Below are 144,179 nucleotides of genomic sequence, written 5' to 3'. Positions count from 1 at the left end.
TCCATAGAAACAGAGCCAATAGGAGATGACAGATAGGTAGATAGAGATTTATTATGAAAGACTGGCTCACACAATTATAAATGCTGAGATGGTTCCTCTTCTGTAATGCTATACTCACATTAACTTATCCAACAAAGGCTTAATATCATGGGCCTCCTCCTGGGAATTATTCATCCCTAAGACTCACAGAGTCATCACCATGCATCTGCCCATTTAAGCATGTCCTATCCCTGTGTCCCAGTGCCATACTCACACTATGTATCTGAACTGATTTTAACACCAAGCTCCTTATAATGTTGAATTCATTACTCCTTCTCCCAGCTCCCATTAGCACTTTGCTCCTTAAGCTTTTTTTTTTTTTCCCCCTCTGGTCTTCATTCCTGAATAGGCCACAATAGTTTTCTTCTTCCTTTTAACCAATCTCGGTGCTATAGTCTTCCATCTTTGATCTAATGAATGCAATTGGATTTATTTCCCTAAAATCTATTTGCCTCATAATAGACTATTGATTCCATAAAATATTTTTGCTACATGAAATATAGTATTATTGTATTATTAACATGAAAAAGTTGAAACTTACCTTGACATGCAAAGTCCCCCATACTCTGACCTCTTTAGTTCTCCAAGTTCATCTCAACACCAATGAGAGTTCATCTCAACCCCATTCTCAAACACCAATGCTCTATTACAGCAAGAATGATTTTTTACTCTCCCCTCAAATTACCTGCGTGGGCTACACTTTAAGTTTTCAAAATCTTCTTGTCTGCCACGTCCTTCTATTTGTTTCACATTCAAGTTCTAGCAGACTTCAAGGCTCAGATGCACTCTGACTTCTTACAGAAGCTCTAACAACCCCTACCATATCAATCCAAGTTACCAATTTTTCTGTACAAAAAAGGGCCTTGTAGTCATCACTTGTTTTATTGTTAAGTGAAGATGACACCTAACAACTAGTTATTTATAACATATCTTTTCTTTGAGAAGGATTTATAGGAACTTCCTACATCTACGTTTTTACAGTTCACAATGCATTTCAACGTACGTTCTCTCATTTAATCCTTACGAAAACCCTGCCAGAGAGGCAGGACAGATACTAATCTTGTTTGAAGATGAGAAGGCTGCAGCTCAGAGCAAACAGGACTCAAAGAGTTTAGAAAATAACCTCAGGTTAGGAAACTTGGAATGTCAGGGTTTTGAGCTCAGGGCTTTGGACTTCTTTTGCCATGTTCCAGCTGTATACCTCAAGATTGTTTTATACATTAAACAAATGAATTATGCACATGGAAGCCCTTTATCATCTGTACGGGGTTATGGCAATAAAAGTTTTTAAAATTATATTTTTATAATGTTCTCTATTTCAGAAGCAGGGATTAAATTTTATATTCCCAAAATTGATTCTTTCAAGAGGTAGCTAGTCTGAGTTTATTATGTGTGCTAAAGGTACTAGGATTTGAGGCTATAATGATGAAAATATGTGTTCCTGTCCTTACAGAGTTTATAGTCAAGTGGAAAGATAGATAAGTGAAAAACAAATTCAATACAAGATGATGATCCTCATAATAGACAAATGACTAAGGAAGGGCAGAAATAAGGAGTAGAGGATGAAGAGGGCAAAGAAGGAAAGAATGAAATGTTTATTCAAAGCAGAAAGAAAACTAACATAATGAGTATCTGCTTTATGAACTGTGCTAGGTTCTCTGACATATTTAATCATTGCAAAATATTATAAAATATTACTATTAGTGTCACCCAGACTGAAAGCCTGAGAAGATAAGAGGCTTTTAAAAGGTCATGCAAATAATGCTGAGTTCATAGTAACACTGATAAGCTGTATCATTGAGTCAAACACTAGCTACAAATGTATTATCTAAAACATTATTTCTATCGAAAGAAAAAAAAAACCCAGGTTCCTCAAAAACCCAGGTTCCACCTCTTTTTTATTTTAAACAGAATATCTTAGCATTCCTGAAATATCAATAGGCTGAAGTCCATTTTGGCACAATATGGTCTAAGTTATACTGATGAGCAAAGGGCCGGTATATCTTAACAAAAACAAAGGTTATCTAGGAAAGCTTCATTTTGTGGAATTACTATTTTAGAACACTTTGAGAACTTCTGCATACTTATCAAAGCCATACTTAGCCTACTTTGAGAGTTCAACCAGCCATTGATAATTGAATAATAAGCCAGATTTTTGCTAATAATACATTTTTGCTGGGCTTAAGTGTTCAGCTGCCACCATCAACAATCTGATGAGAGTCGAAAGAGTACTACAGATCTGAAATATAAGGATATCCACAGTAGGATTAGCTGGGTGATGATGTTCACCTACAAAATTACATATTAGATATCTGTACCCTGTCAAATATTTAAGTAACAGAACAAGCAAGAGAGCCTTTGTCAACCTCTTATTCGGAACCAGATGCACCCTAGACTTTGTCACCATCTGCATATTTAATCTTAGATATGAAAACATCATGTTAGTTCTAAATGCCCCAGTAATTACATCTGATTGTTTAGGACATGAGGTTTAGGACTTACTATATCTTTCAGTGCGGGTGGTATGATTTTTAGTAAAACTATAATATTCATGGCAAACTGGACAATTTATTTATAATTCAACCTGAGTGAAATTCATTTCATCAAGAAAGTAGATAGATACTTCAATCATTAGAAAAAATCACAGTCCCTTTTGTTGTAGTAATTTTTCTTTTTATAATAAAATTTTTTCTTGTGGAAGAAAAACGACTTTGCTGTAATTGGTTTCTACTATACTTTATTCTTTTATGCATACACCTGTCTTCTTATCTGCATGTCTCTCAGATTTAAGGCTGCAGCATTGGCTGTAGTTCATGGTGGTATTTGTGATGCACTATGGATTGAATTGAAATCCTTTGAACTCATTTAGTCTGTGACATTTTATGGCAGATTAATTAACATGATTCGTAGTTACTTTAGCCTCAGCAGGAGAAGTGAACAGGTTTCTGATGTGAAATTCTCTCTTTGGCCTCTCTCTCTTCCTGCCTGATTACATTGGCAATCTCTAAATTACCGTGTTTCCTTTACAACTTATTGAACAATGATATTTGGGTTACGTACATAGGTAACTTAGTGTTTGTGGACAAAGTAAAAATCCTTGCAATACCAGGTGTTTGTAACTCAATACCTATTCTTGAATCAAGGGACACACGAACTTGCTGGGAATAGAACATCAGAAATGCTGGATGAGGCTCTGTTATGATTTGTCCCAGCAATGCATCAGCTCAACCTGCTTAAAAAGCAGAAGTTGAGACTACCTTATGGCACGGCACCAAGTTGCCAAGAAACTGATTCTTAAGAGCTATTTCTTTCTAGACAGTTCAAATTCATGCCAGGTAACATGAAAATTTTCAACTATTTTATCTAAGACTGGTGATTCTTTCACATAATATCTGAATCAGGAAGTGACAATCTTCTTCAGCTTCATTATCTATGAACATTTTAGCTTCAACTGTAATCATTTTCAAAGGCTTTGTCTGTTTTAGACAATCCAATCCATATGTGAATTACATCTAATGGCATACTCTATTAAATAAGATGAAGAGGGAGTTAACTCTTGATATTTTTTAGCTGATTTTCCAGTCAGTTATTTCTCCTCAAAATTTTTTTCCTCTTATGTCTTCTCTCTATATATTTCTGCTCCCATTTGATTATTTTACTGCTCATTAATTCTGGCAAAAAAAAAAATGAAATTGGACGATGTTCAGACTTGTTAACAGTTCTAATAAAAGGTATACTAAAACTACTAAAACTGAAGGAAAAGAGAATCATGAAGTCTTAGAGCTGAAGGAAATTTAGAAAACATACAGTCCAATTCCCATATTTAGATATACAATTTTAGAATTAGGTGTTAGATGAATACCCAAAAATACTGGAAAAGAGATTAGCTTGGCAAAAACACTTAACAAGTAATGAGCAAAATAATATCTGGTGTTATGTGGAGTTTTTATTTTTAATATCTCTACTAAAAACTGAGAGGTGAAGAGTGAATTTCAAAAGTCTTATGATACTATGGCCCATTTTTGGTGGGTACTGTAATAATTACTGCTCTTAATTCATGGATACAAAACTACTGTTCATCATTGTTATATCATTGATCCAGTTTTTCAATATTTTGGTGGGCACTATAATTCAAGTCTTTTGATTCCAATCAAAAATTGTTTTTCTTTACACCATGGTACACTTAAGATACATAATTCAAAATTGAGAAGAATTATTAACATGTACTTTGGAATTATATTTTCTTTATTTTATGTTTGTGCTTTTTTTAAAAAAAAGTATGACATTTATAAACATTTATGTTCAGAGAGTATTTCCACACCATCTGATGAATGTTAGTTTCATCTCATAACACTTTGGGACTTCTGGTTTGGATCAGTCAACTTTAGATATTACACTCTAATTCAATGCTCTCTCTCCAAGAGACAGAGCAGAGGTTTTACATGGCTGTGGAGAAGCTTATTTAAAATTTTATAAAACCAGTGGCCAGGGAGAGTGTCAGGCCTCTTTCAGTCCCAGGCACTGTTTGGAGCTGCAGGAGGCTGCAGTCCATTCTTGTGATTGTCGTACAGTTTCCAACCAATGTGGCCATTGTTTCTCTCCAGGCTGCAGGCCTTCAAATGCTAGATCTTTCATGGGGTTCATTTGGTGGTTCTTTGAGGCCTTAACTGTTCAGTTCCCTGGCCTGGTTACCCTGCTGAGATATAGTCTCTTCCTCCCATTGTCTCCACAGATGACTATTGTTAAAATAAAAACTTTAGACAAAATTAATTTAACAGACTTTATTTAAGTAAAGGATGGTGAATGAATTGGGCAGCTCTCAAAACCAGGAGAGGTTCAGAGAGCTTGACTCCAGCAGCTTGAGCAGTGGGTTTTTACAGACTAAATGCGGAAGCAAAGTAAAGTACTCTACTAGATTGGCTACAGCTGAGCCCTTGCCCTATATGGGTATAATCTGATGAAAGGCCCCAAATTATTTAACCAGTGGGCTAGTTGGCTATCTATGACTGGCTGAAGCTTGACTCAAAATTAATCAGTTTCTGCATAGCAAAGCAAACAGTTAATGGAGTGAAGAGACAACTGGTGAAATGGGAGAAATATTTGCAAAACCAAACATCTGATACAAGGAGTTAATATCCAAAATATTATAGGAACTCCAACAATTCAGTGGCTAGAAAACAAATAACCCAATTAAAAAATGGGCAAAGTGCCTGAACAGACATTCTCAAAGGAAGATATATAAATGCCAACAGGTATAAATACTCAACATCACTAATCATCAGAGAAATGCAAGTCAAAACCGTAATGAGATATCACCTCATACTTGTTACAATGGCTTTTATCAAAAAGAGATGAGAGAACAAGTTTTGGCGAGGATGTGGAGAAAAGGGAAACTTTAAACCTTTGCTTGGGAATGCAAGTTAGCATAGCCATCATGGAATACAGTATGGAAGTTCCTTAGAAAGCTAAAAATAGAATTACCATATGATCCAGCAATCCCACTACTGGTTATATATCCAAAGGAAATAAAATTATTTTGAAGAGATATCTGTACTCTCATGTTTATTGCAGCACTATTTGCCAATAGCCAAGATACAAAATCAACCTAAGTGTCCATCAACGGATGAATGAAGAAAGAAAATGTGGTATATGTTCATAATGGAATACTATTCAACTTAAAAAAGTGAAAATTTGTTTTCAGTTGCAACAGTATGGATGAGCCTGGAGGATATCATGTTAAGTCAAAGAAGCTGGGCACAGAGACAAATACTGCATGATCTCACTTATAGGTGAAATCTAAAAATGTTTGGCTTATAGAAGCAGAGAGTAGAGTGCTGGCTACCAGGGGCCATGGTTTGGGAGTTGGAGAGATACTGGAAAAAGGATACAAAATTTCAGTTAGATGGGAACAAAGGTATGTAAAATATGCATTCAAATGTCTATCAATTCTAATTGATTTCAATAAAGAAAGGTAGCTTAAAAAAAAAGAGATCTACTCTGCAATATGGTGACTACAGTTAACAATGTATTGTATTTTTTTGATTAATTAATTATTTTTTTTTTGAGACAAAGTCTTGCTCTGTCGCCCAGGGTGGAGTTCAGTGGTGTAATCTCAGCTCACTGCAACCTCCACCTCCAGGCTGAGGCAGTTCTCCCTGCCTCAGCCTCCTGAGTAGCTGGGATTACAGGCACGCACCACCGTGCCTGACTAATTTTTGTATTTTTTAGTAGAGACAGAGTTTCGCCATGTTGGCCAGGCTGGTCTTGAACTCCTGACTTCAGGTGTTCATGCCCGCCATGGCCTCCCAAAGTGCTGGGATTACAGGTGTGAGCCACTGCGCCCGGCCCAATGTATTGTATTGTAAAAATAGCTAAGTAGATTTTGCATTCTCACCACTTATCAAAAAAGTCAAGTTTATGAGATAATGAACACTTTCATTAGTTCGTTGAGCTATTCCATAATGTACCTATATTTTAAAACAAGATGTTGTACATGATAAATACATACAACTTTCATTTGTCAATTAAAAAAAAAAATCTGTTGTAAGAAATGCCCCTAAGTTAAGTTTCAGCTTGTGTGTGTAAGGGTTCTGGGCACAGAAATAGCCTCAGTCTAATGGCCCTTTGCTTATTTTGCTTTAACACCATATATCCTACAACCTGTTGCTTACAGGCTCCTCTAATTCCAGTTGGTGACTGGAAAGTTGACCAAAGTCCCAATTGCCTAACGTGGCATCCATTTGACTCGTATCAAATTCATGAACCCTTGTGTGCTAAGTTCTGGGACTGTGGACTATGTCTACGCAACATGCCTGTCTGTTTCACTGCCTTTCTCCTGACCATTTCCTGGGCACATCGTTTGTTGCTTGATCATTTCACCCTTTTTAGACAGAAGACAGGTACCAGTCTCCAGTCTGAGGAATGATGGATTGGGCACCATAATGGGAGGAATAAGTTAAATGTTCCACTACTACCGATCTTACCCCATGGAGGAAAAGAAAAAGAGATAGCTTATTACCTGATGACTTAAATCTCCTCAGGAAGATATCCCTCCCTTCCCAACAGAAGAAGTTATTTTTTGGAGGCTTACTTAAACTGTGTGATTCTAGGACCATGAATCAAGCTTCCTTTGAACATGACTGCAGATAACTTAGCATCTTTTAAACTGTGAGTCATTCCCATATTTCTGCACCAGTTAGTAGCCCCTTGGAGCCAGAAAGATATCCCAATTGGTATTTTATTTACATAGTACTATATGTTTAAATATATAAATTGATAGATATGCATTATATGCATATAAAAATTATATATTGTATTCATAGTTTTGATAATCATGCCTAACTGAAGTGATTGTGTGACTTTAAATAGACACTTGGTAACAGGTATTTAAAGGTCAGTTATACACCCAATAAGAGCTGACCTCTGAGCTGTCCCCAAAACAGTAGTAAAACTAACACAAAATTTTTGTTTGTTAAAAAATGAAGATTCCAGAGCCCTACCATGAGTGAGTCAGAATGGGAAGGAACATCCTAGAGTCTGCATTTTAAACAAATATCAGACATAGTCTTCATGCAAATGAAGTTTGAGAATCACTGATACTGACAATGGGGAGTTAGTGATGAATTTCGAATAAGAGCACAACAGGACAGCAGTGGTATTTTTCTATGCCAGGTTGTTCCGGAGAGTGGACTAGAGGAGAGAGAGAGGCTAAAAAGCTAATGGAAGACCCCAGGTAGGGAGCCTTGTAATTTCCCAAGTGAAGAGGTAGATTTGCTGGTGACAGCATGGAAGGAAATGAAAAGATGAGAACAAGAAAGATGATAAATTACAATGAAATCACAACACAGAGGGAAGGAGTCTAAGGTGACTCCAAGCTTTTAGGTTTGGTTGATGTGGACAGTCTACCCTCCTCTTCACACCAAACATAGCTGCAGAGAAGGATAGTGGCAGCTGCTGCCTGTGGATGCATGGAGATCTGTGGGCAGCTTCATATCCCACATGTGTGAGTCACACTCTGGGAGCACAGGTACACATAAGAAAACTCGGCCTCTGTTCTGTGTGTGGTGTCTCCCTACTCCACTCATGGTTAGAAGGGTTAGAGCCCTGTGTAAAGCCTGGTAATGCTAATGCTGCCGCATTTAGGCTGAAGTTAGGCAGTTGGGTTTTAGGCTCCTCTAGCATTTAGCCTACTACGAATTTTCTTTTAAAGCAATTTTTAACTACTCGTAGCATAATTACAATCTCTCATATTTATACAGCATTTTACAAAATTCTGTCATGTGGGTCATTCCATCTGCTCTTCAAGCAGCATTCTGAGCTGGATGGAGCTTGTACAGAAGTTATCTTTCTCATCATATCCATGAGGAGAGTTTTGTGTCTGCTGCCCCTTCAGGTGGCAGACCCTCCATTTCCCACCTCCTCTCTACCCAGTCTTCAAGGCCCTGACCAAATGTCCCTTCTTGAAACATTTACCTAATTCTCTCTGACAGTCTCTTATTTCTTTGAGTTGCTCTAGAACTTTCTACACACTTGTATTATAACTTTTATTTCATTTCTTTTCAGTTGTTTATTTCTCTATCTCTCTTTCTCTGAACAGACTATGGGCTAGGAGAGCATTTCTGAACCAAAGCTGTGATTACGTCTGTATGGAAGAAGAAGACGGGGTGCCAGAGTTGAGAAAGGATATATAAATTTCTCCCATCCAGTTGTGGTCAAACAGCCAAGGTATTCAGTGGACATCATGAGGATCTTGCCACTCATATGCTGTCCTGAAGTCAGGGTTAGGGGAAGAATCCCAGCCAGTTAAATGAATCATGGAAGAATGCAGTTGGAAAAGGCAGAGAGAGAACACAACCCAGGATTGATTGATTCTCGGTCCCGAGGGCTTTCCCCTTATCTCAGTCTGTTTTATTTTAGTCAGGAGATAGTTGTTACAGGGATCTCACCTAGGATCCTTTTAGATTATCCATTGTATTTTAAAATCTGCCTAATTGTGTTCTATGAAATGCGCTATTCACTGGCACGTTATACACAATTCTGATACACTTTTTCCTTTTCATCAGTTTAGAAAATGCAGTGAATGAGCTTTATTAACTCTAGCATCCCACAACGGCCTGCATTGTCATTATCTGTGACATTGTACTTTTTTTTTTTCAGGGCCTTTTAGAAAGTATTCATGACTGAGTCAGTTTTATCTACAGTTGAATTTAAAATTTGCGGGGACCATTTTAAATCCATTGTGATAGTGCAAATAGGCAACACTTACCTGATTCCCTTCTTCCTCTAATTTTGTCATTCTGCTGAAAAGAGCTATTGATTGTGTCGGATATGATTTGCTCTTTATAAAACCATGCTTCTTATTGCTCATGATTCCATTAACCTCCAGATTTTGATAAATTTCATCTTGTCAGGCCCGTTTCATTATTTTACTGTTGATGTTAGACTTACCAGGCCATCATTCACAGGTTCACTTCTCTTGCCTTTTGTTAAATGTGTATTTACCCCCCTATATGCCAAGATTATCTCTATTGTACAGTTGGTACTATAGTGACAAATTTCACTGTTTGAGGCTTGCACAATATGTTAAGCATAACCATTACAGAAAAACCTATTTTAAAATGCAAGTATCATGGGAAGTATGACATATCTTTAATATTTTAGTGTCAATTTGTTTTTAATCACATTGTTTTATATTGAAGTATCATCATGAGGACATCTATCAGGAAGAGAGAATGTTGAAAAGTAGTGGGAGGAATGGCAAGTGGGGACAGAGGGCAAGTGAAAGGGTGTCTGTGCCAGCTTGTTGCTATCTGGAAAAAACGGCTCCTTTTTTTCAAGGAAAAGAACTTCATTAGGTATAACTCTCCTTCTCACCCTTCCCAAACGTCCCTGTAATAATGCTAAAATAAGAATTAAACACCAAATTTTAATCTACATCAAATTTAGAAGAGAAAAACACTTAATTCATAAATCAACTTGAGGGCAAGTGATACTTGGAAAAAAACCAGGTAATTTAAAAACGCTGTCTATTTCCCAGAAAAAGAGTCTGGGTTCTCTGTAATGATAGTAATCCCTGACATTTATTGAAAACTTACTGTATGCCAGGGATTTTTATGTGCATGTTCTCACCTAATTCTTCTCTTAAGCTTATGAGGTAGATGCTATTATCCAATCTTACCTATGAGAAACTGAGGTTACTTGCCCTTTGAATCAAAGCTAAGAATTGGTGAGGCCGGGATTCAGACCCTGTGGTCTAACACCAGAGCCCATGCTCTTCAGCACCACCTATTATGCTCAAGGTAGTGCCTGGCAGGATTAATCCTCTTTCCTGGAGTCCTTATTTTCTGCTAGAGCCTGGGAAGGATTCAGGCTCCGATCTTGTATTTACACTTGTGTATTCTGCTTTGGATTGTATTTTGGAGATAAGGTCTCACTCTGTCACCCAGGCTGGAGTGCAGTGGTGCAGTCATGGCTCTCTGCAGCCTTGACCTCCTGGGCTCAAGCCATCCTCCCACCTCAGCCTCTTGAGTAGCTGTGATTGCAGGTGCATACCACCATGCCTGGCTATTTTTTTTAATAGAGATGGGGTCTCACTGTGTTGCCCAGGCTGGTCTCAAACTCCCAGGCTCAAGTGTTCCTCTGCCTTGGCTTCCTAAAATGCTGGGATCAAGCATGAGCCACTGTGCTAGGCTGTTTTTTGTTTTTCTTTTTTTTTTTGACAAATAATTGTATGTATTCATTGTGTACAACATGATATTTTGAAGTATGTCTAAATTGTGGAATAGCTAAATTTAGCTAATTAACAAATGCACTGAATGCCACATGCAGGGTTTGTAAAAAGAAAAAAGAAGCAAAAAAAGGAAAAAACAAATGCATTACCTCACAGTTATCATTTTTGTGATGAAAGCACTTAACATCCACTCTTTGCATTTTTCAAGAATGTAGTATATTGTCATTAACTATAGACACTTTGATATATAACATCTAGATTGCTTGCTAAACATAGCCTTTTAACAATAATATGTAAAATGGACTTATAGCATAAGAGAAGTGATATTTATGAAAATCTGTGGGAGAGATTTAAAACTTTCAGTTGGGCAAGAATTCTTAATATGAAAAATAAAGAAGGTAGTAAAATTTACTAACTTAAACTTAACAAATGCAAATGCTGTATAATTTTTTTTTGCGAGGTAAGGAATGTTAACCACGTTGTTTAATAAAAACAAATCTTTATTTAGTGCCTAAAGTTTGAAAATTACCATGCTGAATACAGTAACAGATCTCAAGAAATAGAAAAGCTAATGTATCATTCTATTCGGTTCTGGTTAGGTATAGTTAAACTTGGACTTTTATTCAACCATTTATTCACCCATTCATTCATTCATTTGATAAATGATCATGAGACCTCATTGGGTGCCAGTTAGCCAGTTAGGATATTGACTTCCATATAATAAGAAATAGAACAGGATAATGTTATAGTTATATCTAGGAAGAGCTACAGTACATCTTGAACTGATAAGCAGAAAAATCTAGCCATTATACGGTCAGTAAACACCATTTGGGTCTTACAAATAATTTCTTATGTTTGTTATCAATTCAAATGTTTACTTTCCCAGAACATACATGTCATGTCATGAGTTTTCCATCCCCATCAAGAACATCAAATTTAAAGGTACGTTATTGCCAAGGCATATTAATATTGATTACATGATGGGGATTCTGTACCAATAAGGATTATCCCTGTCTCTTTTCGGGACTCTGGTACTGCTTTCATAATACAGACGCATGCTTTAAAAAAAAAAAAAACACCTAAGTTTACCATGTAAATATATTGGAAACTGTTCCCAACTATGTTGCAAGGAGGGAATTAATACCTCAGTTATGCAATTAAATACTGGCAAAAATAGCACGCTTTTCTTAGAAATATATGTTCAATTCAATACCTCAGGACCCAGACTATGAATAAAGAGGGTATTATAAAGATGTGGTACGAAAAGGAAATGAGTATGTTGAAGAGATATCTGTACTCCCATGTTTGTTGCAGAACTATTTACAATAGCCAAGTTACGGAATCAATCTAAGTGTCCATCAAGAGATGAATGGATATAGAAAATGTATACACTGGTGCAATGGCTCGCACATGTAGTCCCAGCCACTAGGGAGGATTGCCTGAGCCCAGGAGTTGAGGCTGCAGTGAGTTGTGATCATACCACTGCCCTCCAGCCTTGGCAACAGAGTGAGATCTTGTTTCTCCAAAAACAAACAAACAAACAAACAAACAAACACAAGGAAAGAAGAAAGAAAATGTGGCATATATATATATATATATATATATGTTTATATCCCCAATGAAATACTCTTCAGTCATATTTAAAAAAAAAAAATGAAATCCGACCAAGCACAGGGGCTCACACCTGTAATCCCAGCACTTTGGGAGGCCAAGGCGGGCAGATCACCTGAGGTCAGGAATTACCAGCCTGGTCAACATGGTGAAACCCCGTCTCTACTAAAAATACAAAAAAAAAAAAAAAAAAAAGCCAGGCGTGGTGGCGGGAGCCTCTAACCCCAGCTGCTTGGGAGGCTGAGGCAGGAGAATCCCTTGAACCCTGGAGGCTGAGGTTGCAGTGAGCTGAGACTGTGCTACTACACTCCATCCTAGGCAACAAGTATGAAATTCTGTCTCAAAAAAAAAAAATTTAAAAAAATATCCTGTCACTCACAGCAACATAGATGAACCTGGAGGACATTATGTTAAGTGAAAAAAGTCAGGTACAGATAGATAAATACATGTTCTATCTCATATGTGGAAACTTAAATTTGACTAATAGAAGTAGACAATAAAATAGTGGTTGCTAGAGGCTGGGAAGGTTTGGGGGAGGTGGGAATAGGGAAAGATTGGTTAGAGTTTAAAAACTACAGCTAGATAGGGGGAATACATGCTAGTGCTCTGTAGCTCTGTAGGGTGACTGTAGTAAATAATAGTTTATCGCATTTTTTTCAAATACTAGAAGAAAGGATTTTGAATGGTACCAGCACAAAAAAAAAGATAAAGTTTGAGGTGATAGATATGCTAATTGGCCTGGTTTGATCATTACACACTCCATACATGTGTCAAAATATCACCCTGTACCCCATAAATATGTACAATTGTTATGTGTCAATTAAAAATACATACCTATTTTTTAAAAATTAATTTTAAAAAATTAGTGGGCCGGGCGCCATGGCTAACGCCTGTAATCCCAGAACTTTGGGAGGCAGAGGCAGGTGGATCACCTGAAGTCAGGAGTTTGAGACCAGCCTGGCCAACATGGTGAAACAACATCTCTACTAAAAATACAAAAATTAGCTGGGTGTGGTGGCACGCACCTGTAGTCCCAGCTACTCGGGAGGCTGAGGCAGGAGAATTGCTTGAACCTGGGAGGCAGACATTGCAGTGAGCCGAGATCGTACCACTGAACTCTAGCCTGGGTGACAGAGCAAGACTCCATCTCAAAAAAAAATTAAAGAGATTTTTGAATCCTCTACCAAATTGATGTGAAAGGTACATCATAATTTTTATAACCTTATTTGCTATATTTTGTGTATCCTACAATTTAACACTTTAAAGTTGGCCTAGAATACTAGAAAAGCTTTCTGGAATGATATACATCACTCAGATCTATTAAAATTGTTCCTAGAATCTTTATTGGAAACATAAGTATAATTTTCTAACACGTGAGATTTTAAGTACTTAGTGTTATTCATTTTCTTTTTTCCTCTCTGCAGAAGTAGACAGAATCCACTGGTATAATTACACTGGTGAAGGTAGTAAATTGTGTTTTTGTCGTTTTTATCATTCCTTATTATTTTGTTTACATGAATAAACTTATTAAGACATTTTATTTGTAAGTACAAAGACTCCCATAAGCCACTCTTTACAGCCTCCATCTTTTATTCCCTTTGTGAAAACGTGAAGTCCTCACAGCTGCTTGAGAGGTATTAGAAGGTCTGATTTGTTTGAAAAAGCTTCAGTGCTCAGAGGCAATGTTTAAAGAGGCTTTGGCAAAATAAAAAGTAGAAAGCTTTTAAAGCAGCTGTAGAGATTCTGTCAATTGAGAAGTGAGTCCAAGATGGCAGCGTACATTGGAAAACCATTCAACTTGGGTCATTAGCGGCTTTTTGAGGTTAGTCTAACAGCTAGGGTAGTGTTATTATTGACTAAGGGTCCTTACTGACCAAGGAGCAAATTCAGCCTTGTCTCCAGAGTCCTCCAAAAATGCTTTGCTGAGTAGCTGCAATGGTCTAATTTAAGGAAAAAACCAAATAACTATAACTGCTCAGTTATATATCTTTGACTAAGGCAATAAAAACTGATTTCTAAGATGTTAGAAGGCTTTTTCAATCATGAAAGAGAATTGAAATTATGTAGTCATTTTGTATTTAAAATATACCTTTCACTTTGAAGTATCATTTTATTCCTCTTTGAAAAATTTATATTATTCATATCAAAGTTTTCAACTAACAATAAGATAACTGATGCTTAGTGTACTTATTCTGTATTTACTGAATGTTGATTTATGGTCTGTGCTTAGATACTATGAAAGATGTGAAAAACCAATAGGCGAAGTTTTTGACTTCAGAAAGAGTGTCCTCTCTTTGAGGGAGAAAAAAAATGCACAAATAAATAATTAGAATAAATAGCAATGGAAGGAACTATAAAACATATACTGAGTTCCTTATGGCAGAAAATATAGATAACCACACACTAAAATAATTTTATAGGTACAGTAGACCTCTTAAAATATTACAGTAGCCAGCAGAAGTGGTATAGAGATCATTCAGATTTTGAAAAAAAAAAAATCAGGATTTAATGTCTGTTCCTGTTACCTGCAATTTAGTTCACTTTGATTTCCTTGAGATAATTCCTACATTGCAGGATCCTTTTAACCACTGAGAAATAAAGGTCAAATGTCAAGATGGATAAACATGGCCCTGCCCCTTTTTTCAAGTGAGACAACATGCATGTCAGTAGTACCACGTAGACTTGAGATCTTTTTCTAAATCTTTCTTTGCCAAGAGCAGCAACAGAGGAAAAAAAAGCATGAAGGGGTCATCTAAAGGTGAGTGTTGAAGAGCGTTGTGCTAGACCAGATGAGAGCATGTCCTCCAGTTCAGTGCTCTCAAAATGTGGTCAGGCGAGGCTCATGGACTGCTTGTACTGAAATTAGTGCTGAAATCGAGAGTTCAGTGTTTAGAAATTTCTATAGCAATTTGACAAAGTAATTCTATGTCTGTCAATTTAATAATAAAATTTGGGGGTTATATTTTCTTATGTCTTCATGGATTTTTTCTTTTTCTAATAAGTTATTTTTATTGAAATTTACAGTTTTATCAGTGTGCAATTGGTTCTTTACCACAAGTATTTTGAAAAGCCTTGTTCTAGTAGACAATTTGAACTCCACTAATTGAAACTTGATAGCACTTTTTTTTTTTAAACCAACTGCACAGCTTCTCCTGTTTTTCAACTGTGATGTACACAATATGTTCTTGTCAGGGTGATGTTGGCAGTTGGGGCTTTGCGGACTTCATGGTACAAGTCTGTCTGTGGCTGTTTGAATAAAGAACTTCTGGGAGGCAGGCATAATACAAAGAATTTTTGCCAGCGTCTTAGATGAGATAGATTTATTTTCGTAAATAAATTGGTGGAGGTTTATGAACACAGAATATCACAGCAGCAATGGAATAGCACTGGCCCCACAAACAACATCAAGGAAAATGCCAGGCCCTCTAGAATACTCGTAGGATCATGGGCACATTGCTTCAGGCTGACTGCTGCTATGCAGGTAAACACCAGCAGTCAGCATTTCCCTCTCTGTTGACTTAGAAGACACAGTCTTTTTCTTGGCTGGAGTGCAGTGGCGCGATCTCGGCTCACTGAAAGCTCCGCCTCCCAGGTTCACGCCATTCTCCTGCCTCAGCCTCCCGAGTAGCTGGGATTACAGGCGCCCGCCACCATGCCCGGCTAATTTTTTGTATTTTTAGTAGAGACAGGGATTCACCGTGTTAGCCAGGATAGTGTCCATCTCCTGACCTTGTGATCCACCCGCCTCAGCCTCCCAAAGTGCTGGGATTACAGGCGTGAGCCACCACGCCCGGCCAGAAGACCCAGTCTTAAACTCTGGTAACTTGGAGGAAGTGAGGACCAAAGAAGAAATTTCTGACCATTGTAAGTAAGCCACATGGGAAGGGCAGGAAAGACATCCAGAAACAAAAGCTCTCTGTTTCCTGCTCCCATTTCCTCCCAAGTTGTGGCTACTTTTTAAACGTGTGTATGTGTTTGTAAAGTTCTCAGGCACAAGATCTAAGATTCTAGACTCTTAGATTGTAGATGTCAGGAGCTCAGGATGAGTTATTTTTGGATTTGGTGGCTGGAAGTCAGAAAAGTCAGTATTAACTAACCATACTTTAGATTGTAAATAAATTGTCAATGAATGCCTAATTTTACTCCTTCCTTTTTGAGGCAAAAAAATAGTTGGACAAAGTAATCTATTTGCCTATAAATTCTAAGCTTTTATTTTTTAAAAAGGATTTTTAATAACTCTAAAGTATATTTCTACAAATACATTTTTATTTGGGCATTGTTCCCAGGTCTTCATCTTCCATAAGAAAAAAAACTAAAGGCAGAATGACAATTATAGGAACCCCATGAAATTATTTTAGTAGTTGTTATTTTATTTAACTTTTTGTAGATAATTGTAGGGTTGCATGTAGTGGTAGGAAATAAGAGAGCTAGTCTATGGGCTTTTTACTTAGTTTTCCCACAAAATAACAAACACCTTGCATAACTGTAGTACAATATTACAACCGGGAAATTGACATAATCTACAGAATGTATTCAAATCTTACCAGTTTTACATGCACTTAAATTGCATTAAATTAATCTATACAAGGGTGTGTGTGTCTGCGTTAACTTAATGCGATTTAAAGTGCATGTAATGTCTGCATTAATTTTATGCAATTTTCTGCTATCTGTAGATTTGTGTTACCCGAGATAACAGAGCACTTGCATCCCAACTATCGCTTGTGCTGTCTTTCTATAACCAAAGCCACTTTACTCTTTCTCCCCTCACGTAACCCCTGGCAAACACTAATCTGTTTCCATCCTTATTATTTTTTAATTTAAGTAATACTATATAAATTGAATCATATGACATACAAGATTATATGCTTGGCTTTTTAGCTCACCATTATCCGCTTTAAATCCATTGAAGTTGTTTCAATAATTCATTCCTTTTTTACTGTTGAGTAATATTCACTGGTATGAATATACCAATGTTTTTAAAATGTTCACCCATTGAAGGACATTTGGATTGTTGCTTCAGCGTCCTTTCTTTGTATTGGAAATACTCCTCTCCATTATCTTATGTTAGAAATGTATAAATTTACTGAGCAGTCATGTGTGCCAGGTGGTGAGTGAAGCGTTTTTCATGCACCAACTTCTTCACAGAACAGCTCTCTGCAGTGGATGCTGTTACTATCTGCGCTCAGTGAGTACCCCTAGCCTGAAGTCCCAGGAGTGATCTCAATTCCTGGGTGCAGCAGCAACATGCAGGCACCAAGCACAGCTTCCCCATCCTCGGAGGGAAAGCACTCACGGAGTGTAGGCAGCCTGCGGCCCAAGAACTCAAGCAGCTGTGTATTTACAAGAATAGCAGTGAGGCCACAGCTGGGAAAATGAAGTTGTCTTTTCTTTGGAGAGACTGGATAGCCTTGTTTGGGCAATCCCAAAATATAGAGGCCAAGACCTAGATTTATTCTATGACCTATCCTCAAGGCTTAGTCAGAATTTGAGGAGAATTTGGGTGAGGGGCAGGCACTGAAGCAGCGAAGCACACACAGCCATGAGGGGGATCATATGGTGGGAACATTTTGCTACAACCTGATGGGGGTGTAGGTTCACGTCAAGAATATAAGCAATGAACTGTTAGGGAGTGAAGAGACAGATGATGTCACTAGTTATGCTCTGGGGTATCTGAGGTCAGCAGGACAGGAATGCTGTCAGTTTCTCTCATTCGCTTATTCATCTTTATGTGATCCTTAAGGGAGTTATAGTGGCCCCAGGTAGGTGTTGAGTTGATCACTTCAATAATTTTCCAGTAAGACTTATAAAAAAACCTAAGAGGTGTGTGATGTTGTGTAAAACACATACAGACACATACAATGGACCAGGAGAGAAGAGACCTTGGCTCTTGTTCTGAGTGTGCAGAGTCCTTCAGGCAAGTCACTTCATCATTCAGTGTCCTCACATGCAAAATGAGAAGATAATTTTGAATAATTTTTCAACATTAAAATAGAATAATTCTGTGAAAAACACTGTAAACATTTCCATGCTATTTTGAACTATCATACTTAATTACTAATACTATTGTTATTTAAATTGAACAACTTATATTGCAAAGTTATTTTGGTGATGTTTATCTGCAGATAACCATACACTACATATTGCAGATATATATGTACTGTATATAAATGTATTTTCCCATTTAGGAAATAAAGAAGACTCTTTTTGGGGAGTGTACCATTAGCAGCTTTAAATATTTTCTTTGTTTATATTTATCCAAATAAATGTGGTATTTTGTTTTATGATGGTTTTGTTGGAATTTGAGCAGTGAAAGCCAGAGTGTAGACAGCAAAGGTAGGGGTGATGCTGTGTGAATGAGCGCTGCTAACCAAGGTAAAATCCATTTGCTTACTGAATGGCCTACATGGTCAGGGATGAGAAGAGAGGAATGAAATTTGAATAGGCAAAGCTCCGGAGGTCTTCTTAAAATTGTTCCCTCTTCAATTAATTAAAGATTCCTGTAGACTGGAGGCTCTCCTTTGGAAAGAGTTAAGCATCTAATGCATTGCATTGCTAATATTCATACCTAGAGGTGATCTGTTAGGGAGTTAACTGGGGAAGGAGGGAAATGGGGCAGAAGAGACAATAAGGAAAAAGAAATGGAGGAGCAGCCAGCAGAGGTCAGTCTTTTAGGTGCCTTCTTCTTTAGGCTTCCTCAGCACTTCATTGGACATACAAGGATTCTGGGCTCCAGGGAACCCCTCCAGGAAAACCTAGAGCGAAGTGCCTCTATTATCATTCTGTCCTAACATTAGATAATAATTGCCACTGATAAAAATAACTTTACAGGGAAATTGCTCCTGAGGAAGAAATTCATTGTCTAAAGCAAACAATTTCATCTGAATCTGAATAAAAGCAATAATCTTTAACAAAAAGTTTCTGTCAACACTAAACTCATTTTGCTAGTTTGTTAAAGTATTTAACCTCAGCAATATGTCTTTCGTGCTCATTAAAAGGGAAGCTTTGACATGCTTTTGTTTTCGGATGCTTATATCTCTTTATTAATTTCAGTTAAAAAATATGTTACAAGCTGTCATTTTCTTTCAAATGTTAATACTTGAAAAATGGTGGATATTCTGATAAGCCTCGATGAATATGTCGTAACAGTGATTTTTGACTTTAGTACTCACTTCTGATTATTTCATTACTGATCATTTTACCACTTAGAAGACCAAAGCACTTCACAAACATTAAGGGGAAAACATAATCCATAGAAATATTTCTATTATGAGATAGTCAATTGCAATAAGGCTAGTGTATATTGATATAATATTTACTGTAAACAAATTATTTGTTATAGCATCCTGTAAAAGAAGTAGAACAGCTATAATTTATTGTTTCTATTACAGTTGAGGAAACAGAGCTTAGGAAGCTTATGGACACTGACCAAGGCATTTAATTGGTAAGGGTGCAAAGAGAATCTAGAACTTTTGACTCCTGATCCCTCCCTCCCTCCCTCCCTCCCTCCCTCCCTCCCTCCCTCCCTCCCTCCCTCCCTTCCTTCCTTCCTTCCTTCCATAGGCTCTAACTCTGTTGCCTAGGCTGGTGTGATCATGGCTCACTGCAGCTTCAACTTCCCAGGCTTAAGTGACCCTTCTGCCTCAGCCTCCCAAATAGCTGGGACCACAGATGCAGGCAGCCATGCCCAGCTATTTTTTTCTATTTTTTGTAGAGATGAGGTCTCACTATGTTGCCTAGGCTGGTCTTAAACTCCTGGGCTCGAGCAATCCACCTGTCTTGGCCTCCCGAAGTGCTGGGATTAAGGGGTTAGCCACTGTGCCTGGTCTTCATTTTTTGTTTAATCATTCAAATAAATGGAAGATATTCGGGACCATTTTGGACCTGTTGGATTCTCTGAGGTATTTCTTGTTTTGTTAACAGCCTCTAATAAACAACTAAGAAGAGTCCTCAAAATGGTAGACAGGAATCCTCCTGACAAGTTTTGAACTCCTTAACCATTTCAACAATTTGAAAGGGTGAAGAAACTGAAAAGAGAGCAAGTGACTTGTGAGGCCTCTCTGGAGAGAGAAACAGAGATTCTAAGACTCCCGTCCTCCTAGGGATGGGGGGGATGCCACTGCCTCCTTGCCTCAAGCCTGGAGGAGTGGGCTTCCAGCAGCTGGATCAGAGTGCCCTAGGTGTCTTCCCTCAGTTCTTGACTCTATCCCAAGAGCAAGACAGGAAGAGTTTGTCATTTTTGGTTACTGAGACCCCTACAGGGCAAAGAATGAACTTGCATTTTTCGGGGACCACATGCATGGGGATGCTACGGGAAAGAAGAGTTCATTAAAATCCTGCTTAAGAGACCTGTCCAGTGGGTGAGGGGGCAACAAAAGAGTGAGGACTCCAAGGCCCAAGTTAGGAATCTAGGGAGGAGGAGGAAGAGAAAAAAGAAAATCTCCTTTCCCAGCCCCCAAGTTCTAGCCCCAGCTGGGGAGGGAGTAGGGGAGTAAGGGTTTTTTCTATCTTTGAATGAATACTGGAGTGTTGAATTGGAATGTTTGACTTAAGATCGGAAAAAGGATTGGAATATATGGAACTGGGTACTTTTAACTACTGAGTAGAGACTGTGTGTTTGCAACTGAAAAAGAATTGGATGTTTTTTGCTGTAGTGAAAACCAACAATAGGCCAGGAACAGTGGCTCACACTTGTAATCCCAGCACTTTGGGAAGCTGAGATGGATAGATCACCTGAGGTGAGGAGTTCAAGACCACCTTGGCCAACATAATGAAACCCCATCTCTACTAAAAATAAAAAGTAGCTGGGCATGGTGGCACACGCCTGTAGTCCCTTGGGAGGCTGAGGCAGGAGAATCGCTTGAACCCGGGAGGTGGAGGTTGCAGTGAGATGAGATCATGCCACTGCACTCCAGCCTGGGTGATAGAGTAAGACTCTGTCTCAAAAAAAAAAAAAAAGAGAACCAAAAATAAAATTCGAAGCCCCCAGCCAACTGAGAAACCCTCCCCTCTGCCAAGGGCATTCCAAAGTTAACCCAAAAAACTAGTTCAGGACATAATGGGAAGTAAGGGTCAGACTTTCCTCAATATACCCTCCTCCTGTTGGAATTCAGGCACAGCTGACCAACATTAGCATTAAAACAGAGACCTTGAGAGTGCTTGAACAGAACCTTTAGGTCTGATAAGAAATATTTACAATCTGTTCTCTCTCTGAAATCAGCTACATGGAGGCTTCATCTGCATAATAAGAACCTTGGTCTCCAAAACCCCTTATCTTAACCCAGACACTCCCTTCTATTGATTCCAGGTCTTTAGGTAATAACTCTTTCAATCAATTGCCAATCAGAAAAATCTTTGAATCCACCTATGACCTGAAAGCCCCACCCGCTTCCAGTTGTCCTGTCTTTCTGAGCTGAACCGTTGTACGTGTATTGATTGATGTCTTATGTCTCCATAAAATGTATAAACCAAGCTGTAACCCGACCAACTTGGGCACATGTTCTCAGGATCTCCTGGGGCTGTGTCATGGGCCATTGGTCACTCATATTTGGCTCAGAAATCTCTTCAAATATTTTAGTTTGACTCTTTGTCGACAGTTGTTTAAAAAGAGATACTAAGTTATTGATTTAGTGGATTTCTTTCCAGTTTTATTCTTTTGCTACCATGAACACGATTTTATATTTTGCTTTTTTGTTTTTTTTTTTGATGGAATTATCATAAGTATTTCCATGCTGTTATGTAATCTTCATGATCATCATTTTAATGGCAGCATTGAGTTCCCTGTATGTGGGCCATAATTTGCTTTCCCATTTCTGTGCTGATGGATATACAGGCTATTTTAAAGCTTTCAAAAATAGCCTTTTAAAACTATTTTAATGTTGTTTGTTTGTTTGTTTCTTAGGATATGGGTTTACTATCATCAAGAAATTTCTGACAACTTATAAGCATTGCTTATAATTATAAATTACTCCCTAATTGCAACTTCAACTTCTACTATTACCAAATGTATAAGAGAAAATTTATATTTTATGCAAGCCAGTTTTAGATGTTATCTTTTAAAAAAATTTGCTAATTAAAGGTTTTAAAGTTTTTTTTTATTGTACCTTTGACTTATACTTCTTTGATAACTAGTGGAGCTTGGTGTTTTTCTAATTAATTTTGTACTCTGAAATCATTACCTGCTTGGTTTATTTATTTAAAGTATTACTCCTAAATGTGGAATGTTTAGAAAAATATTGAGACTTTAACAGATACATAATAAGATAACATAAAATAACATAAACAGGTAGCATGCCAGGGTAGAATTATAACTATTAAGTAAACATGTGAGACAGTGCTGAATCACGGCAGTTATCAAATAAATGCAAATTAGAAGAGGAATGAGGTTTATAAATATATTACCTCTTTGTTTACTTGCTATTGATTTGAACCCAATCTTTTATTTGCCTTTAGTTTCTATTAACTTTTTCATACGCAGGAGCTTTTATTTTTATGGGGTTGATTATAGGATTATTTCCTCTTTTTTATATGTTTGTTTTACTTAGAAACAGCCTCCAAAATAAATAATCAGATAAATTTTCTCTAATTTTCTTTAATAATAATTATTTTTTTAATTCCTCAGGAATTAAATATGTTGTACGGTATGAATTGAATTGTACATGGATTCTCCCTTCCCTTTGCTCCTCACCAAATTTTACTAGGGCCATTTAATAGATGATCCTTTTATTATTCTTTAATCTGTGATGCCTCTTTTTTTGTGGGGGAAGGGCAGGGTCTCCCTCTGTGATCAGGCTGGAGGGCAGGAGCACAATCACAGCTCACTGCAGCCTTGACCTCATGGACTAAAGTGATCCTCCTGCTTCAGCCTCCTGAGTATCTGGGACGACAGCCACACATCACCATGCCTGGCTAATTTTTGTGTTTTTTTGTAGGGATGGGCTTCACCATGTTGCCCAGGCTGGTCTTGAACTCCTGAACTCAAGTCATCCACCCACCTTGGCCTCCTAAAGTTCTGGGATTACAGGCATGAGCCACCGCTCCTGGCCTGTGAGGCCTCTTTTATCATATATACGATATCATTTCTTTTTAGTCACCTGAATTGTTGCAATGGTCTGTACGTTTATTTGTAGACAAGTAGGCCAATGTTTTAATTACTGACCTATACAATTTATTTTAAATATATGGCTTTGTTACCAGAAAGAAGCAGGAGAAAAAGGAGATAAGAAAACCTTCTGGATTGGAAAGGGGCTCTGATCCATACCCCAAGAGAGGGTTGTTGAATCTCTTGCAAGAAAGAATTTGGGTGAGTCCACAGACTAACGTGAAAGCAAATTTATTAGAGATGTAAAGAAACAAAAAATGGCTACTCCCTAGACAGAGCAGCAGCATGGGCTGATTGAGTATATTTATGGCGATTTCTTCATTATATGCTAAACAAGTTGTGGATTATTCATGAGTTTTCCAGGAAAAGGATGGGGAGTTCACAGAACCGAAGGTTCGTCTCTTTTTTAGACCATATTAACTTCTGGATGTTGCCATGGCATTTATAAGCTGTCATGGTGCTGGTGGGAGTGTCTTTCAGTATGCTAATGCATCATAATTAGCATATAATGAGCTGTGAGGACCACCAGAGGTCAATTTTATCACCATCTTGGTTTTGGCAGGTTTTGGCCAGCTTCTTTACTGTATCCTGTTTTATCAGTGGGGTCCTTATGTTCTATATTTTGTGTCAACCTCCTAGCTCATCCTGTGTCTAAGAATGCCCAACATCCTGGGAATGCAGTCCAGAAGGTCTCAGCCTTATTTTACCCAGCCCCTGTTCAAGATGGAGGTGCTCTGGTTGGAATGCTTCTGGTAGTTTGGCTAGTTATTATCTTTTGAAAAATTTCAAAGATGTTCTCACCTGGTTATTCTTTTTTTTTTTTTTTTTTTTTTGAGATGGAGTTTTGCTCTTATTGCCCAGGGTAGAGTGCAATGGTGCAATCTCAGCTCACTGCAATCTCCACCTACCAGGTTCAAGCAATTCTCCTGCCTCAGCCTACCCAGTAGCTGGAATTACAGGCTCCTGCCACCACATCCAGCTAATTTTTGTATTTTTGAAGAGACGGGGTTTCACCATGTTGGCCAGGCTGGTCTCAAACTCCTGAACTCAAGTGATCTGCCTGCCCTGGCCTCCCAAATTGCTGGGATTACAGGTGAGAGCCACCATGCCTGGCATCACCTGGTTATTCTTACAGATTAGTTTAATTTCCTCAATATTCAAAAACTGATTCCATTACAATTTTTATTCTAATTGAACTAAGTCTATAGATTAATATCAGCAGATTTAAAATCTTGACACTATTGAGAAATATGAAATAATAATGGAAATATATATTAGATATAAACATAAAATAAATGTTTACAGTTTTATCCCTATAGGTCTCTTACTTTTCTCACTGGAATAATTCTTACAGTTTTTTTTTAAATGGGAATTCTTGAATTTGGTATGTAGAATTGGAACAGATGTTTTCACATACATCTCTTACTCTTCCACTTTGATAAGCTCCTCTATGAATTCTATTTTTCAATCAATTGCTTTTCTAGAACTTTTGCATTATATCTTCTGCAACTAACAAAAATATTTCCTGTTTCTTTCTATTATGTTTTCACTTATTTTTGGTTCATAAATTATGAAATTGATAAGAATTTCTTAAATATCATTAGTTTAAAAATAGAGAGAAATCTTATTTGCTTTGCTAGTGATTTAAAGGAAGCGACTGTAGCACATTCCCCACTGAGTATAATGCTGGATGTTGATTTGAAATAAACTCTGAGCCCATCTTTCTTGTCCTTTTTAAAGGGTTTTAAAATATAAATGGGCGTAATATTTTATCGAATGCTTTTTACCATCCCATTAAAGGGATAATATAATTTTTCTTATTTATCCTTTTTATGTGACATATGATGTTAATCAATTTTATAAATGTAATCCACTTTTCATTCCTCAGATGAATATGTGGCATAATAAATTGTTGGCTTCTATTCCTGTTGTGCAAAGCAATCATGGACAACGTCACTAGCAAAGCAGACTAGATTTAACAGGGTTTTGGGGAGGAAATTTGCTAGCAGAAAAAAGTAGAGCACAGGCATATTGCCCCAAATCTTATAGACCCACAACTTAGGGAGCATGGCTGGCTCATAATGCACAGAGGCTCATGTGTCAAAGGGAAGCGTCTTGCCCTCTGCATTTATGCAGAGGGCCAGGAACATCTAAGTGTGTATTTAAGAGTGGAAGCTCCCTGGTCTGGAAGGAGCCTTTTTAGAAAGGGGGAACTCTAGAGACACAGTAGCTGGTATCAGCCTGTTCTTCCCTTGGGGCAACTCAAGTCTCCTGAGCCAGCTCTGCTAAATTATCAAAAGGGAGAGGAAATGCACCTCTAGGGATAGGAAGATTTGTATCTCCTCTGTTCCCTGTTACTTTATTTCCAGTTTGAGTGTCCATATTCATCTAGAAGATTGAGCTGTACTATTACAGTTTAAAAAATTTCTATGTAGTTCTGTATTTTATACCGTATTTCCTCTGAAATAATAGTCATTTAATAATATTCCAAGGCTTGGGGGTATTTTCATTTGAACCATTTGATTAATATTGAATTTAACTTTATTGTAATTGATTTTCATTCTTTCTCTAGGCCTTACTTATGTTAATTTTATGCCTCTTTAGGTTAGCTGTTTCTTTCACCGTGTTCTGTTGCATAGAAAATGTTTTGTGTGGAAGGAACAGAGAGGGATGATCCCTTTCCTCCTCATCATAAGGGTCACAATTCATATCCCTATAACAAAAGAAAGGTTAACAAGAGAAAAGCATAACAAATTTCTCAATGTATATAAGCACGGTAGCCGGACAAAAATATGAAGCATCAGAGGATGGCCAGATGATTGAAGCTTAAATACTCTCTTCAAAGGCGACAGGGAAGTGGTGGCTGTAGCCAATTTTAGAGAGACAGTAAATGATTTTAGGAGAGATGAATGGACAGAAATTAGCTTATAAATGAGTCTCTTTGTAAACTGAGTGGGAGCAGAGAACAAACAATAGCTTGGGACAAAGTTTATTTGGGCTGTAGGTGTGGTATTTAATTTTCGGTCTCTGTGATATGAGTTGTAATCTTCTCTGGTTAATGAAATTTTAGAGAAGGGATCGAAGGCAATTGTGTTCCTCTTTGGCAGGTCCAGTTTCTAGGTAGATAAGGGCACTTCAGAGAGCAGTCTCATCCTATGTTTGGGGAGAGACAGAAGATTGAGAGACAGGAGGGAAGAGGAGGAAGGTCAGAGAGACCTTGAGGCTGCTGCTTTAGTTCAGCATGTCAAAGTGACAGATTTGGGGATATTATTTTCTGAACCCCAACAGTATTTTCTTATCATTTGTAATAATTTGGAAAATGGATAATTTGATTTTAATTTGATTATTGGCAACTTTAGCAATTTTCATAGATTAATTTGTATATGTTATGCTGTTATAAAAACAAAAAATGACAACTTTGAACTCCATTTCGTGGAAAAATAAGTATAATATTTTTGTGCTTTTTTTCTTCCTATCTGATATATTTTTAATCTGGGGTTGCAAACTCTGCTATTTTTTTAAAAAAGTATTCTTTTTACAAAGCATATTTTGTCATTCACATCCTATGTTAGTTACCATAGTTACACCAGTTATTGAGACCTAGCAGCGTCAATCTTTCTCCCAATAATTCTTAGTAATTTTTGAAGATTTTTCTTGCTTGTTTCTGTATTTATAGCTAGTTCTTTTCTATCACAACTTCTCAATGATAAAGTTTTAAATTTGATTCATTTTTATTTTTGAGTGGACTTATTAATATCTTTAATCTTTTTTTCTTCCCTAGGAATATTGGAGTATTTGAGTATTTTTTTTTCTGAAACTCTGAAGCTCTGCCATTCTGCTCTAAAACATGAGTGCTAAATTGACTGGTGACTATATTTTTGTGTCATCACCTTCTTCAATTTTCACTGCCAAACTCAAAAGACCTATTTCTGTATTGTTTATGGCAGAGAAAAGAACAAAAAAATTGAACTCTTCCTGATTGTTAAGTTAATTACTGGAAGACTACTTGTTTTTCAGTTTAGGTTTCAGGATCACTTTGATTTTGTTGGATGTCAAATTCAAAATTAGTGGAAAATACATTGGTTATTAAATTTGCCGTGACACAGTGAGACATCTTAGCTTCCGTTGGTATCAGGTCCTTTTTCTAACCTGGAAAGATCTTTTTTAAAATTGGCTTTTGATCCATTTTTCTCCTCCTTTGGAGTTGACCATTATTTGTAAGTTGGCTCTCTGTCATTTACCCTTTATATATATTATCTTCTCTCACCATTGTGTGTCTTCATTCTAAATTGTAGAATTACAACTCAGGTTATCTTTTTACGCTTAAAAATTTATTTTTCTGCTGTGTCATATCTGCTGTTTTGTGCTGCAATGCAGAATTTATTTCAATTTCTAAATTTAAAAAACACTGATTTGACCTCTTATTTTTGCCTATCTGCTAAAAGCCTGGCTTTATATCTCATTAAGAACTTGAGTCAGGAATTAAATTTTTTAAAAATTTTTCTGAGACAGAGTATTGCTCTGTCTCCCAGGCTGGATTGCAGTGGCATGATCTCAGTTCACTGCAACCTCCCCCTCCTGGGTTCAAGTGATTCTCCTGCCTCAGCCTCCCAAGTAGCTGGGACTACAGGCATGTGCTAACCACACCCAGCCAATTTTTGTATTTTTAGTAGAGACGGGGTTTCACCGTGTTGGCCAGGCTAGTCTCGAACTTCTGACTTCAAATGATCCACCTACCTCAGCCGCCCAAAGTGCTGGGATTACAGGCGTGAGCCACCGTGCCAGGCCAGAAATTAAATTTTTTTTCCCTGTTTCCTGGAGTAAATCTATTTCTGGGAAAGTATTTATTTTTAACATTTAAAACTTGTATAATATTTTTTTTTTTTTTTTTTTTGAGACGGAGTCTCGCTCTGTCCCCCAGGCTGGAGTGCAGTGGCGGGATCTCGGCTCACTGCAAGCTCCGCCTCCCGGGTTCACGCCATTCTCCTGCCTCAGCCTCCCAAGTAGCTGGGACTACAGGCGCCCGCCACTACGCCCGGCTACTTTTTTGTATTTTTAGTAGAGACGGGGTTTCACCGTTTTAGCCGGGATGGTCTCGATCTCCTGACCTCGTGATCCGCCCGCCTCGGCCTCCCAAAGTGCTGGGATTACAGGCGTGAGCCACCGCGCCCGGCCGTATAATATTAAATATATACAGAAAATTACATAAAATATATGTATGGTATAACCAATGGCTAAAACTTAACACCCATATAACTCCAATGTAAGTTGAGAAGTTGAACACAGCCAGCACCGTAAAAGCGCTTTGCAAGACCAGCTACACAATACGCAGGGCTCAGTGCAAAATTAAATTGTGGGTTCCTTTTTCCAAAGTATTAAAAATTTCAAGACATTAAGAGTAGAGCCTTAAACCAAGCCAGCCCAGGACCTTTCTGAGCATGTGTTCCCCAGACAACACAAGTTGTATGCTAACTTTCAAAGATGATATGAGGAGTAAAGGAGATTATGTATGTGTAACCAGTATGTTGAATAGGTGTGATGCATGGATTTTGATCAAAATGCAACTTTATTTTCTTGTCTCCCACAGTCAGGCAGGGTAATCTTTTGCTCCTGGAAGAAACCTCCAGCAGGCCCAAAATTATTATGCAGTTTCTTAGATAGAACACAGCCCTGCAGAAAAATAAGTTGCAAACCTTACCTCAATTAAATCATTAGAATGTTTAGTACTGTTAATAATTGAAACTTCTAACTTTTATACCTTAAGTTTTTTCCTCCTTTAGCTTGGACCTGCTTCAGCCTAGAGACCTATAGTGGGAAAGGTAGGGTCTTCTACCCCTACTAACTTGCTGTTCTTTCACTCTGAATTTAAGTAGGAAAGAGATTAATCGGATGGGACATTACTGCTTGGTTTTGTGACTTAGATCAGTGGCCTTCATAAAACCATCTTTGCAAAAATTGTATCCGTGAGAAAATTATGACGGTGAAAGAGATCTGAGCTAACCCATCCCCCATCTTGTTATAGTAGGTAGGTAGGTAGTCAGGCATGAGTGGGGAGGGGGCTCCCCCTACCCACCAGGAGTGTCAGGTGACCATTAGGTGATGGTCCAGCAGCTATGACACTAAAATAATAGTTGGTCCCAGATGCCAGGGAGAGGCAATTTCCCAGTATATAAAAACACTTGAAATTGATCATTGGCAGCTTCCAATAAAATCTCAGGAATTGGACAAGTGGGCTTGAGCATGAGCATTAAGAGACAAAATGGCAGAGTATGACCTTCCGGGGGCATTCCATCAGAAAAGGGAAGAAAGCCTCAGATGGGCATGTGCACAACTTCCTGAGCACACTGCACATGCTCATCTCCCAAGCGCAAGGAGGGAACTGCACATGTGGGAGTCCCACCCTAAGGGAAGAATGAAGGGAAAGGGGCACAAGGCGCTGGAAGACAGCCAGCATATAAAGTCCTAGGATCAAGGTTGAACAGAACACTTGACCTCCAAAGTGCCCACTTGGGTCTCTTCCGAGTGTACTTTCCTTTCTTTCCTGCTCTAAATATTTTTAATAAACTTCCACTCCTGCTCTGAAACTTGCCTTGGTCTCTGTTTCTGCCTTATGCCCCTCCGTCAAATTCTTTCTTCTGAGAAGGCAAGAACTGAGGTTGCTGAGGATCTGTATGGATTTGCCATCAGTAACCTGGATATTCACCAGCCCCAACAATCTTGTCTTTCCCTTAATTATTCCTGGGTCATTGGGCCAAGCTAACTTTGGAAGATATTTTGGCTATAGTTTAAATGGTAACAGGCCTTGCCCAAACTCGAAGGCTTTTGCATAGCTATTGAAAGTTCGTCAGGCCTAGCGGGAGTAGAGGCATCAGAGTCCTACTAGAGTGCAGACATAAATAATTGTCAGCTATCATTACAGATGTTATAAGATAGACAACTTCCCCAATCAATCTTGCAAATATCATCACTACCAGAGAACCTAGGGCCAGTTGGCCTTTTGAGATATCTTTTCAAGTATTGTAACGTCTGACACTCATGGATCCACTTGGACCCACCAACCCTGCTCCTGTGGCCCCATCCAGAAGTGATTCAGCCTATAGGAGGACAGTTTCAACCCCCTGTGATTTCATCTTTGCCCCAACCAATCAGCAGCAAGCACCTGTCACCTGGCCACCCCCACCCCTTCCCCCAAACTACCTTTGAAAAACTCCTAATCTAGGAGCTTTGGGCAAGAATGATTTGAATACTAACTCCACCTCCCATGAGGTGTGGCCAGCCTCATATCTATTAAACTCTTTCTCTACTACAATGCCATGGTCTTTCTTTGTGCAGCGGGCAGGAAAACTGCCTCAGGTGGTTACATCTGCAGATCTTCCAAGTTGCCTTTCTTTCTTGTGTATTTAATGAGGTTTTCACTTCAGGTTGGCTCCTCTTTTGTAGTTTCCTAAAGCAGCATTCCCCATCCTTTTTGGCACCAGAGACCAGTTTCGTGAAGATAGTTTTTCCACAGACTGGGGGGTGGGGGAATGGTTTCAGGGTGAAATTGTTCCACCTCAGAATCACCATCAGATTCTCATAAGGAGTGTGCAACCTAGATCCCTCACATGTGCAGTTCACAGTAAGGTTCACACCCCTGTAAGAATCTAATGCAACTGCTGATGTCATAGGAGGCAGAGCTCAGCTTTGCTTGCTCACTGCTCACTTCCTGCTGTGTGACCCTGTTCCTAATAGGCCAGACCACAGACTGGTAACAGTCCATGGCCAGGGGTTGGGGACCCCTGCCCTAAAGGATGTGTCTCAGTTCTGTGGTTGCTGTGATTTCTTTCTAAGTTATCAGGCTATTTACAGTACCTACTTATTGCTGCATCTTTCTGTTGTAGTTCTCCTCCATCCCTTTGTAAATCCTACATAATTTTGGGTGGGAATTATTTTACCTTCACTTTGCTATCTGATAACTATCTTTTGGAGCCCCAATCTTTCTAATATCCTGAAACGTATAGAATTTTTAAAATACTCAATCTTTTGGAGCCCCATCTTTCTAATATCCTGAAACATGTATAAAATTTTTAAAATACTCAATAATAATGGTAGCTATTGTCTTCCTCAATAGATCCCATGACACTTTTTTTTCCCCCTACTTACTTATCCTTTTAATGAAGAGTAAACCACGTGGATTCATTGGGAGAGTTGCTATAAACCACTTCACAGTGGACCTGGGTAGAAAAGATGTTCCTTTAAGAACTGACACAGGCAAAGTCAGTTTGTCTCTCCCTCTGAAACAGTTGTGGTCCACAGTAGATATTTTTAAAATGCCATTTCTTCTTTCCAGGGAACCTAAAAAGACTTGCGATATCCTGGGAGGAAAAGGTGGGGGAGCTTATACTTCTGTAGCTTGATGAATTTCAAAGTTCCTGCATAAAGAAGCAAAAAGAAACTTCAAGTAAGAGACTTTATATGGAACCTGAAGGCAAAATGCAAATTTGGTCTGAGGCAACTGAGCTTCCACCCTAAGAGGTGGAACTCTAAGAACCAGTTAACTTGAATAGCTAGTGGAAGCAGAGAAGTGAAATTAAGAGAGCAGGTTCCAAAAGAGAGCAGACTTTCAATTCAAACTCATGAATAAGGCATAAGGTGTCTTCTAGTGTCAAACCCTAGAAGAACACAACATTTCCTTGATCTTTTTCTCCCCATTGAAGTGCATACAAGATTCTTTTCAAAATAGTTTTATGAGTATTTTAATAAAAAAATTTGCAAAGGGATTTTTGAAGTTATCTTCTCTAGCATTTTTCTCACACACCTGAAGTTGTTGCTTAAAACATAAGAAAAAGTTAATTTTGCATTGTTATCTTTAACATCAACATTCACTCTTCAGCTTAACACAATGTTTCCCTAATAAATTGTTCCTGAACCTGTATCATGTCAGGCATTTTGTAAGAAATAGGGAAGCAACAGTGAACCAAAGTAGATAAAGTCCTGTTCTCATAGAGCCTGCCTTTTAGAGAGAATCGAGAATAAACAAATAAACACGGAAATATGCAATATTTCGTTTGTTTATAAGTGCCAAGAAGAAAAATAAATCAGGGTAAAGGGATAAAGTAGAAGCAAGGAAAAGTGGAATGACGGAGCATAGTTCGTTGAGATAAGTTGTCAAGGAAGTGATGTTTCTTGTGGTAAAATTCTCAGACACTTAAATCAGATGAGCTATTTGAAGGAAGAGTATCAGGCATGAGAACAAATGCAAGTTCAAATATTGATGATAATAGTTATAGAAATATTAATAATTGTGATAGCAATAGCAGTAGGTACAATCCATTAAATGCGTACTATGTATTCATCCATTGTTCTAAGCAATTTCTGTGTGTGTTTATGCTAGTGTCAGCTTTTTTGACGCCCTTAAGAGTTTTGCTTTTTGTTCTTTGTGCATAGAAGGGACTATTTGAGATTTGCTTCTCTTTTTATTATGTTTCAAAAAAATGTGATTGTAGATTCAAGTACAGGTATAAGGAATAATACAGAGAGGGCCTGAACACTTCACCTGGTTTCTCCTAATGGAATCCAACATCTTACTGTACTAAGTACAGTAAGATAATGAGGATATTGATGTTAATGCAATCCATCAATATTATTCAAACATTGCCAGTTTTACATGCTCATTTACATGTGTGTTTATTTAATTTTATGCAATTTTATCACATTGTAGATTTGTGTGACCACCACTGCAGTCAAGATACAAACAGTTTCATAACTCTGAGGATTTCTTATACTGCCTTTATCTACACCATCTTCCTTTTCACCCTGGCTTTTGGTAGACCCTAACTCCTGGCAACCACTAATATGTTCTCCATCTCTATAATTTTCAGTGGTATAATATGAATGAAACCTGACAGTATATAATCATTTAGGATGGGATTTTTTCACGCAGCATAATTCCCTAAGATTAATCCAAGTTGTTGCAACTATGAATAGTTCATTCCTTTTTTATTGTTGAGTTGTATTCTGTGGCACAGATGTACCACAGCTTGTTTAACCATTTACTTTTTAAGGGACATTTGTACTGTTTCTACTTTTTGGCCATTAAAAATAAATGTGCTATGAGCAGTTATGTGCAAGTTTTTCTGTAAACAAAAGTTTTCATTTCTCTTCAATAAATACCCAAGGGTAGAATTGCTGGGCCATATGGTAAGTCATGTTTAGTTTTGTAAAACACTGACAACTATTCTCCAGAGTGGTTGTATCATTTTACATTCCCGAGAGCAGTGTATGAAGGATTCAGTTTCTCTACATTGTTTCCAGAATTTGGTATTTTCATTATTTTTTATTTTAGCTGTTCTAACAGGGGTTACTTTGTTTTTTAGAATTAGTGTTCCGTTTACCACACTCATACATTCAAAAGGACTATTTTAAGTATGAAACTGCAGCTTATGAGACTTATTCTATTAATATTTCTAGGAAATTTTAGCAATTTTCAAGGGCCATTTAATAGTGTTTGGTCTCATTTGCACATTTAATCACTTTTCAACATTTTAAACCATATTTATACATTTGATCTATTTTCTTTTAAATTACTTAAATTACTTCAATTGTCTGACTAACAAATGAAAACTTCAAAGTACTCAAAAAATCATAAGTATAACAAATTCAATTTTTAAATAAGGTGAAACTATGCCCCATAATGGCTTTGGACTTGTGATTTTAAATTGAAAGCTTATTAAATTTACATAGCTAAACTAAAGTTATAGTTTTTGACAAATGTGCAAAGTAATTCAATGGAAAAAGGATACTTTTTAACAAATGATGTTGGAAAACTTGGATATCAATAGCCCCAAAAAAGAACTTTGACCTAAACTTCCCATACAAAACTTAACTCAAAATGGATTCTTATGACCTAAATGTGAAATATAAAACTACAAAACTTTTAGGAGAGAATATAATAGAAAATTTTCCTGACTTAGGTGACAAATTCTTGGACATGACACCAAAGGCATAATCCATAAAAAAATCCATAAGTTGGACTTTTCAAAATTAAAAACCTTTGCTCTGTGAAAGTCCTTGTTAAGGCAATGAAAAGAAAAGCTACCAACTGTGAGAAAATATTTTGCAAATTATATATTTGGCAAAGAACTCATTTTCAGAATATATTAAAAAATTCTTCAAACTAAAACTTAAAAAAAAAACAGACAATCTAATTAGAGAATGAACAAAAGACTTGGACACTTCACCAATGTAGACATCTAGATGGTAAATAAACACATGGAAATATGTTTAACATTATTAGCAATCAAAGAAATACAAATGAAAGCCATTAGGAGATACTATGCACACTTATTAAAATGACCCCCCCCCCAAAAAAAATAACAAATAATTCCAAAAATGCTAGTGAAAATATGGAGAAACATTCTTTCCTACATTGTTGGTATGAGTGTAAAATGGTATAGAACTCTGGAAATTGGCACTTTCTTGGAGTTAAATGTAGACCTTACCTATGACCTCTCAATAGACAGTTTTATTTCTTCCTCTCAAATATGTATGCATTTTATGTTTATTTTGTTTTGTTTTGTTGCTCCAGCTAGGAATTCAAGTATAATATTGAATAGAAATGAGAGTAGACATCTTGACCTTACCCATTCTTAGGAGAAAAGTGTCCAGTTTCTCACAATTAAGAATTGTGTTAGCACTGGGAATTTTGTAAACAGTCTTTACCAAGTTGAGGACATTTCCATTTTTCCTGTACAAATTGATATGATCATGTGATTTTTCTCTTTTATCCTGGTAATATGTAGGATTACATTGATTGGTTTTCAAAGGTTGAACCAGCCTTGCATACCTGGAGTAAATTCCACTTGGTCATGGAATATAATTTTTAATATATTATTGGATTTAATTTGTTAATGTTTTCTTACAGATTTTTCTGTTAATGTTCATGAGAAATATTAGTTTGTAGTCTTATTTTCTTGTAAAGCTTTTATCTGGTTTATATTAAAGTAATTCTGGTCTTATAGAATGAGTTAAGGAGTATTTACAATGCTTCTATTTTCTGAATGTGATTGTGGAGACTTGGTACTATTTCTTCAATAAATGTTTGATAGTGAGTGAAACCATATGGGCTTGATGCTTTCTTTTCTTGTGATGCCATTAATTATTGATTCACTTTCTTTAAAAATATAGGACATCAGGTTACTCATTTCTTCTTGTGTGAGTTTTGATAGTTTATGTCTTTCAAGGAGTAGGTCCATTTTATCTAAGTAATGATGTAAGTATAATTTATGGCCCTAGATTTGTTCATAGTGTTCCATTATTATATAATTTAACTTACTTTTTCATTTCTGATATTGCTAATTTGTGTCTTCTCTCTGCTTTCTTGGTTAGCATGACTAGTGGTTTATCAATTCTATTGATCTTTCCAAAGAAATCGCTTTTGGTTTTATTGATTTTCTAGTTGGTTTCCTGTTTCCAATTTTATTGATTTCTGTTCTAATTTTTATTACTTCTTTTTTGTCTGCGTAGGATAAGTTGGTTAAATCTTAATCTTTTATAGGGCTTATGTCTTAGGTTGGCTGAGAGGAGATGATGTGGGGAGGAATTCCCTTCCCCCAGAGTGGAACACTTCAGAAGTGTGCTTTAGGAAAGCTGTTTCGCTGGACAGTATGCGTTTTTTATGGAAAATGCTTTGGACATGTCCTACAATGTTACTCTTTCCTTCCCCCCTGCCAGAGCCTCAAGGGGATCTTTCTTAGCTCTCCATCTTGAGAACCTGGAGGTGGGCCTCCTGGAGTTAGATTCCATGAAAGTGTGATGCCCTCTTATGAGTGTGGCCACCAAAAGCGTCTCACTGTCATTCAATTCCACACTAAGCCTCTAGAAATTTCTTGAAATTACCCTTTAAGAGTTCCTACCAACTTATGCTCCACTGGCTCTGCTCACAGTGCAAAGATTTTTGTTGATGTATCTTTTTGGGATACACCTGTTTCTCCAGATTTCAGGTTGGCAATTTGCTTTGTAACTTCAGTCCTCTGATGGGTCCAAGAAATGTAATTGCTTGCAGTTGATCCAGATTTTCTTGTTATAGAATGGGAGTGACAACTTTGCAGTTCTTAACATGATGGAGCTGAAATAAGAAGCCTCCACTGTGTTTAATTTTAAACATGATATATTTAATACCAAATGTATCCCTTTTGAAAGATGTTTATGACTAGGAAGAAAATAATTATCTTGAATACCTGAAGTTTTATACCATCTGATAATTTGGTTTACTGTGTGATGTGGAGTTTCAGATGTCCAGGGCCTTCTTTGTACTAACTAACTTCCCTAATAGTACCCTATATTTATATTAATCAAAATAAATTCTGGATTTTATAATTTTAAGAGTCCAGTGGTCAGGTAACACAAATCTCCAGTTTAGCTGTCCTCATGACATCATGGAAGTCTGCCAATTTCCCCAAATTGCTTATTTTTTTGGATTTTGCATTTTAAAAGATATTTTACAATATTTAAATATCTTTATGAGTAGGTCTAAAGGTCTTACCTTGACACGTATTCCACAATATGTAAATGTATTTCCTGCCTTATGAAAAAAACCTTTGACCTTGATTGAATCCTGTATTCCCAGGATCTCAGACATTTATGGATATTATAAATATTGCTAATGATAAAGAGATAATATTACTTCTATTTCCACATAGAAAACTTACACTCTGGAAAATTAAGTGACATTTTTCAAAGGAGAAAATTTGGTTAAGTGTTGGATCTAATGTTCAAATCTAAGTCTTCTGACTTTAGATACTAAACTCAGTCACTGTAGAGGTTAGATGAGCAATAGCCAGAAATATTCATAGCATAAGATACCATGTAGCATGGGATATTAAGAAACAACACACTATTAGGGTTGTAAGGAAAGATTTATCACATCTTATTGGGGAGATTTGGAAAGTGTGAAAATATCACTTTTGAAAAGATTTAAATAAGATTCTACATATTTATGCATAACAAACTTCATCCCTAAAAGGTATGACAATATAGCTTTAGTCATTTAAAAGCTTAAATGTTTAAATAGATATGAAGTTTTAATTCAACAATTTCCCACTAGTAACGTTTTCTAATAGAGCTCATACTAAGTATTTCCATGTATGAAACAATGTTTTTGTACTGATTGAGATGTTAAGAGGAGGATTAAAAAATTACAAACTCCTGAAAAATATAATATGCAATAGTAATGATTACCCCTAGTACTTAAATCTTGGCTTCTAAATACCATTCCTTACTCAAGGGAACCAGGGATCACTGGATAAATGATTTACTCTGTGGCAGGGAAAGTATGCGGTGGATACATTGTATCAGAAAGTAAGGGAGCACTTGAAAGTTTATGGGGACATTTCATACCTACCTAAGAGCTGGCCTGAAGAAATTCTCATTGGCCAAATTTCAAACACTTTGAACTTCAAAATAGATTATGAGGATAATGAATTATGAATATTAAATGAAAAAGAATAAAATAATCCATGAGCCAACTGAGCTAACTTCCCCCAAAATAAAGAGATGGAGGGGCAAAGGAGAACTCTTCATTACAGAGGAATGCCAGCTAATACTTTGTTTGAAAACAAGTTAGACATAATCATTTTTTTACCTAAAATATAATAACTATTTTGGGCAAAATGCATACATAGATACTAAAAGCATTGCATGAAGTGTTGCTGGGGAATGAGATATTTACACCATGTCAACATGTCAGCAAACAGATTATTTATGAATTGCAAAAGGAAACAGCTACGTACATAATGAAATCTGACAGATACTACGTTAGCATTACTAACCATAGAACAAACTAACATCATTTGCCATCTAATGTCATGCAGCAGCAGGGGCGAAGAAACACCTATTCTAGTATTCTGGCCTGAGGTGTTTAAAGTAAAATTGATCATGAAGTAACACCAAACAAAATCATCTGTTGGGGCATTCTACAAATCAACTAGCCTGGAATCTTCCAAGGGTCAGTGTTATAAATGTCAAAGAGAGAGAGAGAAAGAGAGGGAAAGACAGGAAGTATCACTTTCTTAGATTATAAGAGAATAAAGAGGCATAATTCTTGCTTGGGTCACATTAAAAATGTAATTGATGGGGTAATTGGTGTCGCTTGAATATTTACTCAGTGTCATAATAGTGCTATTACAAGTATGGTCTTTAAGACAGTGCCAATTGGCTTTTAAATTTTTTAATTGGTTTTTATTGATCAACAAGGAGTTAAGTACAGAAATTAAGAGTAAACAGGTAGAAATTTCTATAGTAACTTGACACTGTTGTGGCATAGAGGTGCCTTCTCATTTTCTTAGTAATTCATTTTTATTTTATTTTACAAAAGTATTGTTTCTCAGTTGATTGGAGATGACAAATACTGATTCTCCTCCATAGATAATTTGAGAAACACTGGATTAGCTAATATTGCTATACCAGTGTTTTATTTCTTGAGTGTGATCATGATGGTGTGGCTATTTAGAACAATGGCCTGATTTCCTACTTCTTAGGAGATATAACCTGAATTATTTAATAGTTAGAGGTGAATATTTTATTATGTGCAGCTTACTTACAAGCAGTTCAGCAAAAAAAAAAAAGTACGTGTCTTTGTGTGTGTGCATGTGTTTAGACATATAGCATATACGGCAAAATGTTAACAATTGGTGAATATAGCTGAAGGGTATGTGGTATTCATTGTACTTTTTTTTTTACGATTTTTATGTAAGCTTGATATTTTTCAAAATAAAAGGATGGGGTCAAAAGAGGTCTTGAGTCAAAGAAAACTTTGCATCCCATAGACTCTTGAACTTTTTTAGCTCTCCAAATATATCTCTCTTTTTTAGCTTATAAAAATCATGATCTTGTACCAGAGTTGTGTATTTAAAAATGAATAATGAGCTTTATAAATTCAATAATATATTCATTATTACAACATAAGGCATATTAGAGAAGTCATCTTAGAAATATATTCAGGGACCAAAGAATAAACATCAACTGTGATCTGAATAAACTGCTGTTGGGATAAATAGTAATTGAGATAACTTCAAAGTCGTTTCTGTAGCCCCTTTGTTTCTGATATAGGTTGCTATTGCATCCACAGTTATTTTATTTTATTATAATCATTTTTTATAAGTCATAGTTCTCTCCATTAATCTTTATATAGCACTTTTATATTATAATTTGTTTCATAGCTGGTTTCTCCCACCCTTCCTGTAAGGTAAATTTAAAAAATTTTTACTACTAAAAAATAGAGAGGTTGAGTGGCTTGTTCTGTGCCATGCTGAAAGCTAATTATATAGGCAGAATTTAAAGGTATAGGCTTTGCAGTTTTAGCAAAAGAATCATAGCAATACTAATAATAAATATCACATTTAACAATCAAAATCTAATTTTTCTAAAACAAAATATTGGTAATACTCCTGATTTTGTTTCCTTTTCTGGCTCTGATTACTTAAAACTCAAATACAAATTTATTACTTATTATTTAAGACATTCAATAAGTGCCATAGGTAATGGGTACCAAATTACACAAGACAAGGTCCTTCCCCTCGAGATGATATGTCATGGCAAATGAGATAGATTTATAAAAAAGTACAATAAAATGTTATGTGCTATAAGAGAAGTTTGAATGGGGTGTAAAGAGGGAGTGGTCAGATTCATCTGGCTGAGGAGAGTCAGACAACTCCAGGTTTTAGTCACACTCATTGAGATTATTCATAAGAGTTATGAGTGGTTACTGAAGAAATGCAAATACCTTACTCAGCGACTGCAATGGTTTTCAACTGATTTGTCTTTGACTCTGCTTTCTAATATTAGAATTTTGGCAGAACAAGAAAGGGAGTAAACGCCTAAAACATTAAAAAAATCCATAATTATAATGCTATCTATAATAGAGTATGATGGTATCTTCATGTTTATAAAAATAGTTTGCTCTATTTCTGTTCAGCATGATGTTGCTCCTTGAGAAGAAAATTTCCTTTTCTGGTTGTGCTGTCTTGTGTCTCTTGTGATCTCTTCAGCCTGTTGATTCTTTTTCTTAAGCACAAATATTGTTCATTTAATTTTCAAAATTCATAAAGTCTGAAAAAATCTTATAAAGACCTTTAGAATATGTAGATATCCAGCTTTCCCAACATCATGTATTAAAGAGACTATCCTTTCCCAATTTTGTATTCTAGGCATCTTTGTCAAATATTAGTTGACTGTGTGTGTGGGTTTATTTCAGGACCCTCTATTCTATTGATATATGTGTCTGTTTTTATGCCAGCACAATACTGTTTTGATTACTATAGCTTTGTAATATAGTTTAAAGTCAGGAAGTATGATGTCTCCAGATGTATTCTTCTTTCTTGAAATTGCTTTGGCTATTGCAGGTATTTTGTGGTTCCATATGAATTTTAGGATTTCTTTTCTATTTCTCTGAAAAATGGCATTGGAATTTTGATAGGGATTGATTGAATTTGTAAATTGCTTTGAATAGTATGAACATTTTAACAATATTAATTCTTCCAATACATGAACACAGGCTATCTTTCCATTGATTTATGTCTTCTTCAATTTATTTTTATCAGTGTTTTATAGTTTCAGTGTATAGATCTTTCACCCCCTTGGTTAAATTTACTCCTAAGTACTTTATTCTTTTTTTAACTTTTATTTTAAGTACAGGGGCACAGATGAGGGTTTGTTACATAGGTAAACTTGTGTCATGGGGGTTTGTTGTACAGATTTTTTCATTATCTAGGTATTAAGCCTAGTACCCATTAGTTGTTTTTCCTGATCCTCTCCCTCCTCTACCCTCCACCCTCCAAAAGGCCCCAATATTTGTTGTTCCCCTCTTTGTGTCCATGTGTTCTCATCATTTAGCTTCCATTTATAAGTGAGAACATGTGGTATTTGCTTTTCTGTTCCTGTGTTATTTTGCTAAGGATAATGGTCTCCAGCTTCATCCATGTCACCGCAAAGAACATGATCTCATTCTTTTTTTATCAGCCTGTTGATTCTTGGTGCCAGGTTGCTATTTCTCTGGGCTTCTGACCTCTTGTTCACAATGAATATATCCACGCATTGCATGCCCATTTCAGGAAATGTTTCTATTATATATCATATTCATATATTTGGGATTCTTTTTAAGAATCAAATATGCCTAACATAACCTTACTAAAAAATACATTAAGGTAGCTATTTATATTTCTTTTGACAGGGGCATCTGTCACAGATCCTGGCACAGAGTGGGCCCTCAGAAATACTTCTTGAATAAATAGGAGGCTGTCCCAGTAGGTGTGGTTGTCACTTGAGTATGAATGAAAAGTTTAGTGTCAGACAAAAAGTATGTTTCTATTTGTAAAACAAAAGACGTTTGGAAGAATTTATTGCATAATAGTATTTTTATGATATAATTGTTAATTTTATACTACAAGCATTTAAAAATAATTGGAAATGCTGGTGTTTATTGAAGATTAACACAGTTGTTTTTATGAAGGCAACTTGTGAGGTTTCCCTGTTCTCTCTTTTCATCCTCATTCAGTCCTCTACTTCTTTTATGGGACGTTTTCCCTACCACCATTTTGTGGCTAAGCTGTCTTTTGCTACATTTATTTAAACATGTTTGGGGACGTGTAAGGTTAAAGGTATTAGCAAAGAAAGTTTTTTTTTCTTTTAAAAACTGATACTGTGTTTCAGAAGTTGAAATCTTTTATATGTAGCTCTGTTTTTACTTTTTTTCCACAATTTTGCTTTTGGTATCATGAATAAAATATGTGTTATTTTCACTGCTTTATGGATGACTGAAAACAATTACTACAGAAAGTTGTGGGAGGAGAATATGAAGCAGCTTTAACCGTTAGAACATGAATGATTATGCTCAGAGATCTGCTAATCTGTGGGAAGAGAATAGTTAACCAACTACCCACAAATACACAGCAATATTGCATCTGCTAAACTTTTTAAATATTATAGTTGTTTTTTCTTACTCAATGGTGATGGATTACATTTTTATTTTCCTTAAGAATCACTTCTTTGCAACAGCTGTTTATCCTGATACCAGGTTATGTCAAAATGGTTGCTGACTTAAAAGGTCTTTCAATACACTTTATTATACACCCAATGAGAACTGACATTACTACTGAGAAATAGGGCTCTGCATCAAAACATCTTCTAGATTTGTGTTTGGATTGACCTGCTAAACTAATGCAACCTCCCTGTGAACCAGGGCTACAGCATTTTACACTTGGAAGTCATAAATCCTGACATAGCAATGCAAACATTGCTATAAAGTCTATAAAGAAAAGTTTAAAAAATAGCAGGGATAGCTTATCATCATTCAAGAAGGTTTTATGATTACTTTTTAATGTGGTCTTTCCTGTGGTCTGGCTCTAACAGTGGGATAAATTGACAGTTGGTGAGGGCTGTGAGTGCCACATTTATCTCAGGTGTTTGGGCTAGCTAGTCTCACTATAGCAGTAAGGTTAACAGTGGAAGGTGTGGTTTGTTTTCAGTGTATTTGGGATTTAAACAATGCTGCAGACACTTAACAAACCCTGACTAGCCCAGTGTGCAGGTTTACTAAGCGATTTCCCAGAGGGATGGTGTGGTTAATTCTTTCTGAAAAAGATTTTCCTTCACATGGTTACCTAATGTTAATGAAATGATTCTAAAAGCTGTCTTATCTTAGTGTGAGCGAGAGAAGGTCAAGATGAAATGTGTGAGAAACCCTGCTACTAGTCACTAGTCATTTTCACTGACGATTTTTGATGGCTCTGGATTCAACGTGTTGCAGCTGCCAAAATGCTGTATAAACAACAGCCTGTGGAAAAGATATAAAAATGATATTTTCTTTGATGTCTCAAAAAAGAGTTTTGTTTTTTTGTTTGTTTGTTTTGGGGCGCAAGCTCGGCTCACTGCAAGCTCCGCTTCCTGGATTCACGCCATTCTCCTGCCTCAGCCTCCCCAGTAGCTAGGACTACAGGCGCCCACCACCACGCCCGGCTAATTTTTTGTATCTTTGGTAGAGATGGGGTTTCACCGTGTTAGCCAGGATGCTCTCGATCTCCTGACCTCGTGATCCGCCCGCCTCGGCCTCCCGAAGTGCTGGGATTACAAGCGTGAGCCACCGCGCCTGGCCGTTTTTTATTTTTTTTTATTTTTTATTTTTTTAAGAGAATTGTGGATAGAGTAATGAATGCTTTTCCCTTAAATGTGTTATGCATGCCGAAAGAACAGTAGGTGTACTGATAATCTTGGGCTTTCAAATTAGAATAAGGGAAAAAAATAACAGTGAATCTTTTGGCTAATTTAGCTTTGATAATAAGTGATATGTTTCTGTTTCGCTAGTGTCAATGAATAATTTGCATAAAAATCCCGTACTCATTCAATGTACACCTTGCACTGAAGAGTAAAATGTTTCATCTTTTCCAAGTGAACAATAATGTAAATTAGGGAATAGGCAATTGATTTGTTGAAAATATAAAATCTATTCAATTCATTACAAATGCAGAGGAAGGAAACACAAGGTCCATTGAGCCATCTACAGTAGGTAGTTCTTTGTTTTAATAATTATTAAAGAATAATGGAAATGTAATGAGACTAATCTTTATATCTTTGAGGTGAGTTTTACAGAATTAGTCATGCATAATTGCTCATCTACTCCATAACATGAAGGAGATTGTGCTTTGGTCCTGAGAAGAAAGTCATATTAAGCATGCAACAGTGTTAGCTACAATTCTTAGTGTAGGGAGAAGAAATCAGCATTAAGGAATAGTCTTACTACAAATTTTACAAATTTTTCCTCAATGAAGAGACAGAGCCTTTACTTTAATTATTAAGCATTGACTTTTAGCAAGAACATGCTTTTCATCCTGGAAATATTGTAGGAAGTAATCAGTCAATGACTGAGTTATATGCCAGGAGGGTATGGTGATTCCATGTATATAATGTTTCTTTCTGACAGTATTTTAAAAGTTTATTTAGTGTTATATCTAAGAGATTTTGCATGTTCAACCCTTTTTTCTTTTCCACAATAGCGTGACAAGGACCTGCTCAACTTCCCTTTGCCTCATATGTAGCCATTGTTTTATCTTAGGGCCTTTGGTAGATATTCATAGTAAAATATTAAAATAGTTAGAAAGCAAGTAGACAGTATAAATTCACTCTCAAGTACTACTGGGAAAAAATTGAATATATACTCCCTTATTGAATAGAAAATTTTGGTCTGAATTCATTGCTTCAGCCACTTCTCACTATTCCCCTCCCTCTCCTACCCTTCATCACACTGATTATCCCAGATCACTTACCATTGTATATCTTTATGCCTTTGCGTATGCTTTTTTTTTTTTTTTTTTTCCTTGCCAGGGAAAGTTCTTCATTTCAGGAAATCTCAAACAGGAGCATTATCCTACTAAGCTTCTATGTGTCTATGCATTTCTTTACCTTTTCTTTATAGGACTTTAAAATTACCTTGAAACCCAGATATGGCTCTCCTCTGATTTCTCCATCAAGCATGAAACAACCCTGGGCACTTCTTTTGCATTCTCCCAAAATAAAATATGCTTCTCAAAGTGTCAGTATGAACTGTGGAATTTACTGAAGAAGTCATAGTAGAATCCAAAGGAAGAATTCTATACTACACATAACACAAACATTTCACCTCCAAATATGCTCTGGATATCCCCTTTCTGCTGCCAGTTACTCCCTCTTTCAATCTTTCCCCAACTCCCAACAGTGTCTCTATTTCCTCCTACATTCCTGTGCATATAGCTAGACACCCAGGTCTTCAAATCCTGGTTGTCAGCCCTGATTCTCAGCAGATTTATCAAAACACTTCCTAAACAAATGATGGGCTCTCCTTAAGATGATATCTTACTCCAGCTGGTAAGAAAAGGTTTTCCTGCATATTAATATCATGGTATAGGTGATTGCTGATGGTATGTCTTTCTTTTACTAGATCATGCACTGTTCAGGAGCAGAAAAATGTGGCTGTTTTTTCCACCACATATTGTCCTACTACTGTGTACCCTGTCTCAGTAAATGCCAGTCAGTTACCCAAGCTAAATGTCCTTGATTCTTCCATTCTTTCACTACTTCCCTGGTTCACATTCCAGTTGGCCACCAGGTCATACTTATTTTATCTTAAAAATTCTCTCTCTGAAATGCAAATCAAAACTACGATGAGATACCATCTCAAACCAGTTAGTTTGAGATGGCAGTTATTAAAAAGTTCAAACATAACAGATGCTGCGAGGTTGTGGAGAAAAGAAAACACTTATGCACTGTTGGTGGGAGTGTAAATTAATTCAACCATTGTGGAAAGTAGTGTGGTGATTTCTCAAAGAGCTGAAAGCAGAACTACCAATCAATCCAGCCATTCCATTACTGGGTATATACCCAGAGGAATATAAATTGTTCTATCATAAAGACACATGCATAGGTGTGTCCATTGTATCACTACTTACAATAGCAAAGACATGAAATCAACCTAAATGCCCACTGGTGATAGACTGGATTAAAAAAAGTGGTACATATACATTATGGAATATTATACAGCCATAAACAAGAATGAGATCATGTCCTTTGCAGGCACATGGATGAAGCTGGAGGCCATCATCCTTAGTAAACTAACAATGCAGGAACAGAAAACCAAATACCGCATGTTCTCACTTATAAGTGGGAGCTAAATGATGAGAACACGTGGACACAGGGGAACAAAAGACACTGGGGCGTACTTGAGGATGGAGAGTGTGAGGAGGGAGGGGATCAGTAAAGATAACTATTGAATACTAAGCTTAGTACCTGGTTATGAAATAATCTGTACAACAAACCCTTGTGGCACAAATTTATCTATATAACAAACCTGCACATGTACCCCTGAACCTAAAAGTTAGAAGGTAAAAATCCCAAAATTCTCTCTCCATCCCCATTGCTACTGCTCTAATTATGGCTTCATTAGATGATTGTAATAGGTTTCTATGGGACTTTCTGACTCTCATATTGCCATTCCTTCCTACCACTTTGCCACCTACTACTATATTTGGCAAAAATCATGCCACCTGAGAGAAAGAGAGAGAAGATCTCACTGTGTTCAGAAAAAGTGTAGTCTCAAGATCTTTGCATAGTAATTCACAGCTGTGGCAATTCTAGACAGCTATCTCTTTTTCTAATCTTGGGCTACTCTCCTCCATACACCACCTGTTCTAGACACAAAGAAGCATTCATTCCAAATTCCTTGTACCTGACATGTGTGCCAACACCTTCTTGACTTTGTTCATGCTGTTCTTTACACCTAGGATATCTTTTTCCCCAAAGTCTTTACCTCACTAACTTCAGATCTTTCTTCAAAGTTCAGCACAAGTGTCAGCTTTGCTTTGAAGCCTGCATGCCCTGTCCCTTCCATGTAGAATTCATTGGATTTTCCTCTCCACAAACTTGTATGGTACATTTCTTTACTACAATAGTTATCATACTGCATTATGCCTTTAATTATTTGTGTAAGTTTCTTTCCCACCAGATTGGAGATCAGGAACCAGGATTTATTTATCTCAAAATTGCTTTTGTCACCTCAGGACCTAGTACATATTAATTGGTCATTCATTCATTCATTCATTCATAATATGTTTTAGACAGCAAAGGAGTTGAAACTACAATTTACAACTCTGAAAAAGACTATCATGAGGGTGCATAGCAGGGAGATACGCTGCCATATCTATGTTGTTATGTCTATGCTGGGGGAGATTTAGTTGAGAAAAGTAAAGTATTATTTAACTAAGATAAAAAAAGTTTGATGAGGGGTTAAATAAAAACAACAGGGTATCTGAGTGAAGAGCATTTCAGTTAGTGGGAGAAACAGCATATACTCTGGAAGGATGGAGCATGCTTTGTTTGAGACGTGAAAGAAGGTTAACATGCCTGGCAATGCAGAGAGTGAAAGGAGTACAGTGAGAGAGATAATGGAGAGATGGGAAGGGCCGTGAATGGGAATTTCTTTTTAAAACACATAAAAGGAGCCCCACAAACCTGTGAAAACCACTTTCAGGGTTTTTAGCAAACAGTGATATATTCAACCTTGTGTTTTAAAAATAGCATTCTGGCTGCAAAATAGAGAGCAGATTTGAGGGAAGCAAGAATAAAAGCAGGGATAGCAGTCAAGATACATACAGTAGAGGCAGAAAATAGGAGATGTGTTTTAGGAGGCAAAAATCAGCCAGGTTTGGTATTGAGTTGGTTAAGGGAGTATGGAAGAGATATTACAGATGGTGCTAAAATATGTGGCATGTGCGACATAATAAAGTGAGATATCCATTCAATGATATAGAAAACATAAGAATAAAGTTATGGGTAGTAGTGATGGAGTAGACTGTGGCAGATTTTGAATATGATGTTCTGAAGCATCTTTTAAATATCCTGGTGGTGGTGGTAAATAGGCAGTCAGAAAAGTGGCTGGAGCTTGAGATAAAATTTGGTAAAATCTTGTAGGGTAATAATGAAAACCGTCAGCATGAGTGGGAGAATTACTATATTTTAGAAGCAAAGAACCCAAGCCAACATTTAATGTTTTGGTGGCGAAGTTTGACTATACCAAGGAGACAGAGCAGGAATTGTCCAACTCATTGAACTTAGTTCAAAATCATGGAAGCTAAAGGCGGGGAGTATTTGAAAAATAGGGGAAGGGTAGGAGAGTAGCATCAAGGGTAAATATCAAGAAGACATGCAGTAAGGCAAGCACTAGAAAGAAAAAAAAAACTTGAATTTAACTACATGAAGGTCATTGGATGGAGAGTGATTGTGAGAAAATAAAATGTAGATAGGAACTGTAGAAAAGTCTTTTGAAATGTTTTGTTGTGAAGGGAGGAAAGAGATCAGCGGTTGCTAGAAGTCATGTGAGGTCAATAAAGGATTTTCTGTTTTATGGTTTTTTTTTTTTTTTTTTGTATTTATTGTATGGGAGAGAAATTTAGCCCATTTACTTATGGATGGGAAGGAACTACTAAAGAGTAAGAGGTTAGAGGTTAACATACAAAAAAGAAGAAATACTTGATAGTCCAAAATCCTGAGAAATTTGATGGAAATGGGCGATGAAAACAGAAGTGGGATAGATTGAGTCTCAATTTAATCATTTCAGAGGCTGAAAGACTTGATTCTCTTGGTTCAACTGGGATTGATGACGGCGCCAACAATTATGAGCTCAGCTTATCCTGCCTGGGGTTTTGACAAGGCCAGTAGCTTGATACTGTCTATCTACACAACCCAGGCTGTTAGGGCTCCCGAACTGGACATGCACATTCTATGATGATAGAGTTCCCATCAGTTAAGGTTAACTAGGTTTCAAATGTATGATAAGTGTAAATGAACTTGGAATTTGCAAAGAGGTTCCCATATTATTTTATCTTAATCAATCTACATTGCATCACCTCACTTAAACACCAGTTATGTATATATAGCCAAATAAGGTGAACTTATACTAACTATGCATACTTGACAGACCATTTCCATACTTGATAATGAAGTGTAACTTTGAGAAGTGTCTACCCTTAGGCAACACCATATCTAGTAGCAATCTTCAGCCCACTTCTCACATTGCAGAAAATCAAATAGGCTTTATTCTTTAGGTCCATCTCAACTTAAGCATCTCTTTATTTCAGAGTGTTTTACTTGTTCAATACTTCAAGAGGATAGTGTTTTGTGATGGGTAAAGAATGATCAAAAGTAAACATCACAAAAGTAATAATTGTTTATTTTGAAAATTTGAAAAATATGGGAAAGTATTAAGAAGTAAATGAAAATCTTACTCTAAAAATTCACATATAACCATGATATATATATTCCTGTATTTTTCACCAGCCTTATGTATCTATTGTCTATTCCCTCTGTCTAAATATATATAGAGAGGAAAAAAATAGGAATTCTAATATACATACAATTTAGTTTTTCACTTTTTTCCTCCTAATAAAAAGTGCCTAATGGTCATATTCAAATGCATGCTTTTAAAATGGCATTTCAATGGCTGCAAAATGTTCCGTCGTTAGCACACAGCATCATTATTTAACCATCTCTGGACATTAAGGCTAATTTCAGAATTTTATTATAATAATATAATAATTGGCATATTTACACAGAATAATTTATTCTTATTTCTAATAATTTCAGTGGGATAGATTCACAGAAGCAGAATTCCTGAAAAGTGGTGTATGTATATGCCTTTGAGAAAAACTGCAAAATTCGTAACCTTATTAAAAGCAGTTTATGTAACACTGGAACACAAAACCAAACACTGCATGTTCTCACTCACAAGTGGGATTTGAACAAGAGTACACATGGACACAGGGAGGGGAATAACACACATCGGGGCCAGTTGTGGGGTAGGGGCCGAGGGGAGGGAGAGCCTTAGGACAAATAGCTAATGCATGAGGGGCTTAAAACCTAGATGACGGGTTGATAGGTGCAGCAAACCACCATGGCACATGTATACTATGTAACAAACCTGCATGTTCTGCACTTGTATTCAGGAACTTCAAGTAAAATTGAAAAAAAAAAAGCAGTTTATGAGTGTGCTTATCCCATCACACCCTTGTAAGCATTGAGTATTTCAGAATGCATGTATTCTTTAGGTACTGCTATTTTTGTTTTTTTTTTTATGTTTTTCAGGATTGATGTTTGTTTGCTTATATTCTCAAAGTGTTAGCATTGACCACATTGATTTCATAAGCCTTTTTTAATTTTTAATTTTACTTTAAGTCCCAGGATACATGTGTAGAACGCGCAGGTTTGTTACATAGGTAAACATGTGCCATGGTGGTTTGCTGCACCTATCAACCTGTTACCTAGGTATTAAGCTCCACATGCATTAGCTATTTGTCCTGATGCTCTCTCTCCCCCCAGCCCCACCCCCTGACAGGCCTCAGTGTGTGATGTTCCCCTCCCTGTTTCCATGTGTTCTCATTGTTCAGCTCCCACTTATGAGTAAGAACATGCGGTGTTTGGTTATCTGTTACTGTGTTAGTTTGCTTAGGATGATGGCTTCCAGCTCATAAGCCTGTTTATTGAGTACTTGTTGCTGTTTGTCATGTCATAGCAATGTTTGCCAATTAATTTTTCTACCTTTTAAATTTTAAAAATATTTTCTGATATTCATATATTTCAAACAGCTGATTGTCTGATATTTATGTATTCAAATATTTAGCAAAATAAAGTGAAAAAAAATTTCCTTTTATTTGTTTTGCTAAATATTGTTTCTCTGTACAATTATTAGAAAATATTCCCTTAATTTCTTTTCAACTTTTATTGGAGTAGATTTTTTATGTTGAACTCTTTTTATTTATTTATTTATTTATTTCTGTTTAAGACATGATCTCTTATTTTCTAGGATTCCAAGTATGGTAAAATATTTCTAATGTCTCTGAGCATTAAGTCAACAAATCATATATCAAATCTTTGGTTATGTATCAGCTATTTGAGTCCACATGTAGCCCTTACATTTTTCTCAAAATCAGTATGAAATGCAGAATTCAGCTTCTGAAGTGGTTTCAACAAGAAAGCAACTCACACCAAACCTTTCATGATTTATGTCAAATTTACTTTAAAATTATGTGGTCATTCATTGCTATGTACAGAATCCATCATCTTGCTCTTTTCTCTGTACTATCTATATTCTTTCTTTGTCCTTTCTTCTTAGTCTACCTCCTTTCCTCCTCCAGTATTATCTTAAATTCCCCTCCTGAACATTTGCATCTCTCATTACCCTAAGCTTGCCTTCATGGTATCTAAGTTACTTCTCAAATTATTTTTTCTAACAAATGCTGTGTTCTTCTTAAAACTAATCTAAGTAAACCAAATTTTCTCTATGGTTTTAAAGCTTACCTTAATGAAAGTGATTCATGGAATTCCTTCCTTATAATTTACATACATCAAATATTGAGCAAAAACATTGCGAATTCTTTAGTTGAAACTTACAGAGTCACTTTTTAGGCAAATTAGGTCAGTACCTCTGAACTATATCCCATCTAAAAGAAGTCCATCCCGGCCGGGCACAGTGGCTCATGCCTGTAATTCCAGCACTTTGGGAGGCCGAGGCAGATGGATCACTGAGGTCAGGAATTCAAGACAAGCCTGGCCAACATGGTGAAACCCCATCTCTGCTAAAAATACAAAGATTAGCTGGGCGTGGTGGTGGGTGCCTGTAATCCCAGCTACTCAGGAGGCCGAGGCGCGAGAATCACCTGAACCAGGGAGGCAGAAGTTGCAGTGAGCCAAGATCGTGCCATTGCACTCCTGCCTGGGCAAAAAGAGTGAGACTCAGTCTCAAAAACAAACAAAAAAAGTCCATCACAGCTGATGATATGACAACTAAGTAACAAAGGCAAACCCTAAGTGTTCCTTGAACAAATATATGTCTTCAAGTTCTACATAACGCTGAATCAGACCTATGGGAAATCAAGTTGTACCACTGGAGACAAGCACGAGGGCGATTTCTAAGCAGTCATTATCTTCTGCATCTGTGCTTTTGCACTACATCAAACAGAAACCATTGCTCAACCTGGGAGTTTAGATTTAGCTGCAAATGCCGTAAAGCAATGAAACACCAATTGTCTACTCTTCAGTAAGTTATTGCTCAGGAACCAGGCCTTTCACAAGCATTCATGTGAACTGTCTATGCATAAAGCATACATTTTAAAGGGGGGAATTACATTGCTATTCTCAAATGAAATGATTGCATTATGTTTGCCACACCAAACGCTCACATTCTGAATTGTTTGTATAAAAGCTTTGGCTTTAAAATGTAGCTGGTTGCATGGAAATGATTCTGATATTTAAGTCTATAAAGGTGTGTGGCATGTGCCAATTTGCTGTTGTAACGGATCCAAAGTACTTACTTTGCTGGGTATGGGGACCAAAGAAGCCACGGTCAAGAGAATAAGTTACTTTGCCGGATCATTCTGGAGAAAACCATTCATGATTCTGGGACACTGTTCAGTGTTTCTACAAGTGCTCCTAGTTCTAAATTAAATCCCTGACATCTGGGCACAGCTCCTCTGTGTCACTTATTTACAGCATCTCAGATTGACAGACATTATTGTTTCTGTTATTTTAACCTCAGTTGAGTTTGAGGAATGTGCAGACAGAAACCTTATCTAACCTGTCGCAATTGTGCCTCACCACCCTCAAACAAATAGTGAGGCTGAGAGCAGAGAACAGATAAGTAAAGGCCTTCTGAAACACATTGCTGGAGGCTACTGGCCAAGAAGATTTGCCAAATTTCTCATTGCTTAACCTTCCACTCCATGTTCAACAAGAAACACCCATCCTGTTAATGGTCTGACTTTGGAAGTTGCCTCAAACATTTCCATCCACATTTAACTAAAGGCATATGAGAGACACAAAAACATCTTCAAGAAACCTTTTTGTTTGCACTTAGGCATATAGAGTTTTCACTGCAAATATCAGTTTGCGAAGAATTGTACAACTGGGGTTAAACAAGTTCTTTCCACTATAGGGAGGAGGTGATGGGGCTGTGCTACTTTAAGTCTAGAGTGTCTATAAGTCAAGATTGCTGTGTTGATCCCTGCAAAGACAATTCATCTCTGGGTCATTGGCAGTGGTAGGAAAGTTTGAGACCATCTGGCTTTTATTTTGCAGTTATGCCTGATGTAGATTTACCAGCTCACAATGTGAAGAAGCAGGAATTCTTCTCTGACATTCAGAGGGCTGGGATGGCATCACCTGCTATCTCCGTGACTGTTCCACAGAGAGCCTCTCAGCAGTCTGCTGTCTTACCGGTTGAAAAATGATTTTAGCTAAAAAGGAAAGGATGCCATGCTTGCCATGGGGGACTGTTGCCCAATGTGTGTTTCTTACTTTTAACTTAATTTGTTTTGTTCTTTTTGAGGGTCTGTGCATGTTTCAGGAATGCAGAGATGGCTTAACTGTGAGTGATACTTGTCATAATAAAGTGCTCTTTTTGAAGACCCTTTGATCACTTGTGTGGCTGCTACTAAAAACAAACTGATACAAGGATGAATACAAACAATACAGCTAATAACATCTCTGCTGAAGACTTCAGCACAGCTTTGTTCTTAACTCTTTCAGGTGTTATCTAACACAAATTATAAGGAATTTATCTCCCTCTATTTCTCTTCCCTTTATTCTTTCCTTTTCATTCCCATTCCAGATGACCAGAGTATTATATTTTTCTGGTAATGTCTGAGAGCACTGGGAGAGACCTCAGGTTTTTAAACTGCTCCAAGGAGCTAAGCCTGCCTTGTAATGGTAGAAGGTAGAAGACAGGTGAGAAGCAAAGCCAGTGTGTACATTCGATATTCCCCTAAACCAGAAAGGCTCCTTCTCTCTCACTTCTGTATTAGGCTTTTGCTTAAAATTTGGTTGCAAACAAGTCAACAGAATCACAAAACTAGCCAACAGAAAGAACTAGCCATGTAAAAAATCACTCGATCCCTAGACTGGGTGGTGGTGGTTGCAGGTGCCTATATGTGTGTGCACAGTGGTAGTGACAGATAGTGGGGTCCAGCAGTGGGAGCAGTGCACATATCTGTATTACCCAAGGAATCCAGTCAACTTGTACATCCTATCCCCAGACTGGCATGTATCCCTGCCAGTATGCGTTAGTTTGTGAGACAGACAGACAGAATAAGAACCAGAGAGAGAATGAGAGTGTGTGGGAGGAGGAATAGGGAGTAGGGTGGGGTACAGAGGAAGCATGTGGCTACAAAAGAGTCAAAGGACTTGTAAGTATTCCACAGGGATCCCTATTTTCTATTTAGAGAGGGGAATTGAATAGAAGAATGGGTTGCCCATGGTCCACGGAATGGGGCGCTGAACTAGATGAAAGACATGGGCATGTATTTAAGGATTATTAAAATGGAATTATCCAGCAAAATGTGAGGAAAGCAATTTACTTGTAAAAAGAAACTACAGTGAAAGGTACTCCGATTTTCCAACAACTCGGCAAAACATGATTGGAAATGGAAATCAGGAAGGTGGAAGCAGTTATGTGGAAATAAACCTTCCTCTCTAGATCATCCTCTTCCTGACTGGGTAGAGTGCTATATGAACAAGCAATTTGGGGTGAATTGGTATGAGAAAGTCATGCATAATGAGTAAAATCGGCACTGGTCGTCTTCACTCAGGGTCTTCCTCTGTCTGAAAGGTACATGCCCTGTTCTCTTGCCTCTTGGGTTGTTGGCATAATTTCCTGAAATCACAATTAAAGTTCTTTATGTCTCTTCAAAGACAACAAAATAGGAAAGTTAGACTACAGTTATTGTTTCAAAATGTATAGCCAGGTGCAGTGGCTTACACCTGTAATCCCAGTGATTTCGGAGAACTGCATAAGGCCAGGAGTTAGAGACCAGCCTGGTCAACATAGCAAGATCCTGTCTTAACAAAAAAGAAAGCAATTAGCTGGTCATGGTGGTGTGCTCCTGTAGTCCCAGGTACTTGGGAGGCTAAGGCTGTAGGGTCGCTCGAGCCCAGGAGCTCGAGGTTGCAGTGAGCTATGATCATGCCATTGGATTGCAGCTTGGGTGACAGAGCAAGAACCTGTCTCAAAAAAAAAAAATCATAATCTCTTAGGAAATAGTGAAATTATTATTCTATTGGGTCTTGATTACCATTAAAAAATACAGTAGCATATACTAGAAAGGAATAGAGAACCTGGGTGTATCATATGTAGTAAATATTGTTTCAAGAAATTTTTGTCTCTCTTGTGTGTATGTGGTAATAATGAATGATATGAAATGTATTTCTCACCATATCTTCAAAAATGCTTGAAAACCGTGACTTTTGGTTCACAAGAAATATCTCTGTTGTGTATGGTGGAAAGGGGAAACTGCTCCAAAACTGTTGATGGATATTCAGAAGATTTCAATTCTAGTCTCATGGCTACACAATTAAATAGCTAAGTGACTGTCGATTTACTTTCCTCAACTATAAAATCAGGACATTTAATTAGATGATATCCAAGACCCCTTCCAGTCTGAAATTCAGACATAACCTTACCTTTAACCATGTGGCTTACATGATGATGTGTGGAGAATTTTTCAGAGGTTGGGTATGTGAAGCAACCTTTGCCATGCTCAAATTTGATTCTTTTACTGTTCTTAGCCAGGAGAGGAGAGCTACAACCTCTATTTTATTTCAGTAGATGAACAGGAAGACTGATAATATTCCCTTTATAGGTTCTTTTAAAATCTCTACATTGAGAGCCCAAAGACTTCCTATTGATTTTTGAATCTGGCTAATAAAACACTTGGTAGCCAGAACTCGATATAATTTTAGTGTTTTTTTTTTTTTTTCACTACAACCTCTCTGTTACTCACTGAGATTGAATCAGTAGGCTACTGGTTTGCCCAATGTATAATCTCAAGTCCCAAGGAACAAGGGCTCACAGGCACTAGACTTTCTGGCTGTGGAATTTACTTTTCATTTTTATTCATAAAGCGCTGCCAGCCCCGTTTTTAAAACTAAAGTGAAAACATAACTGTCTGGTAACGAATTTGAAATCTCTTAAGGAGAACATATTTTAATGCATCCTACTAGTGTTGGAAAAAATACATATCTGTATATTGAAAATATATGAAGTTCTTATTTTTTAGATTATATTTATGATATTTAAAATGGTGGACATTATACTTTGTCTCTAGATCAAGTCATTAGGATTTATTTTAATATTGCGAGTCTGTTTTCTTTTAAAAAAAGTTACTTAGTCTTCAGAAATGGGGACTGGGTAAACAGCAGGAAGAAAAGATGATTATCAGCAGGACAAGAAATATTGTGCCAAATGCACTTTCAAAGATGCAGTGGGGAGGCAATTCTTTTATCACCATTCAAATGTTTCTTAATTTGAGTTTTTGTATGCTAATGGATATAAATCCTACTCAGTATTCCTTACTGAACCTCTACCATGCAAAATCTACAGTTGGAGAACACAGTTGGATTTCTATTCTTGAAAGAGCTTTATTTTGGAGAGGAGACCTATTTCTAAAGGTGAGATGGTGGGAATTTTATATATTTTGGCACTTTGTCTGATTCTCTTCCTTCATCCTGAAAGTTAGCACACGTGTCAAAAGTTGTCAACTAAAAACATGAACCCAATACACCATGCACCTGCCATAACCAAGGAAATTCTACATTTAATGCTGAAGTGTTCAGAGGAAGAAAACACACCAGCTTGCTCTGTCACACAACATCATCCAATTATTTTTGCTTTCTTGCCCGACTCACACAATTCTCCCTTTAAATAAAAGTTACCCATTGCTCCATGCTTAGCAATTTCCTATGCTAGCATTTGCGATATATTGTGGACATGCAGATTGTATGATCTGTGATGCCGGAGTTAAAGAAACACAAATCCAAATTTTATTCCAATCAATACTTTGATTGATGAATTCAATACAAGAATTTATCTGGGAACAAAGTAGACTCTAGCCTTCAAATTTGGCTCCAGAAATAATAATTTTAAAAAATGATCATAAGACTTTAGAATAACAGACTATTTTTAGTGGGGAGGGGAACGCATGCACGCAAAACACAGCCTGTCCCCCACTGTCTGCAGGTCTAGATTTTATCTCATGAATACTGTGTATTTATTTCTGTAGCACTTTTCTGTGGGTTAAATCTATCAGTTAATGCATGGGGATATTATTCCCAGTCACATATAAAAATGTTGAAACTCAGTGTTTTGCCTGATAAAAATTTCAAAAACAATGGTATAGTTGGTAAATTTTCCACAAGTTCTACAACTACAAATAAAGAAAACCCCAATTACTTTCCAAACTACTGCTCCTTGTATTAGATTAGAAAACCACTAATAGCTTTTGAGCATGATTGTCTAATATTTTATTCAGGTCTTGCTTAGAAACACATTGAAATCATTACCTGACTTTTAAGAAAGAGGAGTTCTTTTTCCAATTAAAAATAAACCCACTGGCACACCCTAGCTCTTATTTCTTTTGCCTGGAAATCTTCATTTGACTTTCAGATGAGGGTATAAAGGATATCAACCAGAGAAAGTGATGTTCCTAGAGGTAGCATTTTTCAAAGGGGATGTGGGCAGTATTTAGCCACAAAATTATGCTCTTTGTTTTCATAGCATGACTAACAAAACAACTAGAAAATGCATACCACACACCACCTTGCATTCTATTTTATGTTTTCAGGGAACATTACTTTTCTTTGGAATACTAGCAAATAAAATACTAAAAATGAGAATATAACAAAACATATAATGTTAAAATGAAAGTTTGCAGATGTTACTTTTGGAAATTCTAAGCTAACCTAACACAATTTGTCACAAATCAGCACGTCTCTATTCAAGTGAACTGTGAGATCATAAAACCTGAATTGTTTGCAGATGAACTGAACTTTAGCGTGGTAGTCAGTCCTTGGCAATTGGAAGATACAAAGGGTAAATTTTAGGTTTGAAATGTTAGTCCTAAAAAGAGAAACATATGGGGTAATATATTTTGTGACACTTAATTGGACACTGGTGGAATTCCAAGCCTTTATCTACATATACAACTTGTTAAAGGAGGTTTCTTTTATTCATAATACGTGACCTTGAATATGTGGTTTACTGGTTTACCTTTTTTCCCCCATTGAGTTGGATATTTTTGTGTAAAATACAAAGCATCAAATAAATAGGTGATACAAGTTATCTTGTCTATTACTTTGACCAAACAGGTAATTCACAATACGTATTTTGGAGATAATTTTGTAGTGTGGAAGGACACATTCTTATTTCGGATTTAAGAGATGGGCACATGTGTCTTAGAAGACTGAGCGAGTACTAAATACATATAAGGCTGTTTTGGTGTGCAGGATTCGGCTTTGCTCTAGCAGACAGATGCTTTTGTAAGATCAATGACTACACTATAAAATTCTTGAGCTCGTTTTCTATTTTCATATAGTATGGCTCACATCTATGGCCTAAAGATATACTGCAATTTTGCGATCTCACATTTGATGGAATAACACTGAAACAGCCATATTAAGTTTTGTTAAAAATTTTTTGGAATCTTAGAATAATACAATATTTCAAGATGACATTACAAGCTTGCAAGAAATTTCAAATCAGCCCATCAATCACTGAACACATATTAATGGCCTTTGAGCAAACATCAAAATACAGTTCATAACCAAGGAAATTTTCAGTGAATTTTATTTTGAACTTCTGATTATTTTAATAGTCAAACTAAAATGGAAGACATTTAAAAAATAAATAAATGCATAAATTCTCTGTGATCATAAATTGCTGAGTGAAGCCAACTTCTGAATAGATACTTAGATAAATATTTATGTTTAATATTATACTAGTTATATACATTTTAAAATATGTAGTCAGTTTTCTTCCCTGCAGGTTTCTTCCTTGATATAGAGTGCTATAAAAATATCATAAAATTTCTTCATAGTGTTATTATATTTCATAAATTGTTTTTTCTTTTTATCTTTTACTCTAATTACACTCCATTAATTAATAATTTGAGTGCGGTGAGGCTGCCTTACTAATAACATTACTAGTGTTAGTTGGGTTATTTACAAGATAATGTTAAATTTCTTCACTTTCTTTACTTTTAAATCAATCCAAAAATGTGTTAATAATTTATAAAAATACAAGAAAAACATAATATTATTCAACATATGATCTTTCTCCAAGTTTCAGGTGGTTTCATTACAGATCAGTGCATTTTAAAAATGCGCAGTAATGAAATAATGTTATTGAATTCTTCTTTTTCTCTCATAATATGTGTTGTTTTATGGTCTGGCAGGAAAATTGAATTACATAAAGAAAAGGTAGGGGAGAGTTGGGCTGTTTCATGATATAATGAGTTCTCTGTTTTAGGAAAATTGAACAGAAGCTTGATGACTTCCCAAGAACAATTTGGTAGAAAAGAGTGCTGATGAAGAAGAGAGGGTATGTGTCTACTCCCATCAATTCTAAATTACTGTGATCATTTTAAATTCTACAGTTCCTTCTGGGGTAATCATTATCTCCTATTGATGGTCTATCAAAAAAGCTAACGACTCAGAATGAAGGGAAATAGGGTGCTTTGGCATGCCACAGGTCACTGTGGGGTTCTTTAAGGTGCACTAGCTTGTTTGGATGCTTTCATCTACAAGTCACAAAATACCGGGAAAAATATGTCCACTGAAGTGAAAGGAAAATGATAAGTATAGGAAGTCTATAGGTAGCCTTTTCCTGGTCAATTTAGCAGATCAAGAACTCACCAAGATCCAGGACCCTTCTGGCTTTCTGCTTTGTGATCTGTAGTGCGTCATCACTCTGCCTTCCTGGTCAGAAGATGGCTTCAGCAGCTTCCAAGCCTCAGTCCTCAGGCTACAATGAGTCAAAAATAGGAAGAAAGGTTGGAGGTTGGGATGGGATGGAATAGGGGAGTGACAAAGCTTTTTTCTAGCAGGTATCTTTTATCCGGGAGAAAATGCCTTTGGACTCCCTCCAGTAGACTTCCTCTTGGGTCAGTAGTAGCTTCCAGGAAAAAAGAAAATTAAGTATATTAAAATTCTAGCATCTTTATTCTCAGAACTTTAGGGCTTTGATATTGAAGAAGAAAGGGCTGGAAACAGCTGTTGGGTGAGGGACAAAAGTTTCTTCAACAAATTACCAGAGTACTGCAGCTCTCACTGAATGGATTCTCGGCATTGATCCCTAATCAGTTCAAAAATTGCTTGCTTCCATCAATGGAGTTGAAAACGTTTTATTGTTGCCAAAGACGTAGATCCAAGACCAGGAGCATGGAGATTAGAGAGACAACTGTCAGAGCAAACACACCCGAAGTAATCTTGGAGTAACTAATTGGTGATCTGATCTTTTGTTTATGTAGTTCCCAGATAAATAATGTCCCTGTCAGCATCATGTTTCTATCTGTTGTGATCATTTCCCACTCACTTGTCAGCCTTTAGGTGACAGTGGTCCTCTCCGACTCATAGATGCTGCTTCATGATTAGCCTCTCCATCTGGGATATGACTCCCCTCATCACTCTTTAAGTCTCTCCCCCTCCTTTTCTATTTTACTTCCTCCCTGATATGGTTTGGCTCTGTGTCCCCACCCAAATCTCATGTTGAATTGTGATCCTCAGTGTTGGAGGAGGGGCCTGGTGGGAGGTGTTTGGAGCTTGGGGGGAGGACTTCCTTCTTGCTGTTCTTGTGATGATAGTGAGAGAGTTCTCATGAGATCTGGTTGTTTAGAAGTGTGTAGCACTTCCTCCTTGGTTCTCTCTCCTGCCAGCTATGTGAAGATGTGCTTGCTTCCCCTTCACTTTCCACCATGATTGTAAGTTTCCTGAGGCCTCCCCAGAAGCAGAAGCCTGTACAGCCTGCAGAACTGAGCAGATTAAGCCTCTTTTCTTTTCTTTTTTCTTTCTTTCTTTCTTTCTCTTTTACTTTTTAGAGATGGGGTCTCATTTTGTTGCCCAGGCTGAAGTGCAGTGGTACAATTTCAGCTCACTGCAAACTCCGCCTCCCAGGTTCAAGCAATTCTCCTGCCTCAGCCTCCCAAGTAGCTGGGACTACAGGCGCATACTGCCATGCCCAACTAATTTTTTGTATTTTAGTAGGGATACGGTTTCACCGTGTTGTCCAGGCTGGCCTCGAACTCCTGACCTCAAGTGATCCATCTGCCTCAGCCTCCCAAAGTGCTAGGATTACAGGCGTGAGCCACTGCGCCCAGCCTAAGCCTCTTTTCTTTTCTTTCTTTCTTTTTTTTTTGAGACAGAGTCTCACACTGTCACCTAGGCTGGAGTGCAGCGGCCCAGTGTTGGCTCACTACAACCTCTGCCTTCCAGGTTCAAGTGATTCTGCTGCCTCAGCCTCTCGAGTAGCTGAAATTAGAGACATGTGCTACCATGTCCGGCTAATTTTTTGTATTTTTAGTAGAGATTGGGTTTCACCATGTTGGCCAGGCTGGTCTTGAACTCCTGATCTCAAGTGATCCACCTGCCTCGGCCTCCCAAAGTGCTGGAATTACAGACATGAGCCACCACACCCGGCCAAGCCTCTTTTCTATACAAATTACCCAGTGTCAGGTATGTCTTTATAGCAGTGTGAAAACAGACGAATGCACTATCTCTGTGGAATAGTCAAAAATCAATATTCAAAAAGACAGAAACCAGAGAGAATGAGAGAGAAACAGTGGAAGGGCAAGAAGAGAGTGAAGATTGGTTGTTGCTGGGATTATGGAGCCAGGGGCCAGGGCTTTTACCTTCCTTGTTTCCCGGGAGCATGAGACAGCTGAATACCTGGGGTGAATCAGGAGCAGGCTGGTGTCAACAGGTGAGGTGGGGCTGCCAGATGCCAACATATTAACTGGGACAAAAATAACAGGGGGAAATAAGAGAGGGGAAGAAAGTACAATTACAGTTACTGATAGCTGAGTAAGGCTTATGTGCCAGGAGACAAGCAAACTTGGTATGTTCCTAGGATTAGGGGAACTGATAAGCATAGGGAAGAAGTGGATGGGGACGAGGTGGCAAATTTAGGTGAGTGTGACAAATAGGACTTCACTGTAGCTCTCTGGGGGTATGTGCTCTTCTAACTAGTAAATGTGTTTTGGCAGATATTTAGGCAACACCCCTCCTGACCTTTTCTGACTCACGGGGATAGTCACCCCCCGCCAGGAAATAAGTTGTTAAAAAGACCTGTGCTCTTTAAAAATTTTCCTGGACAAAGCACTGTGCAGCACGTGTATTTGACAACTGCCTCAGCAAGCTCTTCATTTGCTACTTGAGCATGGTCCCTGTTTCTCTTCCTGGGAAGATTATGGGCATTTCTTATGGAAGATCATAGAACAGGTTCTCTTCAGTTTGGTTGCAAAGCTGGCTCTCCTGTCCTGATATTTAGAATAAATAGCAGAATTTGGGAGCGGAGACTGAGTTCTGTTCACAGTGCCTGATCAAGGAAAAAAAGGTTCTGGAATTATAGTGTATGTTTGGCTTTTGAGAGAAACTATATGTGCTGGAATTTATGTTATTAAATCATGTTACTGCTTATCTGACGTTTACCAATCAAAATGAAACTATTTAAATATTTTAATAATCAGTACTGCCATAACAGTGCATATTGGCTTAAAAACCACTCCTGGATCCTCACTCCATGAATAGTAGTGTCAAGATTATTGTCCCTTCAGTGCAAAGCTAGGTCAATGGCACCTCTTAGACAACATAATATCTGTAGTGATAAATAATACCTTTCTGGATTTTTTTGATTGAAGTTCTGCTTTAAAAATAAATGATGGGATCTTTACTTTCCATGGCTGCTAAGAGAGGTTAGTTTCAGAGCAATATATCTCATTCACTAATAACTTTATAAAAGCTCTGTACAGTTTCGGACAGTTGTTGAAAAGAAACAATGATGTACTAGATGCTTTAACATCATGATAGATTTTATTCTTTAATTTCATTGAATTTCATAATCTTTGACTAAAGGTTGTTATTATTTAACAACAAATAACAAATGTGACATTGTCTCATGATATACACTACAATTTGTACAATTTGTATAAACATAAGCCAATGTTTGGTTTTGGAAAGATTTTGTACAAACATAAGCCAATGTTTGGTCTGGAAAGCCAATTTGTACAAACATAAACCACCCACACAACTGTACTCCCATTCCAAAATATTCAGAACCTGAGGGAAGAGAATAGGGCACAGTGGAAAGAATACAACCTCGAACCACACAGGGACCCTGTGACAATGTGATCTCTGCCACTTTCTTGCTCTGTGAATTGAGAGAGATTATTTCAGTTCTCTCGGTTTTCACTTTCTTAATCCTTTCCTTATTCAATCTGTTTGTTTACCTTGCTCAGACAACACAAAAGAAGACACAGAAGCACCATGGGCAAACCATGGAACAAGAACTGGAATGAATATCTATTCCACTACCTGAACTAAAGACTGCAGACGGAGAAAGGGAAGACAGGGGTTTAACTGGCAATTCAAAGTGAGGTGATCAGCCTTCTGTTACAGAGTTAACTGTGTGTGAAAGGTAAGGAGGCCGTCATACTGCCCCCTTTGTCTCATTTACCCAAATAAGTTTAGTTCACTTCTTTACACTTAAAGGTCTACTTCACTAAGGGGCATTTTGACTTTAAACTAGATGAAGGGATTTCTTATTCCTGATCTCTTTTTCTTGTGCTCTGTCTCTGCCGCTCTTTTGCTTCAGCTCATTTTTCAGTCTGTTCTTTTCTTCCTTTGAAGGTTTCTTAGTAAAAGAGTGTTTGAATTTTAGTTATTTTTTCTTCCAACATGATTCGATTATATTTTGTCCTCTGTCCAGGAGGCTTTAGACACTGTCTGTAACCACTGCTGCTCCCGACACAGCTCCACGGCCACCACTAAGAAAGTCAGGAGGCACTGGAGCAGAATTGGCCCTCCAAAAGCAACAACTGAAATGCATTTCTGTACCTAGAGTCTTTATTTTTTATCCAAGATTATTCTAATTTTTGAATGATTTAAATTTAAATCAGTAATATTGTATTTCTCAGTTCATGTGTGCGTGCGTGTGTCTTAGTGTATACTATGTCAGAAAAATCAGCTAACACTAAGTCATGATAGAATGTGGAAAAAAGGATAATGATCATGGAAATGACACTGTTTCAAATTGTGTTATGATCCTTGCCTTTCTACATCCTTTGCAAAGGCAGGGAGGGCTGTGCTCTCACAGGGCCATTTGTGTGCATCTGTGTGGGAGTGTGTGTAAGTGTGAGGGTGGCAGAGGTTGGGCATGAGTATACACAGAAGCAGGATGCGAAATAGCTTGAGCTCAGTTTAGGAAAACTGGGGATATTTCTAGTTTAAATGATAAAAATGTCAAGAGTCCAGAATCCACCTTCAACTTTGCATATGCTCTCACTACAAAGAAGAAAAAGAAATGAGATCAAATGTCATATATAGCTCAGATCTCATTTCCAAAAATCACATCTCATAGTTTTTTGTTTTTCATTTTTCCTGAATGTATACAATGTATTTGGCTCTTTTTAAATACTAATGGCTTTTTAAAGAGTTGCCTATGTTATCTTTGAAACCCCACTTAGCTGAAGGGTATAATGCAGAAAGAATCTGTTATGCTTTCGGTTGCTGAAATCAGGGAAGCAAGGTTTTTAAAATGAAGTCTTTATTAACAAAATGAAAACAAAACCTTTGAGGTCTTTTTGTGTGTCTTGGCCTTTTACTGACTAGCACCCATGTTTTGTGTTTCTGATGCATATTACCTGTCATGAATAACAGATCTTGGGAGACTCTATTGCAGCCATGGAGAGTAACTGACATTGGAATAGCCCACTCACCACAAACAGCTATCAAACTGGGCACAATATATGAGACAACTGTTGAGACATTCGACAAGAGACAACACAGGGCTGTGGTCTTAGAAAGGAAACACACAAAGTAAGCTCCGTGATCACCATGACTTTCCCTACCTGGAGGCAGTTTCCAGATTGCAAAGCAGGAAGGTGGAGCCCAAACAGAGCTTGATAGTCTTGCTGAATTTAGGAGGTGAAGATTGCAGCACAGGGCTGTTGGGTGGATTGGAATTTTTAAGGCCAAGGACCACAGAGAAAGGAACTATGTAAAAATGAAATTTTCCTAGACATTGTTATTAAGTTTTTTGCTAAATATTAAGCTGTAAGTGTACAGGGAAAGAGGCAGTGAGGCTGGGGAACTGTGAAAATAAATATGGATTCTAGAGGATGCACATTTCTAAAGAGGTGGGGTCATGACAAGTTGAAGTTTTGCTAAACACAATAGACATTCAGTTTAGTTCCTAAAAGTTTAGATATTGGGAATAGGGCTACCTTAGACTTAGAATAATATATAATATGGACCTATTTTAGCAATCAAGTTGATACACTATTAAATTAATTTCCTGCCAGAATAACACTCAATTCGCTTTAAATAAAGACTTAAAAACAGTTTTGACTCTCAACAACATAGTGCCTGTAATGTTTAGCATAAAATAAAATATTACTAAGTGGCATAAAAACAAGAAATTGGGTGTCCCATAACCGGGGGAAATAAAACATAATATAGGCACATACAGAGACAAAAGATATGTTGGAATTAGCAAAGAATTTAAAATAGCAATTTAAATTATGTTTAGGACTTTAAAGGAAAGGATGAACAAGATAAACAGACAGATGGAAAATCCCAGTAGAGAAATAAAAACTTTAAGAAATGGAAATTCTAGAACTGAAAAATGCAATAAATGAAATGAAAAATTGATAATTTATTCCTCATAAATATTAAAAATTTCTGCTCATCAAAAACCTAAGCGGAAGGATTTGTGCATATATATCTGATTATAGACTTATGCCAAACTATGTAAAGAACTTTCATAAATCAATTTAAAAAACCCCAAAAACACAATTTTTAATAAATGGATGGAAGTCTTGAACAGGTACTTACGAAGGGAGATAAATGTCACATAAAAACATGTTCAACATCACTAGTCAGGCTTATGAAAGTTGAAACCACAATGAGATATTAGTACATACTGAGATAAATTTTAAAATGCTGAAAAAAATGATATTTAGATATTGACATGTATTTATAGCAACCAGAAACCTCATATGTTAGAGGAGGTGTAAAACTGATACATCTAATTTGGAAATCCATTTGGCAGTATCTTTTAAAGTTACAATTACCTACCCTATGATTCAGCAATTCTACTCCTAGGTATTTATTCAACAAAAATAAAAACATACATTGAAAAAAAGACTTGTTCAATAATGTTCATAGAAGTTTCATTTATAATAACCTGAAATTGGAAACAATTCAAATGTTCATTGATGAGTGAATGCCTAATCAATTTCAATATAGGCAATGAAATATTATTCAGCAGTGAAATAAAAGAACTACTGTACGTGTAAACACGTGAATTACTTTGAAAACCATTATGCTGAATGACAGAAGTCAATCACAAAAGTGTTTATTTCCACGTTTTAGTGTAATTTTAGAGAACACAAAACTGATCTATGGCATGAGAAATCAGAACAGTGGTTGCTTCTTGTGGAAAGAGCGTTGGTAGGGGAACAGAATGAGTGCATAGGAGTTTCTGGGATGATAGAAATGTTCCTTATTATCGTAGATTTGTGACTTACACAAGTGAGTGTATCCACTGCTCAAAACACATCAAATTGTCACATATAAGGTCTGTGTACATTTTATTGTATGAAAATTATACCTCAATTTAAGATTGAGGTACATGTGGCGTCATTCAATTCTTTATATTTTCTTTGTGATTTCAGATAAACTTTGCGGTTATCTATTTGTGCCTATAGTTTGAAATCTGTAAGCTAAATAGGATATTTTAATTTTTTCAAGTTTCTCTTAACAATATGTCACTATACAGATGATTTATTTCAAGTCTCGGGTATGTCAAATAGATATACAAACACATTCTACTGGCCCACCTAATTATAAGATAGTAAACAGCTGTCTCACAACATAAATTTAGATGACAATATATTATCGCCCTAGCATAAGCTCAAAGAAAATAGTCTTACACTCTAGAAAATGTTCAGGATCTAGTGGGTTGCATTAGAAAACGTGCACTCACATATACAGTCACTCAACAAGGGTGCTACAAAATTGCCAAGGGTCACAGTTCTGGCATTTTTGTTTCTGATCACTTTAGCAATTTTTACTCATGACTTCTGCTTCAACAAATGCTCCCACCCTTTTCTTGGGTGGGGACAAGGGGTACAGTCTTAAAAGACAAATCTGACCTAAGAATTTGGCCAGAGAGGAGAGAAGAGAAAAACTAAAAAAGAGACTGTTAAAAAAAATTTTTTTAAGTATACAGTAAAAGGACAAAAAAGAAAAAAAAAGAATCGAAAGTACAGGTTGGTGTGACAAGGCAGGGATGGCTGACACCTAACCCCTGCCATGACATGGCAAACTATACAAATGTGTCTCATTGCTGCACCATTGCTGGGATAGTAGTTTTGCTCATTCTTTAGTCTCCAAGTGTTTCCATTATAGCTCCCTATTTTTAGGAGTTAATAGCTAGGCTATAATAATTTGCTTCAGGCTGGCATACCAGGTCTCAGTCAGGGAGTACATTTACAATAATAGAATATAGCCTATTTCAGGTGCTTTTACTGTGTGTGCCTGTGTGTGTGTGTGCACGCTCATGTAATCTAAAAATGTTTGCTGTTGCAAAAACTTAAATTTGATAACAGATTGACTTCTAATGTGATGTAGTCAGTTTTGTCTACCCCAGATACTAGAAAAAAATAGTCACTGAAAAATGTCTTTTTGGAGAGGAAATGTGTTAACTCACATTTGTTTCCATGAGGTCCAGGACCTAGTGGGTGTTTAATAAGTGTTCACTGACAAGAGTAAAAACAAAAACAACAATTCTATTTGTTGCACATGGCATTGTCTTCAGCACTCCTTTGTAAGTGTGCTTCTGTAAATGTGATTTACTCTTAAAAAGAATAAGTTAAAATAACTGTAATATTCTAAACAATGTTTATGGCATACCTAACATCTCTTGAATGTTAATCTCAGGAAATAGAATTTCATGAGTTTTATGGAGTTACTGTTTGTTTTGAGGGATCTGCCTATTTGGGGAAGTCAGCTACTTGTCTATGTATTTTTAAAGGTATTTTATTGAGTACGATTACTTTTGGAACTCAAATGACATGCAGAAAACTGCATTGTCATCAAACGCTGATCCTATATGGGAATGGTTGTGTAACCTCATGGGTAAGCATGTGATGTTCAAGAATAAAACCTCAGACTCATTTTCTCCTTATGGTTTGAAGAAGGGGAGTGAATCACAATGGTAAGAGAAGAAAGTCCTACTGTAGCTGAATGAGAAGCCAAGCTACTTGGCAGTACCTGCTTTATGCAAGGGGCTGGTTGTACATTATCCTTAAACATAAAAACTGTGCCCTGTAGTATAATTTTCTGCATGTGGCAGAAAGGGAAACTGGAATTTCAGACGGATAAATGACTTGCCCAGGATCAAACATCTAGTAAAGGAATTTTAATTTGTCATCAAAGAAAATCATCAATAATTGGTGAATAAGAAATTATGATCTTTTTATGCGATACATGTCCAGAGAAATGAATTTGAAAAATACATTTCTCAGAAAAATTGGGCCATAACAGCAGACAGATTAAGGCCTATCTTCTGCCTAAGACCCTCTTTATTTTCATTTATCTAAAATGCAGAGAAGGATACATCAGAGACTTCAGGCAGGATCATTTATCTGGCTCAGGACATGCATGACCCACATGTCGTCAAATGCAGTTGATGCTTTTGGGTTCTCATCTTGTCAGCACTGTTGCACGCAGTTAATTATTCCCTTCTTGAAACATGTTTTCCCTTGGTCGGCATGATGCAACACTAAGCTGGTTCTCCGTTAATTCCTCCTCAGTCTTCTGTTGTTTGTTCATCCACCTCCTTCATATGACTTTCTCAAAATATTCTTATCACTTTGATTCTCCCCACTGATGTCCCTCCCCTGCCTCATCTTCCAACACATGCCATTTCTCCCTCAGAGCTTCATTCATGCTGGACTTCTCTCATTTTCTCTACATGCCAGGCTCTTTCTGTAAGGCATTCACTCATTTTTTTTCCATTTACCTGAAATTCTTTTCCTTTTCCTCTGCATTGTGTGGAATTTAGCACTAGTTATTTATATATAATTTTTTTTGCCATGTCTCTATATACTGATACTATTATCTTCCTTTAATTTGCTAAATTTCTTTAATCATTCTTTTTACTAAAATTAATATACTAGAAAAAGAAATCTAATATCATTGCAGTAAATGTAAAATAAAATCATGATTATATGCTATAAGAGAAAGTTATTAAAAACAAATACACTAAAATACACTGTGTAATAATAATTTATATCATTTACACTTAACTGCATTTTGGGTATAATGGCCTGGTTCACCTCTCTCTCTCTCTCTTTTTTATTAGCGGTAACTCATAAGAAAAACTTGCTTAGCCATTTCTTCCCTAGATGAAATCATGCTACCTATGATGTATTTCAATAACATCACATCTTTTTTTCCTCCTCTGTAGAACTTATCAGTGAAATAATTAATCATATAGTAAGTTGTTTGATATCTTTCTCTTTTAGAATGTAAGATTCATGTATACATCTGACAGTGACAGCTGTATGGCCACAGCTTCAGTGAGTATTTTTTGTAGGGGACCCTTGATATCTATATGCATATTTGTTGATGGAATAAAAGAATGCATTGATTTTTACATTAAAATCATATTTAGTGGGAGTTATCATGGTTTTATTTCTTACCATATGCCAAGAACTGAGACTGTAAATATATACAAGACACAGTGTTCAAGTTGCCTATGCCTAGAGTGCAGGGCTTGGCTATAAATAAACAATTACAGTGTAACATCATGAGCACTATAATTGAGGTAAGAACAATGTTCTGTGGTAGCGTGAAGCAAGACTAAGCTTGCTTGGGCAGTAAGGAGGCACCACATATGGTAACCTCTGAGCTGTGTCATAAAGCTGAGAAGTGTCCTGGGCACAGATGCAGTGAAAGAGAATTCTAGGCAAGGTAGTGGACAAACCTGGAGGCTGCTGAGGAGTTTTATGCAGTTGGATCAAAGTACACATGGAGTGAAGTAGCAAGAAATACTTTTGTCAAAGTAAGCCGGAGTATGCTTATAAAGGGCTTTATATCCCGAGCTATCAAATATTGACTTGAGTCTATTGGAAACAATGAAACATTCAAATATTTAAACAGGGGATGACATGATTAGATTTATTTTTTGGGCAATAATTTGGCATTGTGAAGGCTGAAGTGAGTGGGAAGAGCCTGGAAGCATGAGATAAAGATAGTGTGGGCTATGGTGTGGGCTGTGAGTGGGGACCTAGTATCCTTCTTGTATTTTAAATTTGTGTTATCTTCCCTTTGTGTGAAAATGGGGTTCTCTTTTTAAGGGCTACATCCACTATCTGAAGTAGGTATCAGAAAGGAAGAACAGGTTGACTTACCAGGAGGTATTTTCAAAGGAAGAAGGAAAGGCCTTTCTGATGACTTTAGGAAGAGCTGCAGCTCATAATTTATTGCCCATTTCCTCTCCAGGTCCTTTTGAAATGTATCTACAATCTTCAATTGTAACTTCTAAAAAGGTTCATGTCCCATTTTACATACTCAATTTATTTAAATGTATTATCTGTATTTTACCGTTAAAAGGAGAGAGGATTAGATGATAGGTCTTATGATTTGTCATTTTCTGAGCAACAATGTAGAGTTGCCAAATTTCACATTTATTGTACCACACTGGATACTCTGAAGAGTGGTTAGGTATATTATTATCAAAATGAAAGAGCTCGTGTTATGGACGGAATTGTGTGCCATCAAATTGCATGTGACAGTCCTAAACCATAATGTCATTATATTGGTAGATAGGGCTTTTAAAGAGGTAATTAAGCTTAAGTGAATTCATAAGGATGGGGCTCTAATCCAGTGTGACTGACATCTTCATAAGAAATGAAGGAGATAGCAGGGAGGAATGCACATAGAAATAATGTGATGTGAGGACACGGCAAGAGGGTGGCCCATCTGCAAGCCAAAAAGAGAGGTCTCAGGAGAAGTCTAACCTGTTGACACTTTGTTCTTGGACTTCCAACCTCTAAAAGAATGAGAAAATAAATTTCTGTTGTTTGAGCCGCCCAGTGGTATTTTGTTATGGTGGCCCTAGCAAACTAATACTGCTTGTTTATGGCTTTTCAATAAAACAGTCAAACAAAATACAAAAGAATATTGAGAGAGAGTGCACATGAGAATTGGGGTGGAGGGATGGGGAGGGCCAAGATGATACACTTTCACCAATTCAAATGACACTAATTAGGAAATTATGAAACTGAATGGAAGAAAACAGAGACAAAGTGTCCATTATTTTATTTAAATGGATAGCGTAGTTGACCATTACTCTTCTTCACTAAAACAAGCCTTTCTTCAAGGCAACTGTTAACCTAGTTTGAAATATCTCTTTACAGCATTAATTGAAAATATGAATACATTTCTTAAAGTATATTTTATCATTTGGAATGCCCATCAGTAAAGTAAAAATGCCTCATTTTCATTTCTCATTAAGTTCCCCTCTCACATGTTCAAAAAATTATAGCTAATAACGACCTCCCAACCTCCAACAAAAAACAATTTCATAAAAGAGTAAGATTTTTATTGTTCTCTATGGCCTTCTGCAGTGAGAGAATAACTCTTTTCTTTCTTTTAATTGTTAATGTGAATTATAACAGACTTACAGAAAAGTGCATAAATATAATTTTACAATTTCACGAAGCATTATAAAGTGAACACCATGAAATCAGATCAAGAAACAAAACATTCCCCTCACTCCAGAAGCAACTGAACACCTTCCTGATCACAATCCCCTTCTCCCCTTCCTGGGAATAGTATTATCCAGATTTATATGGTAATTCCTTCATTGTTTTTCTTTACAGTTTTACTGCCTAGTATGCAATCTTAAATAATGTGGTTTAGTTCAGCCTGTTCTTGAGTTTTTATCAAATGAATTATGCTTGTAGGAATTATTTCCATTGTTGGTGTAGCTATAGATTGTGCATTTTCATTACTGTATGGTATTCCATCTAATAAATAAACATCAGATTATTTGTTCATCTTATTATTGATGGCCATTTACTTTTAGTATAAAGCCAAATGGAACAATGTTGTTATAAGCAATCTTTTGTAGGTATCCAGGTGCACATGTCTGAGTTTTCTTGGGAATAAGCCTAGAATTTGAATTTCTGGGTCAATTTCCAGCTTTTGTAGATAATCTAAAAGTGTTTCTGAAAGTGATTGTTCTAATCTACAATTCCAACAGCATGTAAGAGAAACCCATCACTTCACTGCTTTGACAATGTTATTTTTAGTCTTCCCCCCTGAATCTGGTGAGTATGTAGTAGTTTGTCACTGTTTTTTTTTTTTTTTTTTTTTTTTTTTTTACATTTTCCTGCTTATAAATAAGTTCGAGCACTTTTTCACATTTGTTGTCCATTTGCATTTTATTTTCTTTGAAGAGCCTGTTGGAGTCATTGGCCCATTTTTCTATTGGGTTTTCAGGCTCTTTATTGTTGATTATGGAAGTTTTAATATACTCTGCGTATAAGTTCGTTACTGATTTTAGGTGTTGGCTCTCACTGGGTCATTATTACAGAAATTGGAAATTGTTTCCAAATCTTGGCTATCATGAATAGTGCTGCAGTAAACCTGGGTGTGCACGTATTTCTTTGATATACTGATTTCCTTTCTTTTGAGTATATAGCTAGGTGTGGGATTGCTGGATCATATGGTAGTTCTTTTTTTTTTTTTTTTTTTTTTTTTGGGGTGTCTCGCTCTGTCACCCATGCTGTAGTGCAGTGGTGCAGTCTTGGCTCACTGCAACCTCTGGCTCCTGGGTTCAAACAATTGTTGTGCCTCAGCCTCCTGAGTAGCTGGGATTACAGGTGTGCACCACCATACCCGGCTAATTTTTTTTTTCTATCTTTAATAGAGACAGAGTTTTACCATGTTTGCCAAACTGGTCTTGAACTCCTCACCTCTAATAATCCTCCTGCCTCAGCCTCCCATAGTGCTGGGATTACAGGTGGGAACCACCATGCCTGGCCCTGGTCGTTCTATTTTTAGTTTTCTGAGGAACCTCCATACTTTTCTCCACAGTGGCTGTACTAATTTACATTCCCAACAGTGTACGAGGGTTGCCTTTTCCCCATATCCTCGTCAGCATTCGTTATTGCCTAAAAGTCATGTTAAGTGAGATGAGTTGATATCTCATAGTAGCCTTGATTTGCAGTTCTCTGATGGTCAATGATATTGAGCACCTTTTCATATATTTGTTTACCATATGTATGTCTTCTTTTGAGAAATTTCTATTCAGATCCTTTGTCCATTTTTTTTATTGGATTATTATATTTTATTTTTCCTATTGAATTGTTTGAGTTCCTTCTATATTGTGGTTATTAATCCCCTGGGTTGTCTCTTCACTTTGTTGATTTTCTCTTTTGTGGAAGCTTTTTAACTTGATATGATCCCATTTGTACAATTTTGCTTTGGTTGCCTGTGCTTTTGGGGTATTACTCAATAATTCTTTGCCTAGACTGATGACCTTAAAGTTTCCCCAATGAAATGGTGACTTTAAAAAATCTATTTTCTAAGTGTTTGATACTGGCATATAAATATAACTGATGTTTTTCTGCAACCTTGCTACAAAATACTTCTAATTAATCTGTAGATTCTGTTAGATTTTCTACAAATGAAATTATGTTAACTGAGAATAATGACAATCTTAATTTTCCTTTCCTAATCATTATACCTTTCATTTCTCTTTCTTGCCTTTCAGTGCTATCAAGGCCCTTCAGTACAAGATTGAAGTGAAGTGATGATATTTGACATCCTTGACTTCAAAGGAAAGCTTTGAAAATCTCACCATTAGATAAGATGCTTGCAGTGGATTTTTTTTTAAATTTGTAATTAGCCTTTATCAGATTGAGGAAGCTCCATTCTAGTTCTAGTTTTCCATGAGTTTTTATTTTTAACTTTTATCAGGAATGGATTTTAAAACTCATCAAATGCTTTTTATGTATCAATGAGTTGAAACCTATTTTTTTATTTTATTCTTAATATGACCAATTACATTGCCTTTCTAATGTTAAGCTAACCTGAATTTCTAGTATAAACCAACTTGCTTATGATGAAGTCTTTTTACCAACTGCTGGGTTTACATTTTTAAGAATTTTGGGGTCTATGTTCATAATGAGATTGGACTGTATGTTTCCCTTGTCATACTCTCTTGATTGGTTTTTGGTATCAAGAAAATCCAGTCTGATACCATGTATTAGAGTTTATCTTATTTTGTCGTTCTCTGGAAATATGTAGGATTGATATTAATTTTTCATTGTGCCTGTTAGTAAAGATGTTTGAACCTAAACATTATTTTGGAGGAAGTTTTATATTGCTGTTTCAGTTTCTTTATGTTTATCTCAGTTTTTTATTATATCTTTTGTCAAATTTATAAGTGGTCGTTTTCTAGAAATTTTCTGGACAGTTTCTTCTGAATTTCTCAATTTATTGGAATAAAGTTATTACATACAGTTATTATCTTTGTAATATCTATAGAATCTCCTGTTTTATTCCTGATGTAAGTTAATTTTCTCTTCTTAATTATTCTCTTGAAAAAAAAATATATGTGTGTGTGTGTATATATATATATAAATGTTACTAGCCTCCCAGTTTTGGCTTTGTCTTCTCTATTATATTTAATTATTAGTTTCATCCTCATTCATCAATGCTCTTTCTTTAATGGTTTCTTCTTTTTACTTTCTTTTTTGCTGTTCTTTTGTAATTTCTCAAGACAGATGCTTAAAGCATTACTTTTAAGCCATCTTTTCTTTTGAATGTGTGCTTCTAAGGCTATACATTTTACATGCTGTACTTTTCAAATTTTAATATGTAGTATTTTCATTATCATTCAGTTTAGTATACTTTCTTTTTTCTCCCATGATTTCCTTTCGATGTGTTTTTATAATGTCCAAACATATAGTAATTTTCTAGGTATATTTTGATTGTTAATAGTTGTTAAAAACATATACCTTTTTAATTAATTTATTTGTACTTGTTTTATGGCATAGGATACTGTCCAATTTTTATATTTTTGCATTTGGGGGCTATAATATTTATTAAATCTTTCTTTCTCTGTATCCTTCTTGAATTTATATATGCAAACTGCCACTGACTGTGCATTTGGGTTCTTCTTATAATTTTATTATTTTATAAAATTATGCATTTTGAGGTCATGTAATTGAGTGGATGTGTATTTTAAACTGTTTAAACTTTCTTGGTGATTCTTTTATCATTATTTATTTATATTTAATGTGGTAACTGATATTTTTGTCATATTCACTATCTTTATAAATTCTTAAACATATTGTTTTATACAGTTAATACTTACTTAGAGCTGCCTACAAATTTACCACTTTATTTTTTCTTCATTTCTTTTTTCATCTCAACCTTCTTTTGTAGCAGCAATTTCATTTGGCATGAAGAAAATACCTTATTTACCTTTAGGGAGAAATGTAATAATCTAGTCTTGCATAGATAAATCTGGAGAATAGCTGAAACCTGGGAGGTGGAGCTTGCAGTGAGCCGAGATTGTGCCATTGCACTCCAGCCTGGGTGACAGAGCTAGACTCCGTCTCAAAAAAAAAAAAAAAAAGTGTGGATCTCAGTGAAGCCCTGCAATGAACATAAAAATTTAGGTATCATTAGCTAGGTGTTTTCAAAGTTCTGAAAAATGGATGAGATCACCTCAGGTGAAAGTATGGCAAGAGAATATAAAGAGCTATGACTGAGCCCTGAAGAATTTCAGGATCTAAATGTTGGGTGCTGGAGGCAGATAGCCCAGGGAGAGAGAGGAAATTCACGGTGTTACAGAAGGCAAAGGACCCAAAACTTCCGTAAAGAAGGACACATTTTTCCCAGGTAGGAAGAGTGTTTGCCAATTTCACTTTACAAATGGGAAGACAGAGCTACTGATTGCTTGACCAGCTTAGCCTTAAATCACATAACAAGGTTTACTATGATCTTCAGATTTGTTAAACCTGTGTTCAGATGATTTGGCTACTACTGGACTTACTGAGGATATTTAAGTCATTAAGACATTTTGAAGGCCAAAAAATGATGACTTTTGGATTCCACTTCAGGATAAAATAAGCCATGATAGATTGATCCAAGTAATAAAATAGTAATCAGAAGTCTATTCTGAAACTGCTTGAAAAAATAGCAGACTTCTCTTTCAGTTTTTCTCTATTGAAGTCAGCAGGAACATCACTTTGGACTACATGATGCTAAAAAGGAAAGGTGAATTTGTTTCAGATTTGTCCATGGTCTTGTTGATTATATTTGGATCAACTTTAGTGACAGTTATCTTTAAATTAATATCGTCAGGAATATCCCAGATTTTAACTGAAATATAAACTGCTTAAGGCTGATTGTGGTTAAGTAGTGAACATCTTCTATTAGGCTTTTACGAAACCTCACCACTGATCAAGAATGCCAATGCTTGAGGGGAAAAAATGTCTGTTGTCGGTCAGAGCTTTAATTAAAAACTATACTTTGTTTTCAATCCAATTTTGGAAAGAATACAGGAGAAAAAGCAAGATGTAAATTTTACAATGCCTTGGCAATGTATCCAATTCTCAGCTGAACAAAGGAGCTTATATGCAGAAAATCTTGTAGGAATAAAGCATGTAAAATAAATAAAAAGCTTCCAGTGCTTAATTCCAATCTTCTCCACAGCAACTGGAGCTGCTGATAAGACACCTACTCGGAGTAATGATGCATAATATGGAAATGCAATAACCCAGACCTCGTAAGTACGGACGAATGCCATCTTTTTAAAGGAAATGGTTGCAAATGTGAAGTGCAATGTGCTGAGCCATTTTCAAAGGTATTTTCATAAACATGGTGAAATGCCAAGGCTTGGTTTTTCCCAACATGATAGGAAGAGCAAGGAATGTAACTATTATAGGGGCATCTGGTATTTGTCCGTGCCCTATCATATAAATGTTTACGTACTGTCGATTCATTATTAGTGGCAGTTTTAATGGGAATATAAATATTACAAAGTATGTTTACTACAGATAAATCATAGGAGTGCTGAAGTAATTTGTAGTACTAAAGCTCATTTTGGATAATTACAGTGCCCCTGAAGAATGTGTTTATGTATTACAAAGAAGGGGATTGTTAAGAAGAAAACTGTTTTGGGTTGGTGACATTCTGAAAAGAGTAGAGGCTGATCCAGTTTGGGGATAGCTTAGAAATGTGTGAGAACATTAATGGAAAAAGATTTTATGAAATGGAAAAAGAGGAAAGCCCCAGTACTTTCAGTTTCTGGGCTAACCTTATTCAGTCAAATTTCATGCAGATGACTTACTGTAACTACAGAAATAACATAAGAAATGATTAGTTAAGATTATGCTGGCGGTAAAGATACTAATATTTTATTGCACATTGAGTTCTAGTTTACATTTTATGCAGAGGTAAATTAGACTGCAACGTTGTTTATCCTTGTTTTATGGAAGGCTTTTTTCATCACAGTATTAAAGGTTATTATTGGTTTATCTCCTCTCACTTCCTATTTTATTAGAATAAGGTGATTTTTAGTTTCCTTTTTTTCCCTGATAACCATAAGACACAGTAAACTTTAAACACAATGAGTTAACAAGGAGAATTAAACAGTTGTGTCCTAATCTTTGGAAGGTCATATTATAATGAGATTAAAATCTCTCCCTTCAGGTATTGTTCATTTGTAAACAAGTCTGGCTTGGCTTCTCATAAATGTTCCACTGATTGGATTAATCTCCTATGAAACATAAATTCCTTTTCCTTTCTGACAAGCTAGTCAGAGTCTGCCAGTTTGGTGATTGTTCAAGAAAAATGCAGCATGGAAGACAAAAAATGCTGCAGCAAAGTAAAATGAGCATAAAATGAGATTTAGCTGAGATTGAAGTATCTATACTGTCATTCAAAAAGGAATTCAACAGCCATTACGTGAGTTTTGTGTTTAGGCGGAGAAAGTGAGTAACAGCTGGATGGAGAGAAACAACGGGCTTTTCTCCCGCTGGCTGCTCTTCCCCTGGCTCTCTGCCCTCTGCCCCTGCGGATGCCATGCTTTTGGGGCCCCACACATGACAGCATCCACACCTGGGCACTGGTGCAAACAGATCACAGTCCTTAACAAAGAGTGCTACTTGAATAAATTTGTTATTTATGTTACCTGCCTCAAAGTGTTAGTCTTCTCTTAACCTCAGTCTTTCCTCAGGGAAAAATTTAATCAGTTCTACTGGGCAAAAATATCCACATCCTTGACTAGTAATATTATTTCCTGGATTTTTCACTTTGGCTGAAATTTGAGGAGCCTAGTCTAATTCAGATGTGATAACAGATTTTTTATTTTATTTTATTTTTGAGACAGGGTCTTGCTCTGTTGCCCAGGCTGTAGTGCAGATGCAAGATCATAGCTCACTGTAGCCTCTAACTCCTGGGCTCAAGTGATCCTCCCTCTTCGGCCTCCTAAAATGCTGGGATTACAGGTATGTGCTTGCACTTCTGACCTTATTCAAATTGGTTTACTTAAGCTGGCTGCAAATCTCTTGGTGGTATCTGATGCACAGATTGCATTTCATGACTCATCTTCTGCCGTTCTTTCTTTAAAGAGTGAATATCAATAATGCTAATTTTCTTAAGAAAAGAAGCTCTGACGTCTTAGCCTTTTCACACCTATTCCAATTCTCTTCACATCCAAATATGATACCCTTTTTCTTTAAAATGGTTTCAAATGTCAATATGGGGTAGTTACATGTTGAGAACTGAACTTTCATGTTTCATTAGCATGTAGATGAATGCCAGCAAACTTAATTGGAAAAATAGTTCCTTACAAGCAAATTAGGTTTTTTCACCAGTTATCATTAGAAATTGGAATTACATTTTTTAGACAAATAAAAAGAAATTGAGACTGCATTGAAAATTTTGGACAGAGATAGAGGATTATAATATTATATGCTGAACATTAAAGTACAATAACATCATTAGAACTTTTGGAAGTTACTTCCTCTATGTGATACTGAAGTGCTGGGAAGGGAAGGGCTGGTCCCTTTAAACAATATGGAAGAGGGGAAGGGAAGTGCTGGGTAGAGGAGGGTGTGGTCCCTGGCTAGGGCTCCACCCCTGGGCCGGTGCCCATGGACCTAGGTGAAGACAGGCATTTTTGTTTTCCTGCCCAAATGTTGCATTTCCCAAGACCACCCTGGCCTGCCGTGCCCCCGTCGTGTGTCCATAAAAACCCGAGACCCCAGCGGGCAGACACAGAGGTGGCTGGACATTGAAAGGAACACATCAGCAGAGGAACACACAGGGCTGGACGTTGAGAGGGATGCACTGGCGTGGGAGCACACCGGCACGCTGGCATGCCATCAAGGAGCAGAATGATGCGGATTTGCGGGGGAGGCATGGTTTGGAGAAAAGTTGGAACTCTGAGTAAAGCTGAAACTCCCAGTGGCCTGACTCCGGGGGAAAACCATCTCTCTTCTGGCTCCCCCATCTGCTGAGAGCTACTGCCACTCAATAAAACCTTGCATTCATTCTCCAAGCCCACACGTGATCTGATACTTCTGATATATCAAGGCAAGAATCCCAGGATATAGAAAGGCCTTTGTCATTGCCATAAGGCAGGGGTCTAATTGAACTGACTAACACAAGCTGCCTAGGGACAGGTAAACTAAAAGGGTACCCTGTGACACACGCCCACTGGGGCTTCAGGAGCTGTACACATTTACCCCTAGACACTGCGGTGGGGTTGGAACCTGCCCTTCTATATGCTCCCCTAGAGGTTTGAGCAGCAGGGGCACTTCAATGAACCACACCCCCATCACACACCTTGTCCTCCAGGGGGACAAGGGAAACTTTCTTGTTTCCCATGCAATATATATTTGTTCTTTAGTACTTTCCCTACTCTAGAAATGTATTCTCCATGGTAAATAAATCTTCTAAATCCAGAGAAATTTTCTGATGCCAAAGTATGTATCTTATGTATACATATGACATCTAGGATAATTTTTCCCCCATATTCTCCCCACACTCAGCTGCTTCACTGTTGTGTTCATTATCAATTATTACCTAGTTAAATTTGGAGGGGCCTATACAACAGCAATCAAAATTTCAGGTTAAATCTCTGGTTAACTGGTAGCAGGTCCCTGTAGCGGAAGAACCATATCAAAATCCCCACATTATTTCAGCCTCCGAAATAAATCAATGAATCAAAAATAAGATCCAAGCATACAGAGTTGAACAGATTCGTTACTATTACTTGCTGGCTGTGTAATTTGGACAAGTTATTTTACCTCTTTGAAGATCAATGTCCCCATCTATAAAATGGCAATATTAATACTTACCGTGCAGGAATTATGAGAATGAATGAGACGTAAAACTCCCAGCACAGACTCTGGCACATGGCAGGTGCTTAGTTTCATATCTATATGTGTGTGTGCATGTATATATATATGCTTATTATTAACAGTCATGATTGACTTGCACACTTTGTATCTCCTGCTCCTAGTCTTCTCCATGAAAGCTTTGTATAGCATGAGTTCTCCTTCACCCCGACTTAGAGGAACTCATCTTACATTTGACCCTGCTGGGTCCCATGCTCATGGGAATGGGTATTAAACTTTGCTGGCACTGAAGCTGGTCTCAGTACTTGCTAAGTTAGGAACGGGTTGCATCTTTAAGTGGCTTATCTGGCATCACACTTTCCACCGGTGTAATAACACCTCTATCATATGACCATTTTCCCCTATCACCACAACATGAAACCTGGATACTTTCTATTCCAGAGGGCTTCAAGGGTGTTGTAAGCATGAATGCACAGGGAGGGGATAACATCATGAAGAGCCTACAGTGTGCTGTGTAGCTGACACTCAATATTTTATTTAATCTTCATAATATTTCTGAGTGAGATATTATGTTGCCCATTATAATTCAAATAATATAAATATTTTGTCTAGGTTTATGCAGCTAATACTTGTCAGAGCTGGAAGGAGGATGCAGATCTTTTTGATTTCAAGTTCAAGAACGCCATTGAGATTGGTCTCAGGGAGCAGTAACTTCAAAACCAATAGATGTATCTTAGAGGGGAATGAGCTTAAAAGAAAACTCATAGCTATAAAGATGCTAAATCAGCTGTGTACCTCCTGGCTCTGCTTCTGCCTGCTTCTTAATTCCCACTGGCTTTGTTGCCTGATTTATCCCATAGAGTCTATGAATCCACATCAAATTGATCTTCTTCAGCATCTGGTCCTGGCTGTACTTCTGATTCTTTTTTTCTGCAGTGATCAGGTTTTTCATCTTGCCCATCATCTTCTGGACCTCAAATACCTGCTGAAGATGAGATTTTGCCTTAACTTAGTGGGCTTGAACTCTGTACTGATGATATGAAGCAACCCTGCCCTACCTGGTGGAGAAGGAAAATGTAAGATCTATGGACCTTACTTTAGGATGAACTTTTAAAAACAAATATGAAATATTCCCAGGCAGTTCCAAAACTTGTGTTTTATATGTTAAAATGTGTTTACACTAATATAAAATTTAACTGTCTTTTTATTATTGCGAACAAACCAAGTAATACCAATTAATTGAACTGTGCTTCTTAAACATTATTTTAAAATTAACTGTTATTAGTTTACTTGGCTCAGGCTTTCACCTGATCCTTGGCCTTTGTTTATGTGTCCACATCTTCAAGGTTAAATAATTTAAGTTGTCATTATGTTCTATGGTTAAAATTTGCATATCATGAGTGCTACTTTTCATTTCCAGGTCAACTTCTCTCCCAAGTCTGGTGTAGTCCGAGGAATTACTCCCTAGAGTGAAAATTTAAAAAGCAAACCTTGTTTCAAGTATCTAAGCTATCATTTTACATTGGAGTACTTTATGAATTTTTTTTTATTTGGATCTCCTTCGAGAAGTCCCCCTATAATTGCTTATTGAATAACTTCAAGAGTGTGTTATTATTATTTTTTCTAATCGGGTATCTTTAGAACCATAACAGGTATTATCTTCTAAGATGTAGTTATATAGGGCCCAGATCACTGCTACCAGATAAGACACAAAAGGAAAATCTGAAGAGACCCATATAGCTCCACCTACAGAGACAGGAGGAAAGGGAATTTGAAATGTGGAATCAAAAGCTGGAGGCCATAACAGCAGAAAGCAGCAACAATTTTGGATGATGGATTCTCAGTAACTTATATGTGGAGCACATCCCCTGAGACTTCAAGGGAAGTAACCAAATGGGAAATGGTAAGGTCTTAAGTCTGGATTGAGAGTCAAAGTTCAGAGGAGGAATGGCAAGAGTGAAACATAGTATCTTTTCTTAGCAGGACTGAGATCTAAGCAACACACTGGAATCCTAAACAAAGGGGAAACGTTACAGGAGTGCAGGTGGGGTTGAGCTTCAGGTATGTATCTTAGTTCTCAGAACAGGACATAAGGTTACTTAAGCCCAGCTTCCATAGGGTCAGGCAAAACAGCTTGAACATCCCCAATCTACAAATCCAAAATCTGAAATGCTCCAAAATCCAAGACTTTTGAGCACCAACATGATGCCACAATTGAAAAATTCCACACATAACTACTTAACACAACTTCGTTTCATGTGCAAAATTATTTACAATATTGTATAAAATTACCTTTAGGCTATGAATATAAGGTGCATGTGAAACATAAGTGAATTTTATGTTTAGACTAGGGCCCCAAGCCCCAGATATCTCATTATGTATGTACAAATATTCCAAAATCCAAAAGCATTCAAAGTCCAAACACTTCTGTCCCCAAGTATTTTGAATGAGGGAGAGACAACCTGTAGTTCCAAAAATTGCTTCTGCTTGAAGCCCCGTTTGGGTCTGGGGATAAATTTTCATGTACATGCTAGCCATGGGGAGTGGAGGCAAATAGAATATTTCCTGTAACATAGCACCTGTGGTCCTCTGATTACATTTGCACTAATTCCTAAAGTATCACAGGAACGTGTTCTCTTAACTCGGTGTCCCTAGAAACAGAACATGAGAGAAGGATTAAGGAAGTTCCTCCGGGAGCAACAGTGACGGAGTGGAAGAAGACGACAACAAACAAGGGTGTGATTTCAAATGAACCTCATCTAGCCTGATCATGCAGAGTACTGGGCCTAATTGGCATTTTTAACTTAAACTGTAGTCAACTATACAGCTAAATGAGTTCAAGAATAATTATAAGCAAAGATCTTTCATTTTTTTTCAACTTTCATTTTAGATTCAGGGGGCAAACAGGAAGTTTTTTAGCCCTTGCCCCGCTCTCACCCTTTCCCCTCTAGGAGTCCCCAGTGTCTATTGTTCCCATCTTTATGTCCATTTGTACTCAATATTTAGCTCCCACTTATAAGTGAGAATATGTAGTATTTAGTTTTCTGTTCCTGAATTAATTTGAGATTTTTATTTTATTCTTTTTCTTTATTTTTTTAAAAAACAGGATCTTGCTCTGTCACCCAGGCTGGAGTGCAGTGACGCAATTATAGCTCACTGCAGCATTGAACGCCTGGGCTCAAGCAATCCTCCAGCCTCAGTCTCTCGAGTAGCTGGGACTACAGGTGGATATCAACATGCCCAGGTAATTTGTTTTTATTTTTTTGTAGAGACAGGATCTCCTTAACTTGCCCAGGCTGTCTCGAATTCCTAGCTTCAAGTGATCTTCCTGCTTTGGCCTCCCAAAGTGCTGGGATTACAGGTCTGAGCCACCATGCCCAGCCTCAGAATCTTTCTTTACTACAACTCTGTAGAGATACTGCTGGTGCTCTGCTTGGATCCCTGGAATTCTTTATACTGCCCAGTACTGTTTCTGTATGTCCTCCTCCTTCTTCAAAGGATGACTTTGGGCTGCTGGAGTCCCTTACCAGTGCAAACTCTGTGGCATAATGTATGCTCCAGAAGGCTCTGCATGATCAGGCTAGCTGAAGTTCATTTGAAATCACACCTTTGGTGTCTCCTTCACTGCCTCACTGTTTCACCTGGAAGAACTTTCTTAATCCTTCTGTCATGTTCTGCTTCTAGGGACACAGAGTTAAGGCAACCCACACCTGTGATACTTTAGGAATTAGTGCAAATATAATTGTAGCAGCCCAGGTGCTATGTGATAGAGAATATTAATTGTTGGTTTGAGAATGTAATAGAATTTGGATATATCAATTATTTTGTTGCAAACCTCTGCAACTATTCTATGTTGTTTTTCTAGTTTTTTTTTTTTTCCCCCACGATTGGACTGTCATTGAAGTACATTAATCTAAATCTCAATCTTATAGTCACTTACACAGATTAGCATTTAGCTTGATGTTTGGTGATGTGCACCATAGTAGCTTAGAAGTAGAATGCACCCTTTCAAGTAACCTCTTTTTATAAAAACAGAACCAAGAAATGTTAACGTCTTGCTACTGTGTACTTACCTTTGTATTTAATAATCCTTCCATATTGCAGCACTGTTGTTGCTGGCTTAATACTGAAAATTTAATAGTATTTAATTAAAATCCGGAAATGTGCTTTCAATTCTATTACCCTAAAAAGTGGGGAAGAAAGGCTCCTCCTTACCATTTGCATTATACTGGAAACTGTTAAACACTTAATCTTCTCCCATAGTGGCTGTGTGCTTTTAAGAGGATTACATTATTAATTGTTTAATTATTCATTATGCTGCATTTTGCCATTCAGTACAAAAGCTTTTTTTAAATTAATTTAATGTTTCATCCTTCTTAGCAGTCCTTCTTTGTACTGGGCTCTCTGTTCTTTCATGATAGGATGTTGCAGCAAAGAATCAAGAGGACGCCTTGTTGAAAGCTAAGCCTGTTGCTGGAGCAAACAGATCTTTTGCCAGAGCAATGACTCAACACACCACAAGGCAACTGAGTCTTGCTGCTCTCCAGAGACTGTGGTTAGAAATACGTCACCAGCGGGAGCATCATTAATCACAAATGTAGGAGTGACAGTCAGTTTCTTGACCTCATTGAGACAGGCAGGGAGGTCATAGCTTCAAGCAGTTCATTCTTCAGGCAAGGAAAACTATTGGGAAGATTTCCTTTTTGTTATCGCTGGCATTTTTATTTAATCCCATCATTTTCCCCACAGTCTGGGCAGAAGTACAAAAGCTTCAGACAGGCACATTCTGCCCCTTTCTCTTTTTCTCGCTGCCAAAAGTAACCTTGGCAATTGATGGTTTAGGGAAAAACTACCACGCCCCCTTTCCTCAATCTTATTTTCTCTCATCCATCCTTTCTTATTCTCTTTTTTTCTTCGCACTTCTCTTGGGGTCTAAAGATCAGGAGGGTAGAAAGAGTCATCTTAATGGAGCCTGATGTTAGCAGCCCTGCCTATTTCTCTGTATTGATTGTAGTGGAAGGTTAGGAAGAAATCTTCCCTGCATGAGGGCACATATGTCCCTCCCGCAGTCGTCAGCCTGGTTGCTGTTGGAAGAGGGCTGGTGTTGTTATTAGAGCCTGTCACAGCCAATGAATTTCATTCCAGGCCCTACACAGGAAACTTCATAAAGGAAAAACACCAAGAATGAAAAGAATTCAAGAACCTTGGTTTGTATATCTGAGTGCACATTAGGACATTGAAAGCACATTTAATTTCATGCAGAAAATCATCATGATATCATCACAAAAGACAGTTTTGAAATCAGAAAGTGAATACGGTAAAAGGAGATTTAAATCATTCACTGCATTACTACTGTGCCATGCACATAATAGGCCTTTGGGGATACAGAATTTAAGATGCTGGATGTAGTCCTACATTTGTAGTCTGTACATTCCTGGGGGAGGGAGATGGATAAATAAACAAGTTAAAAAAAAAAGAAGAAAATTTAAAATAGAGACAAGAAAAATAAAAGAAATAAAAGAATGAGATGTGGAAGCATGGTGGTGGAGTAAGTACCTCCCCAAGAAAGTACAATATAAATATATACATGTTTATGGGTACTGCATGGAAATTTAAAGAAAATTCTGAATGTGCTAATTTTTCATTAAAAGGGAAAGAAAATTATTGATATTTATCATTATTCAAAGGAAATGGTTGTTTTTCAAGAAAAACAGTTTTAGATTAGTTCCTAACACATTTGGTTGGATCTTTCTTTGTTTCTTTCATTCTTTATTTCTTTTTCTTTCTTTCTTTCTCTTTCTTTCTTTCTTCTTTCTCTCTCTCTCTTTCTTTCTTAAAACCAAACCAACCAATAAAACAAGAAAAACCCCAAAACCTCATTTTAGTTCAGATCTAGTCTATAAATAAGCAGGGTTTTATGTTTCTTAGAATTTAATTAATCCCTAGTAAATTACTATCTTATGAGGGATTTAGATTTTTGTGTAATGCTGTGCCCTTTATTCCAATCCAAAGAGTATCCATGTATTTGGGGTTATAACACCAGTGTCAAAAAGTGAGAGTATCTGTTTACATGATGTGTCACACTTTTTCTCTCTCCACAAATTTGCTTTATTTTAAAAGCAATTAATGGGCTTAGCCATTATCTATCTTCAAAGAGATCTGAACAATTAGGGCTATCCTACTTTTTCCTTTTTTTCCCCCATTTCTGAAAGATACTACCTTTACCCTTGCTGTCATTAAGATGTGTTGCAAGATCTCTCTGAGGTCATGCTGTAAAGATTTTAGCCTTAGAAAATTAAAGCTTATGATAATATGTATCACAGAAACTTCAAAGATCCACATTATCAAATATAGTGATTTCAAACCTCAATTAACGTAGTTTTATGCATGAATACAAACAAACACCTGAACCTATTAAGACAGTGAATTAATGTATACATAAATAATTGTCAGTGGAAAAACAGAAGGGTTTAATGTAAATCTATGGCTGAGGTTTATTTATTTTGTGGATATTTTTACTTTTTTAGTTTTCTTAGTGACAGACAGATACATAAATGTTACATACACATTACGTGTTGAAATATATGTCCTCTTCTTTCTTGATTGTGTCAGTTCTATTTAGTTTATTTTTCAGAGGCTGCTGAGAGAATTACTTCTTTAAGAAATTGGGGATTGAAGATTCTGAGTGTTTTTTAGTCAGGCTCATTACCCCTCTATCTTTAAATGAAAATAGTAGGATCAACAAGGCATCTCAAAGGGCATTTTGACTATTTATCAGAAAATTGTCTAGGTGGTTATTTTTGCACATGAGAAATTTTCTATCTAGCAGTTGACTATTGCTTAATTAACAATTAAGACTATTGCTTAATTAATTAATAAACAAAAAAAAGTTTAATGATGGGAGTGCCCAAGAATATTTGGAGGAAGTTTTTTACCAAATTCAGTACTACTACACTTTCCCTAAAAGATGTCACTGAAAAAACTTCATATTCCATGTTGTCCTTCTATTACTGCAAAATAAGTGTTATTGTGGAGGTTAGCTTTGCACATGAACACAAAGCCCTGAACATATATGGTGAAAGTGAATTAATTTATTTAAGACACTTCTGTTTTTCTCAGAGAGCAAGTGGGAATGTAAAGCAAACTTTTCCTTTCTTCAAAGAATCTTTAAGGACAGCAAATTGAATTACAGGATTCGTTACATAAATAGATTTGTTTTTCATTGGAGGGGGCAGAATTTTATAGGAGAATGTGTTTAGGGTGAGATTTGTGTGGTCACAGGATGAAAAAGGAGGAAGAAACATAAGGAAAATTATTTATAGAAAACAATCAGTAAATTTGAGTCTTGACCTCAAGTTGTTTATGTCAACAGAAACATAATTTGTGGACCACCTTAATTATGTTTTGCTTTCCTGTTTCTGTCTGGCTGCTTTATTTGTCCACATTAAAGAAGGATTTTCCATACTATCTGGTTTCCTCTTCCTCACTTTATTTCTTTGGAACATCATTTTTTGGAATAAGGGAGTTACTTATTAAAAGCATCTTCCTTATGACAGCGTCCTCCTTTTCCTAAACAATGAGTTAGAGATTGTCGCCATTTATATTAACCCAAAGAAAACAAAACAAAAATTAGAATGTTTTTTGGTATAGAAATTTGGAAAAAGGGTGAAGCAAGATGATAGACAAATTTTACTGTGAAATATATCTTTTTTAAAAAGAGAAATTTTACCACACTTTACAGTTATTACCATTTAAACTTGCAAAATTAATAGGTAAAAGATAAATGTTCTTACAAATCAAAGAAATCTCCAAGGTCAGATTCAATTTTAGTACATCGAGTCACCATTCTCTGGAGAAACACCCTCTCAACCTTTAGTGCAGCTTGGAATGAGGCAAAGTTTTTGGTAATCTTCATTTCAGTGCTCTGGAAATCAGATAGTGTTTCTATAACTGGAATTATTATGATAGAATGGGATAAGAATTCAACTTACCTACTTTCCTGAATTGGAATTCCTAACTCCATGCATATATGAGATTTGTATTGGTAAGATTTTGTTTTGGTATATATGAAGTCAAGTAAGTAGCATTTCTGCAGGTAGATCAGGTATCGTTAACCTAGTTATTATAACATTTTAGTTACTTTTTAACAAAAATTAAAGAATAAGAAAGACAAATGACTAGGGAAAATTTACTTTTCAGCAATAATATATTGAATATAATACTCTGGGCAACATAATTAACACTAGTAAATTAATTAGATATTAAAAGAAAAATTGGTGCTCACATTTTAATTGAGAGAAAAATAAGAAGCTAATAATTGAAACACTTTGAGTGCATCATGAATGATAAGGGGGTATATTAATCCATTTTCACACTGCTATGAAGAAATACCTGACACTGTTTGATTGATGTATAAAGGAAAGAGGTTTAATTGACTCACAGTTCTGCATGACTGGAGAAGGCCTCAGGAAACTTACAGTCCTGGCAGAAGACAAGGAGAAGCAGGCACCTTCTTCACAGGGTGGCAGGATGGAGTGAGCAGAGAGTGAAGGGGGAAGAACCCCTGGTAAAACCATCAGATCTCATGAGAATGAACTCATTATCATGAGAACAACATGGGGGAAACAACCCCCTTGATCCAATCACCTCCCCCTAGGTTCATCCCTTGACACTTGGGATCTATGGGGATTATGATTCAAGATGAGATTTGGGTAGGGACACAAAGCCTAACCATATCATTTCATTCTTGGCCCCTCCCAAATCTCATGTGCTCACATTTCAAAACACAATCATGTCTTCGCCATAGTCCCCTAAAGTCTTATTCCAGCATTAATCCAAAAGTCCAAGTCCAAGATCTTACCTAAGACAAGGTAATTCCCTTCTGCCTGCGAGCCTGTAAAATCAAAAGCAAGTTAGTTACTTCTTAGATGCAATGGAGGTATAAGCATTGGGTGAATACTTCTTTTCAGAAAGGGAGAAATTGGCCAAAACAAAGGGGCCCACAGGCTTCATGCAAGTCTGAAATCGAACAGGACAGTCATTAAATCTTAAAGCTCCAACGTGATCTCCTTTGACTCCATGTCTCACATCCACATCATGCTGATGCAAGAGGTGGGCTTGCATAGTCTTGGGCAACTTCTCCCCTGTGGCTTTGCAGGGTACAGGCCCCCTCCTGGCTGCTTTCACAGGCTGCTGTTGAGTGTCTGTAGCTTTTCCAGGCGTATAGCGCAAGCTGTCAGTGGATCTACCATTCTGGGGTCTGGAGGATGGTGGCCCTCTTCTCAAAGCTGCACTTAGCAGTGTCCCAGTAGGGACTCTGTGTGGGGGCTCCCACCCCACATTTCCCTTCCACACTGCCCTAGCAGAGGCTTTCCCTGAGGGCTCCACCCCTGCACAGACTTTTGCCTGAATATCCAGGCATTTCCATACATCCTCTAAAATCTAGGCAGAGATTCCCAAACCTCAATTCTTGCCTTCTGCATACTTGCAGGCCCAACATCATGCAGAAGCTGCCAAGGTATGGGGCTTGCACCCTCTGAAGCAACAGCCTGAGCTGTACCTTGGCCCCTTTTAGCCACAGGTAGAATGGCTGGGAGACAAGGCACCAAGTTCCCCACCTGGACCCAGTCCATGAAACCATTTTTCCCTCCGATGCCTATGGGCCTGTGATAGGAAGGGCTGCCTTGAAAGTCTGTGACATGCCCTGGAGACATTTTCCCCATTGTCTTGGCAATTTACATTTGTCTCCTTGTTACTTATGCATATTTCTGCAGCAGACTTGAATTTCTCCCCAGAAAATGGGTTTTTCTTTTCTACTGCATCTTCAGGCTGCAAATTTTCCAAATCTTTGTGCTCTACTTCCGTTTTAGACATAAGTTCCAATTTCAAACCACCTCTTTGTGAATGCATAAACTGAAAGCACCCAGGTCACCTTTTGAGCTTCTTAGAAATTTATTCCACCAGATGCTCTAAATTCTCTCTCTTACATTCAAAGTTCCACAGATCTCGAGGGCAGGGGCAAAATGGCACCAGTCTCTTTGCTAAAGCATTGCAACAGTCACCATTATTCCAGTTCCCAACAAGTTCCTCATCTCCATCTGAGACCATCTCAGCCTGGACTTCAATGTTGTTATCACTATCGGCATTTTGGTCAAAGCCGTTCAACAAGCGTCTAGGAAGTTCCAAACTTTCCCACATCTTCCTGTCTTCGGAGCCCTCCAAGTCTCTAGGAAGTTCCAAACTTTTCAACATTTTCCTGTCTTCTTTTGAGTCCTCTAAACTATTCCCTAACCTCTGCCTGTTGTCCAGTTCCAAAGTTGCTTCCATGTTTTTGGGTATCTTTATAGCAGTACCCCATTCTTTGTGATACCAATTTGCTGTATTCATCCATTTTCACACTGCTATGAAGAAAAACCCAAAGCCGGGTGATTTATAAAGAAAAGAGGTTTAATTGACTCACAGTTCTGCAGGGCTAGGGAGGCCTCAGGAAACTTACAATCATTGCAGAAGCCAAAGGAGAAGCAGGCATGTTTTACATGGCAGCAGTTGAGAGAAAGAGAGAATGTGAAGGAAGCAAAGAGAGAAGAGCCCCTTATAAAACCATCAGATCTCATGAGAACTCCCTCACTATCATGAGAACATAACTGGGAAAACCAACCCCATGATCCAATCATCTCCCACCAGATCCATCCCTCAACAAGTGGAGACTATGGGGATTACAATTCAACATGAGATACCAGGGGCACAAAGCTTAACCATATCATAGGGTGAGGAGGGTGACCTGGCAGCACAGACCTCAGTCTGAGGCAAAATTTCTTGGAAGAGCATCTACTTAATGTTTCCTCAAGAATAATGAGCCACATTATTATAGGCTGCATTAGCAGGCCACATTTTTACAAGAATAGGCCACATACTGCCTGGGCTGGTCTTGAACTCCTGATCTCACGCAAGGTGGAAAGCTTGGGATTAGGAGCTCAAGACTAGCCTGGGCAACATGTTGAAACTCCACCTCTACAAAAAACAAAACAAAACAGAACAAAACAAAACAAAAACAAATAGTCAGGTGTGATGGCATGTGCCTGTAGTCCCAGCTACTCAGGAGGCTGAGGAGGGAGGATTGCTTGAGCCTGGGGGCTTGAGGCTGCAGCGGACTGTGACTGCACCACTGCACTCTAGCCTGGACCACAGAGTGAGACCCTGTCTCAAAAAAAAAAAAAAAAAAAAAAAAAGGCAAAAAATGACTATGGAGAACTCTTAGGGAATGGGAGGGGCCAGTGGAAAGGAACAGCTTAGTGGAGCTATGAGATGCATTGGGAGAGCTTTTAGTTTCAGCATGACTGGACATTGGGGTGTGAATGGTGAGGAGCTGGAGGGGAGAGGAAGCTCTAGAAGGAAGCTAGATCTGAAAGTCTGCAAGAAGGAATTTGTATTTTACCCTCCAGATGATGAACAGTTAATGAGGGATTTCAAGCAAGGAATAACCTAGGCAGATATGTACTTAATGAGAGCATTTTGACAGTACCATTAAGGATAAAGTGGAATGAGGAGACTGAGACAAGGAAATCTGTTAGTAACACAAGAGATGAGGTGAGGGTTTGAATTTCAACAGTGACAATAGTGTTTGAGGCAAAAATATCAAACTGGTCAGTACTAATGACCTAGCATTAGCAATGTAGGGAAAATTGGATAGTAATGGATGGTGGTTCTAGTCACCAAGAAAATAAATATAAGAAAATGGGCAGGTATTAAGAAGAGAAGTGGTGGATTTTGATTTTGACACATGGCTTTCGAGGAGCTTGAGATGACTATAGAATATAGATGTGTGGTAGGTAGTTGGTTTTGAATGGGATAGAATTTTAAATGAGAAATGGAAATATGGGAGCCAGTAGCTGAAGCCATGAGTTGAATGTTGAGATTGTCTAGGGGACCATTTTTATGTGACAACAAGGGGAAAGTGAGATGGGGAGAGTGGGGCAGGAAAACTTAATGTTTACATAGATGGACATTTTATAGTTCAAAGGTATTTAAAATACATTATCTTTTTTTGATGCCCATAACCATATTATGAAGAAGGCATTATTATGCTCACCTTTTTCCTTTTATTATGAGGACTGAAGCTTGGGGAAATTATGGGACTTCCATAAATAGCAAGGAATAGATCCTAGTCACAAACCAATGTCTTCTGATTACAAGTTTAGTATTCATTTCATTATATCAGAACTGCATTGTGACCACACATAGCTAATTTCATCTAATATCTCATACATGTGTTATACTCGTGACATGGTTGGAAAATAATCTCTCCTTCGATGCTCTCATTGAGACCAAAGGGAAATTTTCTGAAGTTAGTATTATGATAGGTAGGAAATAACAGCTGAGTTTCAGTGGGGGCAGTAACACTGCCTGAAGTAATTTTGAGTTGGTATTTTCAACTGATGTAGTCAGAACTGAATCAGTTCACATTTAAGATGGTAGAAAATACAGTATTAGCCATATTGTGGTTTGCTTTGCTAATGATTTAGCTTCTGCTTAAGTCCCATTTGTTGTGGAAAGATAGATATTTTAAAAATTGACTTAGGTAAAGAAGGAAACGCAAATTAAAATACCACCATCTTACTTAATATGCATACAATCTTACTGAATCAGAATGTTCTATCTTGAGGGAAGTATCTGACAACCTGTCACGTTCACAAAGGGTAGGTAAATGGGTAGAAAAATGTGTAGTAAAATCTAGCTTGCCCTTACAAAGGGCTGAAAAATATTGGGTGATGTTTCCCTATCTTCCCACCAACAAAGTAGGCAATCTCTGCTATAAACGCATCTGGAAAATAAGTGTCTTAATAAGGAGAAACATTAGTGAGAATTAGCATAGGGCTAATGGCCTAGAATGCATACTTGCCAATTTTGTATTTTTCAGCTACGTTTTTAGAAAGACATTTTAAAATTATTTATGCTGTTTTCTGGAGATTTCTGTGGGTTGAAAGAGAGTCACCAATTTATTCTGCTGCGTTTTTGACCATGTGGCATTTAATATGCAAAACGATAGTGTTCTAATGTTGGTGAGGGCAAAGTAGAATATAATTATAAAAGACAAGAAAATGGCTCTCTTCTAAATATGGCTATTGCCTAAGTACAGTTGGCTGATCATAAAATGTGCAATTCAAACTTTCATATCGATATTTTTGATTGACGGTACCCTTGGGTTAGTGGAGTGAGCTTCATTTATTAAGAAGTCATAGAAAGTCAGGTTGATTGTCTGGGCAGGTGGACACTTGCTTGAAGGATAATGCTAAAAAGGCAAGAGAATAGAAAAGCTAGTCCCTATGATGACTGTAGACCACTACAGTTGCCTACCTGATAGACACAGGGTAGCAAAAAATCAGAACAGACCTCACTGTAGATTCTATCAGGTTTTAAATATTTTTGCTTTAATCTTTCCAGCATTCATCTTTTTCATTCACCAAATACAAGAAAATGGTGTGTAAACAATGTCTTCCATGGAAGAAAATGTGGCTGATTGTGCAATATAAGAAACACTATTTGTAATCCCCTCCATTTTCCCTACTGCTTATATCTTCGTGAGCACAGGCAAGGATTTGTGTATTAAAACTGACTCGAGTGATAAAATGTTTGTTTATTCAATTTCAGAAAGAATGTTTATTTTTCTGTGGCTATAGGGCCAAAGATTATGCTAATATGTTCCATATATATATATATAAAGACAGGCTACCATTAAGGCAATCTCTAGATGCTCAGTTCTCTCTGTCACATAAGAAGGCTGAGCAAGGGCTTGTGCAATATTTTGCAGTCATATTTACTGCCATATGGCCATTTCCAAATTACATTGTGTTGTAAGTTGAGATTGTCTGAAGGAGTTTGGCTAACTTCCATCTTGGGAATACCTTTCACAGAGGCTGATGCTAATGGGAATGTGATTGTCTGGTAATGTAACAGCGTTAATATTGTTTTTATTGAGTTAGCTGGACTACTAGCTATTGTATGCTGGAGAAAATACAGTTTATGGTACAATGATCTAATGTTGATAGCTTGCCAGACATCTCTCTTGCTAAGCATGTAATTCATCTAAGTAACCCCGGCTGTGTGATTTTTTTTTTTTTTCCTGTGGTCTGAACCACTTCTTAGCAAAGGTCTCAAAAATTGACATTAAAATAAGCAGGGAGATAAAAATGTTTATCTTATTCTATAGCCACATTTTATATATTTTATAGTTACTATTTTTATGTGTGTTCACAAAACAAAGCTAGTGTGCAAATTAAAAATGTAAATTCATCTAAGAATGTTAGTTTCTATTCAGAATGTTCATTTCTGAATCAGAAACTCTAAGGACAGGCCAAGAATTACATGTTTTAACAAGATTTCTACAGGATTTTCATACTCATTCAAGTTTGAAAACCATTGCTTTAGACCTCTACTTTTTAATGGTTATTGAAATACAACAAAAGATGAAATATAATAACTTTGGAATTATAAACATGTCATCTTACTTGATACTTCCATAGAAGACTCTAAGATGAGATCTCAAAGTCATCTACATAAACCAATTAAAATATACCTCACATAGTGTTGAAATTGATGGTTACTTTCATACCTATTTAACAAATGGAGAGAACAAGGATTTTTTAAAACTTATTTCCTCAGGGGCATAAAGTGAGCTTATTATAAGAAAGAAATGTCTGATTTTAACCAGTCATCCTGTACTCTACTATGTCCCAATGATTAAGACTAACAACAATAACAACACAAAACAAAACAGAATTCCTCATACACTGGCATTTTTATCACACTTTTATGTCCCAGCGTATGAAGTTAGACCCGAAAGAAATAGTTTTTGGAATATGAATATTTATAGAAAGTATTAATTACCAAGTAAACTCCTTGATATATGAAAACGAAAATATACTCTTTGTTTTTCCTTTTACACTCCCTAAAAGGAGTGTAATCTTATGTTTCATGTGATCACCAGCCCTAGAGATTGGAAATGACCGTGATGGGAGACTGCTGCTCTAAATTAAACAAAGTAAAATGGAGTGACCCTCTGGAGATACCTCGTCTGTACTTTGCTGATAATGTTGCATAGCTAAATATGGCTTTCAAAAGGATAAATGAGTGTCATCTCTTTTCTCTTCTCTATGTAATCATGCTGTTGATATTTTCTAGTATTTAAGTTTCTTTGCTAGTCAGAAGGCAGTACCATATGTGATAAGTCACACCCATAGCAATTTTTTAATCAATGTAGTTTGTGAATACTAAGTGTGGAAGAGAAAATAACTGGGGGTCTTACCTTCCTGCCAGAGCCAGCAGTGTTAAGTTTCATGATATTAAAAAAAAAATAAAAATGGAATTGTCAGGGCTGTAAGTCAGCAGCCGAAGCAGGAATGACTGCAACTTAGGGACTATAAATTTTGGAGTGTGAATGTGACTTACCATACATGAATTTTTTAAAAAAATTAAAATATTTAAAGTATCCAGCCTGGATACAGTTTATCCTGAGCTACTGAAAATTTATTTTCAATGTATTTTGGCTACTTCTGAAGTAACCTGAGATGTAAGATAGAAGCCAGAACTAGTGCAAGTGTAAGCAAATGTGTAAAGCCAGCATGATCATTTATGTCTGACCCAATATTTTCTATTCAATTTAGCTATGTGTTTTTCTTCAACATTTTCACTAACTCTTAAAATTCATTCATAGCTAGCACCTATTTCAAAAGTGGCTACTCCCTAGCTGAAGGAACAGGCAAGTTCAAGCTTTCTTATTTTTTGAATGTCACACATATAAGAAAAATAAAGAATGACTTTTGCAAATGTATGCCACAAAATTACTAGCAATTCCCTCAAATATACAAAATCTATAGAAGTATAATACTGGCAACTGAAATTCCATCTTCATTTAATAACTGGATTTTGTAACTGAAAATCAAGGAACCAATTATGTCACTGGTTTCAGAGCAATTGCCCCAAAAGGTGAGTACTGGATGCTTCAAAACTTTCAGGGGGAAAATAAATGAATCAAGTGATTATTATTTAGTGTTTATCACACAGAGTTTGCGAGTAGCCGTGTTAGCTGAGTATTAGCCATAATCCATCTCTTGCTATAGGGAATGGAAATGTATAGAGTATTTTATAAATCAAAAATTTTATTTCTATTTAGAGCTTTCTAGCTGTTATATCTTCTCTAAGACTCTTTCCACTTCTGAAAATCTTGTAATTACAGCTGGACCTCAGGAAAACATGAAGTCACTTGAGGGAAGGTACAGATGGTTACTATCACAGGAACATTTGACATCTTGCCTTTAGTTGAATAAACCGGTAGGTTTTATAATAAATGTCAATAGCATTGAAATTTGAAACTAAATTTGAAACTGAAGCAACTATTGGTTCTTATGGACTAAGACCACTGATCAACCAGAAACTCTAGACTTTGTTTGTACCTGTTTTGTTGTGTTATTGATATTGTCTACAGATATACACATTCTAGGTTAGCTTCTGAACTAATATCTTCTAAGAATTTAAACACAAAAAATTTTCCTAAAAAAGAAGCTAGTATTACTTCTTTTTTTCTATGAGCTTCTGAAGATAAAATGTTTTAATTATGTATAACAAGATTAGTAACAAGATTACTAATACGATTTTCTGATGCCAGAATTGGACATTTTTTTCCATTTTTAATACATGCTCTCTTTTGCTTCAGGTTTTCAAAAATCTGTTCAGTATTCCACATGTTTCTGATATTTACATCTCATAAAGAATAAATCTGGAATGGAGTAAAAAAAAGGAGTTAAGTCCTAAATTATTCCCTATTGATATTGTCCTAATGTGAGGTTCTTCTCAAGGCTGAATTGGAATTCCAGTTCAAAATTTCTACTTAAAAGGGCTTATAACTATATTACTGCACTGAAAAAGTCTGTGAACTGGAAGATAAGTATATGGGCTGCACCTCCACTGCCCTTTGGTTTACAGGGTTCACATCTCATTGGAAAGTGGAGGGCACTATTGCCTGAGGACATTTGCCCTGTGCTCTTGATACTTGTCACATATAATGTACTGTGTTACATATATGAATTCATGTCAGAATCTGCCATTCCACAGTAAGGCAGAAATTTATGCAAATTATGTTTGCTCATGTTGAATGGTTAAATTCTTTGTGGGTCTGAAATGTGATACTTCTTTTAAAATGTATATGTGAAACAGGTTTGGAAATGTGGTAAGTTTGCAAATTTATACACTACACTCAGATGTACAAAAATTCCTCTGTAACTGATTTGAACTTTCTCATAACCTCTATCCACAGGGTGTTAGATAATATGTAAACTTACTAAGTTAACGTATTTCAGCCTCTTCTGGCTTAAGCCTCTCTCCTTTTGGATAAATATTGAGGCTACAGAGCTCATCTCTATTTCAGAGATGTTTCTTTCTTTGCAAATTCCCAAGATACCGTGTGGGCTCGAGGGGGAGACTGCTGACCCCTTTCTCAGTGTGAGGGTCAGGAGCTTAGCTCTCACACAGGCCCCTGTGAGGCCCTTTTGATTCCTTGCTGGTCTCTGTGACAAGGCTTTTGTTGCAGCTGCTCATCAGGCATCCTGTTATCATTTCCGGCAGAGTTAGGAAAGTTGGTGACATTTGGAGTACTTCCTGGGCTGAGTTGGCCTCTCCTAGGCTTCCCTTGTTTCTCTGATCCTTTGAGGCTTAACCAAGTTCTACATTTGCTGACTTAGGCTTTTCTTCTCCACTCTGACATAGGTTCATCATGATATTTACCTCAGTGTCCCTACAGTAGGCAGGCTAGTTCTGACCTCTCAGCTACTTCCGATGCCTCCACTGGGAATATCAAACCCCACGGAAGGTGAGGAATTTCTGCAGCACTAGTCCCAGATCATCCTTTCTCTATTCCTCCTATGCCACTGGTTCTATGCAGTGGCTGGTACATGGTGATGGGAGGCCTTCTAGAAGATGTTTTCCCAGTAGGGCATAAGATCCCTTATAGGGACCTAAGCTCCTTGGATTACCTTCCTCCTAAACTATCTAGAACTTTCTAGACTATCTAGAAACTTTCTACTCAAGCATGTGAGGTGGGCAGAGAATGAGATTAGCATCCCTCTTTTTATCTTTCTTCTTTTGCCCTCTACCCTTGCAAAAACTCCTATTTTTTTTTTTTTTATCTTCAGGAATATTTTCTGTGTCATATTTTCTCCTTTCAAGATAGCATTTCCAGGGATGTATTTACTGAGAAGGAAACGATGTCAGGAAATATTAGAAAATATTGTCCTCATTTTTTACAATATCAAACTGACAGAAATCACTGGATCATATCTTAGAAAAAAATTTCTAGTGCCATTAAGTTGATATATTTTTATATATTATATGTTTTAGTTCAATAGTTACTAAAGTACCCCAATCATGAGCAAAGTAAAGAAAATTTTAGGCTTTTGAAATTTTAATGGCAACAGTTAGGAAAGCCTATTAAAAGATGCTTTTCTGAGACCTATAAGTGTCATAAATGTATGCTACATGATTGAGTTTTGAAAAATATTTTTAATAATATTTATTTAATGCTTTTTACTTTTCAAAGTACTTTAGTATTCATTGTCTTATTTGATCTTCACAACCTTCTTGTGATGTAGGCAAGGTAGATGTTATTCTGTTTTCTAGATGAGGAAATTAAAATATTAAGTGAATTGCTTTGAATCACGTGGGACCTTGACATTTATGTTGGAGCTAGAAGGAACTGTATTCTCAATTCTGCTTCTGGCTTGGTGTTCTTTCCTTGAAACTGTATTTGTAATGTATTACTTAAGAAATTTTTTAAAAAGAGAGAAAAATCAAACCACCCTTTACTTGTCTTCTTATAAAGAGAGTCACTAATATACTTGTGTCTCCTGCATAGGGCTTAAATGTCTGTGCAAGAGTCTTTAACACAGTGGGCATACACTTGTCCCAAAGGCACACGAGCTTCTTTCCCTATCATTCTGATAGTCCTGTCCTGCAGACTCGCAGGCTTCTCCAGTCATTCTCATCTCCTCTTTTCTTGAATCATCTACTCGTTTATTGTCTTTGTTTATCTCTTGGCCATGATATTTTGTGTTGCCACTCCAACCCCAAAAGAAGTCAGAACCTTTGACTTCTGTCTTTTCTCCATGATAATGTTTAATAGTTTTCTTGATTACAGCATTTTCACTTGTTCTAGTCATACTATTGCTAAATCTACCACACAATTGTATAGGCCTGTATTAGTCTGGGTTTTCTAAGGGGAAATAACTAATTGGATAGATGAATATGTGAAGGGAAGTTTATTAAGGAGTATTGACTCACAAGATCACAAGGTGAAGTCCCACAATAGGCCGTCTGCATGCTGAGCAGCAAGGAAGCCAGTCCAAGTCCCAAAACCCCAAAAGTAGGGAAGCTGATAGTACAGCCTTCCATCTGTGGCCAAAGGTGCAAGAACCACTGGCAAATCGCTGATGTGAGTCCAAGAGTCCAAAAGCTGAAGAACTTGGAGTCTGATGTTCGAGGGCAGGAAGCATCCAGCACAGGAGAAAGATGGAGGCCAGAAGACTCAGCCAAGTCTGTTCTTTCCTTGCCTGATTTTATGCCAGCAGTTGATTAGACGGTGCCCACCTAGACTGAGGGTGGGTCTGCCTCTCCCAATCCAGTGACTCAAATGTTAATCTCCTTTGGCAACACCCTTATAGACATACCCCCCAAAAATAGTTTGCATCCTTCAATCCAATCAAGTCTACACTCAATATTAACCATCACAAGACCCTTGATATCCTACACAATTTCTCATGAACTAATTCTCATTTGATCTAATCAGGTATAAATGTAAATTATTTTAGAAAAAAATGTTTTATTTCATGACTTAGGCAAATTGTTACATTTATAGACCATGTTGGCCTGGATGACTGAATATGCTGAGAATGTTCAGTACTGATAGCTTTCTTTAGTTTTGGTGAATCTTGGAAACCAGCACATTATTCAGAGTGAACAGTAATTCATCAGAGTGAATAGAAAGAAGACTGATTAAATTGAATTTATCATCCTCAAATAGGGGGCTTAGTAAATAGCCCCCTATTTGATGGCACACTTAAATAGGGGGCTATTTACTAAGGTGTGGGCAGAATTTAAGTTCTCTAACAAGACACGGGATGGTAGGCAGCTTTCAAGATGACCCCAATGATCCTGATCTTGTGCTATTCACTGCCTCATGTAATCTCCTCCCCTTGATTAAGTTGTATACAACCAACAGAATATCTCAACTTTGAGGGTACGCCACTTCTAAGATTAAATTACAAAAGACTCTGACTTATGTCTTGCTAGCAGACACTTGCCCTCGCTGGCTTTGAGGCAGCAAGTTGCCATGCTGGAGAGTACTACACGGCAAGGGATTGAGGATACCCTCTGGTCAATAGCCAGAAAGGAACTGAGCCCCTCAGTCCTACAATCCAAAAGGAAATAAATACAGCAACAATGAATTTGAACTAAATCCTTCCTTAGTGGAGCTTTCAGATGAGCACCAGCCCTGGCCAATACCTTGATTGCTTCTGCTGGGACACCCAGAGTCAGAGGATACAGCTAAACCATGCCTGATTCCTGACCCATAGAAACTTTGAGATAATTAATGTGTGTTGGTTTAAGCCACTAAATTCATGTTAATTGGTTATGCTGCAATTGATAATTAATATAGATGATGACACTTGGGAGCCACTACCATCCAGGTCTGAGCGGGGAAGGAGACAAAGCAGTTACCAGACTCCAGAGGGCAGCTTTATGGAGAGGGACTGGAGCTGTAGCTGTTGGGAGAGGAACAAACAAGTTAAAGCAACTTAGCAGGAGGGAACTGACAGAATACTTAGTGGCCTTAATCTTCCACTGTCCTTGCATTCCTTCCAGAGCTTTATTTTGACCTACCTGAACCAGATGTGAGAGGAGACTCACTGTTGCTGTCTCTGTGGGCGATCTTCCTGGGCAGAATGAACAGTGTATCCATTTGTTAGGGCTGCTGTAACAAAGTACTACAAAACAGGTGGCTTAAAACAACAGGAATTTATTGTCTTAGGGCAGCATTTTCCACCCCTTGGACTATGGACCTGTAGGGGTCTGTGGCTGGTTAGGAACTGGGCTGCACGTCAGGAGGTGAGTAGTGGGTGAGCAAGCATTACCACCTGAGCTCCACCTCCTGTCAGATCAGCTGGCCATTAGATTTCCATAAAAGCATGAACCCTATGGTGAACTGTGCAAGCGAGGAATCTAGGTTGCACGCTCCTTATGAGAAGCTAGTGCCTGATGACCTGAGGTGAAGCAGTTTCATCCTGAAACCATCCCCACAACCCCGCAGTTCATGAAAAAATTGTCTTCCACGGAACCAGTCCCTGGTGCCAAAAAGGTTAGGGACTGCTGTCTTAGGGTTCTGTAGGTTAGAAGCTTGAAATCAGGGTTTCAACAGGACTATATTTCCTCTGAAGCCTAGAGAAGAGAATCCTTCCTCACCTCTTCTTAGATTCTGATGGTTTGCAGTGATCTTCGATGGTCCTTGCTTTGCAGCTGCTGCTTAGACATCTGGCTCTGTCTTCTCACAGTGTTTTACCCCCGTGTGTCTGTGTCTTTTCTTTTCTTTTATAAGGACCCCAATCATATGCACTAGGGCTCACTCAAATCCAGTATGACCTCATCTTAAACTTGATTACATCTGCAAAGACCCTATTTCCAAATAAGGTCACACTCACAGTTACTGGGGGTTTGGATTTAAACATACCTTTTTGCAGGACACAAACCCATAATTGAGGAAGCAGAGTACATTAGGAAGGACAAACAGAAGAGATCCAGCATATAACACCATGGGAAGAGAAAGGTATGTATGGGGTATTTATTTATAATGTTGATATTAAACATAAGCTTGCAACTAATTCATTGAATGAAATGAGCATTTTCTTATCTTCTTTGAGAACAGATTTCTTTTGTAATCTATGCTTTGTGGAGAAAAGGCTATCAAAGCCCAGTAACTGGTGCAGGCTGTCTCAACACAGAAGACAAGTTTGTTGCCTTTATTGTACTGCCCTAGGCTTTGGAATTGGCATGCTCTTTATAAATCTCCCCAAACCACTAAAATAAGACTCATGCAATTTTGGATGTTATAGGAAGAGGGAACTATATCAACCATGGTAACTACATCTTACATGGCAGAATATTTAGACTTGTGAAATATATTTTATAAAGTACCGCGCATTATTCAAGCTTTGCATTTATTTTCCTTTTAATATTACCTGTTTATATTAGAAATAATCATAACTTTCAGGAAAAATGTTTCACAATTTTGTGATGATTTCTAAAAATTTTACATAGATATTTCATGGCATTCAAAGAAAAGTATCTGCAGTTTAGCCACTACACTTTTTCCTCATAAACTCTAAAGATGATTTTTTTTTCTGGTAAAAATAATTGAGCAAATTTCAGTGGCATGAGAGAATAGGCAATATCTCATTCTCGAATCATTAGAACTTTCATATTTAAATTTTAATTGCTTAATCTGGAAGACAACTTTGATGATTTAAGGTTGTAGTGAAAAGCACTGCAAGCCTTCAAACCTACAATCAATTTACAAAAATATGCCAGTTCTGAATTTATTGACCATCTGTCAGTCTTCCCTCACTCCTAGCTAGCTGTCGGTGTTTATTATTTGATGCAGTATGTAATGAGTCACTGCAAGGAACAACTCATATCTATAGCACAATGATTAATGGGGTCATTGTCTACCCACAATCACCTCAGCCATCATTCTTTCCTTCCAGGCATGGGTAAATGGCAATACCCAAATCAAACGGAGATTCCCAGAGCCATCCTGAAGCACAAAGTTACTTGTGTACTGCACTAATTTGATTGGCATGTAATAAATTCAGCTACACCCAGTCAAACCTCTTCTATGACAATGCTTACAAATGTTAAATCCATAATAATTTTAAAAGACATCCTAAATAAGCCCATCTAGAGCTTGTTTTTTTTACACACAAATACACTCATACACACACCCATGTAATTATTATTTGCTTATAATGTAGTATTTAAAATAATTAAAAACTGAAACTGACAAAGTCAAATTTTAGGACCATATTGACTCTGATCTACTTTTTATTAGATACCACAGATAGATTTAAAGCATACAGGTGACACTCTCATTGCGAGACAGTCTTTTATAGTAGGAAAGGCATGGACATTTGAGTCAGGCAGACCAGAATCTACTGCTGATGAGCTGTGATGCATTGGACAGCTACCATTCTTCTTTCATCTTCAGCATCTTTGCATATAAAATATGGATAATGTTCACTACCTGGTATGCTTGTTGGTAATATCACATGAGATAATACTGCAAACGTCTGTTCTCGATCATGGTATTGGCGGCAACAAGAAATAGAGTGCAGAAATCAGGAGAAAAGGAGTTGGAAAAAAATTCAAAGCCCAAAGCTCCACTAGGTTATCTTTTAGATTGGTAAGAAAGTTCTATGATTTATGCCTTTTAGAATATTGAGCTATTAATTTTAGGACAAGAATCCCTAGGACTTAGGTTGTGATAGTGGATAGTTGCTTTAACCTATTTGGGGGAGACAAAAGTGCTTAGGAGAGAGAACAAAATAGATAAAATGCATAAGAAGATATCTATCTATCTATCTCTCCATCCATCTATCTATCATGTGTTACGGTGCAAAGGCATATATTTGGAAGATATCTATATGTGTACTATTTTAAAAATAGAAGCAGAGCTTTCATATAGGAGACTGAAGGCATCCTGAGAAGTAAGTGATGAAAAACAGAAAGAGCACTTTGGGAGGCCAAGGCAGGCAGATCACTTGAGCCCAGGAGTTCAAGACCAGCCTGGGCAATATGGTGAAACCCTGTCTCTACAAAAAATACAAAATTTAGCCCAGCTGTGGTGGCATGTGCCTGTAGTAGTAGCTACTCCAGAGCCTGAAGTGTGAGGATTGCTTGAGCCTGGGAGGTCAAGGCTGCAGTCAGCTGTGATCATGCCACTGCACTCCAGCCTGGGCGACAGAAGGAGACTCTGTCTTAAAAAACAAACAAAGCAGAAGGAACAAATATGGCTGGACCTAGGTGAGAGTTATATCCATATCAAAAGATGACTGTAGAAGGTGTCTTTAAAATGGCTTGACCTATTAACACATCCCTAGACCCTTCAGCAATGCGTGACAATGACCTGGCTATGAGATAAGTGATGGTTATTACCTAGATACATCTGTACAAATTTTAGAGTGTACTCTAAGCAGGTAATGAAAGTAGCATGGCAGAAAAAGTTTGGTCCAGGATGCGGATGCCTGCTCATTTTGGCAGGGGTGACTGAGAATTAGATGTATGGTTTCTCTAAATGGAAAAAATCCACACTTTGCAGTAAAATAGTTTGTCTTTAGGCTTTGTGCACCTAGTGAGCTGCCTGAATTTGGTGTTAGACATATAAGTTATTAGATAAAACTAAGAACTAAATATTCGATATAATTTAATGATTTGAGTTTGAGTCATTCCATCATTCACTTTAATATCCTGGTCCCTAGAATCATCACTTTGAGTGTTTGCCTTTATGATTATATCTTGCTCACATTTTCTTAATATTCAAATGGAAAAGGTTGAATTTTTTGATTGGCAGCTCATATCTAACAGTATTTTTCTATCAAGTAAACCTCTAAGAATTTGGTCCAAAATTACTAGAGCCCTTTCTACCTGAATAGCCCCGATATTTGGCTTGAAGCCTGCAGAAATGTCCAATGCAGAACTCAGGAAGTAATACATTCCAAGAGAAACTGATGGTGAAGTGGAGTTATCACCAGGGCAAGGTCTGCTGACTCTCTATTATCAGACCTCAGCGTCTTGGTGAATTTACCAGGGCCCGGGATGATAGCTTTGCTGATCCAGTGGTTCAGAAACTTGATTTTTGTTAGTTTTGTAGCGAAATCAGAACATGAAGGAGTTGTTTCATATTAACCAAACTCACATAAGGATAAAATATTCACCGGAATGCATCTTATTGATATTGTGAAAATTATCAGGCAGATTAGAATGTCTGTGCAGTGCCTGTGAAAGCAAATTATTATGGAAGCCAAATTATAATAAGAAGGCAGTTTGGGGATAATAAAAAAGAGAAAAATTTAGTTGAGTAATGCAAATGTTTACTAACATAAAGGAAATACATGCAGGCTATGTGTAGTAAAATATTATGATTTGGATGTTGATAATTTGAGTCAGGGAAATTTCATTTTTTGATTATGACTAAATGGTACTCTGAGAAGGGGCTAGGCTAGAGTTACACATCATTTGGATATAATGTGCTAAGTGGAACTATAATCAGAATTTCAGAAATATAATAAGAATCAAAACACTTTTTCTTTACAATAAATAGAATTTTAAGTCTTAAAGTAACCATAAAAGATCACATGATCCAACTTTCTCATTTTACAGATAAATAACCATGGTGAGTGATGGTTATGTTACTCACACAAGATCACATAACTAATTAGTATTGAGCTCCATCTGGACACTGGTCTCCTGACTATTAGGTACCAGTGCTTTACTCCATCTATTTATCCAAATCATCTCTAATCTATATAGACAGCAAAATGCCATCGAGCAGGACCAATTAGTTTGTTTTACTATAAATGTTTAAAAGCTGAAAATTTAATTTATCAACAATTAATATGTAATTAAGACTTTTCACTATTATTTTATTCAGTAAAATGTTGCTCTACAACAAAGAAGTATATAAACTACCTAATATCATAAAATAGTAGAATTTTCAAATGTTCTTATTACTCATTTGGTGCTCCATTGTACTGTTCAGAAAATTAGTATTGGGAATTAGGAGTAAAGTAGTATTATAAAAGCCAAAATATATGAACCTTAAGAAAGAAGAGTATAAATTCAAAATTTAAAAAAAATCTGAACTTCCAAGCATATAGAAAAGCACCTTCGAAGATATTTCTTCACATATTTTCTAGTGATAAGGAGTTTTTCTCTGGATTCTTTACCCTTAACCAATAACAAATCTACTTTCACTAATATATAGTGATTTTTTTTTAGTTTTCTTTTGATCTTCACAGTGAAGATAGGCCCATAGATTCCTTCAGAAACAAGATGACTTAAAAAAAAAAAGAAAAATAGAAGCACAGGGTGTGTTAGTAAATAAATATATTTAGACACCATTCTCTTACTTCTCAGGGTCACTCAGACAATGTTATTTGGCTAATTTTGTTCTTAGTGTGTTCTATTCTCCTGTTCCCTATCAGAGACAGTCATTTTTGTGAGGATTTAGTGTTCTTTGTGAAGTTTTAATGCAGTTCTAAAAATACATTTTAAACAGATACTGTTTTTATGATGATAACATAGCTTGATAAAAGGCATATTTAACAGATAAAAAACATTTTCCTCTGATGCCTAAATGGGTTGTTTCTCTTAACATTGGTTGTTAGATGAATCAAAGGAATATTAGTTTGTTCATAATTAACAGTAAATGTTATTATATGATTATGTCTAATAAATGTAGAAGTGATTAGAAATCATCATTTGGCAATTTCCATAGCAATAACTGTTTTAGGTAAAATCATTGCATGGTGGGACTAGTGGACAAAAATATAGTGAGCAACAGAGTATTTACTTAGTCTTAAAATATCTCCTCACAGATGTTTATTGGTTATAAAAGGAAACTGAATAATTCTATAGTGGAGATTATTCACACACTACCTTAATCTAGTGGTCAAAGTTAATATCATTATTAGTGGGACAAATTGACTTCATATGTCTCCTAATATGATGCATTGAGAAGGACGCAATATCACTCTTGTATTGCTTTGCCAAGAGGGCATAAACTGATGTAAACATGAGAAAAAAATGGACAAACCAAAATTGAGAAACAGTCTACAAAATGCAGACCTGTATTCTTCAAATGTCAAGGTTGAGAAAGACAAAGAAAGGTAGGGAAATTTTTCTAGACTGAAGGAACTAAAGAAACATAACTTGCAAATGGAGTGTGTGGGCCTAAATTAAATTTGGGGCTAGAAAACATTTTGTTTTCTTTTGCTATGAAGGACATTAGTGGAACAACTGATGAAATGAGTAAGTCTATAGATTATGTTATAATACTGTATCAATGTTTCTAATTTTGATAATTCTACTCTGGTTGTGTAAGTGAATGTTACTGTTCTTGAGAAATGCTACAGTCTGTAGGAGTGAAGGAATGTTATGTCTGATAATTACTTTTAAAATGTAGAGATTTTATTTTTGATATATTGTTTATATGAGAATACTATATATAAAATAATCTGAGGAATCAGAGCAAAGGCTATGAGAGAACTTGTATTGCTTTACAACTTTTCTCTAAGTCTTAAATTATTTCAGACAGTTAAGGAGTTATTACATGGTTGGCATCTAACGTATTTTTATTGTAATTCATTTGACTAAAACAACATTTATTGAGTGCCTACTAAGGACCAGAAGCTGTGCTGCAATTTCCATAAATTATTTCAAGTGGTCTTCACATGACCCTGTGAGTAGGTCATTGTTATAACAATTTCACAGTTAAGGACACTCATGCTTAGGGAATAACCACTTAACTGAGACCTGTGAAGTCACATAGCCAGAAAATGGCAGATAAGATTTGAACTGGGGTGGCCTAATTTTATTTCCATCACTCTTCACTATACCAGACCATCAATCTATATTGTAGCAAATAATTGCATCTTCTAAGAGTAATGAATGACTTTAGAGATAACTGTGTAGAGAGTTCTATCAAAGAGTGACTTCTTTCTCCTGTGTTAGAATGTCATTATTGAAATTGTAGATCCCCAAAATTTGTGAATTTCTTGGACAAGGAGTGCGTTCTCCTGTTGTATGTTTTTGAAGCATCTAGAGAAGTATCTGGCACATAGTACTATTTTGAATATTTGTTGAATAAATCAATGAAAGTGAAACAAAAGTTTGATACAAGAAGTATAGAGACACGGTGGAGAACAGGCCAGGGAGGTTATCAGAGGACTCTGTTAATAACAGCATAAGAATTAAAGGAAGTAAAAACTAGATGAAGATTTCCATTTCCAGTGAATGGAAGCAGCTTCTCCCTGTGACGGTACAGAGTTTATTTTGGCATCTGCCCCTTGAAGTGGGGAGTAAAGTAAGGCAAACTCACCATGAGTCACACAGCCCCTCAAAGGCATGCATCAGGCAACAACCTGAACTGACAGTGACAGCCAAGAGGAGAGATCAGTTTTGAGATGAGAAATGAAGGGAATTGCTGGGTACTCTTTCTGTAGTGGAGTCCTGGAAATTTCTGGAACACTGAACACAGATTTAGAGGGTCATCCAAGGCCTCCATTTTTTTCTGGGTAGCAGAGAACATCATTGCTTGTTGTAATGTGATAAATGAATTTGGAGGCCAAAGGCACCCATAATTTTCACTGTTTTTATGCATTCTTTTTCTTATAAGTCAGACATCTGTGTAATCTGTGACTTTGTTGTTATTTAAACAAAACTTCTTCATATGGTTTCATTTTTAAAAGTTAATCACTCAAATAATGGGAAAGGTGGGGTGAAACAGGGATGGCATAATATTATTTGCCTGTGGAAGTTTGTGAAAAATTGGATGTGTGGATGTTTTATAAGTAAATGAATTCTAATCATGTTAGACATTGTTTATAGAGTTAGGCATAGGCGAAGCTCTTTGCATTTTTAGGGTGTCATTCTGTGGCCAATGTACTAAAGAATGACTACATTCCTTATCACTCTTTTAGCATTGGATGGCTGTTATGGATATCAAGTCCTTTTCCAAAGCAACAAGTAAAGTGGCTTCCACATGGAGAAATTTTCCTGTGGTTATTCTATGCACTCCAAGTGTAACCTTGAAATTAATGACAACACAGTGCTAGCAACACCCAGACGACAGTATGTACAAGAGCCTGGGCGTGGAACATTTTGGTTCAATCATGTAATCTCTCTTATTATTTTTGATATCAACTTGAATAAAAAACAAAAACAAGCAAACAAAAAAGAGCTATTTCAACCACAATTGAAGTTGAATGGTCAACTCATGATAGGCATTGCAACAATCTACAGTTCAGTTAGAGATTCCATTTACTTACCAGTATTACAATATTTCACCATTGATACCTTTCTATGGTAGGCACAGTCCTTTTGCAAGTGAAATATTTCTAAGTCTGAAAGTAAAATTCCACTGAAAATAGTTTCAATGGCATCCATTATTTTTAGAAATAAAATGCAATTTATGACAATGTTTTCATGAAATAAGCAATGAAATGTTCCACTTCTATTTGCTGAATCATAGTGTACTTTTGGATACCAGTTCAGTAGGGCAGATACAACACAGTGATATGCTCTAATAACACTGGTGACATCACCTACATCAATAGGTTTATCTAAGGGAGAAAAATTTAGGAAAAAATCAGTGAGACGTGTTGTGAATCCACTAGAATGGAGAAAATCAGCTGCTTGTCTTAGCCATATAACTAACTGGTTTATGAATTTAGTAAGGAACACTTTATCTGTGTTTCGTATCAGTAAAATGTTGGGGATTTTATAAGAGCTCAAAAGACTCCTACCAGATTGTAAATACAGTCATGCATCACTTAAAGACAAGGATACATTCTGAGAAATGGTCATTAGGCAATTTTGTCATTGTGTGAACATCATAGAACATACTTAACAGACCTAGATAGTATAGTCTACTACACACCTAGGCTATATGGTATAGTCTGTTACTCCTAGGCTACAAACCTGTACATCATGTTATTGTACTGAATATTGTAGACAATTATAACACAGTGGTAATTATGTGTGCATTTAAACATATCTAAACGTAGAAAAGGTACAGTAAAAATATGGTATAAAACATCAAAATGGTATACCTGTGTAGTGTACTTAGCATGAACGGAACTTGCAGGACTGGAAGTTGCTCTGAGCAAGTTAGTGAGTGAGTGGTGAGTGAACGTGAAGGCCTAGGACATTACTATACACTACTGTAGACTTTATAAACACTGTATACTTAGACTAAACTGAATTTATAAAAATACTTCTTCTTTCTTCAATAAGAAGTTACCCCTAGCTTACTGTAAAGTTTTTACTTTATAAACTTTTTAATTCTTTAAAACTTTTGGACTCTTTAATAATAACACTTAGCTTAAAATATAAACACATTTTATAACTGTACAAAAATATTTTCTTCATACCGTTATTCTGTAAGCTTTTTAAAGTCTTTTATTTTTTACTATTTAAACTTTTTTGTTAAAAACTAAGACACAAACTCATACATTAGCCTAGGCCTAGACAGGGTCAGCATCATGAATACCACTGTCTTTCACCTCCACATCTTGTCCCACTAGAAGGTCTTAGAGGGCAATAACACATATGGAGCTGTCAACTCCTATGATAACAATGCCTTCGTCTGGAATACCTCCTGAAGGACCTGCCTGAGACTGTTTTACAAGTTAGCTTTTTTTTTTAATAAGTAGAAGGAGTATACTCTAAAATTATGATAAAATATAGTTTAGTAAAGATACAAACTTGTAACATAGTCGTTTGTTATCAAGTACATAATTGTATGTGTAAAACTTTTTATGACTGGCAGCACAGTAGGTTTGTTTATACCAGCACTGCCACAAAAATGTGAGTAATGTGTTGTGCTATGACATTACTGTGGCTACAACTCACTAGGATCTAGGAACTTTTCAGCTCTGTTATAATCTTATGAGTCACTGGTATACAAGAGATCTGTTACTGACTGAGACATTGTTATGTGGTGCATAACTGTGCTATAATGCTAAGGGTGTCTTCGATGAAATACAATAGTTTGAAAAATGATGGAATGAGATTAGCATTCTCCTCTCAATAGGCACAGAGTTACCTTTTTCCTTCAATGACTCATTTTTCCATTTTGCCTACAGATGTTATAAAGCTGAAAATGTTGCAAGCCTTGTAAAACTGGGAAATATTCAATGCTTCTTTTTGAACTCCTTTTACATTCAACTCCATCCTTACTCTGGTTTCTTATGGCCCATCGTTACAAGATGCTCCAATAGACAAGCCCTATCGGTCAAGATCTTTACCAGGACTTTTTGCTTTTATTTTGCTATAAAATGCTCTTTTCTAGACTTAAAAGAGATGATTACTAAATCCTAAATATCTTTAAATTAATAAAATGAAATAATGCTGGTTGAATTTCAAATATTGTAACTGGTGGTAGACAGTTAGGGAAGGTGTTCATGCTTGTCCTCTGAATTTCTGTAAGTGAAATTCTGACTTTCTCCCCTATGTTCGTAAAGACATTCCTAATTCACACTGTCTCTATGGCCTTCATATCATGTCTCCTCAGTGTCTATCTGATATAGGACTATAGGTAGACAGTTTTGCTTATTTTTGCATTGTTTGGTTTGTTATTTCTTTTGTGATATTTGTTGAATGTCACTGAGTTATAAAGAACTTTAATATCCCAATGTTTGCAAAATGATCAGAAATATTCTATTTAGTCAATACAAACTATTATTTTCTTTTATTCTTTTAAAAGTCATATTCTTTTAGGAAAATTAAACGAATGTGAACAAATGAAAATCAAATACAAATTCCTTTTTATTAACAACTGACTTTTTCCCCTTGGTATTTGCTTCTGAGAAGTTCTCATTATAAATTTTTAGCCTGAGGTCTGTTGAAAATCATTCAGGTCCTTTAGAAATGTAGGTGTCAAATCCTTCTAGATGTATATTTTAACACTCTAGCCTTGTTTGAATCATTTATTCTCTTTGGACCTTTGAGTGTCATGTTTTTAATCACTTTTCCTTGAAGAACTTAGGGTTCTTTTTTTCATTCTTTTTGACTAATAGCCTTGGTTTTTTAAATTTTATTCTCTTTGCCCTTCCTTGCACAAATTCACTTCTGCCATTTCTTTTTAATAACAAGGGGATAAACAGTATATCAAATGAGCTCCCCACCCATTTAAAACACAGGACATTTTATGAGGTGTTAGTGATGCTGATGGCTATTGAGACCTACGAGACAATAGGAAGACAGTGACTTGGTTACTTGTCACCAAATTTCTTTCAGGTTATAGATCAGTGGAAACTTTATACAGAAACATAAATATTAAAATCCTTTTTTATATATTGGCATTATCATGAATAATTATTGTTGGGAATATCTTTTTTTAAAAAATTAGTTTACTATTTTATATTTTTATTTTTTAAATTTATTCTATCCCTTAACAGTAGAAGTATTTCTGTATTCGGTAATCAAAGTGCTCACCCTATATATTAATTTACCTTTCTACTTTTTATTCATACGTTTAAAACCTTTTGGTGTTGTATTACTTTTTTTCACCCCTTTTCCTTGAATATTAATATATTAGGTGTACATAACTAGTCATTTTGCCATTCTACTTATCATGCTTTTGTTAAGTTATTTCCATTTGCAATTCTTTTGGTATTTCAAAACAGTCATGTATTCTTAGTGTCTCCCCTTGAACTTATTTTCTGCTGGATTTTGAATGCAGACAGTTCCTCAGCACAGGAGTACTTTTGATGTGTTGCAGGAGGGACTCCTTTGGGTGGTGCACGTGTGAAAGACGGATGGCAGATGGATTCTTAGGCAGCTGCTCGATGGCAAATGGAGGACAGAGCCCTCAAATATGTGGGCAGAAGGACACAGTGAAGCAAAACTCGAGCAGCGAGGCATAGCTGTGGAACCCGGGGACATGTCAGCAAGAATATCCACTACAGGAAATCAGGGCCTCATTTTGAAATTCAAAATAGCAGCTAACCTCACTGTCTCTGAAGCAAATCTTTTTAAAGCAAAGCATATTAACTGCTTGTTTTGTAATCAAAAATAATTTTCCACTCACCAGCATAGCAGCTCTTGAAGGTTAAGTATGAGATTCCTTAATTTCAATGATAAAACTTAAATCAAAATATCTTATAGCTGAACCTTTTATTCTACCTGCATATTTAAAAAGACATTTACGTTTCCATGTAAAATGCTCTTACTTGCGGTTGTTTATTAAGTATACATCTGATTCAGGGATGTTATTGCCTTAGAGACAATTTGCAGAAAGATTTGCAAAAAGCGTTCAGGCACACACTGTATAGAATAACTAGTTCAAGGCCGGGCGCGGTGGCTCACGCCTGTAATCCCAGCACTTTGGGAGGCCGAGGCGGGCGGATCACGAGGTCAGGAGATCGAGACCATCCCGGCTAAAATGGTGAAACCCCGTCTCTACTAAAAATACAAAAAATTAGCCGGGCGTAGTGGCGGGCGCCTGTAGTCCCAGCTACTTGGGAGGCTGAGGCAGGAGAATGGCGTGAACCCGGGAGGCGGAGCTTGCAGTGAGCCGAGATCCCGCCACTGCACTCCAGCCTGGGCGACAGAGCGAGACTCCGTCTCAAAAAAAAAAAAAAAAAAAGAATAACTAGTTCAAATATATCTACAGTCAGACAAGAGTCATAGTGTATGTCAGTTCAGATATTTGGCATTCTGGAATTATATATAAAATTGAAGATTTTGTATGTCTGGGACTAAATCTAGGAATTGATGTTTGAGATTTAAAACCTTAGAAACCTTTTATGTTTCCTGTATTACATTCAAACGAACACCTATATATTTATTCGAAGCAAATATTTATTAAGTGTTGAATTTGTACATAGTGTGTTAAACCAAGCATATATTGGGATGGCAAATTAATGCTAAGTTTCTTAAGGTGCTATGATCCTATTGGAAGATAAACACAAATACACAGACACACACACACCCACACAGAGCAATATAGTATAGTATAAGAGGGGTACAAATTAAGATCCCAAATTTGAGCTGGCAAACAGGGTTGTAATTTTTGGGAAGAACAGAAATTGAAGAAATAAAAGGTGTTCCCCTCAGGATCAACAACCTGAGTTTGGTTCCTAATCCTGCCCAGGACTTCATGAAGCATGGAAGTTCCTCTAGGTTCTTCTAATCACAGCCCAAACTATTTCAACTCCTCTCCACTATCATCAAACCTCCCCCAATATCTTTCCATTTCTTGGCAGATATCTTCCCACTTTACAAAACGTGTAGAATTCACCTTTAAATGCCATGCTAATCAAATGTCCCAGTCTACCTGCATTTGTTTCCCATCTCTTATCCCTCACTGCTTTTACAATAGAGAAGTTCCCTGAATGCCTGTCTGAAGCGACAGCTTCCAGTTGTGCTTTGGTCTCCTCCGGCTGCCCTATCTATCTTCTCAGGAATCTTTCATTATCAATAATACCCTTTCTTTCTCCTCCTTTTTCTCTGCTCCTCCTCTCTTCGTGTCATATGTTATGTATATATGTGTGTGTGTGAGAGTGCATATATATATATATACATATATATATATGAATGCCTCTTATTAAAACAAAACACCATCTTCATTGTATAAATCCTGAAGCTATTGCCCATTTTTTCTTTGCAGTCAAGCTTTCTGAAAGAATTATCTATGCATGCTGTTTGCATTTCTTCATCTTTCACTCATAAGTTATTTCAATTGAACTTTTACTCCATTATTCCACAAACAAGCTCTCACTAAGTCACTAAAGATTTCCATGTTTCTATGTTCAGTGGACACTTTTTAGTTATCTTCTGGTTTGACCGTCCAGCATCATTTAACAGTGCTGATCATATCCTTAAACCTCTCTCCTCCCTTGGCTTTTCCAGCACATTATTCTCCTGGATTTCTTCCTGCATCTATGCCTTCTTTTCTGGTCTCTCTTGTAGGGTCATCTTCCTTAACGTGGCTTTTCAATGTTGGAATTTCTTAAGGTTTATTATAGGATTCCTTCTATTCTTTTTTTTTTTGGGGGGGGGGACGGACTTTCTCTTTGTCACCTAGGCTGGAGTGCAGTGGCACGATTTCGGTTCACTGCAAGCTTCACCTCCCAGGTTCAAGCGATTCTCCTGCCTCAGTCTCCGGAGTAGCTGGGACTACAGGCGCGTGCCACCATGCCCGGCTAAATTTTTTTTTGTATCTTTAGTACAGACAGAGTTTCACCGTGGTAGCCAGGATGGTCTTATCTCCTGACCTCGTGATCCACCTGCCTCAGCCTCTCAAATTGCTGGGATTACAGGCGTGAGCCACCACGCCCGGCCGGATTTCTTCTATTCTTATTCTGTATTCTTTACCTGTGCAACCTCATCCATTCTATGATTTCAATTACTGTATGTAAAATGAACATCTTTGAATATATCTCCAGCTCAATTCTCTTCTCTGAGTTTCAGACCTAAATGTTTAACTGCCAACTTAACATTTTGCTACTTGACTAACTCAAAATAGTTCAAATTTATCAGATACAAAATTAAACTCTTTATCACCAAACTGTCCCCAAGTTTAAAAAATGACACTTTACTTGTAAAACAGGAGAGCTGGAAGCAATCCCTGACTCCTCTGTTACCTCAACTGCCATATCAAGCCCAATCTGTGTTTCTTTCACGAATTGATCCACTTCCCTTTATCTCCATTACCACCATTATAATCCAAATTAACCTCATCTTTTGCCAAGAATACAGAATTGCCTCAAAACAGATTTTTCTATATTTTGTCTTCTGAATGAGATATCATTGATCTTAGAAAAAAAATCTTTAAAATGACCAGCAAGGCCCTGATAGTCTAGCCCCTTGCTACCCATGATGCCTCTGGTTTCTCCCTGGGCCTCTGCTGTTCACCCTATTAATCTTGAATACCTGGGACCTGACTTCTCACTTTCACCACAGAGATTTTACCTACACTGTTTTTTTTTGTTTTGTTTTGTTTTTGTCATGAGCACACCCTTCCTCTTCCTTCTTTGTGTGTTAACTCATTCATCCTTAATGTCACAGCCCAATTATTTTCAGGAAGCTTCCCGTGATTCCTAGTATAAATCTGATATATGTGAAATATCCTCTCACAGAACTGTCATTATTTCTCTCATTATACCTATCTTGATTGATAATTATATATCACCAATGTGGTTATTTGATTAATACATGACTCCCCTCCTAGACTGGAAGCTTGTTAGGTATAGGGACTATGTACTTTTTGCTCATTGCTTGTATCACCAGCACATAGCACAGAGCTATCACACTGTGGATGTCTTTATAAATATTTGTGTAATTAATAAGTTAATCTTGGCAAGTGATACAGAGGTGCAGCTATTTATGGTAAACAAATCTGGAAGAAAAACTTAGCTATCCAGATACACAGAATTACTGATTAGGTTCAACTCCTGATGCAAAATAATTTTTGTTTTGCTTTTTCTATCTTGTTCTAATATATAAGCATCCATTAAGATTGAGTCTATATTGGCCATTTTTATCTAGGGCAGAACACTCAGAGCAATGTGGAATGTCCAAGAGGGTTTTTCAAATACCTATTCTTCCCCAACCCATATAACTAAGGAATAATATAATCTGGCTGTGAGGTGGAGGGAGGCGGGAATAGGGATATGTGCAGCTATATTTTGAAGAAAGCTGTCCAGATAGTTTGGATGCAGACTCCCTCAACAAGGTGAGAACCAATGGTTTATACAAGTCTTTGTATTTCAGTAACTGAGAAATTCATTGCTTTGGGTTGGCTTAATTGAATAAAATATTCTTCATGTGAATGTTTGGGAGACTGAATCACTTGGATGACCAATGATTGTAAAGTTCAACCACTCAAAACCATTAAATTATTGAAGGTGTGTGTCTGTGTACCTTTGGAAATTTAACATAACTAAATATAAATACTATATATATGGTGTGTGTGTGTGTGTGTGTGTGTGTGTGTATACACAGTGTGCAGGAAAGATTACAGTCTTTCTTTCATCGATGCAGAGTACAGCATGAGTCAGGGAGTGGTGAGTTGAAGCTGGTAACACGAACACAGACTTGATCATCGAAAATCACGTGCGCCATCTTAAGGAACCATTTGTGGGCTTTCAACAAGGAAGTTTCAAAGTCAGATTTTTACCTAGAATTTCTTGATTCTTCACCAGTGGGACAGTGTGGGGATGAAGGTAGGAGGTGATGTTTTAGAATGACTTTGGGGATTTATCCAAATTGCCTCTGCTTCCACGTACCTAGAAGAGTTCAATTATATATCTGGCCAGGAGGGCATTACCTCTTGCTGCCCTGTCTAGTTAAGAATCATTTTTAGGATATGTGGAAAAGTGCTCTACCTTTGAGATGTGCTGACTTCAGAAAACTATTGAGCTCTGGAAACCATTTAAAAATATATTGTCCTCCTATTGGTTGAATGGAGATTATAGGTTTTTGAAAGGAGGAAGATCCTTTGTTCATGCCACACATATTGGTGGAATTTAGGGTCACCATATTCCACATATTCCAATTAATATGCAGTTACTGGCGTATTAGCTGCAGGTGTAACCATGGCATATTGTTATGTCTGTCTGCATGAGGCTTGCGCTGCCATGAGGAAATAAATAACAAAAAAGTGAATTTATACAAATAAATGATATATATATAAATATATAGACGTGAAATAAAATGATATGTTGCAATAAATGCAATGGACGGAATAAGCAAAGTCCTGTAATTGAGGGTAATAGGGAAAGCTGAAGAATTCTTTATGAAAGGCCTTTTGGAGGAGGAAATATCTACTCTTAGAATTGAAGGACAGGAAGTGGTCATTCATGCAAAGATCATAAAGAAAAATATGTTCAGAGAGAACAGCAAGCCCAAAGACCAGCAGAAGTAAAGAGGTTGTTGAGTTCTGAGACCTGAAAAACCGTGGTACCCTGTTGCACAGAGAGTTGGAGCTAGATAGAGACCCAGAGAGCAAGTGTCGTGTACTGAGGAGAAAAGGTGACCAAGGGCCAAATTACACAGGTTTAGTTCATGGAAACACGTGTCTATGAAGTTATAAGTGCAAGGAACAGCTACAGAAGTCTTCAGTAGTTCTGTAAAAAGACATGTTAGCTGCCACATGAAGAATGGTTTGGATGGGCCAGGAGTGGAAGAGCAGAGATTAGTTAGGGAGTTATTTCAGAATTATAGATTAAATAATAATAGAGGTTTGGGCCACAGAGCGAACATTGGCAGTGAGTTGGTTTGAGATTTATATTAGATTCTGATTCTGAACTATGGTTTCTCTGGTGCTTAAAAGTGGATTGGAAAATGTTTTTGAATTAGTGAATGAATGGCCTTGATACAGGAAATAGAGAAAGGTTTTGAGATTTATTAAAGTACAATGGTGTCATTTATTAAGATAAGGATTCTAAGGATGTCTAGGTTTAGGAACTATCATGAGTGAAATTGTAGTCTTATTAAATTTGAGATGAAACATCAAATGAATGTGGTAAGATGGTGATTGGGTAAATTATTAGGTATGCATTAAGTAAAGAGAGAAATGAAGACATACAGATGATAGATGATGAAAATTTGTGAAGTTCGTGCGTTGGAGTTCATGAAGAACTGGAATAACATTGGACTTGGTGTAATGAAACGTGAACTGGAAAGGCAGGAACAGGTCAACAGAGAATGGACTGTTTGGAATTATTTTGGAAGTGACATAGTTTTGTTGATGACAAACTCATGATATTACTCATGATAAACTCATGAGAATAGATAACTGAATTGGATTAGGGATGAAAACATTGTTTCTAGTGAATAGATCAATGGACTGGAAGTCCAGAATATGATACTGTTATTGAGAATGACAACAGAAGTTGCTATGGAAAGAAAGGCTGTGGGCCAGAAGGTAAGGCTTTTGTTGAGTGAAGAGAAGTAGTTGGGAAGTAAGAAAATGGCAGGATTGAGGTGGGAAACTTGTAAGATGGCTAAAATGACTTGCACTTCAACAGTGCCGAATTTATCAAAAAGGAAGGGGGAGAAATGACCTGAAAGCAACAGGAGAGCAAGAAGGACACTTACCCTCATCTCCTGAATGGATGGGACCTTGCTGAGATTGAGAAAAAGAACATCCTTTACTTGTATAGACTAAAGAAGAAAGAGTGACCTCAAAGAATATCCAGGTTAGGGTTAAGGCAAGGGGTATAGGAGTTACTCAGAGGAGTGTGAGGATTCAGAGAAGTCTGCTAATGCTGCATTGAAAGTTCTAGAGAAACAGAAGTGTGGGAGACTGTAGGGAAAATATTTTTATGTTTCTGCACAGGCAGGGAGTTCTGAGCAAATTTTTCTGAAACTTGGGACCTAGATTATAAGACAAGCCTAACTTATCTTATGACTGAGTAGATAATGAGAGACCATCCAGAAAGATTTGCCTCCGCAGAGCCATGAGTTTATATTTTAAGAGGAGATGAGACTTGAGACTGTGGAGATACTCTTGGATTGTAAATATGCTGGTCTTACCTTTCCTTTGGAAAATTTATTTACTGTCCAAAAGATTAGAACCCAGAGTCCTTTCTGCTATATTTCTAAGGAAACATTCTCAGGAAAGGAGGAGGCAGCTGTCTCTCTCTTATATAAATGTCCAGATTTATGTATTTTTGGTTTCTCACCTACAATATTGATTTCCTATGTGCAGGACAACATGTAGCTTTCAACACATGTCTCCAGAGGTAAGAATTGGGGCACAGGAGAACTACACATGTATTATTTTCAATAAGTAATTAATAATGTCTTCTGCTCCAGCAACCTTGTGTGTATATTCAGAATAATGTTAATAAATATAGAAATTAAAAACTTAGCAAAAGCCATGTATGCTGGTTCACACTTGTAATCCCAGCATTTTGGGAGGCTGAGGTGGAAGGATGGCTTGAGCCCAGGAGTTTGAAACCAGCCTGGGCAACATAGTGAGACTCTATCATCTCTACAAAAAAAAAATTAAAAATTAAAAAATGAGGCAGGGATAGTGGTGCATGCCCATAGTTCTAGCTACCTGGGAGTCTGAGGTGGGAGGATGGCTTGAGCTCAGGAGTTCCAGGCTACAGTGAGCAATAATCTCATAACTGTACTCCAGTCTGGGTGACAGTGTGAGACCCTATCTCTAACAAATACAAAAAAGAGAAAAAGAAAACGAAAATGATGCAATAAATGCCTCTTGAAGCAAAAGCCAAGTTAAAGTTAACAGTGGTGAACTGAATTAGGCAATGCTATTACTTAATGAAATAAATTTAAAATAATTTAATGTGGAGAACCAACAATAGTGATATGGTTTGGCTGTGTCCCCATCCAGATCTCATCTTGAATTCCCACATGTTGTGGGAGGGAGCCAGTGGGAGGTAACTGAATCAGGGGGGCAGGTCATTCCTGTGCTGTTTACATGATAGTGAATAAGTCTCATGAGATCTGATGGTTTTATAAGGGGGAGTTTCCCTGCACAAGCTCTCTTTGCCTACTGCCATCCATGTAAGATGTAACTTGCTCCTCCTTGCCTTCCACCATGATTATGAGGCCTCCCCAGCCACATGGAACTGTAAGTCCATTAAACCTCTTTATTTTGTAAATTGCCCAATCTTGGGTATGTCTTTATCAGCAATGTGAAAATGGACTAATACAGTAAATTGGTACCAGGAGTAGGGTGCTGCTGAAAAATACCTGAAAATGTGGAAGCAACTTTGGAACTGGGTAACAGGCAGGCATGGGAACAGTTCAGAGGGCTCAGAAGAAGACAGGAAAATGTGGGAGAGTTTGGAACTCCTTAGAGACTTGTTGAATCACTTTTACCAAAATTCTGATAATGATATAAACAATGAAATCCAGGCTGAGGTGGTCTCAAATGGAGATGAGGAACTTGTTGGAAACTGGAGCAAAGCTGACTCTTGTTATGTTTTAGCAAACAGACTGGCAGCATTTTACCTCTGTTCTAGAGATTTGTGGAATTTTGAACTTGAGAGAGACGATTTAGGGTATCTGGCAGAAGAAATTTCTAAGCAGCAAAGCATTCAAAAGGTGACTTGGGTGCTGTTAAAGATGTTCAGTTTTAAAATGGAGACAGAGAATAAAAGTTTGGAAAACTTGCAGTCTGACAATGCGATAGAAAAGAAAATTCCATCATCTTTTTCTGAGGAGATATTCCAGCTGCCTGAAGAAATTTGCATAGGTAACAAGGAGCCAAATGTTAATCCCCAAGACAATGGGGAAAATGTCTCCAGGCATGTCAGAGAACTTCATGGCAGCCCCTCCCACCACAGGGCCAGAGGCCTAGGAGGAAAAAGTGGTTTCGTGCTGTGTGCAGCTTAGGTACTTGGTGCCCTGCATCCCAGCCACTCCACATGGCCGAAAGGGGCCAATGTAGAGCTTGTGCCATGACTTCAGAGGGTGCAAGCCTCAAGTCTTGGCAGCTTCCACATGGTGTTGAGCCTGCCAGTGCACAGAACTCAATAATTGTTGTTTGGGAACCTCCGCCTAGATTTCAGAGGATGTATGGAATGCCTGGATGCCCAGTCAGAAGTTTGCTTCGTGTGTGGGGCTCTCATGGAGAACGTGTGCTAGGGCAGTGTGGAAGGGAAATGTAAGGTTGGAGCCCTCACACAGAGTCCCTACTGGGTTATTGCCTAGGGGAGCTGTGAGAAGAGGGTCACCATCCTCCAGACCACAGAATTGTAGATCTACTGACAGTTTGCACTGTGTACCTGGAAAAGCCGTGGACTCTCAATGCCGGCCTGTGAAAGCAGCCAGAAGGGAGGCTATACCCTGCAAAGCCACATGGGTGGAGCTGCACAAGACCATGGGAACCCACCTCTTGCATCAGTGTGATCTGGATGTGAGATGTGGAGTCAAAGGAGATCATTTTGGAGCTTTAAGATTTGACTGCCTCACTGGATCTCAGACTTGCGTGGGGCCTGCAGTCCCTTTGTTTTGGCCAACTTCTCCCATTTGGAATGGTATTTACTTAATGCTTGTATCTCCATTGTATCTAGGAAGTAACTAACTTGCTTTTGATTTTACAGGCTCATAGGCAGAAGGGACTTGCCTTGTCTTGGATGAGACTTTGGACTGTGGACCTTTGATTTAATGATGAAATGAGTCAAGACTTTGGGGGACTGTTGGGAAGGCATGGTCAGTTTTGAAGTGTGAGGACATGAGATTTGGAAGGGATCAGGGGTGGAATGATATGCTTTGGCTCTGTCCCCACCCAAATCTCATCTTGAATTCCCATGTGTTGTAGGAGGGAGATAAGATAGTGGGACGTAATTCAATCATGGGGGCAGGTCTTTCCCATGCTGTTCTCATGATAATGAATAAGTCTCATGAGATCTGAAGGTTTCATAAGGGGGAGTTTCCCTGCACAAGCTCTCTTTGCCTACCGCTGTCCATGTAAGATGTGACTTGCTCCTCTTTGCCTTCCACCATGATTGTGAGGCCTCCCCAGCCATGTGGAACTGTAAGCCCATTAAACCTCGGGTATGTCTTTATCAGCAGTGTGAAAACAGACTAATACAGATAGCTTCAGTTTTAAAGAGTTGCCTTGAGATGAAAATATTTTTTTGTGTATGTATGTGGTGGGGAAAAGGATGGGATTCTACCTTGGTGTTTGGACTCATTGTCATCTTGCTGAGACTTAGGTATAAAGAGGGAGAGTTGGACAACCCAGTCCAGGTAGTACAGGATCTGCCAGAACAAGTCCCCTGCCTGACCAGTTTTTAACTCGGGTGGGCAAGAGTTCCAGGGAAGAGGATTTCATGAAGTGGGCAATACGCACATAGAAATGATGACGTTAAGAAGACTGAATTCTTCCAACGACCACGTGAGTGACCTTGAAACTGTATACTAGCTCATTTAAACCTTCATTTGAGACCAAAGCCCTGGCTGGCACCTTGCCTGCAGTCTTTTGAGAGACCCTGGATTTCAGACCAACTGAAACTGTGATATAATAAATATGTGTTCTTTTAAGCTGTTAAGCTGTTAAACTAGCTGACTAGTTTTTTTAGGCAGCACTAAATAACATACATGTCCTGACTCCTAATTAGGGAAGTCACTTTGGTAGCTTGAAATTGTCCATGGTGGTGGACGTTTCTGTCATTAAAACTATTAAATGGTATGAATCGGGGCTTTTGCTTCTCTAGGAGAGCTGGTTGTTAAATATTTACAATCACACCAATGCATACAAAATTCAGAATTGTGGAAGTCAGAAAGCAGGGTTCCCATAGATAGTAAGATACGAGAACAAATTCAAGAAGGATGTTTGGGAAGGAAGGATAACTGGCCTTATAAAGCATTTGGACAATAGGTAAAGGGTGCCAAGAAGATAGCTTAATAGAGAACTGAAGAGTTCTTACATGCTTCATGGCCAGAAAAGGTCCCTTTGGGTAGATAAGCATGGCTGAAGTATGATAATAAATTGGTAGGTGCCCAGGCATATTATGTGGAGCATGGACTGGTGAGCAATAGGATACTTCTTCTGCCTTATTTTCCAACAAAAGAATTAGTACTATTAGATTATCACTTTTTAAATAGCACTGATACATAGCATATTACTGAGTGCAAAATTCTAATTACTGCTGAAAAGCCTGGATATAATGGAAAATTGCCCCAATCAGAAAAATTTTGAATATTAGAAAATTTATTCAGATTAAAACAATACATGTATTCCCTTAATGAAATTAGTAAATGAGACTGGCCTAATAGCAAATAAATATGTTACGTTCACTTAGGATTTTTTTAATGTGGAATATTCCATTTAAAATTCATATGTACTTCTAATGATAATAGCGAAATAAATTCACATTGCTATCTTTGTATTAAAATTAAGGAAACATTTTATTTCTTTGTAATTTTGTTTATTAGTTACACTTATGTATATGTTACTCATTATTTGTGGTAGTAAATTGTTGCTATTAGAAAGATTGAGTAATAGAATATTTCAACAAGCATGAAGATAGAACACAGGAAAATGGAATGTTAGAGCAGCTAGAGATATTTATATTTGGGGAAGCAGATAGGCAGCCACGTAAATAGTGTCACAGGTGTCTGTCAGCATGAAGCAGAGACTGGGATGCAGAAACAGAAATTTCCTGTTCCTAGAGTGAGAAGGGGATGTATGATTAGTAAGAAGAAGGAAAAACTCATGCCACAGCAACTGGAGAGCCATCACATTATAAAGATGGGACTAAAGCAAGCACAGGGGAGAAAGGTGGAAAAGGGCTTCAAATTAGACGCAGGAAGACGGCAGGAACTCAGTTTTATAACTGAGCTGCAACATTAGCCCAGATTTGCAGAGAGGTTCTGGGCTGGCCATCTTGCTCTAGATTATTGGAAGGACTTTCTTCCAGGCCCATGAGCTATAGTCAGCATTGTTCAAAGAGTGAAGCAAAGCTGGCAGTGCCGTGACTGTTCATAGTGCTTAGCTATACAGAAAAGCTGATGCTCAACAACAAACGAGTTTCATGGTCTAAGTCTGCACGTAATTATTTGTCTGCGATTTCTCTGTACACCTTATAAAATTTTCACTTTCATCTCTATGGGCAAATAAAAACACATTAAGGATATTGATTACATTTAAACAAAAAGTCACCTTTGTCCAATTTCTTTGATAATTTAGAAAGTATCTCTGCAATACAAAATTTAAAACATTATTCCATTACATTTTTGTTGAAATACAAATTCTGTAGCAGTCTTTTGTTTTAAAGTTTATTTCTGAGCATATTTGAACTAAGCACTCTGGGCTGACACTTTTTATAGATTGATACTTGGGCATAATAGCTCCAGAGATTTAATTACCATGTTGTCTCTTTCTTCTGCTGACCATTGATGAAGCTGTTAAAAGAGCCTAACTGGACCTAACAACAGTCCCAGTGACACATACAAGATCCTTCCAATCAACTTGATAAACCGTTATTTGCTACTACACTTTAATAAATATTCACACAGCTTTCAACCCATGTGCTAATGCCAGCAAGCAACTAACATTTTTTCAAGTATTATTTCTTGAGAAAACCTGTCAAAAATATGTTCCCAAAATTAAATTTATGATCTCTAAAATATTTCTTCTAAAATAATAGTCAAATAAAATATAAGCTTCATCTACTTCTAAACATTTTTAAAATTCAGATATCATAATCTTATAAACTAGAATATTAAAACAATTTTTGCAAATATAAACACCACAATTTTGTATATAATACAATGAAAGAGGAATTAACCTAACTTAAAATATTATAGACAGCCATCCTGATAACACAAATAGATAGATATTCTAATTTTGGTTCAGCATTCAATCTAATGACTGACTTACTTTCTACTAGAGAGCAAAATATTTCCTATAAAATTTTTAGAATACAATCAGGAAATTATAAAATTATTTAAAGTATATTTTCTGGCTGGGAGCTGGAGCCTGTGGGTCAGAGTCTGAGACAATAATGCTGTTTAGCCCAGGCTGGGAAAATGAGTTGATCCTGGAGGAGGGACAGTGTTGTCACTGCTCCACCTGCAACACCTGCCCTTCCAGTACAGTATCAACTATAAGATCACAAATTGGAAGTATCCAAAGCTGAAAGAAGTGGATAATGTGCTTGGGGGAGCAGCTGCCTGGGAGAGCAACTGCCTAGGAGAATGTCCACTGTCCTGCCCAGCCATGTCCCCAGTGCGAACACCCTCCTGTTCACTTCATGCAGCACAAGACTCACCCTGCAGATGAGCCAATGACTGCCTTCTACAAGGGCAGCAGTGCTCAGTGTGGACACTGCTGGGGGAATTAGGGCCAGGATGGCCCAGCTGCCTCAGTGTCTGCTTACCTTGTCCCCCAGGGTGGATTCTCAGCTGGGAGTATGAATTGTGGGTACTGAGGATCTTTTCTGGTGGAAAGCTAACTCTTTTAGAGTGAAGAGCCAAAGTCTTAGTAACTGTAGCCTATCTGCCAGTCAGGGAGTTTTTGTGTGTGGAGAGGAGACCCATAGCTAAGTAAGCTCTGTTTAAAGTCCTGTTCTTTCACCTTTCATATTTATTGGCAGTTGACATTTCCTCACCACCAGTCAACATTCTTAAATACTTGTACTGTTTCCACAACTTAGTACACTGTCCCTAAATATTTAACTATTAATTGTAAACTTATTTAATCAAAATTTTTTCTGAATATTTCATGAAAGATGAGATCTAAAAAAAGAATATTTTATAGTTTATTACTCTTATAAAGACCTCTCCTCTGCAACACTTTCTCCTTTTTCAATTATTTAAAATTTCCAGAATCCTTTAGCATATCATCTAAATAGGTAAAACTAAGTAGAGATGTTTGATGAGTATTAAAAGCTGATTTGCAGTTACAATTCTCAAGAAAAATAGGTGCCATTTGTGGCAACCAACGGCATGCCATTTTTAAAAATTCTTTTCTTTTGTAGGTAAGATAAAGCTTGATGATAATTGTCAATAGTAATCCATCAGGTTTTATGAATTTATATAGTGCCATTTATCTGACTCTACTTGGAGCCTACTTATACAGCCATTTTATGAATAATGGTATTTTATTCCAGATACACAGTATACTAGTTTGACTATATAGTCAAGCGTTAGTCTACATTAAGCTTTATTATCTGTTTTTAGGTATATACTCTCTATGCTTTTAAATACATTCTTGGCCATTTTTCAAAGCTCAATGCTATTTTAAGACCAGGGTTCTTGCCAAAGCTAAAAAATTTATAATGAAATAAATACTCTGTGCTGTTATCAAATGACAATATTTCCTACTAGTTACTCCAAATTATAAATACAGCTTCCTGTTTTATTGACAAATAAGTAACTATATTTTAAAATAAATTGGAAGACTATGCCTTTGAAATCTTTTTTCAAGATTTTTATGGCTCTTTATTTTGCTGTGCATAGCAATATACAACTAAAAGAGATTTAAATATTAAATACTTATACTATGTTGGTTGATGAAATAAAAACTTCCAAGTATGAAAGGATAATAAAAAAAATTGCAGAGGGACCTAGGAATAAAGATAAAGAAAAAAGTCTTTTTAGACTTTTATCATCAAATAATATACTACAGACCATGATGTGGGTGAGAACAAACAAGCGTTTTCTACCTTATGATAAGGTTCTTTTGTATATTTCAAGATATTGTTTCATGAATTATGAAAGAGTGATACTAATGAGGTACATACTGAGTGACTGGAATGTTCTCACTTTGTTAACATGGCCAATCACATTAAGTTTGTCTCATCACCCAAACGCCCCTAGCAGAGAAAATTGCCAATAATCAGAGAAAATCAAGGTAGAAAATTGGTGCTTTCTGGACACTTCAAGCAACATAGGTCAGGATGCCCTTCAAGAGCACACTAACAAGATGATCCAGGAAAGCTCCTGCCAATTTGGTTGTGGAGTGTCATTTGATCATTGTTAAAACTTTCAAAAGATCTTAAAGCTAGACAAAGTATTGGCTCGAGATGGGTATAAAGTCAGGATTAACATTTACTGTCTCCCCTTTCACTGTTTTTCTATATTTCTGTCAATAAATATGGAACAAACAATCTCACACGTTAGAGTAACATAAAATAATTGGGTATATTTTTAGCCTTTAAATCAATATTAAGCAGCATTAGAATGAAACATTTTTTCATACATATTTGTTATATTATTCTCAGGCATAGCACTGGGCAGAGATTATTGCCTTGTGATGTAGGGAAAAGTAGTACTGGTTCAAATCTTTGTACAATTCCTTGTGATTTGGAGCAGGCCACTCATCTCTAAAGCCCAGTTTCCTTGTATGTAGGTTAGAGATAACACTATCTATCTTATAGAGTCATTGTTAGGATTAAGTAGATAGGAAATGAATAGCATTGGCACATCTAAAGTCGCTCAATTAACAACATATCTCTTTTTTTGATCATGTTATTAATTTTCCTGTGTTGAACTTTATATTCTAAGAAGCTGGCAAATAATTTCAAACACACAGGGTCTCACCTGCAACTACTAAAATCATTTAATATCCTGCAAATACATAGGAATAAAAGCACATGCAAAACCATTAAAATATAAATGACTTCCAAATGGCACTGAATTTAGACCTGGAATGAAATAGAGACAAGTTCTTTGGTTCACTTATGTAGATTTTCTCTTACCTAAGAGTTATCTCTGTAACCTTAATAAGAAGAGTTCCTTTAACTTATTTTGCAACACCTTATGCCTTGAATATATAAACAAAATTATAAAGCACATCTGAAGTGTGAGATATAGTTGAAATCCATTTATGACATGTGTTATAAGTGTTAGGGAAGTGACAGTCATGTGATTTGCTCAGGAGACATAGTATTTCATCTCCAGTATAGCGTTTAGAGTGTTCTTCAGCTGCTAAGAGAGTAACACATAACGTGTGGCATACCTCTCACTTCAGCAATCAACAAGCATATAACAGTACTGCTGCCTGCATAACATAAATGCATAGGTATCATAAGGGTGTTATACCGCTACTCCATGAATTTCACTGATTAAAATGCTCTCAAATCAGAATGTGTCCAATTCAACAAGTACCCCATGTAGCACCTACTATTTACATTTCAAATAACAACATTATGCTGCTAAGTGATACAGCCTAGGCAACATTCTTTCTGAGAAAACATATACCCACCACAGCATAATTCTATAGATAATATTCCCATCACATAATATTGCCCATATTTGCAGTGAAATATGTGAAATTTTAATTAGTAATGTCACAAAAATTTTGTTAACTGGTATGTATGGCTCTTGTTTTTCCATTGAAGTTATATATTCTCAATGGTATTAAAATTTATTTGTATTCATTCAGAGAAAATAATAGGTTATTTTTCAAATCTACATATAAGGAGTTAAACTTTCTAGAAATACTGGTATTCACCAACAACACTTTTATGCAGAAATCAGAAGATTCTGTCTGAAGAACTATAGTAACAACACTTTCTTCTCATGTAGGTACCTGATTGCAATAGATACCTGAAAAAATTCATGCTTCAGTCAGATTTCAAACAATATCAAACAAAACAGACATAGCAATGACTAAAAATAAGCAATACTAGTAACCATCAAGAAAACATCCAAGTAAAGCTCTGACTTCAATACACTGAAAAGCACATAATTCAGAGTTTAAAAAATGTTATTACACACACAATTGTAACCATATTATTTAATTTCTTTATGAAGACAGTAATTTGAAAGAGGAGGTCATGGAAAATATTTATTTTTTTTTTTTTGAGACAGAGTCTCACTTTGTTGCCCAGGATGGAGCACAGTGGCACAATCTCAGCTCACTGTCACCTCTGCCTTCATGGATCAAACCATCCTCCCACCTCAGCCTCTCTGGTAGCTGGGACTACGGACATGTGCCACCATGCCTGGCTAATTTTTGCATTTTTTTTTTTCTGTAGAGACAGGGTTTTGCCATGTTGGCCATTCTAGTCTTGAACCTCTGGGATCAAGCCATCTGCCCACCTCAGCCTCCCAATGTGTTGGGATTATAGGCATGAGCCACTAAGCCCGGCCTAGGAAGACATTTTAATAGAGGTGCTAGCTAAAGAAAGGAGAGAAGAAATCTGTCACAGAATGCATAATAATCAATGAATGCATTTACCAAGTATTTGTTGCTTGTTTCCTGCATGTATGGACTCAGACGCAAAGATGAACAAACATATCTGTTGCCTTAAAGTGATTGAAATTACTCAGTTTTGTTTATAATTTTCTTGTTGGGAAAGAATGAAAATTTAATAGATAAAACAAGTAAAATTTTATTATCTGCATACTTCCCTTATCTGAATACCTTTCCTAGAATTAGACAAATTAGCTGATAAGATATCCACCATTTAATGTTTACTCCTATAAGTGACAGTGGATAACAGCAGAGCACAAAAATTTAGTTTCTTTTCAGATATCCTGTGTATCATATTTCCTTTAGGTATGTTTTTATTCCATGTAATAATACTTTGTCATAATTTTAAGTTCATAATTCCTATATGTAGTTTTTCTTACTTTTTCCTATATCTACTCATCTATTGTATGTATTGCTTCAGTCATTTCTCCTGTTTTTGTTTAATGCCTGCAGTGTCCTAGGTGCCCTCATGTTGGGTTCTGAAGAGGACATAAAGATTAACAAAGTGAAATTGTATTCAAGAAAGCATCTTTAACCTAGATGGGAAGACTCACACGTAAATAATGCATCACAAGTGCCATAGTAGAGTTTTGAAGGAAGCTATTGATGTCAAAGCTGGAATAAGCATTTCCACCCAGGGAAGCTCGGCAAAACTTTGTAGGAGACAGGAAAATTAAGCAAGGTAGTGAGAGTTAAGTAGGAGTTTGCCAGATGAAGAATAAGTGGAAAAAAAGTATTGCAGAATATGGAACATAGAGTTTGGAAGTAATGCTAAAAACTTACAAAGCATTGAGGGATATGAAACTTTAGGCAGATAATCTTGGAAGTGAAAAAAATAGCCAAGGGCATTGGTTGTTTCATGTAAAATGATTTGTTGGCTCTATGCATTGTTGACATGGTTTTCGGTTAGGGTGAATATCAAAGGAAATATTGGAGTAAAAACCATTGTCCTCCAAACTTCCTTATCAACTTGGAAAAAGGCTGTTCTTTTAGTGTCCTATCTAAGTATGAAAAACGATTACACGTTTTAGAAAACACATAACTCCAAATTTGTTTCTTATGTTTTTGTTCGTCTTGTTTTGTTTTTGGTTACACAGGGAGGGAGTCTATCAGTTGCTAAGATATTCTTAGTATCTGTGTTGTTAATACGTCTAGCCTATGGAATAGATACAAAGAGCAAGCAGGAACAGAGGTGTAAGATCTGAGGGTCTGTCCCTCAAAAAAAAGAAACATGTTCATTAGTACTTACAAGAGCATAATTGGGAGCAGATATTTACCTGGGGCCTATTATATATACCAAGAATCAGGTAAAATATAAAACGATAAATCCTTACAGTTAGAAAATAATTTCGGAGTCATGTCATTCTAATTTTTTCACAATTAAGAAATTTTCCACAACATCCTTGGCAAATGGTCATTCAACATTTTATCATTTCCCCAATGCTCACTTCTTAGAAGGAAATCCATTTACCAGTCCATATCATTTTAAATGTCCTCCTGATAAGGAGTCATATCTGACTCTCTGTAACTTTTACTCATACTAGTTTCTACCTCTGGAAATTCCTAGAAAAAGTCTACTTCCCCTTACACACAGTAGACTTTCATATATTTGAAGATTTCAGTCAAGCATACTTCTGTCTCTCCAGGCTAAACATTCCACATTCCACATTTTACAGGTATGGTTTTTGGGACTCATCACCACTCCTGCTCCCATTTCCTGCACACTTTTGGGCTTAACTCCATGACCTAAATAAAGGCATGGAAAGCTCCCCTTACAGCCTTGTTACCTTTTTTGGAACAATATGATACCTCTGGCTCAAATTACTTTCATGTTTACCTAAACCTCTTGCATTTTTACCCAAACTGCAATTAATTACTGTTTCTTCCAGCCTGTATTTTTATATTTAATTGTTGAACAAAACAGGGGTGCATAGAATTTAAATGAAAACTTTAAATATCCTGATTTCACTATCCAATAATTTAGTTATTCCTCTTAAATTACAGCATCTCAAAAATATCTTAGATACAGATTCTGTGGCTTCATCTGATCTATGATTAAAAACATTTCATAGGACAATACCTAGGACACCTTCTAAGATGTGCCCTCAGAGGCTGGTTTCTAGATTGAACATAATCCAGGAGTCACCACTTTGTGTAGCCATCTATTAGTCTACTGTGGGTACTGTTGCTAGACCTCATTTCTCTACCTTGTTCAAAGGAATATTATGAAGGATTCTGTCAAACGTCACCTTCTCAAACAGTTTTGAACTAAACTTGATGACTGGCCTTATGTACTCATGGGGTGAACTGTATCACTTTCTCTTTCCCTTGTTTATAACAAATGTTCTCATTTATTTGGTTTTTCAATGAATGGAATATAAATTATGCAAGGGGTGACCTCATAATGCAAGTGAAACTGTTATGCAGAAACAGAAATTATGTTATCTATGCTTCAAAATAATTTTAAAAATCAAAAAGATATGAGGATACTTGAAATAAGAAACATGTACAAAAATTACTAAAAGATTAAACACTTGTCAGTTAAGAATACTTGTTAACTTTGTGCATTATAATAAACTACGCACATAATGCATTGCTATTTATTGTCTTATCAAAGAAAGTATACAATAGTTTTATTTTTTCTTGCCTTAGTCTCCATATTATAGTGTGAATTTTATAGAATTTATATAATCCTGACATTTCACCTTAAAATATAAGCTTCTTAAGGGCAAGGGCTGAATCTTAATCACCAAGCAGCCACAGGGCTTTCCTAGCACAGAATCTGGCACTGGAAATCTATTTTTTTAAAAAATACAGATGTGTGTAGTAAATGAATGTTTATGGGCTTCTGGAATTGTTAAATGCAAGTTGTACTACCCTACCACTTAGCCCAGATAGCCAAATTAATCACTTTATTACACAGACTTCACTCATATTTTCTATCTGCATGTTGGAGTGTCTATCTAAAATAATTTTGGTTTTGGCACAGTAGATATTAAACTGACAGTGTGTAGCCAGCAGGCTTGGTAGATTATTAAGGCATCTCCTGCAATCTAATAATGAGAAACCTATGTTATCAGTACAGAAGTAAGTGCTTGTCTTGTGTCCTGTGGCAGAAGGGTATTCATTCAGATCAACTGAAAGCTGTATCAAATTATTTTCAAATAAAAAGAAGTACAGTTAGGACACAAATACCTTTCTTGGATTTTGATTGGAATTTAATGTGGAGAGTCCATTCCTACCTGCTCTGATTCTCCCAGTGGTATTATGCTTCAGACTTTGAAGGAATCTTCATAGCCTGAGATCTGTGCTGAGATCACATAGCTTGGCCTATAGTGAGTCCTGTCTATAGAATCAAAGGCTAACTGTAGATCAATACTGCTGACAAAGGCTTGTATTGTTCTCAAATATCTTCTCAGTAAGGTGAAAATTTTCCACAAGTGCAGATAAAAAATAGGGTAGATGTTTAGCAATGGTCAACAATGGAATAGCTTTATCTGAGACCCTATTTTTCTTATAAAGGATATTTTAGTAAGGGGCCCAGTTCCGTGGCATTGCAAAGTATAATCCTCCCCAGGGAGGTCCTCATTCATCCTTTCTAAGTTGAATTGTATGAGCATATTTGAAATTTGTGAACATGTTTTTAGCAATGATAACCTTATTCTCAAGTCAAATTATTTGGATCTTTCTAAATCCCAGATCCAACAAATGCTTTAGTACTCACAACTAACAGATGCACTTAACCAGTTATGATTCCTTATGTTATGATTTCTCATGAGTGATAAAACATGTGACTAAAGCCAGTATTAAAACAAAGCGTGTGTTGGCTCACTTATCTGAAAAGTCCCGAGGTATGGCTGTGTCAGTCAAGCCTGATCCCGTGGCTCAATAATGCCACCCATTTTTCTTACCACTCTGCTTTCTGTTGTGTTGGCTTCAGCTCAGGCCTCACACAGTCCTGCTTCTCATGCAGTGAAGTGTTGCCTTTCTCTACCCTTTTCCACCTGGTCCTTTCTTTATCCAGAGATAGATGGAAGAAATTAGTCAATTCCCAGTGCTTATTTATGTTAAAACTATGGCTTTTTAATTTACAGATTTTCTTATGTGAATAATAGCTACTTAACAAGTTTTTAAGGCTCTTTTAGATCCATAATTTGATATGACCCTGATAATCATCCCAGGAAGTAGATAAAGATTTTATTATTACCTTTCCTTTACAAAGTCAGGGAGTCAATTTCTTGTTTGAGGTCACAGTTAATAGGGGACTAAACAGGGATTAAAGATAGACTTTCTCATCCTAGATCTTACGCATTTTTATCTCTACCATGATACCTCTGCATTGTTCTGGAAATGAGGTAAAGGTGATGCTGTTGTACCAACAGGAGCCTAGTTTGTGAGTGGGGTTGACTGTACTGATCTGGCATAGGCCAGCAATGCACCTGACTGTTCATCTGATGCCTACACCTCTTGTTCCACAGTTGAAAAGGAAAGAACAAAAAGGTGGATGAAAATAAATAAAACAAAGATACATTGACAGATAGTACTTTAAAGAAAAATGAGATGAAACAGTAAAAGTAGACAAGGTGAAAACACAAAATTCAACTGAACAGACAGAATATCCTCAAAGGCCTAAGTTAAGTCTTTTGTCTGAATTTAAAATAGTTAAAAGCAAGAAGTTAGTGCAGTGCCAGAGCAAGAATCAGGGCTACTGTAGAAATCAAAGGGTGCAGCTGTACTGAAGACTATAGGTGGAATTTGTGGGTTTGATATCACCAAACATTTGTAGCAAGCAAGGATGGAAACAGAGAAATAACCAAAGACATAAAGAAAAGAAAAAGGTTTTTCTAAAGTTAGAGTGTTAATTGGTGGTAAGAAGAAGATACATAAATTCCACAACATTTCGATTTCCTATGATTTGAACCAATTTAATCCAAATCTTAGGAATAAGGGAACCACACCTAACTTCTTAAGAGTAAAAGAAGTACAGGCTATCAGAAACCAGAACCTCTTTCAGAAGTGTAGGAATTAGCTAATAGAGGTTTCTAATGCCCAACTCAAAAGCCAAAACAATGGGAACTCCTGTTTAAAATACAAACGTTCTAGATTCATTTCTGAAGATTTTGATTTAGTACTTTGAGATGTGGTCAAGAATTGATCATTTTAACCTGAGCCTTAAGACCTTTTTACTAATTGGGCCTGTCCTTGTCAGTTGGGAACCTTTGGTTTAGTGAATTCTCAACTGTGAAATAAAAGATAAGTATACAGAAAGACAAATGCTCATTTTAGTTAAAGGATTTTGAACTAAGTATTGAGACTGTGCTATGTAATTCTCAGGTGACTATTCACAACGTTGTCAGCATATACAGAATCTCTGTTACCACTTTATCCATGATTCAAATTAATTATGACTGTGATAAATGCTGAGGTTTTTTTCCAGAGCATTGATTTGTCAGTTTTATCAAATGTTGTCAAATGTGAAGGCAAATGCAATGTTTTGTCTTTGTCGGGCATTCTGACAATCTTAGCAAAGTGTTAATGCTTCTGTGAGTAGGGCTTAATATGTTTCTGAGCTTATTTTGATCCTTACAGCAAGAGAAATTATTAGTAAAAATCAGTATGTATGTGGCACTTTTCATCTTCAAAATGCTTTAGAAATATTAACTAATCTATGTCCCTGTTCACAAAATGTAGCACAAGCCTTATTACTGCAGGGGAAGAAAATCTGTCAAAAATCTGCTATGGGAGCTGTTGCACAGCATGCCATGGTTTCTGCAGATTCAGCACTTTGTCAGACTGCCAGTGGACATTGACAGAGAGCAAATATAATTTGGCAAGAAATGGCAATAGAACCCCAGAGCTGGCAGAATGGAGGCTGTGGGAAACAAAAAATTCAGAGCCCATTGGTGTTAGCTATATGTAATATGCATCCGACCTTCATTTGATGTTTTGCTTTTATTTTACCAAACTTGGTATAATTATAATTAATAAAATTCCATATTAATAACAAAAGAACATAATAGTTATATGGTAGATTTAAGTACAAATCTAGAAAATAGGGACCCAGACATTGAGAATTTTTGAGGTTCTATTGCAAAACCTTGTTGACTTTTCCAAGGAGAAAAACATTCATGTATTTTAATAAAACTTTTCTTGTGAGTTTTTTGTTATTTGGTTTTAACCACCATGAAAACTGGTCTGAAAGGTTTTGTTTTGTGGAGGGCTATTATAAAATATTATAGGGCATTTTTTTATTATAATTTTTTTGTGTGACAGAGTTTCACTGTGTCACCCAGGCTGGAGTGCAGTGGCGCAGTCTCAGCTCACTGCAAGCTCTGCCTCCCAGGTTCACACCATTCTCCTGCCTCAGCCTCCTGAGTAGCTGGGACTACAGACGCCCACCACTACACTGGCTACTGTTTTGAATTTTTTAGTAGAGACGGGGTTTCACTGTGTTAGCCAGGATGGTCTCGATCTCCTGACCCTGTGATCAACCCGTCTTGGCCTCCGAAAGTGCTGGGATTACAGGCGTGAGCCAGCGCACCTGGCCTATAGGGCATTATTATGTTTGCTACCTCCAAATTATCACTGATTCCTCTAACTCTTCATCTCGGTTTCAGTAAAGTTGTGTTTTTGTCAAACTGAGACATGACTTCTGTGTTTGGCTTCTCCACAGCCTGGTTCACATTCAAATTAATTTTTAACAACCTCTTTAACCAATCATATAAAAAAGCAAAACCTGAAAGAGGTATGATTTTGTGGCTTTTCCTTTAGATAGGTGTCTCTCATTAACATATTGGTTCATTCATTTTTCACTCATTTAGCCAAAATTATCTGTTGATGAAATAATTTATACAGGATGTTCAGCACTATCACAAAGTGAGTACTCAGAAAAATGTTTTCCTATTATATCATACATACTGAAAAATGATCTATTAAGTGCCTATTACTATTTAACTTGCATTATTTCTTTACAGCTTTCCTTAATCTTTTCACTTTTATGTAAATATTATTAGGATGGAAGGAAATTATTCAAATATCTGGGTAATGGCCCCCTGCTTCCTTCTGAACTTGATCAATTCTTTTCCTGCCCTGATCTTATTCTATAGATCTAGATCACCTAGTCTTAGGGAATGCATTGATTATCTTTTACCTAATCTCTTAATTCTGAAGTAATTACCTACAATAAGCCTGGTTGCCTAGGCAGGATTCACTGATTTCTTTTTCCTTTCTAAAGACATGTGCTTGGTTTAGGTCTTGACTTCTGCCTCTCATAGTCATACATTTCCCACAACGGTGATTCTGTTCACTGGTGTAGGCCAGTCAGTGCCTTGAAATCCTATGGCAACTGTTAATCTCCTGAAGGTAAGCCACCCTTGGATGGCTCAACTGGACTGAAGGGAAGGACAGTTAGAGGAAGAAGCTCAGGTGAATGAAAACCATATTCCCCACTTGTTGCTGGCAGCCATTGTAGGACCATGAAGAAAACCCACTTTTGGATGAAGTTGACCCTGAAGGTAGAAGTAGCAATAAGAAAATACCTAGATGTTATCTCTGAAGCCCTAAATCAACTGATCTTATTATTGGACTGTTATGATTGAAATCATTATATTTTCTCATTAATTGAGCCAGTTTTAGTGGAGGTGTTTCTTACTTGAATGGGAAGACTTTCTAACTGCTCCATTGTGCAACCCTCCTAGCCTTTTACTACCCAGTGGAGGACGCTTGAAATCTGCCAAAAGATCCCTCGAATCCCAACTGCCAAATAATTTCGGCATAAAATGATAGTATCATAGGTAAGGGATATTAAGGTCATTTCATCCAACCACCTATCTGATATTTGACTCTTTTCTGTATCATCCCCATGAAAAGGACTTCTGAACTATGCAATCTATTATGGGGAATGCACATCTTTTGAAGATGATGCATTTCTCTTTGGAAAGCAATGCTCTTTTTAAAAAAACGTCTGTGCTAAGGACTTCAAAGGATTTTTTTTTTTTTATTTAAACTTCAGGAACACCATATGAAGAAAGTTTTCATTATTACTTTTATTATCCCTATTATACAGTTGAGGAAACAGAGGCTTAGAAAAGTTAAGTAAGTTGTCTGCAATTTTAAAACAAATAAATATCACAGATCATATGCTTGGTTTGAACGTGGGTGTCCCTCCAAAATTCACATGTTGAAAGCTAATCACCAAGGTGATGGTATTTAAAAGTGGGAACCTTCAGGAGGTGGTTAATTTATGAGGGCAGAACGGGAATAAGAGCTCTTATATAAGGGGTTGAAGAGAGCACGCTAGAGCCTTTTGTCCTTCCACCCTTCTGCCATGTAAGGACTGAGCAACAAGGCCCTCACCAGACACCAAATTTGCTGGTGACTTGACCGTAGACGTCCCAGACTCTGGAACTGGAAGAAATGCATTTCTTTTCTCATGAATAACCTAATCTCAGGCATTTTGTTACTGCAGTGCAAACAAACTAAGAAGTCATACCTTGAGTTCTTTCCGTCAGATTCCTAAACTAAGTGATGTTCTCTGTAATTATCATTCTCTGAGTATGCTGTTAAACCAGGTAGTATTAATTCATTTGCGTTTTTCTTTCACAGAGCTTTTATCATTTTGTCCCGTCTTCATTCCCATTCTACATGAATATCTTGTTCATTGCCTCTCTAAACACTGATGTACTAGGCCTATCACATTTTTTAAATCACATTTTTACTAACTTGACAAAAAAGATTATTCTGATCTAATTTATCATAAGAAACTTGATTTATTTCTGGGGCTGACACTTAAAGGGAGACAGCCCAGAGACAGGATATAATGACCTCACATTTTATCTGAATCATCATAAATATGTAGAAAGTGTGTGTGTGTGTGAGAAAGAGAGAGAAAGAAAGAGAGAGAGAAAAAAGAGAGACAATGTATCCATATGTGTGAGTGTGCAAGAGTGAGGGTGTGTGTGTACAAAAAAGTTAGAGCATAGCTAGCCAAAATCATAGCTGACACCCTTTTTATCAATTTCAACACTTTATGTGTGTAACAATAAATTTTCAGGTTTTGCTGTCCTTGTATTGTCTCTATATGGAAATTAGCTGACTAGTAAATCTTAAGCTCCATGCAGAGTCCAGAAAAGATTCAGAATTAGTGTCTCTCTCTTATACTCTAAATGGGCTTAGAAGTGTCAGACTCTTTTCACAAATTGGCTAAAATATTCACAAATTATTTTTAGAAGCAACACGAGCATTCCAGCTTTTCTATCCCTTTTCAGGGTCCCCTTTCAATCCCCGATGGCTTGCTGAGCTAGTCCTGCTGGGTGCCAGTATTATTGTCTGTCCTCAATACTCTGAAATAATTTTTTCCATATTCCATTCACCAGAGCTCTACTGCAACATGGACTTGCAGTGTCAGTTGTGAAATTCACCTCGTGTGGCCTGCAACTGTCTTATTTTCTCACATTTTTGGCAGGTCCCACACTTCATTCCATACAGGTTAATTCTTTCCATATCCACAGTTTACCCTGCAAAGTAGGTAGGTGATTAATAGTAATTCTAAGCAAATCACTGCTAGAAACCTGGGGTTAACTCCAGATACTGGAGCACCAAACAGAAAATAGGATAAAAGCCTAGGTGTTCTTATGGACTCAACACAGAGTATTTAGGGAAATGATACAGCTTTGGGGTGAGGGTAAAGATTGGGGACTTGGGGATTACCGAATGCACATAGGCTACCAAGCCTGAGATACTACAGTGTCAATTATTAATATGTTGCATCCTACCAAATAAAAGGACAGAAAATCCTACCGCACTCTCCCTTTCGGGCTTGGCTCAGTAATTTCTCTACAGCTAGACTCATTTGAAAAAGATAGTCTTACATTACCAACTTTTACTTTCATTTTATTATCCAAAGATTAAAAAAATTCTGGTCAAAAAGACTGAAGAAAAGTAGGATATATTTGTATCTATACTATCTATCTGTTAAACCATGCAATATTTTTCAGAAGCAGGGTGCCTACCTTATCCTATCATCATCGTTATGGTGTTCATCACCCTAATTAACATTTCCTGATTATTCAGCACAACCCAGCTATCGTGTTAAACACTTCATAAACATTGGTTTGTTATTCGTCTACAAATCCTATGAAGAAGAACGTAAAGTTTACAGAACTTGAATAAGTTGTCCAGGGTTAAATACTGGCCAAGTGGGTCTTCAATCCAGGCTCTTTGATTACAAAGTCTGTGTTGGGAACTACTGCCTTTCTAAAGTGATTAAAAAACATCCCCTGGGCTGGGTGCAGTGGCTCACACCTGTAATCCCAGCACTTTGGGAGGCCGGGGCAGGCAGATCACAAGGTCAGAAGATCGAGACCATCCTACCAACATGGTGAAACCCCATCTTTACTAAAATACAAAAAATTAGCTGGGCGTGGTGGTGGGCGCCTGTAGTCCCAGCTACTCGGGAGGCTGAGGCAGGGAATTTCTTGAACCTGGGAGGTGGAGGTTGCAGTAAGCTGAGATCACACCACTGCACTCCAGCCTGGTGACAGATCAAGACTCTATCTAAAAAAAACAAAAAAACAAAAACCAAAAACCCCTTGACATATCCCATTCTTACTTATTGTTTGCTTGTTTGTTTTTAGCATGACTGCCTGCTATTTGGATCACCCAGATGCTGTTTTTTTGTTGGATTGATATATCATATATTGAATTCTTTTAAGCTTCAGGTTATGGTGCACCCATACGGCCTCCAGTTTTCTTGAAAGGATTTCAGGATGATCTTCTGGACTCATATCCATGCTGGTCTATGCCTAGAGTCAAGGTCCCCTGTCTTTGGACTTTAGTTTGGACCCCCAGCCTATCTGGGACCTTGTACATCGGCTCTCCCCTAGGCTGGTCCTATCTGGTATTGCTTAAGCATTGATTTTGACAGCCCACATCTGAATCTGCTACCACCTGCAGTATCTATTGATAATTGCTATAAATTCCCCTTCCTACTTATTAACTAAGAGCAACCTACTGTTGCATATTGTAAAGTGACATAGTTAAGCTAATCTAGGTCTAATAATACTTTTCTTCAGCAACACTTACATGTTCATAAAACAGATCAAGAGTGAATATGATGCTATGCAATTGAAAAAGAATGTTATTTCTGATTTACTTTCTTCAAAATTTCATCTTTGAAGTATATAATTATCTGTTCCAAAAATAAGAAGGAGTGGTAAATGTTATGAAGCTGGCTCCTTGGTCATGTCTGACTAATCTTCATTTCTAAAGACTGGAAACCCCAGAACTCAACAACAACAACAAAATGTTATAGCTTATGCAATTTGCCCATAAGCTAAAACAGAGCTCTTTGAAAACCTAACCTCATAACCTAAATTTATATTTTTTATTTACATGCTTCTTCTGGAGGCAAAATAGTGTGTAGGATTCCGGCTGCCTCTCTTTCTCCTTCTGGGCATCTGCTTCTCAGCTGTGTGACTCTGAGTAAATAAATTATTCATCTTGCTTGTACCTCAGTTTTTTCATCTGTGAAGTGGCACAAAAATAGTACACATATCGGGGCCGGGCGCGGTGGCTCACGCCTGTAATTCTAGCACTTTGGGAGGCCAAGGAGGGCGGATCACGAGGTCAGGAGATTGAGACCATCCTGGAGAACACGGTGAAATCTCTACTAAAAATACAAAAAAATTAGCCGGGCGTGGTTGTGGGCGCCTGTAGTCCCAGCTACTCCGGAGTCTGAGGCAGGAGAATGGTGTGAACCCAGGAGGCAGAGCTTGCAGTGAGCGGAGATCGCACCACTGCACTCTCGCGTGGGCAACAGAGTGAGACTCTGTCTCAAAAAAATAAAGTACACATATCATAAGATGTGGTAAGAATTAAATGTTTACATTTCTTAGATAATTATCATACGTACAGAGGTATTATTTTATTTTTTAACTTGTATTATAGGTTCAGGGGTACATGTGCAGGTTTATTATATGGGTAAACTTGTGTCATGGGGGTTTGTTGTACAGATTATTTCATCACCTAGGTACTAAGCCTAGTACCCAATAGTTATTTTTCTGTTCCTCTTCCTTCTCCCACTCTCCACCCTCAAGGAAGCCCCAGTGTTTATTATTCTCCTCTATGTGTCCATGTCTTCTCATCATTTAGCTCCCTCTTATAAGTGAGAATGTGCAGTATTTAGTTTTCTGTTCCTGCATTAGTTTGCTAAGCATAATGGCCTCCAGCTCCATCCATGTTCCCACAAAAGACATGATATCATTCTTCTTTATGGCTGCATAGCTTCCATGGTGTATATGTACATTTTCTTTATCTAATCTGTCATTGATTGGCATTTAGGTTGATTCCATGTCTGTGCTATTGTGAATAGTGCTGCAATGAACATTTGCATGCATATGTGTTTATGGTAGAATGATTTATATTTCTCAGGGTGTATCACAAGAATGGGATTGCTGGGTCGAACGGTAGTTCTGTTTTTAGCTCTTTGAGGAATTGCCACACTCCTTTCCACAATGGTTGAACTAATTTACGCTCCCATCAAGAGTGTATAAGCATTCCCTTTTCTCTGAAACCTCACCAACATCTGTTATTTTTTGACTTTTTAATAGTAGCCATTCTGACTGTTGTGAAATGGTATCTCATTGTGATTTTGACTTGCATTTCTCCAATGATCAGTGATATTGAGATTTTTTTCATATCCTTATTGGCTGCATGTGTGTTTTGAAAAGTGTCTGTTAATGCCCTTTGGCCACTTTTTAATGGGGTTTGTTTTGTTCTTATAAATTTGTTTAAGTTGCTTATAGATGCTGGATATCAGACCTTTGTCAGATATATAGTTTGCAAACATTTTCTCCCATTCTATAGATTGTCAGTTTATTCTGTTGATAGTTTCTTTTGCTGTGCAGAAGCTCTTAAGTTTAATTAGATCCCATTTGTCAATTTTTGCTTTTGTTATTGCTTTTGGTGCCTTTGTCATGAAATCTTTTATCTGTTCCTATGTCTGAAATGGTATTGCCTAGGTTGTCTTCCAGGGTTTCTATAGTTTTGGGTTTTACATTTAAGTCTTTAATCCATCTTGAGTTGATTTTTGTATATGGTATAAGGAAGGGGTCCAGTTTCAATCTTCTGCGTATGGCTAGTCAGTTCTCCCAGCACCATTTATTGAATAAGGGGTCCTTTCTCTATTGCTTGTTTTTGTCAGCTTTGTTGAAGGTCAAATGGGCATACGTTTGTGGCCTTATTTCTGGGCTATGTGTTATTCACAAATATTCATTATTAATATTTATTATTCATTACTATTGGTATTATTTGTTAATATCAGTGTTTTGGATTCTAAACTCATATAGTCTACTGCCTACTCAAAATCTTCAGAGTCATTGCAAAATCAATACTCCTACCCTGAATACATTCTTTTTTCTTTACATCTACACCTTCTACATCTGCCCAAACATGCTTTCCCTCCAATTTTCTCTTTTCAGTAAAGAACTCTGTAATTTATTCAATAGCTCATGCCAAAAATCTAATTGTCATTCTTGCCAGTTTCCTCTGTCTCAATACAAACCCTTCAATCTAATTATTAAGTAGAATCCATTTTAATATGTAAATATTATGTAAATAACATGTAGATTTATTTTAATATGTAATATTGCAACCATCTAGTCTACTACTCAAATAGTGATCCATGGGCTAATGCTAGCCTATAAACTGTTGTTGTTGCTGTTGTTGTTTTGGGGCAATGAATTATCAAAATATAAAGTAAGCATTTACAAATTTTTATAGAAATTTGATGTTGAGAGATGTTTAAGCATGTAATATTTTTCAAGTCTTTCACTTGGTCTGGAATGAATTTTAAAAACAAAACAAAACAACCCAAAACCTGGACAGACATTCCCACTGCAGATTGAGGAGCACTGCTGGAAGCCCCTGTGTGATCTCTCACTTCAACCACAGCCATGGCTCCTAAAGCACCCTTCTCTAAACCCACTTACCCCACTCTCATCCAGGTCTCTCTGGAGCTGAAAGCTTTTCCAAATGCAAATAGTCCTATTACAATATCTGCATCCCTTAAGTCACCTCAATTACCTCATATTGATATTAGCAAGAAATAAAAACTCTGTACAAGTGTCACCTGCCTTTGGGCTATTCATCCAACCTTTTTTTTTTTTGATATAGAGTCTCACACTGTCACCTGGGCTGGAGTGCAGTGGCGTG

The 144,179-nt window shown here is 37.0% G+C and overlaps 2 long non-coding RNA genes and 1 pseudogene across 4 annotated transcripts; all 3 read left to right on the top strand.

The window, feature by feature from the left end:
- The first annotated feature begins 56,141 nt into the window (after positions 1 to 56,141).
- Positions 56,142 to 87,931, top strand: LOC105370224 (uncharacterized). 2 transcript variants are annotated; one of them, XR_007063813.1, is made up of 9 exons: positions 56,142 to 56,468; positions 59,323 to 59,394; positions 63,305 to 63,483; positions 76,812 to 76,884; positions 78,490 to 78,607; positions 81,401 to 81,540; positions 81,885 to 83,200; positions 83,571 to 83,708; positions 84,886 to 87,931. It is a non-coding gene; the product is annotated as an uncharacterized LOC105370224 (long non-coding RNA). The 2 variants fall into 2 exon arrangements; XR_941994.3 differs by lacking the exons at positions 56,142 to 56,468; positions 59,323 to 59,394 and adding an exon at positions 69,599 to 69,652 and having other exon boundaries at positions 63,127 to 63,483; positions 81,401 to 83,708.
- Positions 87,932 to 91,737: 3,806 nt separating this feature from the next.
- On the top strand, positions 91,738 to 113,624 carry LOC105370221 (uncharacterized). 2 transcript variants are annotated; one of them, XR_001749882.2, is made up of 3 exons: positions 91,738 to 96,790; positions 102,244 to 102,329; positions 113,061 to 113,624. It is a non-coding gene; the product is annotated as an uncharacterized LOC105370221 (long non-coding RNA). The 2 variants fall into 2 exon arrangements; XR_941991.3 differs by lacking the exon at positions 113,061 to 113,624 and adding an exon at positions 103,267 to 103,389.
- Positions 125,733 to 126,469, top strand: POLR3KP1 (RNA polymerase III subunit K pseudogene 1; annotated as a pseudogene).

This window comes from Homo sapiens, chromosome 13, assembly GCF_000001405.40.
Source record: "Homo sapiens chromosome 13, GRCh38.p14 Primary Assembly".
NCBI classification, from domain to species: Eukaryota; Metazoa; Chordata; class Mammalia; order Primates; family Hominidae; genus Homo; species Homo sapiens.
Note: the sequence above shows the minus strand (reverse complement) of the source record. Positions and strands in the feature narration are given on the sequence as shown.